General features: G+C 42.9%; 1 protein-coding gene across 1 annotated transcript; it reads right to left on the reverse strand.

Moving 5' to 3' along the window:
* Positions 1-8,268: 8,268 nt before the first annotated feature.
* Positions 8,269-118,554, reverse strand: TNKS (tankyrase). The gene is made up of 27 exons (XM_063128440.1): positions 117,984-118,554; positions 103,465-103,689; positions 94,147-94,242; positions 81,641-81,677; positions 80,905-80,980; positions 62,534-62,628; positions 60,144-60,210; positions 58,964-59,150; positions 55,750-55,871; positions 54,595-54,686; positions 54,421-54,499; positions 43,879-44,050; positions 41,445-41,524; positions 39,543-39,688; positions 37,960-38,125; positions 35,091-35,310; positions 34,798-34,907; positions 33,430-33,618; positions 30,621-30,858; positions 29,548-29,630; positions 25,896-26,016; positions 24,984-25,081; positions 24,309-24,383; positions 22,233-22,338; positions 18,937-19,123; positions 17,869-18,025; positions 8,269-8,999 (listed from the first exon to the last, which is right to left on the reverse strand). Exons 1-27 carry the CDS (start codon positions 118,552-118,554, stop codon positions 8,913-8,915), a joined length of 3,882 nt encoding a protein of 1,293 aa, XP_062984510.1. The 3' UTR covers positions 8,269-8,912.
* Positions 118,555-144,179: the final 25,625 nt, after the last annotated feature.

The following is a 144,179-nucleotide window of genomic DNA, read 5'->3' on the forward strand; positions in this document are numbered from 1 at the left end:
TCATTCCTGGGCATCATCAGAGGGAGTTCAACTCACCCCTCCACCACTCCCAATCTGCTGCTTGGAAGTGGAGACTTCCCCCACCCTTTTGTCAGGGCTAGGCCTGTGCTTAAGTCATAAGAACGTGGACTTCTACCGAAGTTGTATTTGTGTGACCAGTTCAAACGTTGGCTTATTTTCAGTCCAGCGCTTTAGAGAAGACTTATCCCAACCGTCCCAACGTTGCTGTTCGCAGAGGCACTCTCCAATTCGTCCTTCCTCCTTATGGCCAAAAGATGGGAAGTGGGGGCCTTCCAGGGAGGGGCCGTGGCCTCCACAAACCCCACCCACCCACCACGGGATACTTCCAATTCCCACCTCTGTGTATTTTTATACAGGATGTCTGAAATGCATGTGTTGGGGGCGGGGGGTGTTAGTTGATCAATATGTTTAATTTATTGCCTGACAAATGTTCATTTGAAATAAATTTTCAGCAGTGGTCTCCTTTCATACGAAGCTGAAGAGGCTCTTTAGTGCTGTTTTGTGTCAGGGTTAGGATAACAGGTAAAGAGGGAGCAGAAAGGGAAGGGTTTTTTCTTCATCCAGCCTCCCCCAACTTAGTGTCCTCTACAAGCGCACCACAACCCCCATCATTGCTAGCCAGCATAGCCATAGTGGGAGTTGCAGTCCAACACTTCCAGAGGGCAACAGGTTGGGTGAGGCTTCCTAGCCAATGAGTGGGCTCACACAACCCACTGACACTGAGTGGTTGAGTGTGTGTTGGTGTTGGAACTGTGGGATAGCATGTAGTCTGAACCCAGGACATTTTCCGTAGGGTGGTTTGTTAACCATGCAATATGGTTTATTTTTCTCAAACAATCCACCTTGAAAACCCACGGTTTGTTGTTGGGTTGTTCAGGGTGGTTAACAAGCCACCTTGCGGAAAATGTCCTGGGTTCAGGCAACATGTGAACCTCATGGTTTAACGCGTTGTGTGAACAGCCCCCAGTGTGTGCATTTCAGCTAGATAATTTTAAGAACAAAACCTTCCTCAGCAAATGCTTTCCACATCAATGTCTCTCGTCAAGAAAAAAACCCTTGCTTCTGATGTGACACCTCTATCTGTCGCAGGGTATTTGAGGGAACATCCTAGGATGTATTCACTGTATCATTTCAAATATATAGCAGGCCTCTTAAGGTATTGTCAAAACTGTGTCAAAGAAACCTTTTAAGGGGCCTACTGCTCCTAGTCTGGTTGTCATCAAGGTATCCCAGGATACATAGGAATACAGTTGAGGCAAAAGTGGAGCCAAACTGGAGTTCTATAAAGTGGCTCTACAAAAGGCATCGTCTTTCCTTTTGAACATATAGGAAGATGAGTTCCCAAGCTAGGGAAGGAACCAAGTGGTGTTGAAGGATACTATTTGGGGAAATAGGAAAACTCAGATTGCACAATTCCCTTTTCACTACTATCCCTTTTAGCGCTCCTGTACCTTTCATGCAAGTGTAGATGAAGGCATGATTGCACGTGTGACTTGCGGAAAAGGGGCATGTGTTGGATCTCATTCACAGTCGTGACCTGTTACAGATGCAGGATCTTTGAAACGGAAAGGTCGGGCGCATCCATGCTTTAGTAAAGGAGTGGACACCGTCTGACCCTCCTGATGTTTTGGGCTATTCTTGGCTAGGGCTGTTGGGAAGTTGTAGGCCAAAGTACTTGGAGGGTCACCTCCCTTTACCAGCTCACCTTGCCTTCTGAGACAGCTTCGCCTCTGGTTAGGCATTTCTGCTATCACATCAGAAGAGCGTTGCTATTCTATACTAGATGGAGCTGTATACATTAAGCAGAGTTTGTTGTCAGGTTCTTGCACTTCCAGTTCATTCTGCCTATCACAGGAACAAGAAAACGTTCTAAGGCCACCATGTTTGTCTTAAAACTGCAGTAATTGAGCAGATACCAGCCCTACCACTCAAAACAATAACTGTGTGAGCAGATGGATGATAGTGGCTGGGTGGAGAGAAGAAGCAGGGAGTTCCCAGTTCAAATCCCACATGCCCCGCCACCTGCAATATAAATACCGATCTACCTCACAGGGACAGGGACATAAGTCAGGTTTGAAATGCCGGCTGTTGGACTTTGCTGTTGGCGTGCGAACAGATAGGCTAGCTTGAAATGCACACTATACTCTGGTAGCTGTACATTACAAGGGAAGACTGATTGATAAGGGGCCTTTCTGGGGAGTCAGGTCATTAGTGCGCGACTCCATAGTTCCTAAGAACCCACAATCCTAAACAGCAAAGGTGCACATCAGCAGGACAACTGTATATTATACATTGGGGCAATAATATCTACTACTTCCCCAGTGTGATTCACTCCCTTAGTATTACCTTATTCACTCCCTTAGTAATCCTTATAACATAAAGGTAGTCCAGCCGTATTCTCAACAGATGAAAGGCTGGCCACAGTGTCTTACCTAAAATTACCCAAAGAGTTCATGGCTGAAGTGAGATATGAACCCGGCTCTCACTAGTAGAAGTAGGCCCCTTTGATACATCTGTGGAACTTGGAATACAAACTGGTCAAATACAATTTGCAACAACCAGGGCTGTGTGGTCTCCAGATTAAAACATTTAAATTTGTGCCCATGTAATAAAAATACAATTTGTATTAACTGTGCAATTTGAGCACATTTAGTAATTTATCCTGCGATTTGCTATTTTGCATAATTGTGCATTTAGTCATCGTGAGGAGAGGAGCCAGCCAGATAAGACGTTGAATCCTCTTATTTCCCTGAAATTTCAGCAGGATTTCTCACATAAAATATCTCCTCAGCCATGAGGACTAGAAACTTTTAAGGGCTGCAGTTCTGTGTCCAAAAGCATGGCTTGTTCTTTCTGTGTTTGTGGAAAGAGCAGCAGTGAACACCAAGCTCTGGCAATAATAAGCCTTTGGAGAAAGCAACACGAAGAAGCCATTGCCGAAAGTTCGTGGTACAGCTTTTGACATTTCACACATGAAAGGACAGAATCCCAAGTGTTAAAAAAGAGTGTTTATTGAATCTTAATCTGTCACAAGTACTATAGGTCAGACATTAAGTCAAAGCACAGTCATTTCTAACTTCGTTGTTACACTGGCTTTATGCAAAATTCCATCACATTGGTTAAGAGAATCTAGTATCCTCTTTTAGCAAGAAGAGGGAAATAAACACCATCCCAGCTCCAGGTCACAAACAATGAAAGGCCATATTGGGACTTCATACGTTCTTCTATGGCCAGTACGTATCAAGAACACAAGGCTAGCTATGCAAGCAAGTTATACATGAATTTTGTTTAATGCAAAGCTAGTACTTTAGTGCCTATGGAAATAACTAGGAGTCAAAACTGTTAGGAGACGGTATACATTGGCTGATGGCTACTGCAAACAAATTGCCAGTTCTAAAAACCTGCTGAAGAAGTTGGAAATAAATTTTAAAAATCTATTTGTTGAGGTTGCATTGTAAACAAGCAGCCTTTAAAATCTTTCACCAGTAATTTGAATGGAACCAATATACAAAAAACTACCCTGTGATCAGTAAGCTACAGAACCCATTTGGTGTAAAGACATTTCAAGTTTAGATGCATGATTTGTCTTCTTTCTCTACTTTCTTGAACCACAGACCACAAGGAACATGAAAGAAAGAAGAAAATGCTAAAATTCCTCTGCTATGGCATAAGCTTTTATGGACCGGAGTCCACTTCTGGTCCACAAAAGCTTAAGCTATAATAAAGATATTAATCTTTAAGGTACCTCAAAATGCCGTTGTTCCTTATACAACGGATTTCGCATGGCTACACCTCTGGAAATTGCCCTCAGTTGTATAATTTGATCACAAGTCATGTTTCCCCCCATCCATGTATGAAGGAAACCATGTGCTCCACAAAACCCTTAAGCAGGTACAACTGAAACCTAGGTTTGTATTCTGCTGTAAAAATAATCATAATTAACATTCTGAACCTGGTATAAATTATGCAAACTGAGCAATTACGTATGAACTTATTCCCCATAATCAATTGGTACTATGTTACCTAATTCTACAATTTTGCATAATTTATTCTAGTTTTGCCAGTCACCGGGAGGGGCAAAGAGTGATGAAGAATCACAAAACCCTTTCTCCAACCTAGGGAAAACCTAATCAAGAAGCCCTCTGGCTTCCAAGATTTCCGCAGGCTTCTTGCTCACACATTTCAAAGGAAAAGGATTAGGGAACTGTTGACAATTTTGTAACGGTGAGATAACCAGCAAGCTGAAGGCGGCGCCCAATGCTGTCCTGCACTTCTGCAGTGCTATTGAAAAACCACGGAATCCACAGAGCCTCTGGCTGTGGCCCTGGAGGACCATTTTCAGACATAAGGAAACCAAATTTAAGGTGATTCCTTTGCAAACAGCTGAAGGCCTGTATCACTGTATCACTGTTCCAGCAACAACAGCAAATCAAGCCCCTCTTGCATGCATGGTTTATACCCCTGTTTAGCTGGAGTCCGCCAACAGGTATTGCTAATATATACATTACAATCAGATGGTGTGTGTGGAAACACCCGAACCCATATTTATACGGACATTTTACTATTCAATACCAAGCTCAGGAAGTCGGTAGCTGCAAGCTGTGGGCGTAACCGATGACCACTTTAATTTCCGCTTCCAACAGCCCTCCTCCCCACAACCGCTTTAGGAAGAGGCACGGCGTGTTGCCGGCAGGTTTGTGCTGCAATATATCACAGAAACGGCAGCAGTCACAAACCTCGGGCTACTACATGAAGGGGTCCAGCAGCAGCCTCTGGACACACTGACGGCGCTTCTGCAAATGTCAACTGACACAGAGTTCAAATGGTGCCCAATCTGCTTAATGTTACATTTATACTGCATTTGTAATGAATGCCAACCCCTAGATAGCATCCTGTCATATCCACTGTGGTTCTCCAGCAGCCACCCAAGTACCTGATATTATGGAGTACTCGTTCCCATAATTTTCAGTAATACTTGGAATACAATATTAAAACGAATGCAATGCATACTATGCAACGTTGGAAAGGGTGTCACAGGTTTCCAGTGGCGGATTTGAATTCCGTATACCGGCAGGCAGACGCCCTCTTCAGGCGTGCTACTTACCATGTTGTAGGAATGCATGAAGAGAGGAGTTGCCCTATATCTGTTGCCCTGTATGCGGGGGAACGGGAGGCAGAGTCTGTCTGCAAACATGTGCCGCGTCTAAATACACTTCCCAGGCAGCTGGAATTGACTACGTCCCCCTGGTCAAAGTGCACGCTTGGAAGCATCCCTGCGTTTGCTGCTGCACATTGTGCACAACAGCCCCAACTGGTCAAGGTGCTCGGTTTTCAACGTACACATTCTTTGTTTGCTTGTTTAAAGAGAAGACTTACGCAGGTAATGCAATGCTGTTTTCAATGTTGTGATGTCAAGCACACTTGAGGCCTTTTCACTTTAAGTTCTAGAGGGAAATATCAACTCCGGAACGTGAGCCGTGGCTCTCATGTGTAAGCTAACGAGTGAACTGGCTGTACCACATTAACGGCGTCTCCATAACTATCCAATCTGTCCCTGGGGGAGAAATTGAGTATTTTTACTGGGAGGCCAATGTGACACTGTGGCCGTAGCTAGAGCTAAGGTTTATTCCAGGATTGTCCTGGGGTCAAACCTGTTCATCTAAGTACCACACAGGGCATCCAGTGCTCAGGCAGGGATGAACCCGGGATGATCCCAGGATAAACCTTAGGTCTAGCTACGGCCTGTGTTTATTTAAACACATCACAACCCTTGTGGTACTTTCACTTCACAGTAAGGGCACTTATCAGGTTCTTTCTCCAGAGCATAACAAGGGAGAAGTTCCACTAAATTAATAATTACGGGAGCGAATGCCAAATAACTGTGTTTAGGAATCAAGTGTATGAGTTCTTTTCAGCAAATATCAACTCCTGTTTCAGAGAAAGCTGGCTGCCACGTTAGTCTGAAAGACAGCAAATACTAGATTTACATTTTATTCTTCTACAATGACCCATGTTCAACTCTGGGATTTCTGAAGGCTTGAGCAAACATGCATGCACATTTTTCAAGATCTGACTGGGAAAGAGTTAACAGAAACACATTACTACAAGACAAAAGCCACTGCAAATGGAATTCCTCGCACAGCACCTTTTACTCTGCACAAAACATCAGTTACAAAACACTGGCAGTTTAAAAGATCAGGGCCACAGTTTGAGGTTCTGGGAGTTTAGGACTCTAGATGAAATCTAAAACACCCATTAGTTCAACTAGCACATTGGAGAAACAGACAACCACAGAATCAAGCATTCTCACCCCTTCCTTGGAGAAAGAAACACTGAATTTCCACATCCATGTTAACCATTTGGCTTAACTATGAAAAACAGCTGGGTTCCAATTACCATCTACACAAAGTTGGCAGAATGTAGACGTCCACATTTATTTGCAATTCTACTGCAGTTGGCACATCCCACCAGCTGTGCTTAAAAACAGAAATCCCTCTATGAATGTTCATCTGAATTCTAATATTGAAGCCCCAGCACACCTTCCCAACCTTCGACATTTATTTAAAGGAAAAACTATCTTGATCAGCTTTGCCTCCACATCACAACCCAACAAATCCAACAAGACCAAGTGGCTATGGACAACAGAAGCCAAAAGAAAACTGCCTATAGTTGTCAAAACTCATTTCATCTGGTCTCTCTAATGCTAGAAGGCGTTTAAAACGCCAGCCTGAATCAAGAACGGAGTTTGACAAATATTGAAATCTACATGATTATTCTTGGCAAAGACGTTTTCCCAGAAACTTCTTTGGGTTTCGTTTTTGTGCTCGCTGTGTCAGCAGTTAAGATTTTTGCCCCCATTTCCAAGCAGATGCCAGTATATTTCATAAAATAATTGCAACAGTCTGCTATTTTTATTCTCAAGGAATAAAAACCATTAATGGAAGAACTGTAATTTGAGCAATCAAACCTTCTTTGGCTGTTGACCTCTGACTAGAGATTCTAAAAACATTGTAATCTCTCTGCGTTACATATCCAATTTATAAATCTCTATTACTATTTATTTTTTTCACTTCTCCCGTTTTTCGGGAAGTTATTGCATTGTAAAAAAAAATCCTGCTTTTTTTGGGGGGGGGGGAAATAGTTTTGTTAACCTCTGATATAGATGATCATAGAGGAGAGTTTGCTTCACAAACAAAATTAAGGGGGATAAATGTAATGGGGGGGGAAGTAACCAGCAGCCTTCTGGGATAAGATGAGTGCAAATATACTCCTCGGTCTCTAGGTGTTTAAAAACCAATTTGCACTGGGGGGGCAGGGGGATTGTAATTTCCATGCCAGCTCGATAGATCGTTGTTAATACAGCATGTGAGTGAATCCATGCTCAATGCAACAGAAAATGAATTCTTCCTGTTGAAGTGAAAGGTCCCAAAGTGAGCTTAATGGACAACTTCCACATCCGAACAACCTTGCTGTTTTCTCTCGGATTGTACCCAATGAGGGATCTGGAGCACGACCCTGCCTCACTCTTCCCTTCCCTCGCTGCTCATCAGCTTGGGGAAGAATAAACGAGGAAACAGGAGACATCACAATCAAGCAACCACGAGGACTTTCACTGCTCGTTGCTCCTGTGATCATGAGCAGCAGAAGGCAAGCAAAGGGAAGAGTTTGAGGAGGAGGAGGTGGGGGATTGTCTGAAATTGAAACCCCGCTCCTGCACTCTTTCCAAAGAGGAAAAAAAGAGAGGCTAAAACGGGCCCTGCAATGCAGGATCCTCTAGCAAAGTTGCCTATTCGTGTTCATCCTATCACAGCCTTCCTCAACCTGGGGCGCTTCAGATGTGTTGGACTACAACTCCCAGAATGCCCCAGCCAGCTGGCTGGGGCATTCTGGGAGTTGTAGTCCAACACATCTGGAGCGCCCCAGGTTGAGGAAGGCTGTCCTATCAAAACTCCTTAGGCATTTTATCAGACACTTTCAAGACACGTCTGTTTTGTCCCCTTCCTTAACCACGCTCACTCCACCTCTTGTGTTAACAATGGGCGACTGGTATTTCAGCTGGGAGAAAGCAGAGCACATGTCAAGAACAGAGGCAGCTTTTTATGAGGCTGCTACATGAATACGAGTCTGAGTTCCTCTTAGCAAAAGAAAGACTCAGCAAGGACAAAGGATGGGTTTCTATCCTAAAATTATGTTTCTAGCAACATAAAAAAGAAAAGAAGAGATCATAAAAAGTGCGGGGGGGGGGGGGGAGGGAGGAAATCCCAGACCAAACAACTCGATCTCGAACACCTTCTCGGATAAGAAATTCCTATTGCATTGTTAATTGATTTTAGTCAACTTGACTTTGTGCAAACATCTTCAAGAAGGGCCTGGCTCATTTTTTGTCTTGCAAGAAAAAAGTAAAATAAATAGCCAACGAAGGACTTTAAAAAATAAAATCAACTCTGAATGTTGAGAAGGCGGCACGGGATCACACGCAAGCTATGCATATCATGAAACCAGAGCAGTGGCATCAGAAATAAAAAATTTTTTTTGGTAAAAAATAAAATAAAAAATGGTCCCGGCATAGCTCTGCTTGTTAAATAATGTTCCCAAACACCCAGATTGAAGCAATGATGTCGTTTACACACATGGCAACTGCAGGGAAAATGAGCCTGAGATATGTTGTTAGAAGGCAAACCTTTGTAAACATTTCCTCAAAAGGAATAGTAGTAATTGAGTACGTATCAATTACTCATATTTGTTTATAGAGCAATGCTTTATAAAACACATACAGCGGAGTTTCCGAGTGACAAGAATTTCATACAATGTTGATGCTTCGAAACTAATGTCATCCATCCAGTCCATAAGTTATTTAACTTGGGAAATTTGCTTCGGCGAACCGGGGTTTACTAGGTCTTCTGCTCTGCAGGCGTTGCTGTCTGTGAGGGGGTGTCTGGCTTTACAATTTGGTATGTAATCAGATACTCGGGATAAGCCTAAAAAGAAGCAAAGAAATCCAAATTAAAGGAAGTTATGCCACATAAAGGAATTGATTTATGACATTTCTATACCGCCCAATAGCTGAAGCTCTCTTGTGGCATATTATGATGAGGCACTTCAAAAAGAAGAAAGGAAATGCCTTTCAGCCCACTTCTACATTATTTCCCTCCTTCTATCTCCTCCCCGCTCTGCCCGGCCAGAATCAAGATGCTACGCGTGCTTTTGTTCTTTTCTAGCATACGGTTTCAATATAGCCTTGCGCAGACGGTATTGGCCACCCTTCCCAACACTGTATCCTGTGTGTGGGACAGGCTCATTTCCAGTAACTCCAGCAGCAGCCGTTCATTTCCCCCCCTGCTGTTGAGTGGTACAGTGAGAGCTTGTTGTAAATGGCACAGGTGGAGTATGTATTACTGCATTTAAATCCCGCCCTTTTATTTATTTATTTATTTATTATTTATTTATTTATTTATTACACGTCTATACCGCTCCCGAAGCCAGGGCTCTCTGGGCGGTTTTCCCTCCAAGGGACCCAAGGCAGCGTACGTAATCCTCCTCCTCTCCATGTTATCCTCACAACAACCACCCTGTGAGGTGGGTTGAGCTGAGAGTCTGTGACTGGCTCAAAGTCATCCAGTGGGTTTCCCTGGCTAAGTGGGGACTAGAACCCAGATCTCCCAACTCCCAGTCCAACACTTTAGCCACTACACCACACTCTCTTTCTGGCTACCGTCTGAAAGAGAGTGTTTCTACTAAACTACCGTTTTCTACTAAAGAGAAAGAACAGGCACCAGAGAATGGGATACCAAAAGAACCATACCATACCAAAAGTTAGGTTTTAGAGGTTGGTTTTCTAAAGCCTCCACCATGTTGGTGGCTACTGTCCCTTCCCACATGTAGCTTGGAGTCTTTTTTTACAGAAATGCAGGTTGCTTACCTGTAACTGTAGTTCTTCGAGTGGTCATCTATGCATTCACACATATGGGCTTTGCGCCTGCGCAGAGACCAGACCGGAACCTTCTCTAGCTGAGTGGAACGTTTTTGGCGGGAACCCCTCCCCCACGCTACCGCGCATGTCCATGGGGTTCCCGCCCTTACCTCAGTTTACAGGAGTCCGACGTTGTGCCCCCATAAACATGAGAGTAAATAAAATAAAGTACATTCCACAATAAAACAGTGTCATTTGTAAGTCTCACACCACCAAGTGGGGATGGTGGGTGGGTTGTGTGAATGCATAGATGACCACTCGAAGAACTACAGTTACAGGTAAGCAACCTGCATTTCTTCTTCGTGGTCTCTATGCATCACACATATGGGCGAGTAGCAAGCTGACATACCTTTGGAGGTGGGTTGGTGCATCATCTGAAGATCTCTGAAAGCACTGTCCTCCCAAATGAGCAGTCCTGCCTCGCACGGGTGTCCAAACTGTAGTGCTTGACAAACGTGGATGGAGTGGACCACGTTGCGGCTCTACAGACTTCAGTCAGTGGAACACCTCTGGTGAAAGCCACCGACGTTGAAACAGCTCTGGTGGAATGAGCTGTTACAGGTTTCACTAACTCTAATTTAGCAATAGAGTAGGCCAATTCTATTGTCTCCACTATCCAGCGTGACAGTCGTTGGCAGGAGACAGGGAGTCCCTTAGAAGGCTCACCATAACAAATAAACAGTTGCTTTGTTCCTCTAAATGTCTCTGTCCTGTCTTTATAAAAAGCAAGAGCCCTTCTTACATCGAGAGTATGCAAGGAAGACTCAAGAGGTGTAGATGGATTAGGAAAGAAAGCAGGCAAAGTAATGTGCTGGGACAGATGAAAAGTTGACACTACCTTAGGTAGGAAGGCTGGGTCCGTGCGTAGCACAACCTTGTCCTTATGAAAAATAGTATACGGGACATCTATCCTAAGAGCTTTAAGCTCACTTGCACGTCTTGCCGATGTGATGGCTACTAAAAAGACAGTCTTTAAAGTAAGCAGCCTAAGGTCTGTCGAAGCCATGGGCTCGAAGGGCTTGCGTGTCAATGCTTGCAGCACAACTGACAGGCTCCAAGGCGGCACGATAGTCTTCACAGTCGGTATCGTGTTCTTCAGACCTTTCAGAAATTTCTTGGTTGTTGGATGGGTAAAAGGTGTAAAACCATCCACACCCCGGTGAAAAGATGTAATCGCAGCAAGGTGAACCCTGATGGATGCGAGCTTAAGTCCCTGCTGGAAAAGTGTCAATAAATAATTAAGGATGAAGGGTAAGTGGCAAGATTCTGGTGTTTGATCTTGTACTGAAGCAAAGTTCCGAAATCTTTGCCACTTTGCTGCATAAGTTTTCCTAGTGGAAGGCTTTAGTGCTGCCAATATAATGTGATCCACAGTCAAAGTTCTAGTTGCAGAGGAGGAGTGGTTGTTATCCTCCATGCAGTCATCTTGAGGGTCGACAGATCTGCGTGTCGAACCCTGCCCTGGTGTCGAGACAGTAGCTTCGGTGTCGACGGGAGCCTGATGTAATCCCCTCTCGATAACCGAAGAGCGTGGGAGAACCACGTCTGTCGAGGCCACCACGGCGTGATCAGGATGCAATCGGAGTTGTCCATCTGGATCTTGGCTATCACTCTTGTCAAAAGTGGAAAGGGAGGAAACATGTACAGGAGATTTCCTCTCCAAGTCCTGGTGAAAGCGTCTCCTAGAGAGCGCTTTCCTTTTCCTGCCCTGCTGCAAAACTTGGCGCAGACTGCGTTGTCCTCGGTAGCGAAGACATCGACAACAGGGCGGCCCCAGTACCGAAAAAGGCTTTCCCGCACTTCGACGTCGAGCTCCCACTCGTGGTCGACATGGAAGGATCTGCTGAGAGAGTCCGCAATGACGTTTTCCTTGCCGGCTACATGGATCGCAGTCAGGTAAGTCCTTCTCTTTATGCACCAGTTCCATATCCTGAGTGCAGAACGGTTCAGGGGGTGTGATCTTGTTCCACCCTGCCTGTTGATGTATGCCACTACAGTAGTATTGTCTGTCGCGATCAAGACATTCTTGCCCTCGATCATCTGTGCAAATGCTTTTACTGCATTTTCTACTGCCAGGAGTTCGAGATGGTTGATGTGATGCTCCCTCTGTGATCGAGACCAACGACCCTGAGAGGTTAAGGAGCTGCAATGGGCTCCCCATCCTTCTAAGGATGCATCCGTCGTGATCGTTACCGAAGGCGCCTGTTGTTGGAATGGAACGCCTTCGAGAAGAGTCGACATCGAGAACCACCATTTCAGCGATGCCCTGACTTGCTTCGGTAACGAAAGGTAAGTTCGTCGAGCATTGAGCCTGAGATCGAAAGTTCTTAAAAACCAGGCCTGCAATACCCTCATTCTGAGTCTTGCAAACCTGATGACTGCCGTAGTGGCTGCCATCAGGCCTAATAGTCTCTGGACTGTCCAAGCCGATACTTTCCGCCGGCTCTCGATGTCGATGGCTAACTGCTGCAAGGTGTTTGCCCTGGTTGAAGGTAAGTATGCTCTCCCGTCTCGAGAGGATAGGGTTACCCCTATGAAGTCCAATCTCTGCTGTGGAGTCAAAATGGACTTTTCGTGGTTGACCCACAGCCCCAACGAGTCCAACAGGTTGAGGGTGGTTAGTATATCCGACTGGAGCGCCTCACTGCTGTCCGCTACGAGAAGCCAATCGTCCAGGTACGGATAAACATAAATGCCTTTCTGCCTTAGGTGGGCGCATACCACCGCCATGACCTTCGTGAAGACTCTCGGTGCCGTGGCCAACCCGAACGGAAGAACGGTGAACTGGTACTGGGATGCACCGATCGAAAACCGCAGGTAAGCTTGATGCGACTTCCTGATGGAGATATGGAAGTACGCATCCTTCAGATCCACCACTGCGAACCAAACTCCTTTTTGTAGAAGCTGCAAAATTGAAGTAACCGTTGTCATACGGAACTTCTTCGGGGTGATGAACTTGTTCAGTTGTCTTAAGTCCATGATCGGTCGAAGACCTCCATCTTTCTTCGGGACCGTGAAGTAACGGGAGAAAAAACCTTGGTTGATTTCCTCTGTAGGTACGGGAGAGATGGCTCCTTTCGATAGCAAGGTCTGTACCTCGAGTAGCAGAGGAGGGGATGGAGTCGTTACTTTCACGCTGGAAAAAGGAGGAAGGGCATCGAGCTCGATGGCATAGCCCGAGTTGATGATAGTGAGCACCCAGGAGTCTGATGTTATTGACTCCCATTGATGGTAATGGGGTGCTAGGCGGTTCGCAAAAGGGGGTGGATCTGGAGCCGAGGAGTCAAACCCGCTGCTTCTTAGAGAAGTCGGGCTGACGTTTTTCCTGTTGGAAACGGCTCTGATAAGGCCGTTTCCTTTGAAGTTGTTGCTGCTGCTGCCTTGGTTGCTGGTATTGGGGCCGTTGTTGTTGTGGAGGAGGTCTTATCCATCTTTTCTGTCGGTATTGAGTCTGTGGAGGAGGAGCAGTAAACCCCATCTTTTTGGCTGTTGTTCTCGCCTTGTAGATAGAGTCCAGCGTCTCGTCGGTCTTTGTATTAAATAGACCTTCGCCATCGAATGGCATGCTCTCTATCCTCCATTTCGTCTCTTGAGTAAGATTGGCTGATCTGAGCCAAGCGTGCCTCCTCAAAGAAATGGCCCCCATCATCGACTTTGAGTGGCAATCCACCTGGTGTCGAGCGGTAGACAATTGCTGCCTTGCTATGGCTGTCGCTTCATTCTGAAATACTCTCGCGAGCTCCTTCTTATCCTCCGGAAGATGTTCGCATAGAGAACCCATCTTTTCCCAAAGGAAAATCTGATATCTCGCCATAGTTGCCTCGTACGCCGATGCTCTGATGCCCAAAGATGAGGACGAGTAAACTCTCCTGCCAGTTTGGTCCAATTTCCTCCCCTCTCTGTCGACAGGTGCAGAATGAGTCTTTTGTGACTGTCCCTGTGCCGATTCCACTACAATTGAATTCGGTTTAGGATGCTGAAGCAAAAATTGTGCATCCTCTTCCTTAACTTTATAGAGTGTCTCCAATCTCTTTGATGTTGCCTGTGTCACTGCAGGGGTTTTCCATGACAGTTGAGCCGTTTGTTTCAAGGCTTGAGGAACAGGAATGGCCAAACGTTGGTTCGTTGTCGACTGAAACACATCATAGATTGGGTCGACTACCGATTCATCTGTTTCCTGTATGTCAAGTCCCAATGCTTTGGACATCCTAAGCATATGGTCCGAAAAACGTACCATATCGTCCGAAGGCGAGGATGGATCGGCATCTTCGATTGCATCGTCTGGTGAAGGAGCAGCTGGGGCAACTGAATGTTGAGATTCAGAATCAGAAGGATAGCTATCCTCTGGTGATGATAACGTCACCACTTGCAGACCATGTTGTTCGTCTTGCGGCAGCACAGTAGCGGATGCAGCAGATGGTATTGCTTGCTGTGCACGGTGTCGAGGCGTCGATACCGTCGACATTAACTGAGCGGATGGAGAAGGCAGAGGCAACTGGCAGACTCTTGTTGTTGGAGGAGGTTGTGCATAATAACCTTCCTGCTGGTAGTAACCTTGATCTCCTTGAAAATATTGTTGAGGACGGTATCTTTCCCAGTCATAATATCTAGGCTGGGAATCAGAGTACTGCGATGCTCTGTCCCAATCTGTTCTTGAGGTCCGTCTCGGGGAAGGCTGTACGAGTTCTTGCGGCCTCATAGGTTGCCGAGCGGACGTTACCGACACTGAATCCCGAATTTCACCCTCTGATAAACTTGGAGGACATGTCGGTACCGTGGCCGTCGGTACTGACATAGATCTTGGTACCGAAGGTGACCTCGGTATCGAAGTGGTCGGTACGGCAGGAGACGTGGAATGGCTCTTGGCCGATTCCCGATGTCGAGGTGACGGTACGGTGGATTTCTCCACATCCCTCTTTTTCTTCTTCTTCTTTTTCTTCTCCGGCTCAGAAGAAGATATCAGAGTTCTGGCTGTTTTAGGGATTGTCTTAGCCATAGAACTCGATAAAGACCGACCAGGCGTGAGGGGTATCTCAGCCCTATTTGCTCTGGTCTGCACTTCAGTGCTATGGTCTGACGGTTTCTCCGCAACAGTCTTTGTAACTGCCGTTTTACGGGCAACAGACTTATGAACCGCCGTTCTTTCCATCGAAGGGGCCTCTGTGGCCTTGAGAGCCTTCTCCCAAAGTACGGAGCGGAGTCGGTCTGCTCGGTGTTTTCTGGTTTGTTTGGTAAAAGACATACAATGGTGGCAGGTCTCTACCACATGTCCCTCTCCCAAACAGATAATGCACAAAGAATGGCCGTCAGACGGAGGGAGCTTAGCTCCGCACCTGACGCACTTTCTAAATGGTGCTTTGATTGCCATAAAGGCCTCACACGACCGAAGTCGCTGAGGAGAAATCTAACTACAAAAATCTTTTTTTTTTTTATATAGATAAAGAGAGAAAAAGGACGAAAAAGAAGAAAGCTGAAGAAAAGGTAAGCTAGAAAAGTATTTTAAACAGATCAACAGAGAAAACGCTAGAGGTAAAGTTTTTCGGTCTAGGCACAACGGCGGACGACGAAGAACTGAGGTAAGGGCGGGAACCCCATGGACATGCGCGGTAGCGTGGGGGAGGGGTTCCCGCCAAAAACGTTCCACTCAGCTAGAGAAGGTTCCGGTCTGGTCTCTGCGCAGGCGCAAAGCCCATATGTGTGATGCATAGAGACCACGAAGAAGAACCTTTCCCCGCCCCGCAACCAATGTTTCAGAGCCAGTAGAAGAGCGGCAGTACATGAGACTTGCCCAACTTTAATCTTACAGCAGCCCTGTGAGGTTGGCCCAGCGAAGAAATATTACGCTGAGAGTGTGTGACTGGCCCAAAGCCACCCAGCAGACTTTATTGCTGAGTCTCCCCTGTTCATTTCCCAAACACCCACAGTGACTCTCAAAGATCATAATCCAAAAAGGTAAAGCTTTATGGCCTCCAAAAGATGCTGCTGACCCTGAGCAAAAAAAACTTTCCATGTTGTTCGTTTAACAAAATGCACCAGTTGTGTCAATGTTGGCTACTCCAGGACTGCTTCTCAAAGTCCCAGGCTTCAACACCTGTCACTCAGCATCCAGCCTGCTAACTGGCTGGGAAAGGCTGGGATCGGACAGAAAATTGAGCCGTGTGAAAGACGATCCCTCTTAGCGAGGAGCCTGAAGGGCAAAGCGCTGCGGAGATAACGCTTCCTGCTGTATGCAAACCCGAGTAAGTTCCTCTGGATGGAGTTTCGCGATAGACAGGCGCAACAGGGTTCAGGAAGTTCTAGAGAAATCAGGAAGTCTCTCTGAATACCTCCACCCTGAAATGCTTCATTACTAGGAACCCATTTAGGCCTCTTTAGATCTAGAATGGCTCTCTGTTCCCCCGTTTTCATTGGAAGAGAGTAAATTGCTCTGCTATGATGGGCTATCTGACACTGATGTCTAAAAGATTGTAGGTCAGGATACAAAGTAGCATGCAGGACACTCGTGACCATGCTCAAAGCAAGTAAATGGATGCTGGCTTCATCAGAAGTATTTTTTTTTACTTTTACCACAGTCAAATGTTCCAGTGACACACAAAAGCTGCTTTGGTTGCACTTTTAGAGCGGTAAAGCAGCAGTTTCTGCAGCCAAAACTCTCCCCACGGCCTGAGTTCGATCCCAGCAGAAGCTGGTTTCAGGCAGCCGGCTCGGGTCGACTCAGCCTTCCATCCTCCCGAGGTCGGTAAAATGAGTACCCAGCTAGCTGAGGGAAAGGTAATGACAGCCGGGGAAGGCAATGGCAAACCACCCCGCTATAAGGCCTGCCAAGAAAACGTCAGCGAAAGCTGGCATCCCTCCAAGAGTCAGTAATGACTCAGTGCTTGCCCGAGAGGTTCCTTTCCTTTCAAGAAGCTTTAGGGAACCAGGCAGTGTCAAGGCTTAACACATAACAGAGACTTGCTGGTCACTCCACACTTCACACATGTGTGGTAGAAACATATAGCAAGCATATTTGGTTTGTAAAGCATGGAAGAAACTCGTACGTTTCTAAACATCCATATCCCTCTAAGTTAGATTACTGCAGGGCCCTCGATGTGGGGCTGCCTTTGAAGACAGTTCAGAAGCTGCAGTTTGGGCCAAATCCTGAACCTGGATTGATAATAGAGATAAGAAGCTCCAAACATGTAGCACTGATTCTGGCCCTCTTGCACTAGCGGCCTGCATGTTTCCGATTCAAGGTGCTGTTTTTGACTTATAAAGCCTTACCTGGCCTGGGACCACAATACCTGATAAAAGTGTCTCTCCTGGCATAAGCCGACCCATACAATAAGTTTTCAGCATGTAGGGCCTTCTCCAGCTGCCTCCTCCAAGGGAGGCTAGGTGGGAGAGGCCTTCTTGGTGGTGTCTCCTGTTATGGAATTATCTCCCCAAAGAGGCCTGCCTGGCTCCAACGTTGTTATCTTTTTGGTGCCAGGTTGCCATCCTCTGTTAGGATTTGGCAGCATATAATGAGTTTTTAATCAGGCCCTGGATTGTGTTTGGTTGATTGTGTTTTGATATGTCTGTGTGTGCTGTCTGTTTATACGTTTTTATGTAAATGGCTTTGCACTTTGTATAATATATTTTTAGTGGTTTTTAATCACCCAGAGAGCTTCAGCTAAGGGCAGTATAGAAATATAATAAATGAAATGAAAATATACATCCTGGCCCAGTCAAGAAAAGAAAAATCTACCCTATAAATGTGCTGTGGAAATACTTGTGCCATACTAGTGGTACGTGCAGCGAGTGGTTTTCCTGTGTAAAGCATGAAGCGGCCCTAACTGACTCAGGTGGGGCAAAGCCAGTGTACACCAATTAGTCAGTACGGTTAATTAGCATACCTGTTCTCCTCTGTAGATGACGTACTCTGCATATGCGAGTCCATTTACGCTTGGCCTGCCAATTACAGAGTGATGCCCAGGAGGGGCGTGGGCCATTTTCATGGTGCTGAACTGCAAGAAGGATTTCCCCAATGTCACACGACAAAAAAGCATTTGTCTAAAAGAAGGTGGGAGGAAAACAAAAGAGAACGAAGTAATATCACTTGCAGCGAAATATTAAGCGCGTGTAGTGAACAGGGGTCTGAAACTTTTGGAAGCTGTTAATTTTGAAATCCAAAAGCTTTTTATTTTTTAGTCAATCATTATCTCTTTAGAACAAATATGCAAGTATATTTTTTTTCAGATCTTGTCCTGGGTCAGGTTAATTTACCTACATTTTTACTGCAGTGAGAAAATTCATCCTTTCCCTGTGAAAGGATCAATGATTGTTCAAGAGAGGGAGAAACCAGACCAGTGTCTTGTGGAAGCATGCATGGCTAAACAACAGATCTTATTCAAAAGCAAGGCCTGCTGTCAAGGACTGGCTACTTGCATACCGGTCTAAAAGTCAAGGGGCAATGAAGCCCAACGCTTGTCATTAATGGCTCAGTAGAAACCGCCCTGCATGGCGTCAGAATCTGACTGCAGACGGCTCTCTTGTGTGACTCTGCAATCCTTCCCCCCACCCCCCAGGTTTTAATGCTTTATTTATTTCAACAACAAAAAATATACAATACACTGCCATACAACATATTCATTATACACTGTCAATTATTTCAGCTATTCAACAACAAAAGCAAAAACACTCAGTAATATCTAAGGATAAATTAAGTAAATTTTGTATCCAATAAATAGAATTTTCATAACACTACACAAAACATCCCAAAACAAATTAAACGTAAACTGAACTAAATAGATTCTAACGTATTAGAAACAGTCTGGCATTTGCATGCCTCCAACTCAGAGAAGCGACAAGGTTTGCTGCATTTCCTCCTGTTTTTACCTTGACCCTCGGCCACTGCTTTTACTCTCGTTTGCCCTTAACATTATGTCTGGCCCATGAGGCAATTCAGCCCACCAGAAACTCACCTGTGGCAGACGTAGCAGGACCTGTCTTTGTGCGTGGGACAGCCTGTGCCTCCACCAATTCCATAGACGTACTGGTTGCTTTTAGAGGAATTTTCCGCAAAGTAAATCCCAGCGCCAAACATGCCTCCAATGTATGCGTGCCTTTCATCAAAGCCTTTGTGAATAATGGCATTAATAAAAGGGGACCCTAGAACAGAAGCAAAAAACCCCGTCACTTTGGCACGTGGTATGAAAACTGTGCTTCCCGCAGCAACTGATACTTGCGTCCAAATGAATTTATCCAAATTCAGTCACATGAAAGCAAAGCAAGCCGAAGTAAGTGAGGTAGTTTTGGAGATTTAACAGGTTTTCTAGTACATGGATATATGATTTCCATATATCTAAGGAAAAGGTCATAATCCCCACCCTAAATTAGTTTGAATACATAGAAAGACGAAGCAGGCTAGCCTTGTAAGTCATTCTCAGGGGTTAGGCAGCAATGCCACATACAGCCAGAATTTGTATTCAGTGTGTTTGCTGACAAGCTGTTAGCATTGGAAAGAGTTCCTTACAGAAGACGGGACCAGGGCCAGGGCCAGACTATTTTGCGCCCTAGGCAAGGTGAACTACTTTCACCCCCCCCCACCCCCCTAAAAATGCCAACTTTGATTTTTAAGAACAGATGTTTCCTGGAAAAAATAAGAAGCACAAAACTTGAAACTGCTAAATTTATTTTAAAGCGCAAGAAATACATCATGCCAATTATAGCAAAAAAATTGGAAAGGACCGTCTATGGGTCTAAAATGCATTATTTAATAGGAATATCACCTCCAAATCATCCCCCCAACTCACACACACGCGCACACACACACTCAGCATCACTCACTCCAAACAAACACACACATGAACACATGCGTTCTCTCAAAGACCTCATGCAACCCATTCACCCATACATTCTCTCTCTCTCTCTCTCTTCCGGGCACATTCCGGAAGTCCGAACGTGGAGCCACCCCACCCCCACCCCAGCGTCCCTGGCTTCGCTTGGTTGCCATGGGGCGCCATCTCGCCCGCCCAGGCCCGGCTGAATCCTCGGGCCGGGCCAGCTCACAGCCAACGCGCGTGAGTGCTGTGCTGCGCCCAGCATCCCTCTTAGCTTGGCGCTCTAGGCAGCCGCCTGAGTGGCCTCTATGGTAGCACCAGCCCTGGACGGGACGTATTTTCTGCGCTGTCATCACTTGCACAGTGGAACGATACTCATTCAGACTACATGGGCAACCAATCCCTTTCAGTGACAGGGGCTGCCAGAGGCATATGGAAAATCTCTGTACTCTTCCAGAGGCTACCATGCACTCCTGAGGCTTTTCAACGTGCGTGGGAATGTCCACTTATACTATGGCCACTGCTGAGTAACATTAGCTAGACCGCTCTCCAAGAGCTTTTGGCATGCTCTTTCTCCTATCTGTGAACAAATCCTTTCCTTGGGGCTCCAGAGTGATGTCCACCGTATGTTCTCATTCAACGAGACTGAGGCTGGGAGGCAAAGAACCACTGCAATAAATGTAAACAAAGGGTTGGATCTGAAGTGGGATGAATGGAAGGCTGCTGGCATAGTATGGCTTTTCCACTGCTTTTTCCAGCTGCAACTCTATATGGCTCGGATCCAGGTTATCTGAAAGATCGTATTCTCCCTTATGAGCCTGTCCGTGCTTTGAGATCTTCTGGAGAAGCCCTTCTTTCAGTCCCACCATCTTCATAGGCGCGCTTGGTGGGAACATGGGAGAGGGCCTTCTCGGTGGCTGCTCCAGTGCTCTGGAACTCTCTTCCCGGGGAAGCTAGGCTGGCTCCCTCCTTGATGGGCTTTCGGAAGCAGGCAAAAGCTTCTTTGTTCCAGCAGGCCTCTGGCAAATAATCTGGGCCTCCGTCTATGTTAAGCACTTGCAAAATTGTTGTGCATTTTAAATGTTTAATGTTTTAATATCGTAATATATTTAATTTTTAAAAAAGTTTTGTATATTTCTTTTCATAGGTTTTAAAATGCATATGTTTTAAATTTTGTAAGGCTGCCTTGAGGCCCAGTATTGGGTAAAAGGTGAGATACAAATAAATAAATAAATAAATAAATAAATAACAACAACAACAACAACAACAACAACAACAACAACTCCTTCTGCACCCTCTGGAACAGCACAGACTGTTGAAAGGGATATCCAGAGGTGGGAGACAGTTGCACTGTAATAAGAGAGGGTGCAACAACAGGGTGTTGGTTGTTCGCAAATTTTCCCCCCAATTCAAATAACCTGGTTGGCCCTGGTGGCAACAGAGCCTCCCGGGTTGAAATTCCTGCTGGTGAACGCCAGGTCAGTGAATGGGAAAACAACGGCTGTCCAGGACTTGATCCTGGATGAGTGTGCCGGCCTGGCCTGTATCACAGAGACCTGGTGGATGAAGCTGGGGGAGTTCATCTCTCTCAGCTCTGCCCACCAGGGTTCTCTGTCCAGCAGCAGGCAAGGCCTGGGGGGCAGGGAGGTGGAGTGGCAGTGGTCCATCGGGAACCCTATACGGCTTGGGTCCAGGTTAAATGAAAGACCATATTCTCCCTTATGAGCCTAACCGTGCTTTAAGATCTTCAGGGGAAGCCCTTCTTTCAGTCCCACCACCATCACAGGCACGCCTGGTGGGAACATGGGAGAGGGCCTTCTCGGTGGCTGCTCCAGTGCTCTGGAACTCTCTTCCCGGGGAAGCCAGGCTGGCTCCCTCCCTGATGGGCTTTAGGAGGCAGGCAAAGACTTCTTTGCTTCGGCAGGCCTTTGGGGAACGATCACGACCTCCGTCTGTGCCAAGGACTTTTAAAATTGTCATTTTAAATGTTTAAATGTTTTAATATTGGAATATGTTTAATATAGTGTTAACTTTTGTATATCTGCATTTAAAGGTTTTAAATGAATGATTTAAATTTTGTAATGCCGCCTTGAGGCCCAGCATTGGACAGAAAGCGGGATATAATTTATTGTTTTATACTGTATGTTTTTACCTGTACACTGCTCTGAGATCTTAATGATATAGGGCGGGATAGAAATGTTTTAAATAAATAAATAAATAAATAAATAAATAAATAAATAAATAAATAAAGGGTCTGCAGTGGGGGAAGGGGCATCAAAACTCTCTCTCTCTCTCTCTCTCTCACACACACACACTCACAACAGGCAGATGCCATAAGCCACTCTGAATCTAGCCCCAAATCCAAATACAATGCAGGGATATTTTAAAAACGCACGTGGCATACTAGGCACAAATTCAAAGAGGGCCCCCCTACTTACCGTGAAACAGCATGCGCTCGTTGTGATGGTTGTGGTTTTCTTCTGAGACTTCTTTCTGTCTATGACAGAATCTCTCCCTCAGCTTCTTATTTACAACCTTTTGAATCTATAAAAGAAAGCACTCACTGAAACACAGAATCAGCACACTCTTAAGAGGACATTTCCATGTAAGCTGTGTTTTTAAAGCGTACAAGGTTTTGCTGTAATGAATCTATACATCGTTTTACTACTACGCCAGGCACAGTCCAAGCAATGCTTTAGGGTTTGCTCTTCTTATTTTTGGTAACTTTGCCTCCTGTTGCTAAACCTCCAAGATGTACCTTACAAACAACGTTGACGACATGTCTCAGGGTCTATTCATGCGTAAATAAACAGTCCGAAGTAGCCACATCTATATTGTGAACTGTGAAAGCAATGGATTTAAATGCTTAAGTGAGCTTATAATAAATTTAAAAAATCCACACAAGAGTGGATCCGACACTGGTCATTCACTGACAGAATGGAACCCACTGGTGGAATGGATTTCCCCTCCCCTATGCACCCCCCCTGGAAGGTTGGGCGACCATCTGGAGCAGATTGGGGCACGCCTAGGGGAGGAAAGTATGGGAAGACTCATTGCACCAGAGGAAGTCTGCTCACGTAACACTGGATCCAAACCAAAGAATACTGCCTCGTTGCAAAATGTTTATCCTTTTCTATACCCTTATTTTCTAAATCATACATTTATCCAAAGGAGAAATGCTAGCAGATTAGCTACTACACAAATAGAACCCAAGAGATGAAATGAATCCATTCGCCTGCTTGCCTAGAACAAAACACGTCTGCCCCTTGGGACGAGAGGCGCAGGGCAACAATCATTGCTGGACCCGACAGGCTGCTGCGGTGTTCTTTCTAAACAGGAAAAACGGAGGGCCACTGGGCTGCTCTTCCAGTTCTCTGCCCTTGCAAGGCTGGTAGGGGCAGATGCAAAAAGCACTCTTCTGGAGCTGGCGGATGAGCACTATTAAACTGTCTTTTTCCAATTGTGAAGTGCCACAATTCACAACTGACACAGGTCAGAAGGAGCACTGGGTGCTTAGTATTATTATTATGAAGCTCCTGAACTAGAAGTATCCTAGCCTTGAGAATAAATGGCTACACCAGTGGTTCCCAAAGTGGGCGGTACTGCCCCCTTGGGTGCGGTGGGATTGCATAGGGGGGCGTTAAGAGGCAGGGGGGCGCTCGAGGTGGTCTTTTCTGTACCAGGAGTTTTGGTTACAGAAGGACATTTCGGATCGCTATCCTGCACTATGGAGAGTGGTTCAGGAGCTCCTGGTTGCATTTCCAACATCATATTTGGTGGGATGTGGTTTTAGTGTGGTCTGCCTAACTTCTCTCCAAGCAAAGAATCTGACTCCAGATTACTAAACGTGGTGATTTAAGACTCATGTTAAGTGACTTTAAACCAGACATTGGGAAACGGGTATCACTTCATCAAGCCCATCCATCACATTAAGAAGTTACAGAATAGTGAGGTATTCTGCCCTAGTTACTAAATGTGATATCTAATATTCTTGCTAAATGACTATCAGACTTTGAAAAGATGGTACCACTGGGTCAAGTTCATCAATTATGTTTAATTGAATAAACTAAAAAAATGTAATTGGATTTTGAATAAATATTCAATTAATTGTTACTGTTTTGAATTTTATTGTTATTATCTTCCTTAGTGGGTTGTTGAAAACCACTATTCTGAATAATGATTTTTATAGGGTAGGGTAGGGGGAACTGGGCAGGAGTTTGTGGAACCAAGGGGGCAGCGGTGACCTGAAAAAGTTTGGGAACCACTGGGCTACACTAACCGACCGACTAGTACACCTCCCCCCTCTTATCTTCCATCACCCCACAACAAGACTAAACTCCATTCGGATACAACAATAAACCAGGGTTCTAGAGAATCCTGGCTTATCACTTACAGCTCCCACACACTGCCCAGTCGTTCCTGCTTGGCTCCAGCAGCAAGTGGGAGTGGCCAAAGAAACCAGCAAAATTTGGCAACTGTTTTATAACTAGACTTATACCATCTTTGAAACTCACCCTGATGACGTTATACCTGTTGAAGATCCCCCCAGCATTACCACCGTCTCTGTGTTCCCTGATGGTACTCTGCATCTATAAAACAAGACAAATGGAATAGAATCAGATAGCCAGAATGTGAAACTTCAGAAACATTGCAAGCATCTTAATTTGGGTCTGTCCGGTGGGTCTGGCGTTTAGGCACAACTGAAGGATCTAGAAGCATTCAACGTAGTTCTAAGCCAAAACATAAAATACATAACCGTGCAAATTTACAAGATAGAAATCAACTTAAGCCTAGGGTATCTTTCATTTGTACTACGAGCATAGATATGGTCCCCTCTGTCAATGGGATTTCCTCCAATCCAAGGCTGATTTAAGTGTATGAAGGGGCAAACACTCCTACCCTACAATATTCTATCTCATGTGTGGCTTGGCTTGCCTGTGCTGGTGTACTTGGGTCCCTTAGGAAATAACTTCATGTCCTACGTTTTAACGGAGTTTAATACGGTCATTTTCAGTAGATTCTGGTAATTTGTAAACTAGATTACTAGTCACCGTATCTAGCAATCTGGTAAACAAGGTGGATTTCAGCTTTTTATCTGGTGTGGAAATATTCTAACAATTCTGATCCACCTGAGTCAGTCCCAAGTGTCTTTTCATAGATACATACATATATATATATATAATATTTACCTCTTCTTCCACAGATTGATGCTCTTTATCATCAGGAGCAAGGTCTATAAGAATAGTTCCCTGGCTGACACAGTGAAAAGTCAAATAAGGATTGGTGCCTGAAAAAAGAGAAAATACTCAAGAAATTACATCTGCATGCACACACATAAAAAGAGCAGAATAAATCGCACACCTCTGTTTTGATAGACTATTGCCAGTCGTAAGTATTAAATAACTGCAGTGTTCAAGAGCAGATCAAAGCAGGAGAGACTTAAAACTTCTTAATTGCAACATGATTTCTATTCTACTAGTAATTTATATTCTAAGTCTCTCAATTATTATTTTTTTGTCCACAGGTAGCTTCAGAGCCAATATCAGTGCAGATAATATACAGACTCCCTAATCATGGTTAATATTTATTTATTACACTTATATACCACCCCCATAGCCAGAGCTGGGTCTGTCTCAGAAATTGTGGCTCCTTGGGGTGAGGTTTGATAGCACAGGAAAATCTTCCCAAATTTGGGGTGGGTTATGTTAATTGGAAAGGACTGGTGGCATGTGGAACTCCCACATGGGGGCAGGAGTGTTTAGGGGAGGTAAATTAGGGGAAATGACTGTAGGTGCACCGATAAAACTGTCTTGCTCCATTTTAGTTTATAAAATATGTTTTTAATGTTCTTGTTCTTCTTTATTGCCTTCAAGCCCTTCAGGAGAAACTACTGCGCTGCAGCCTGAGGTTCGCAGGTGGAGAAGGAAGGCTATCAAAATGAAGTAAACCAAATACATTTTTCAAAGCCTGCTAACGTTTCACCTGTCATCACGTTCCCTGAGGCCCTTCCCGAAAGATTTCCGTAAATATAAAGAGGCGGCTCTCACTTTGTAGCTGAAACTCAGGTTGATTTTCAAGGCAGGATGCATTAACAGACTCACCTTGCTGCCCGCCTAGAAGTCTCTCTACGCCTTTTATTAACTTATGACGATGCCCGTAGGCATTGATGCCAATTTCTTTCAGCTCTTCATGCCCCATGTCCGCCAGCACATCCAAGGTAATCTGAATAGCACAGACACAACAGAAATAAGTAGGTATGTTACATTAGCCACCTTGAGCCTTGGTAAGACGGCATACAGATGCTTTAAATAAATTAATAGGTAGTTTGATGCATTCCTTCTCTGCCGTCCTTGTCTCCCCACACTGTCAACATTTAGACTGTTAGCTCCTCTGGGCTAACCTGTCTTTTTTCTTAAATACTGTGTAAATTGATAGCAACATGCCGCCATTACACTACTGTCCTTCAGAAGTGACCGGTTCTTTTTTTTTTTTATCCTATAGAAGTATTAACCCTGCCATTTAATTACTGTATTGATGAAATTTGCCTTTCTAAAACAAGCTGGTAAGAAACCACATTTCAGCATCAAAGATTATAGGAGAAAGCAGAAGGAATCAATATAGACAATAATTTGTTGTTTCATTTTTAAATTTTAGAATTCGGAGGGCCCTTTAAAATTTTAAGAACATAAGAACAGCCCTGATGCTGGATCAGACCAAGGGTCCATCTAGTCCAGCACTCTGTTCACACAGTGGCCAACCAGCCATCGGCCAGCGATGAACAAAGCAGGACGTGGTGCAACAGCACCCTCCCACCCATGTTCCCCAGCAACTGGTGCACACAGGCTTACTGACTTGAATACTGGAGATAGCACACTACCATCAAGGCTAGTAGCCATTGATAGCCTTCGCCTCCAGGAATTTATCCAACTCATTTTCTGAAAAGATGTGTGGACAAACAGCCAGAAAAGTGAGCCCAAGATAAGCCAAATATTACATGCAAATAGTAAGATGCTGGTCAGAAACATGAGCTGCCATTCAAGAATGCCCCTGAAGCTCTGCAACATAGATGAATCAGATTCACTGTTCTGTGGAGTGCAGTCCATGAAAGCTTATGCCATAATACATTTGTTAGTCTTTAAGCTGCAACAAGAGACTGTTGTTTTAGCACAGACAGTGATAAGTCCAACTACAAATAAATCTAAATTCTGCAATTTCCTAATTTGTACCACTTATTCCAAAAGAGGTTTTAGATTTAATAAAGGGCTCTCAAACATTAGGTATCCAGTCCTTGTAAGGCCTTTTTAGATTCCCTAATGCAGTCTCCCACACTCTGCCCAAACTTCAGGCTAGCATGGATGCGTTGATAGCCAATTCGTGTGAGGAAGGAATGTGTCCCAAGGTCACATCCAAGGCAAATGCATGCATGTATCTACAGTTTTCTATAATCATACCGTCATGAAGAATTTCAGCAGCGGGCCTTCTCTGTAGTGGCCCCCACCCTCTGGAAAACCCTCCCTCTTGCGGTTCAGGAGGCGGAAAATGTAACATCTTTTAAACGCCTCCTAAAAATGTATCTTTTTAGACAAGCCTTCCCTGGACGGTAACTTATTCTGGTTTTATGTGATTTTTGAAGTTTTAAGTTTTAATCTGGATTGCCGTATGATGGTTTTAGTTGTTAAACTGCCCAGAGAGCCTAGGCTATTGGGCCGTATAAATATGTAACAAATAAATAAATAAATAAATAAATAAATAAATAAATAAATATGTTTAAGAAAACAATACTTGAAGGACAGGGCTGCAGGGGGGGAAAAGATGTAATTTTTCGGATTTTAGTGTCTTAACTGAAAAGGAATGGATGGTTGCATGTTGAATTCTGATTGAGTTGACATTTCAGAGGATGGGGTGAAAAATTACGGATGAGCCTGTGGGTATCTCCTGGAGTTTGGCTCTCTATCTCTCCAATCAATTTGAGTTTCATGTCCCTGGCTTAGTGAGTAATTGTGGACTGCAGAATTGGGCATCAGAATTAGTTCGTTAAATTCTAGTTATAGTTCTCTGCACTAAATCAATGGCTGGAAGAAACACTGGACGTTCAAATTAGATGTCACATGGTTTTTGGTTTTGTTTTAATTTAAGAGTGATTCGTTTTTGTTTTTAAGTCAGGACTAAAACAAAAGTTATCACAGGGTTCTGTCTTGGGGCCAGTATTATTCAACATTTTTATTAATGTCTTGAATGATGGGATTGATGGGCTTTTTATCAAATTTGCAACACCCATGTTGACAGAATGAGACTGCAATCTGATCTGGACAGGTTGGAAGACTGGGCTGAGAGGAACAAGATGTCCTTTAACAGGGAGAAGTGCAAGGTATTACATTTAGGGAGGAAAAACGTAGGGTACACATACAAGATGGGGGATTCATGGTTTGGAAGCACTACGTCGGAGAATGATTTGGGTGTGCTTGTTGACAGCAATCTGAAATGAGTCAGCAGTGCCAGATAACCACAAGAAGGGCTAACGTAGTTCTGGGCTGCATTAGAAGAAGCATTGTATCTCAGACATGTGACGTCCTTAGTTCTCTCTACTCTAGTGAGACCACACATGGAGTACTGTGCACAATTCTGGGCATCACATCTCCAGAAGGACATCAACAGGTTAGAACAGGTTCATAGGAGGGTAACAAAGATGATACAGGGACTTGAGGACATGCCCTATGAAGACAGGTTGAAGGAACTTGGGATGTTCAGTCTGCAGAAAAGAAGACTGAGGGAAGACATGTTAGCAGTGTTCAGGTACATAAAAGGATGCCACAGGGAAGATGGTCAAGAACTATTTTCCAATGGCATAGTAATTAGGACCCGAAATAATGGTTAGACGTTACAGCTACCTGGATTCCGATTAAATATAAGGGGAAACTTCCTGACAGTAAGACCTGTACAACAGTGGAACGGTCTACCTACGGTTGTGGGTTCTCCATCTCTGGAGGTTTTTAAGAAGAGGCTGGACAGCCACCTCTCATGGATGGCTGAATTGGTTTTCCTGGATATTGCAGAAGGTTGGACAAGATAATCCTTTGGTCCCTTCCAGCTCCACAATTCTATGATTCTATGACTAAGTTAGGCAAGTTTCTCTGTGCCAGAATAACAGAAATGGTAGGGAGCAAAAAGTCAGAGCAGATTATTGTTCCTACCATAGAATCTCTCATCCTGTATTAAAGATTGAAAGAGTGTTTAAACTCCAACAATGTCAGCAAAATATAATGGGCTGGACCGATACTTGTTCTTCTGCTATCGGAAGGGATCCCCATTTGAAAAAGTGGTCAGGGCAGTTCTTTTAGGGGGCGTAAGGGGCTGCAGAGGGAAGGAGAAATTGGTGAAAATCACTACTCCACTCCATCCTCCAATGGAAGCAGACATCCACTGAGTACCTATCTGGATTGAATCCAATGGCTGGGATCCAAAGACCTGCTCATTTAGCTCTTCCTCATTTAATTTCCTTGGAAAGCAGACCCCCATACCTTATTACCATCTGCTTTTAATTGCTGTCTCAGTCTGGAAAACAATTTGTCACACAGTATATGAGGTTGCTGCTTAGCTAAAGCCCAAAGACCTCCCAGACACAGAAAACTAGCTGCATGGTTCTCAGATCCCGGCCTATGCATAAGACTGAAATACATAGAGAAATGCAACACTGAACTGAAGTGGTCTTACCTGTCCTGCCTCAAAGATACCCCAAAGTTTTTCCAGTCCTACCTGTTCTGTTTCAAAGATATCCCGAAGATGTTCCAGACCCAGACTTTTCAGGAACTGGCTGATGTTCATGTCAAGACCAACAACTATAATAAGAGACACGTATCATTATATTCTTCACAGGATGCATCCAGCACATACTAAACAATTATCAAATTTCAATTTCAATCTGTAACACTCTGATCTGATTTGCCTGATCAAAATAAGCCACCGTGGCTTATTTAAACAGTGTCGCATGTGGGGCACGATTTCCATAATCACTGCTTGGTGGTACACTTATCGGAGGGTTGTTTCCCTCTTCAACAAGCCATGCCGCCCGGGTTCAGACGACACAACAAGCTGTGCCCAGATGATGATTATGCATTTACGAATGTATTACTCTTCAAAGCAAAGATCACTGTAAAATATTTTTAAGGCTTTGGCTACATTTCCCTATACACCTTATACCAAATCAAATTTCTTATTCAGATGACAAGGAGCAGACACATATGCCTTTCATTATTTTAAAATCCAAAATCAGGAACTGATCGCTAATAAAAATGCAAGAAGAATAGCGATTTGAAAGGGAAGTTGTTTCCAGTAAATCCTTGGAATATGTAACTCCTTCAAATGTTGCAAATGTTACACTTGATCCACGACTTATAGTAGGGTGACCCTATGAAAAGGAGGACTGGGCTCCTGTATCTTTAACAGTTGCATAGAAAAGGGAATTTCAGCAGGTGTCATTTATATATATGGAGAACCTGGTGAAATTCCCTCTTCATCACAACAGTTAAAGCTGCAGGTGCCCTGCCCTCTTTTAAATCTGGTCACTCTAGCATAGCTCCTGCACCTTTAACTTTCAAACTGTTAAAGATACAGGAGCCCTGTCCTCCTTTTCCATATGGTCACCCTACTTAAAGGACATGACCAAACACACCTTTAAGGTTAACGTGAGAGAATACAGTACATAAGGAGCAATCCTATGCATCGTTTGCTCAGAAGTCAAGCCCCCACTATGTATTCAGGGGGTCTCCTGCCCAATAACTGTGTCTAGATTAGCAGTCTCGGTGTCTTCGCACAATCAGCAGAATTACCTTCTCCTTCTTTCCTCTCTGTTCCTGCTGCTCCATCCCCAGCATTGGATGTTCCTCCCACTGCAATTTCTGCCAGAGGTCCTGCAAGGTTATCTATGCTGCTGGCAGCAGACAGGCAGGATGGAGTTGATGCTGGTGAAATTATAGAGGCACTAACTACAGTAGCTTGAGGTTTAAAGCAAGTTGGCAAGGCCTCTGGGGGCATTGCATCAATCAGCAGGGCTCGGATATCGTCAGCCTGAAAACAAGAATATGAAGAAAATACCTTTTTTAAAAATTAAAAGCAGTAATTGTCTATTGAAGGCATACCTTAAAGAAATCATTTTGACTCTAATTTTAAAAATGAGATTGTTCTTTAAACTGGTATTTGCTTGTGAAAGCTTGGGACACCAGCCTTTGACAAGAAATTGAGACGTGTTCACTTTTTTGGAGATACTAAAAAAAGTCTAAAAAGGCATTTATTTGGTCTAAAAATCTTGCAATATGTGAATTCACATGTTCCCAAATGTTTCTCTATCAGCAAGTCTTTCGAGAAGAAAAACGTGCTTAAGTTACGTCCACATTCCAGATACAAATATTTGGTTTTTAAAGTTGAAGATAAAGTTCAAGTAACAAGATCAAACTCAAATTAAGGAGAGAAGCAATAATTAAGTAGCAGCCAAAGGCACATTAGACTGGCATCATGAATTTGCCAGGATGAAGTGATGGGGTTCACAATTTGTACAGGGTAATAAAGAGACTCCATAGTTCTGCCTTGACCTTGATGCCGAAGAAGATAGATATGACAGTCAAATGCGGTGCAATTAATTTGGACTGGTGAGATCTAGGTTTGAAACTCAGTGAGTGATATTGGAGGAGTCACACACTTTGTAAACCGTCCAGAGACCTTCAGCTATGACACGGTATATAAATGCAATAAATAATAATAATAATAATAATCGTAACTGAGACAAGTAACCACTTCTCGCTCCATCCAACAAGCTTATTTCCCAAACTTGAACGGGTGTATCTGAGATTCACCAGATCAAGAGAGAATGCAAGAGCTTTGCAGGACAGACCCCACTAAGCGATAAGATTGCAAATCTTTACCAAGTGTTTTGGGCTTCAAGAATTACTGTATGGGTAGTGGTCCCTGAAATGTCTTTCAAGCCAGGTAGCACAAATATGATATCAAAGAATACATTTTTATTGCTTAAGCAGTCTAAGGGAATAACAAGCTTTAGCTAAGATGAGGCAGATCACAAACATTCTTAAATACACACAAGTTATAATCATTAAAAGTACAATGAAGATAGTAGCAAGCATATTGCTAACATAGTAAAACCTAGGTTCCTCCGAATCTAACAGTCAATAACAAATGTTCATATTTACCTAAATGGAAGGCATGGTGGGTGAAGCCAGCCTAAGCACGAATGGCGTGTTTCTTGTTTTCCCAGGATCTGTCTCCCAAACTGATCAAACCTTGGCCTTTTATAACCCTCATAAATGCCAATTACTGCACTCTTCGTTTCGGGCCTGGTCGCTACAGATTTACATATGCCACCATTCCCATTTTTCTCAATGCAGAGGCCACCAGTGGGGGAGGAAGCAGCAGCCAGGCACCTCTCCATCGTTCCTGGGTCCAGTTCCAGCTGAGAGCCCCCTCCCTCCTGCTACCAACTGTCTTTGGAGAGGCCACCAGTGGGGGAGGAAGCAGCAGCCAGGCACCTCTCCATCGTGCCTGGGTCCAGTTCTAGCTGAGAGCCCCCTCCCTCCTGCTGCCAACTGTCAAACTTTGAAACTAAGAATGTAGTGCCTGAATTTGCTTTTCTTTCCCCCCTCCTCCTCCCTCCCAACCCCTTTTCCTTTTGTGTCATGTCTTTTAGATTGTAAGCCTGTGGGCAGGGACTGTCAAGAAATATTTTCATAAGCCACCGTGAGAGCCTTTTTTGGCTGAATGGCAGCATAAAAACACTTAAATAAATCTATATATATAAAAGCCCAGACTGCTCCTCCAAGCCAGTTATAGTTTTTGCCCTCTGGCGCCATCTAGGGACATTCCTCAGAACTGTGTCCTTCTAGGGAAGTTCCAAGAAATAGTTTTTGCCCTCTGGCGCCATCTAGTGATGTTTCTCGGAACTGCGGCCTTCTATGGAAGTTCCAAGTTCCGAAGAAAGAAATAGTTTTGTCTCATGAGAGTAAATTTGATAGAAGGATGGGAAAGAACAGGGGAAGTTGGTTCAAAATTTTAAAGAAGTGTATACCAAAAATATTGCATTCAAAGACGTGCTAACAAAATAAATACACCTGTCGTATGACAGGCTTTTTTGCTAGTAAATAAATAAAAATGTAACCAGGTCTGCCACTGATACCAGTAATACCCAGACGAAGGTATCCCTGCTCATTTAAGCTACATGCTGCTTCCAGCACTTGACCGACCCATTCATGGTAGCCTCCCTCCGTTTCCAAGAATATATTCCATTATTCATCGTTATCTCACATCACATACATACAGAACTAGTCACACCTACCAGATACAACAAATTCTTATCAATTCTACTCATAGAATCATAGAATAGTAGAGTTGGAAGGGGCCTACAAGGCCATCGAGTCCAACCCCCTGCTCAATGCAGGAATCCACCCGAAAGCATCCCTGACAGATGGCTGTCCAGTACAATGCATGTACCGCTACAGATTTACATATGCCATCCTAAGTTCTTTGGAACAAGGTCAGGATATGCATGTGGCTCAGTAAACAAATGTGGCATCACGCTAGTTAGGGAACTGGAATATGGAAATAATTGCTGCTACTTTTCAAAAGGAAACTTACTGTAGCCAGATCCAAAGGCGTTTGGCCTTCTTGGTTCTTCATTGTTGGGTCTGCTCCATGAGCCAGAAGAAGAGCGCAGAGCTGAGTCCTTCCTTTTTGTGCTGCTTCATGCAATGGTGTAAATGCCCATTTATCTGTAGCATTTACACAGGTATTGTACTTAATCAGCAAAGCTGCTATATCCACATGCTGGGGGGGAAATTTTAAAAAAGAGAGAGAATATGATAGCAAAAGTTCCCAATACAGGAAGCACAGAAGCAACCATTCACAAACTATCCGTTATGCATTTAGAACTTCCACACGTGGACGGATGTATTCAGTTCTAGCAATGAATTAATCTGTACATATACGTGCACAAAGCAGGACTATATTAGCCAGTTCACGCAAAGTTCACTACAACTCCAGATTGGGGGGCCCTGCAGTTTTTCAACAGCCTGTGAGTGCATGTACTTGTCTGATTCCATCTTTCTATGTAGAAATTGAAAAGGGCTGGCTTATAGATTGCAATTTAGAAAGGGTGTGGAGAAGTCTTGGAACCCCTCACCGACATTTGAGCAACTTGGGCCTAATCTACACCAAGCAGGATATTGCACTATGAAAGCGGTATGAAAGCAGTACATAAAAGGCAGGAGCCACACGACTGCTTTATAGCGGTATTGAAGTGCATGCACAACTGTTGGGGCCCATTGACACAGACCATATTCCGCTTTCATAGCACTATATCCTGCTTGGTGTGGCTCCTGCTTTTTATATGCCACTTTCATACCACTATATCCTGCTTGGTGAAGATTAGTCCTTGGTCCTGGGTTTCACTACAGTCCACAGGAGAATGCAGATGGTTATTTACAGTATGGTAACTTAACATGGTGTTTCATGTCAGCCCTTTAAAAAATAGTCATCTGTATTGTTTTGGCAAGTAGTGACAAGAATCTTACCTTTCCCTTCCTTTCCAGATTTCTGATTAGCTGCAAAAGTGTGTTAGAGTCACTAGCTTACCAAATGGTTACACGCATGCAGTGAAGAGTTCACAGTTGGTAAATGGTCTATTCATCCTATTTTAGTGGACAATCCTGGAAAAACCATTTTAGGTTTTCCATTTGACAGCACTCCAACTTACAAGGAAAACTGCAGTAATTAAAAGTTACCTACTTCGGCAAACTTTTGCAGATTAGTGCTCTTAAGATGATTTTATGCAGCCTTCTTTGTTGTTTGAGTTGTATGAATTGATGATTTATTGTTATTTTTTATTATTCTGTATTATTCTGTATTGTTTTATGCTTGCTGTTGTAAGCTGCACTGGTTTTTCTATTCTATAGGAAGGTAGGATACAAGTCTTGAAAAATACATACATTAATAAATAATGCTTACCCCATAGGATGCTGCATTATGTAGCGGAATTAATCCTCCTTTGTCTTGAGCATTGACATCAGCGCCATGCTCTAGAAGATATTCAGCAACTTCCAAATTATTGTAACCAGCTATATGAAGAAAAACAACAGAAAACTCAGCAGTTTAAGAAAATCACCTGCATTTTTCATAATCTCTTGATTCCTGCTGAATTCATTTTATGATGCTTTAGATAGCTTGGACTGTTTCTAAAGCAATTTGCGGTGAATAAATTATATGACTGTGTGATGCAGAAATCCTGACAACCCACTTACCAGCAAGATGTAGCGGGGTGGAGTTTCGTCCTTGGGTATCTCGACAATTTATGTTTTCTGGAGAGCACAGTTTCTGAACTCGTGCCAGGCAGCCCTTTTTGGCGGCATCCAGCAGGGCAGCATCACCTCGTAGAAGATCCTGTATATCCGTGTCTCCCTCTTTCACTAAGTCTAGAGGTGTGTTGCCATCTCTGTTCTTTTTAGTTGGATCTGCTCCATGCTGCAAACAACAGGTCTATTGTTTACTAGAGGAAATTAAATGCAGGCTAGCTGAGGTTCTCTCTTCTGCTCACTCCAGGCCTCCAAAGCAGAATAGTAGAGGCTGTTTATGTTTTAATATTTTTTTAGCACCATCAACATACATGGCACTTTACACAGAGTAAAATAAGTAGGAAAAAAAAGATAGGTCCTGACTCCAAGGAGCTCACAATCTAAATTTAGATACTGAGGACATGAAGGGACACTATGCTAAAATCCAGTTACACAACAGTACCTGACTTTAAGCAGACTTCATTCCATTGCTGTCCCTCCCACAAGCTTCCCAAAGGACAGAAGTGCACTAAGGGAATCACATGCATGTCTGAAAGTATGGGCCACAATCCATCTAGTTGCAGGGACTAAAATCCCATTGAAATTAAAGGAACTCAAGTGCAACTAAGCCTGTGCTGGACAGTGGCCATGGGGTTCATGAGATACACTGCATGATTAAATTACCACAAAGACACCATGGACTTCCTTAGAGAGGGGGATATCAATACAGGAAAAAGGGGAGACATCTTTGCATAGCTTTGGACTGGTATAATTTGGAATTGTACACTGACCTCCTGCAAAAGTGATGTGACCAAGATATGTTCCTTAGAAATAACAAAGTATGGGTTTTGTATACGTAGATTCTATACACAGAACCTATGTATACAAGAGCCATATCTTGTTATTGCTCACAAGGACTAGCTACAGAAGACACAGGCTACTTTGAGGGCTACTTGCAAATATTATTTTAAAAATTGCCAACAATGTAAAACTGTGAACCATTATGAGTATTTAGGCAGAAAGGCGATATATAAACAACTTAAGAAGAATAACAGAACAAATAAGCAATGATATATTCTTTCTTTTTTTAAAAAAAAACACAATTCAAGAAGGATGCAGACAAGCTGGAGCGTGTTCAGAGGAGGGCAACCAGGATGATCAGGGGTCTGGAAACAAAGCCCTATGAAGAGAGACTGAAAGAACTGGGCATGTTTAGCCTGGAGAAGAGAAGATTGAGGGGAGACATGCTAGCACTCTTCAAATACTTCAAAGGTTGTCACACAGAGGAGGGCCAGGATCTCTTCTTGATCCTCCCAGAGTGCAGGACACGGAATAACAGGCTCAAGTTAAAGGAAGCCAGATTCCGGCTGGACATCAGGAAAAACTTCCTGACTGTTAGAGCAGTACGACAATGGAATCAGTTCCCTAGGGAGGTTGTGGGCTCTCCCACACTAGAGGCCTTCAAGAGGCAGCTGGACAACCATCTATCAGGGATGCTTTAGGGTGGATTCCTGCATTGAGCAGGGGGTTGGACTCGATGGCCTTGTAGGCCCCTTCCAACTCTATGATTCTATGATTCTATGAAAGGTGCTTGTGATTTTTCAAAGAAACATATCGTTCAGAACTGGATGCGGACAGCAGCAGCCTCACCTTATTACCCCAAGGAGTTTTCTTGATAATTTGGTGGAGAGGGACAATCCCCCCCCCCCGCCTCCCATTACACCACTTTCCCCTGCAAAAATAGTTCCCGAACAGATGGGGTTCATAATGAACTCTCAAGTCTGCTCTTCAACAGGCTGTAGGAGTAGCAGAAAGAGGTCAGCGAGATCTAGGGATACAAGTTGAACCGAGCAGGGTGGGTCATTACTGTCCCCGCTCTCCATATCAGGGAAGAGAATATGGAACTACTGTTCGTGCCTTGCTTATTTGTTCCCCAGAAGCATCTCCATGGCCTCTGTTAGAAACAAAACAGGGGCGAAAACTTTGTTCTGATCATCTCATATTCACGTGAACAATATAACATTGATGTGGAGCATCCAGCAAACTTCTTGGACAGCGTTCAAATAGATTCCCTCAAAATTTTCCTATCTGGCTGGAAGACAAGTGACTGGTAACGTTGACTGTCCTGATTCACCTGTCTTGGAACTTCTCAGCTTTGCTTCAAGTAGCCATGCTCAGAAATTACACATGCTCAACTGAATATATGAAAGCACATTGCCACAAGAGGTAATTTTTGAGCTTTTGTGGACTCTGGGGCAAATTTGACCCAATGATTATTTTTCTGCAAATCAACCCAGCAGTTTCCTCTAAGCCCAGAGTCAAATCTATATAACTCCCAAAAGTTTGTCTTCACAACGGTACAATTTGAGTAATGCATAAAGCAGCAACCACAGGACTTTTACTGTACTGCCACAGTACTAAAAGCAGGGGGGCGGGGCGGGAGAGGGGAAATAGCCAACTTTAGAAATTCATTCCCCAGCCTCCCTGGTCACAAATAGGTTTACTTCTGACAATTAATCCTAACTGTTGCAGCTAATATTCAACAGATTAGAATCCAATTATAAGTAAAGTTCAGATTATTCTTTTCAGGTGTCCATTGCACACTACACATGCGAAACTCTTGCTTTTAGTTGTAAAGGTATGTCAGTTTGCAATCTCAAGCAGGCCACAGTGTCTTCCATATAATTAATTATATTATTAATATTATTTACAGTTACTTATTTATTATTAATGATAGCTCTGGTGCTATCAAAGGTTCACAGAAATGCTGCATATGGTACCATGCACCACAGCTAGGCAAAAGCAAAGTTACAGAAGAAAATTCTAAAAATCTACATACCTTTAGAAGGAGCTTGCAGATTTCATATTTTCCCTTTGCTGCTGCTTCATGTAGTGGCGTAAACTTCCACAGATCTGCGACATTGACAGAAGCTCCATGTCTCACCAATAACTCTGCCACTTCATAGTGTCCGTACGAACAGGCATTATGCAGGGGTACTAAGCCACTAATTAAACAGAGAAACAAATCATAAACTGTAAAAAATTAAAGTTATCCTTCAAGATAATTGGTATTCTCTTTTTCCACAATGACATCTATCTTTCTTTCTTTTCCTTTTTTAAAATTGTATTATTTAACAACACATAATAAATCATATACATACATAACAATAACATTCCTCTTCATTTCTTAGCTGTACATTCTACTTCTTGAACTAACTCACATTAATAAGTGCCCCCCACCCTCGGGATCTTATTCTAGTTTCCAAAATTGCTTTGAGTCTTCTGGAGGTGTTCTTCCTCTTCCTTTTGACAATACATGTTCTAGGAACAATTTCCATATCTCTTCAAAATCATTGTTTTTTGTTATTCCCCTTCTAAATCTAATATTACATGTTAATTTATCATTTATAGCAATATCCCATATTTCTTTATACCAATCTTCTATATCACAATCTCCTTGAACCTTCCAATTTCTGGATATCATTAACCTTGTAGCTGTTAACAGGTTCATTATTAATTCTTTTTCCATCTGGTTACATTTAAGATTTCTATACATTGATAACAATGCTACACTTGGTGTTTCTTCTAAATCCATTCCAGTTATTTCATTTATCTCTTTATACACCATTTCCCATAATTTTTGTACAAGTTCACAATTCCACCACATATGTATATACGTTCCTTTCTCCTGACATCCTCTCCAACAAAGTACTTAGTTCTCTTTATTTATTAAGTTTAATTTTATTGGAGTTAGATACCACCTCCAAACTATCTTATAATAATTTTCTTTTATCCTTACAGACATATTTTTAACACTCTTTGTTTCCATATCCTCCCCCAGTCCTGTTGCTCCATTTTCTCCTTCAAATCTGTTTCCCATACCATCCTAACAGAATCTTCTCGAGTTTCCATTTCCAATAATATCTTATATATTTCGCTCATTAATCCTTTTATCAATTTATTTTCTTCTTTGTCTTTCTCTTCTTGTAAGATCAAATCCTCCAATTTGGTGTTCTTTCTGCAATCTCTATTATCCTTTAGCCATTTTTTTGCTCCATTGCTCCATTTGGATACCATGATATATTTCCCCCTTTTAATTTTTCTTTTATCTAACTATCTTTCTAACAACTGATAGAACTTGAAGCCTTAAAAATTATAAGCATTAAATTAGTAGCCAATTCTAAGGAGTAATCTAAAGAAGAGATACAACTAAGAACTGTAACCTTATGCAGTAATTACTACATAAATGCTGCCTGGCAACAAAAGGTGGTCTTATTTTTCTGCCCCAGAGTATCTGCTAAATCTCCACTGGAGCTATTCTAGGTGGCGAATGAGTTATTAAACCTAAGTCCAGCTTATGGGAAGAAGGAAAGAAGCCATTCCATCCACACATAAAACAGTTAACTGGGGAGTCCCACTTACCCTTTATCCTTTGCGTGCACATCTGCTCCATGGTGAAGCAAGTACTCCACTACTGATACTCGGTTATAGCCTGCAGCGAAGTGCAGTGGGGTCGAATGGCGCCCCTCCAAATCCCTGCAGTTCACATTTTGGGGACTGCAAAGTTGCTGTGGGGAAAATGCAGAAGAAAAACAGAGTGTAAAGAAACACACAACAGAAAATGTCTTACATTTTCATGCAGTCACCACCTACCCTAAGTGTAAAAATGAGCGAGGACGATGCTTCATGACACTCAAGACTATTTTTAGTCTCAATTCTTCATTTAAATGTTAAATCACTAAGTGGTTCTCTTGCAATAGAGAACACCAAAATAATGCATATAGGTAAATATTCTAAATTTCCATGAAGGAAGATACTCAAACCCAGATGTCAATAGCTCTTAGTATTCACCGTGGTTGAGAGGATTCAAAATGAAACAGGACCAGGAAAACTATGTTTTAATCCTAGTCCTACAATAATTTGCTGCTTGAGCATGTGTACGTGGATAACTGTTCTGTTTAAAGACCTGAATTGATGTAGTACAGCCTATGCATTGATCTGGTTTGCATGATCACTGCAGCCAACCATGGCTTATTTAACCATACAACAGACTGTGGGTTATTAATATATCCGGTCACTACGTTCAACATCTAAGGTCCTCCTCCGGGTGCCTACTCCAAGAGAGGCTCGGAGTGTGGCAACAAGGGACAGGGCCTTTTTGGTGGTGGCCCCCAGACTATGGAATGATCTCCCTGACGAGGCTCGCCTGGCACCAACGCTATCTTTCCGGCGCCAAGTTAAGACTTTCCTCTTTGCCCAGGCACATGGCGGCACATCTTAATCACCCACATGTTTAGTTTTTAACGGTTTTTAATGCTTTATGTGTGTATGTTCTGTGTTTTAGAATGTTAAATTTTGTATACTCGTTTTTATCTTAATTTTAGAATTTCTGTAAACCGCCCAGAGAGCCCTGGCTATGAGAGTGGTATATAAGTGCAATAAATAAATAAATAAATAAATAAATAAATAAAATTATTTGAGGATTGTTTAACCCTCAAAAATTCTGGCTGCCCAGGTTTGGATGACACCACAAATCATAGCAACCCAAATCATAGCAACCCAACTCAAGGTTGTATATTCAAAATGGCTATCAGCACACTGTAACCAACTGTAGCTTAAATATCTTTTAAATTGCCACAGGAATCTTTAGTATTCTTCCTACCACAGACCAATGCAACAGCACTTCCGAAATTTCTTACCATGTTTTATTTGTGAGAATGCATTTAAACTTATTATTTTGAGTTGAAGACTTTTTGTTTGCTGACAATGGGCTGGTTTGCATGATCACCACATCTCAACGTGGCTTAAATAAATAATTAGTCTGTTGTAGGAAGAAAACTAAAGTTTCCTGTGTCAATTTTAAAAATAACTGTGTTTGTGGCACAAGTTTTGCCACAATAAGACCATTGGTGAATGTTATTTTTAGAAATGAAACCAATTCCAATAATATGAGTTTCATTATAAACCACAGATATTACCCCTGTCTAGTTGTACCCGTTACTAAAAAGAATAATCTGTAATACAGTTCCAACTGCAATACAATTGCAATTATAATCAGTTTAGTCCCACTGCTTCCAAAACAATCAAATGTTTTGTGAACCGCCCAGATTTTGTGAACCGCCCAGAGAGCTCCGGCTATTGGGCGGTATAGAAATGTAATAAATAAATAAATAATAAATAAATGTATCTGCTCATTATCCAGATGTGTAATGGAATACACCCAAAGCAGATTCATCACACAATACTTTCCCTCTTTCTAGGCAAATAGGACTAGTCATGAAAACAATGTACAACGCACAACAGAAGTTATTTGCTCCAACGTACCTTCACAGTTTCCAAGTCTCCAGCTTTAGAGGCTTCCAACAATCTATAATCCACATCAGATGTGTGTACCGGGGTGCTCTCTACATGACAGACAAGAAACGTTTAAGTTGGGGGGAAATATTGTTCTCTCTCAAGATAGGAATGCCCCTGCCCCTACCGGTAGTGCAGCATAGTGACTAAGATGGAGCTACAAGTCAGTACATTCCAGGTTCAAATCTCACCTCTCCTATGAGCAAACTGGATGGTCTTAGATAAGCTATTATCTGCCATTACATTATATTATCAAGCCATGACAGAAATCATAGTTTTTCATGCTGTGTTCATCTTATTGGATATGAAAAAGTAAAAGCAACATCCTCCACTTACTTATAAAAATGCAATTCTTGAAAACATGGTCTATCCTTACCTATGGAACAGGACAATAACTTTATGAAACAGGTTTGAGAGCAGGCAGTAGGACGCAGCTGCCTATTCCTGTCTAAAAAAATTAATTCATCTTGCTTCTTATGAGTGAAAGATCAAGACAGAAGTGTTTTCTCTTTAAGAAGGGGTGGGGTGAATTGCCACGGTTCTTTCTCCTCACTGAGAGAGAGATTTGGTCATTCACTAATTGTATGCAGCCAGATCAGTTTCCTCCTGACCTACATTACTGTTACTGGCAGTGACTGGGGTGATGTGAGGCTCACTGGTGCTTCTCAGTATATCTGCCTGCTCTGTATCCTCCTTCCTGTAAGGCATTCTCAATTGTTAATGAATGAAGAGGTAGCAGGCAGGCAGACCAGTGCTCTTGGACGGCCTGCCGGATTCCCAAATATGGGCCTAATCAGGTCCTCCAGAGCCAATCAGGAATGACCCAGGGATTCATTCGTGAACAGGGCAGTCTTTCAGGGCACCCACAGCCAATCGGTATATCTGGTGTATTTTTGTTATTCTTCCTGTGCATGCTGGGCTATCGAGAAAGACTGGACCATCAAGTGAGTCTACGGCGGCTGCCAGACAATAGATTACTTCTTTGATTTGTGAGTTTAAAGGGAATAGAAATAGGGCTGTGTGCATGTGTGTGTGTGTGTGTGTGTGTGTGTGTGTGTGTGTGTGTGTGTGTGTGTGAGAGAGAGAGAGAGAGAGAGAGAGAGAGAGAGAGAGAGAGAGAGAGAGAGACATACACATGGAGCTCCTTGCTATTTTTAAAGTTTTAATTATATATATTAAAAGCTAGAGGCCTGGGGCATGTAAGAGAGCATGGGGAAGGGGGTCCCTGGAGCTCCCAACTCCTTCCTGTTTTCCACCATATATATAATATATATATGCACATTTTCATTCTCTCTCTAATTTTTCTGTTTTTTAACCTAGTGGGCTTTCCCTGCAGCCTCCAATGCCTTGCTATTCCTCTTACACACACACACACACACACACACACACACACACACACACACACACACACACTTTTGCCTACTGCTAGCTGCCCTTCCCTCCTCCCCACCAGCCCCAATAGACACCAGATAGGCTGAAACGTTGCTGAAGAAAGAAGCTGAGATCCATAAGTCGACTCCTACTTTTATTCTTGATATTGTATCCCGCCTTATTATTAAGGTGGTTAAGGGTAAGCGGAAGATAGAAACTAGTGGCAGTGGCACCCCAACTTTAGCACACCTGTCCCACTACATTTAATGCTCACAGACATATAAAGTCATACTTTGAAAGTCAGATATGTGGTAGATTAAGAATATTTTTCAAATGTCCATGTTTCTCTTGGTTGTTTGGCAGATGTTCTCAAGCAAGAGGTTTCAACTGCTTTTAACTACCGCACGTGGCACAGGTGGGCAGAAGTTGCTCAATTTTGCATTCTTTTGCTTTTGGGCTCAAATTATCCCAGTTTTATGGCTGCTCTTAACCCAAGTGACCTTCGCTCCCACAATCATCAAAACAAGCTCTGAGATATTCACCCAACTGGTTTAACTCATTTGAAAAGCTCCATTTTGCCACTTGCCTAGCCCTAGGGCAAGGACCTACAAGATGCATGTACAAGATTTAAAAGAAATCTAATAAAGTAAAACCATAAAATATCTAAGGGAATGGGGAGGGAAGAAGAGTGAAGTATCAAGAGCAGAGCTGCACAACCATTTTGGCCCTGAGGACAACATTCAGGGTCTGCTGTGTGTGTGTGGAGGGGGCGGGAATGTGCACACAAACTAGAATATCTGTTGCTGGGAAATCCGGCCCTTTTTAAACTGACTGAACGTCCGCGGCATGCCCAACTCTACTACTTCCTGCAAGCCGAGCTGCGTGGTTTCCCCGGGTTCCTACGTGGCTTCTGTGGCACCCTTTACCAACTGAGGCCATTTGTACCAATTGCAGTTCCTCCTGGATAGAAAGAGCCTGGCTACCATTACCCATGGTCTGGCAACATCTTATTATCAAATGGTAGGGTACTCACCGTTCAGTATCTGCTGCACTGCTTCACTGCCCATCTGTGCTGCTGTGAAACCTTGTAAGGAGATGATGGAGGGGTCAGAGCCGAAACTCAGCAGGAGGCGACAAGTCTGCAGGTGACCTGCCAAAGCAGCTCTGTGCAAAGCTGTTTGTCCAAGTGTGTCCAGTGCATTCATCTGAGGGGGGAAATCAATATTATTTAGCAATATGGAGTATTTACAGATGTTTTCCTTTCCAAATCTAACCTGTGAACGGAAGGAACAAAGTTAAATGAGATTGTACAACACACTAATTTCATTAGCCCTCCTGCTGTGTTGTTACATAAACACCGCAGGATAATATAGGATCAATTAAGTTCTTCCAATTATTACTTAGAAGACACATTTGTTTCACATGAAGTAGGTGATTAACTGAAATGGTTAAGGTAAAAATGGAGCTACCAGAATTTCTTTTAACTGTAAAATAAATATGTGTTTGTCCTTTCTGCTGGAAAATAAAATCCCATTCAGTTAAACAAATGAAAATGAGAATTTTGAAATTCTCTGTGAATTTCTGTTCTTTGGGGGAAGAAGGGCAGCTGGCATTGAGATATTTTTCTTCCCCAAAGGAAGGAACTGTTTTCAAAATCTTGAAGACAGAAAATGACCCAACACCACTTTTTAGGCCAAAAATAGGTTTGACTATATTGATTTCCAGGATGTATACAAGAGCTCTGGAGAGCCACTGGTGTTTGGCTGTGTTGCAAGAAATGGCTAGGAAAAACTGTGTCCTTGAGAATGCTACTGAACTCCAGTGAGTAGACATTGGTAACCAGTTCTAGGACCCATTAATCACTAGTCAAGTGTGTCCAGGTTTCCATAAATTCCACAAGATGCCCAACAAACCAGGAGACTACACTACGTTGTCACATTGGGGAAAGTGTCTTGCTCCAGAAATATCTGGAGTCTGCCTGAACTTTGGTCTAGGCCAGGGATGGGGAAACTGTGGGCCTTCAAATGCCGTTGAACTCCATCTTCCATCATCCCCCCACAAAATGGGCAGTGGTCAATGATGTTGGGAGTTGTAGTCCAACAATATCTTAAAGGCCACAGGTTCCCTACCTGTAGTCTAGGATTTTGATATTGCTGCCGTCCGAACTTAAATTGCCTAACGACTGCTTAGACAAAGACTTGGAAGGACGAAACAGTTAGCGTTGCATAACTGGCCACTTGTCCTCATTGAGGGGTTTGGTATAGCCTACTTTTTGTGTTTGGTTTTCATGGGGAAGCAAGCCAGCGATGGCTTCTGGATCTCTCTCCCATGACCTCTGGGTGAGATACCTCTTCTGGAGGGCTCTTTTCCTGGAATATTGTCTGTCGGGAAATCATCATTTGCATCAGGTAGCCTGGGTCTCTGGCATTCTATGTGATATTGGGAAGGTGCTTATGTAGCAGCAACTCAAACTGCTGACGGGGAGGAAACCTGGGGCAGGGTATTTTTTTTCTTTCCTTGCAAGAAATGAGGTGCCTTGCTGAAGGCTGCCAACACTCAAAGAGATAGGAGATAATCTCGGGATCAAGAAGAAAGGCCCCTCCGCCTCCTCTGCCAAACACCAACATGGAGATTGTCTTCCCAGCCCACCACCAGGGGAAGACTATTTATTTATTTATTTATTACATTGTTATACCGCCCAATAGCCGAAGCTCTCTGGGCAGTTCACAAAAATTAAAACCATAATAAAACAACCAACAGGTTAAAAGCACAAATACAAAATACAGTATCAAAAGCACAACCAGGATAAAACCACGCAGCAAAATTGATATAAGATTAAAATACAGAGTTAGAACAGTAAAATTTAAATTTAAGTTAAAATTAAGTGTTAAAATACTGAGAGAATAAAAAGGTCTTCAGTTGGCGACGAAAAGAGTACAGTGTAGGCGCCAGGCGGACCTCTCTGGGAAGCTCGTTCCACAACCGGGGTGCCACAGCGGAGAAAGCCCTCCTCTTAGTAGCCACCAATGTCCACTGCTCTCCTCCCTTGGAGGGGAGAAGTAAAAATGTAAGAGCTCAGGTATAAATGATTATCAGAAGACAGATGGAAAAAATGCCATTTGCCATGCTCAAAGGGGATAGAACTCAAAATTCCCAAACATGAAATTTAAAGAGGTTAATCTGAGGAGCCAACTTTTTCAGAATAGACGGTCAAGACAGAAATCTGTTAGCCAGCAACGTGATTATAGCTTCCTAGACTTAGTCTATTGCCTCACTGCTTTGTCATCTACCAACAAGTGTATTACAATAGAAACAGGAAGGATGTACAAAATGTATACCCATAAGGCACGGGAGCCCAGCATGAAGCTGGAGCAGACATTTCCAAAATGCTGTATAAAACACTCCCGTCTAATGGAAACACAGCGGACGCCAACCTGAACACTACGAGCATCTCCGTGGGTTCCCCAAGTAAAACGTTCTTAGAGAGAAGTAGAATAAGGTGGTCAATAAAACTTTACACTTTAATTCATTTAAGTCACTCATATTAAAGTACAGGTAAATTGCAAAATATTACCAACCTCAACATATAAGCTGTTACATATAAATACTCATGATTTTGTCCCGGGGTGAAAAACTACATATTCATAGTTACAAGTAAATGTTCCGACTATTACAACAGACATCCAAAATGTTGCTGTTGATATGTGGGCAACCTCAATTTCCAAAATGGCAACTTGTTACACAAGATGCTGTGCTCCTTGAGCAACAGCAAGGTTGTCAGCACTTTAATTTCAGAATCCAATATAAACTTCTCCTGTTGACCTTCAAAGCTTTTCACGGTCTAGCTCCTTCCTATCTCTCCTCTCTCATCTCACACTATTGCCCCGCTCGTGCTCTTCGCTCCTCTGATGCCATGTTTCTCGCCTGCCCAAGGGCCTCTACTTCCCTTGCTCGGCTTCGTCCATTTTCTTCTGCTGCCCCTTACGCCTGGAACGCTCTTCCAGAACATTTGAGAACTACAAGTTCAATCGCAGCTTTTAAAGCTCAACTAAAAACTTTTCTTTTTCCTAAAGCTTTTAAAACTTGATGTTGTGCGGACTTTACACTGTTAGTTTTACCCTACCCTGTGCCTGCTTACCCTACCCTGTGCCTGTTGGCATTCTCTTCCCCTCCTAATTGTTTTACTATGATTTTATTAGATTGTAAGCCTTTGCAGCAGGGCCTTGCTATTTACTGTTTTACTCTGTACAGCACCATGTACATTGATGGTGCTATATAAATAAATAATAATAATAATAATAAGAAGAAGAAGAACCAAACGTCAACAGCAGCATGGCACCCTGCACAAAATCAACCCAATGTTTCTCCAAACCAGGGATGCGCATGTAGATATATAAGTGTACACACACGAATGTGTGTGGAGCACAAGACTGCCTACTCACTTCCAAAGTGCAAATGATGCACAATTAAGCCAGATCTCTATTTATTTATTGCATTTTGCATTTATATACCGCCCCATAGCCGAAGCTCTCTGGGCAGTTTACAAAAGTTAAAAACAGTAAACATTAAGAACAAATATACGAAGTTTAAAAACATAAAAAGGATAAAAACAACAGTATCCTTATAAAAACAGCTATTCTGGGGTCTGTTAAAAACAAACTCAGCATATGTTGTTAAATGCTGTTAAATGCCTGGGAGAAGAGAAAGGTCTTAACCTGGTGCCAAAAAGCTAACAATGTTGGCGCCAGGCGAGCCTCGTCGGGGAGATCATTCCATAATTGGGGGGCCACCACTGAAAAGGCCCTCTCCCTTGTTGCCATCCTCTGCACTTCCCTCAGAGGAGGGCCTTAGATGTAGAGCGCAGTGAGCGGGTAGGTTCATGTCGGAAGAGGCGTTCCGTCAGGTATTGTGACCCAAGCCGTGTAAAAGCTTTGTAGGTCAAAACCAGCACTTTGAATTGGGATCAGAAACGTATAGGTATAAATCTCTATGCCCTTCAGATGGAAACCATGTGCATTCGAGTCATTTCACTGTGCCTTTAAAATGGAGAGTAACACAATTTGGTTTCCTTTCTTGCTGCCACTATTTCATCTTGATGGTGGCAGCAATGATCACTCTCCCTGTTACTGGGCATCATTTTTCTTTGTTTTTCCCTAAAGTTCCATTCATTCCTACATAGACAGGATACAACGCTTCCTCCTTCTGCACTCTGATAGTGTGATTTGGGTTGAGGGTGACACTGAGGGCATGAGTAGGAAACGATGCTTCCTGCCCTTATTTTGGCATCTTCTCATCGGTAAGGAACATCCGTGATATGTTTAGATATCTTAAACATGGGTTTTCACTATCCTAGGGAATGTCTGCGCAGAACCCACTGTTTTGGATCAGACCCTAGAAATTAAGGTTTTTTTTCCTGTAGTGTGTTATCTATTAAAAACAAATTGCTCTTCTTCTATGAACATGACCCAACCAAGAAAAAAAATCTTGCTTGTTTTCCATTCATCTGTATTAAATTTAATCTATTGAAAGAACTTCCCTTCATGTATATTAATTCACCACTCTGCCCATTTTAAGATCACTGCCATCCCTAAAGTTAAACTTGCCCAAATATACTGTTGACAGCTGCATGGATTGTTATTGTCTACATCAGCCTTCCTCAACCTGGGGTGCTCCAGATGTGTTGGACTGCATTCTGGGAATTGTAGTCCAACACATCTGGAGCGCCCCAGGTTGAGGAAGGCTGGTCTACATGATATAAAATAATGCAGTTCTGAATTGCTCTGCCGACTGGGAAGAGTTCTCTCATATTACAAAATGGCAGACCTGTCAGCACCATGAGAAGACATCAACCCAGATTCAACTGTCACATGTTTTAAACCTGTTATAATAAGCTATGTTAACATTCACTTTAAAGTCCTGTTATCCTTCCAAATATACATTTTCCATTAAAATTAATTATTTTCTATTTTTCTACATCCCTGATAGCAGTTAAAAAAAAAAAAACTTCATCACTCTTTGTTGCTGTTCTGGGGTAAAGCAGCACACATCACCTATAATTATGTGGTATGTTCTGTCTGTCATATGTAATAGCTCAGCACCTGAAGAATCTTTTGACAAAGTGTTGTATTCCTGACTCCCTGCGGGTTTGCAAAATCCTCATTTTCTAGAGGTGGAGAACAGAAGAGGAAAAGATTTACTAGTATGTTCTCCATCTATCTTCTCCTCAGGTATATATGACCAGGAATTGTGGATGGAGGCTTCTGTTCTAGAGTCCAAAGACAAGAAGCTTGAAGGTGACTCAGAGACACCTAAAACCTAGACAGAAGGCCCAGAACTTAACCCTATATACTACAACTTTCCAATCTAAAGCTACATTACAAATTTGTTAATGCCAACTGAACCAAAATGGCTAGAATACAAGAACCATCACATAATACATTCATGTTCTAGTCTGTATGAAAGAGGTCAAGATAGAAATTAAGCTGAGCTCCCCATTTTCCCTATCTGAACACCACTGAGTCTGCCAGTGCATAAGCACTGCCCCATGCTCTAGGAGCCTGTGTGAGGGCTGATCACTCACCTATGGAAAGAAAAGTCACCAATAAACTGATCTCAATGTCTCCCAGGTTCTTTAATCTGGACTTGAAGAGCATATCAGCCATCGCAGATACCCCTAGGCTGGCAAAAGTGGCCCTCTGCAAACTGACTACATCACTCTCCCCAGCCTGAGACTATCCTTGGTAGCAACACCCAGCCAAAATGACACCTCTGGAATGGCAGGAGGCGGCATGCATGAGAACAAGCCCACTCACACACATCCCGCAACAGCAATCTTGCTGAACTGCAGCCTTAGAAGCCAGTGGGAGGGACTCCGGGGCTTTGGCAACTATTCTCATTTCCAATTTGTGGGCCACTAACTTCCCCCCTGCCCACTGAATCAAATTCTTAGGGCAGCCTTGCAAATAAGGCTACAATAAGGTACCAGCGGCAAACACGTTTACTAGCCGACTTGTCTATAGCAGCCATATCAATCATCTGGAGCACACAAAAGGCCTAAAAAGCTGGAGGGGGCAGCTTGCTTAAAAGAAGAACAACTCTCATTATACAGAAGCGTCCCCAAATCACTCTGAAGGCTTTCTTTTAAAATTCAAATTTGATTAAGTTTTCTAAAAAGAGAAAACAAAAGCTACACCAGAAAAAAAATGGAATTCCAAAGCATTATTCATATATGGTAAGAATGAATAAAATCATGTTGCAGCATATAAAATAAACACCTTATGTCTCCACATTCTTCAGGAGACCTGGAGGTAATTCTTACTCAATCCAGGCATTCAGATGAGTGGTGACATATAACGCTGGCATAGAGATCTCTTAATCAGAGACAGGAAATCGCACATCTCTTGCTATAAGTAGAAGGACAAGATCGTACTACTACAGTTAGGGAACTTTGTGCCACACTTAACCTCCTGCTTTTCCACCTCACAAGAGCAGCCCTACTGGATCAGACCAAAAGAGCATTGTGACAGCATCAGGGAAGAGGATCACCCTTAAACCTCAGGATGGAGGAATTGAGTTGAAGGCTGGCATACAATTTAATTTTTCAGTGCATAATGGCACCACTGGTATTTCTAAGAAAAAACCAATAAAACAGAGTCATTAAAGTTTTTCCCAGCTGGACATCAGGAAAAACTTCCTGACTGTTAGAGCAGTACGACAATGGAATCAGTTACCTAGGGAGGTTGTGGGCTCTCCCACACTAGAGGCCTTCAAGAGGCAGCTGGACAACCATCTGTCAGGTATGTTTTAGGGTGGATTCCTGCACTGAGCAGGGGGTTGGACTCGATGGCCTTGTAGGCCCCTTCCAACTCTGCTATTCTATGATTCTAAGTAAAAGTGGCAAATGCTGTTGCATGCCTTAGCTGGGCGTGTTGACAGGGTTACAGCTCACTGGCTGGACTACTGGACAAAGGAATTGTTGCTTCCCAGGATTCTGCAAGCTGTGGGTCAACCCATGTGCTGGTAAGGAGGGCAGCACAAGGTCCTCTGGAACTGGCCATGTTTGTCTCTAGGTAAGGCCTGTTTGTTTCAGGTAGGATCCAGCGGGGACTAATGATGTTGGACTGCATCTGAGCATGGTGTGATGGAGCCCTTCCTTCTTCTCTCTGTCTTTCCCCCTTCCCATGGCTTTTGGGGGTGGTTTCCTCCCCTGACTTTCTTCCTTCGGTGCAGGACTTTCCCATCTCCACCTCGCCTCTACTCCTCAGTAGGGACTGATGCGGCCCACACTTCTGGATTCTTCAGCCTGTATTTTGTTCTTTCTGTCTTGCTGGGTCTCTCCTTCTTCCACTTCCAGCTGCATTGGGGTTAAAATGCCTTCTAGTTTAAATCACACCCCTGACTCTTGTGCTACTTTAAGGGCACATGCTGACTTCTGGATGAACTAGAAGGCCTGCAGCATTCACCATTTTTGCTGGATGCAGCAGCCAGAGCCCTGCTGTTAACCCAGATTGCTCCATGGCTGGAGGAGAGATGGCAGGCAGGTCACAGAGGCCAGGCAGATCTGCTTGCAGGAAGACTGCAAGCAGAGCAACAGTGCACAAACGCACTGCTGTTCCTCAACAACTGGTATCTGATTTATGCAGCTTCTGACCACAGAGCTTTCACAACCATATTAGCTAATAGCTGCCAAGAGATCTATTCTCCATGGATTTGGGATGGAAAAATCCGATCTCAAAGCCATGTAAGCCACCTGCAATCACCTTTCTCATACTAGTGATCTTCACAGGTTAGTTATATGTTGTGTGAAGTACTCTCTTTTGTCTATGCTGAATGTACTGCCAATCAATTTGAGAGAGGAAGAAATTCTTTAGCCACTTTTCCATCTCATGTTTCCTCACCCCTACTCCTTGACTTGTTTTCTAAACTAACCCTCACCCACCCTCAAATGCTTTTGTCTTTTCATACAGAAACAGAGTTCCAATCCCTTGAGAATTTTTCGTTGTTATTTTCTGTATATCTTCCAACTCTTATCCTTTATGACAATGGTCTTCAACTGGTGGGTCGCGTCTCAAAAGTGGGTTGCAAGATGTGTCCTGATGGGTTGCAGCAAAGCTGTTGCTGCCATGTTGGGTATGGAGAAAATTGTGAAATGTGTCCCCTCTTGTAGGTTGGGAGTCCGAGGTGGAACTTGGGTCTGGACTAGTTGAAGACCACTGCCTTATGACCAGACCTGCACTCAGTATTCCAAATGTGGCTGCACCACAGATTTATTTTAAAGCATTGTAATAGAATTGTTGTTTTATCTGATCCCTTTCCTAACAATGTTTACATTTTAACTAAGATTTTAACTAAGATTTTAACTAAGCCTAAGATTTTTTCCTAGTTGGTCACTGCCAGTTCATTAAGGGCAGACTACTATCATGAGCTCAGTGAGGGATTGCCTTTGAAGATGCTCCAGAAATTGCAATTAGTGATCTAGCCACTGCATTCTGAACTAACTGGCACTGGGTGCTATGGCCATATGCTAGTTGCACTGGCTTTGACCCTATTTCTAAGCCCAAATCAAACTGCTGGCTTATTAAGGCTCTGCAGAGGCCATAGTTCATTGATAGAATACAAGCTTTGCATGCAGAAGGTCCCCGAGTCAATCTCCAGCTTCTCCATTCGGAGTTAGGAAGGGATCATACTGTCTTTGGCGCAATATTTAGTGCCCCTTGGTTGGAGCAAGGAAATCTTCCCCATTGGAAGATACTAAACTATACATTCACTGCTAATAGATAAATATTCAGAGCATCCCCTTTTATTGGAACCTAGTCCAACCACTGGCCAACTATATTAAATCAGCAAGCAAGATACCTTTTCCAAGAGTTTAGATATTGTATTAGAAGACAATTTGAGAAAAAACCATTTGAATTAACAGCCTGAATAAAGAATGATGTAGCGGTTTTTCCATTCAAGTGAGTACAAAGGCTCTTTTCTAAAATGCATCCCCATAGAAAAATAGAAAAAGATAACAGCTGGCTCAGAATTTTAGAAAATGGCACGCTATATACATGGCTTTGTATATCAATGTATTTTATGGTCCTATTAAACCAGCTAGGAACAAAGTCAGAAGCAGGGATCTGGATTTCATACTGCACCTGTCTTACACATAATTAAAGCACTGCTGATGAAAATTACATTTCTAAAAAGCTCTAATAAAGGAGAAGTGCTTGGCTGTTTTAATATACTTGGGATCCAAACTACAAATGTGCTGGGTGTTGCTGCTGAACTTGTGCCTGCTTTCTCTCTTCGCCTCTTCTGTTAACCCCAGACATACCTGGCCATACAACAGTCTCTAAACAGCCTCAATAGGTTATACCCAAGAGATGTCAACCTGGGCACCCCATTTAAGGATGAAAGCCACTCCAACTGCTACAGTCAGAAGTAGGGCTGGTAGTTATTGCAAGGGCTGTGAGTCATACAGTATCTTGAAGGTTCAAGTTCATCTGCCTCTACTGGCACTTATGGACTGACCCCAAGATGTTCTAAGTAGAACTTATAGACAATCTCAGATAATCAACTGAACACGCCTGTACTAAAAGTGTGCCTTGTGTCACAGTCATCTTTCAAAAAATACTCTTAAGAAACCCTGACACACATGAAATCACAGACCACTAAGGAAAGACACTTCCTCATGTCTACTCTAAAAGCAGGTAGAAAATCCTAAACCTATCTTCACAGCTATTTTAAATTCTGCATTTCAAAGACGAAAGCCTAAAACTTCATGTTAAATGATATAATTAAAAACATAATATAATAAATCTATACTCAACACAGACATTTGCCGTATTCAGATATAAAATCACTGAATGGATGAACATTTAACAGTTCAGTTTACAATTCAACTTCCGTTTCGGAAGCTTACTCCAATGAAGGTGACCCCTTCATCACAGATTATATGATTCGAAATAAAAATATTCCATTTGCAGTTTGTAATCCCAAGTATCGAGCAGAATAAATAAGAAGTTCTGAATTTAATACACACATGTGCCCTTTAAAGGAAAAAAAAATAACAAGAAATGGGCAATTAATGCAAGAGCCTCAGCATTGAACTGCAGACCCCAGGTAGGAAAGCATCCTATGCTTTCATGCCTAATATCAAAGCAAGCATCAAACCGAATACTAAAAAGCTTATAAGAAAATTATACAAGAAAGTCAATATATATCCCAGTACATTCTTCACAACCAAGGCAGATTTTTGCCAAGATCATATAAAGCAGATTATACAAAAACAGAAACCATTTCCCAGAATCCACCTCTCCTGAAACACACAATAGCAGACACATATATCTGTTCAGAAATCTGAACAGGGAATATATACACATTACTTCTTCCAACCTTCAAAGGTCATATAATTTCAAAACTAACAACTGCATTTGATTTGTGAGAAGAGACGTAGTGCTGAACCTCCAGCCTTTTCATGAAGCCAATATAACTATCAGAATAAATTCGTTTCCTTGATATCTCATACCTGGGGGACTAACACACTAGACCACCTTCCCCCCATACTGCATTATACAGACCAATAAATTACCTTTGCTCCATGTTTATGAAGTACTTCCATGACATCATTGTGAGCTCGTTCCGCAGCGACATGCAAAGGAGTCATGAAACTAGGTTGAAAAAGAAAAAAGATATAATAAACAGCCTTCAAAGGGTGCTTATTCCATCTAAATGCAAATGCTGCAAATTGAAAGAAGGAACATACTCTTTGTTTTTCTCATTGACATTGGCTCCTTTCCGGAGTAATAATTCAGTGACTTGTTTCCGTTTGGGGTGAAGAGAAGCCACAGCGCAGTGCTGCAAAAGAAGTAAATGAAAAGGAAAACTAGGCCTGGCAAGGGAAATCAAAACTGAAGGAGATAACTTTGCTGATCTGTGACCATAATAAAGGAACTGATGATGATATTGGAAATGTAAGCTGAGACAGCGCAATTAACCTTCTATTATAACCGTGCACGGGTAATTTGCTTATTTGGATGCAGGACTATGTTAGGAATTACAAGAGGGGATGTGTAAAAGCGGGAGAAAACTGCTTGCAACCCAGGCTTTCCTCGCTGCATCAGAGCAGTTTGTTGCACCAAAGGAGCAAACTGCTTTTTAAACTAAACCACGGCTTGTCTCTTGAGAAGTGAAGACTGCTTTTGTAAATCAGTAAAACCGTGTGTCCATGTGTCTGTGCGCACATGCACGCACGCCCCCCACTGTGCACCACCAGCCTGTCAGGCAGAAATTGGAGTCTGAGAGGGCATGAAGTGGACAAACCAGCCCAGTTACAGAATCACGTATTCCCTCCTTGTAGTCCATGGAATGCTTCAAATCCTGGATAAGATGGAATCCTGATTGGTACTAATGATGATTATAAGGGGTGCCCACATAACTCTTAATCATAGCAAAGGGTGGCACGGAACTGAAAGCATGGTTCTTTAGCCTGATCCTAGTTGGGGAGACAAGTCATGTTATATTTGAACTAGCCTCTCTGAAATCATCTGTTTCTAAAAGATAAGCAGACCATATCCTATTCTAGCAGATTTTGATAGGTGAAGTGATTAAAGTTGCAAAAATACGTGATTAATTTGATTTATTTATTTCAAAGAAGACAACCGGCAAACGTTTAGTTTTGAGTGGCAGAATTCTCACATCCCAGCTCAAACTGGATAACAAGGAAGGAGATGTCTGTTCCAGGTTCTTCCTTAGCTCTGCATTAAGTCACTAGCAGGCCAAGCATCAAGTTAGATTTCTGACGGGCTGAACTAAATTTACCTTGGAGATGCTAGTCTAACTGTGAATAACTTCACCCACAATTATGTAGACAAAACGTTAAGTGCTGCCTAAAGCGAGCAGAGTGACTTCATGATCTCACCAGTGCTGTCTCATGGGACTGTGGCTGCTTGAAATTAATGACCTCCAAGGCAAGTGTCTTCTTTACTTTGGCCAAGTCGGCTTCTCTTGCTGCTTGTAGTAAGGAATGTCCTTTGAATTCATCTGCAGGGGAATAAACAATATTCACAACTGTCAGATCTCTATAACATTAGTTTAGAAAAACAAATGTTTAACAGGGCAAATGTATTTCCTTAGCTGGCTACATGGACTATCCTAATGCATTCTCCCAAATGACTCTTGTAAAATGTAAAAGAATATTTGGGGCTGAAAGTTAACAGGGTGCCTCTTTTAATGGTACCCTCAATTAAAATGATTTTTGCAGGCAAAATTAGTTTAGTATTTATTTATTTATTACATTTTTATACCGCCCAATAGCCGAAGCTCTCTGGGCGGTTCACAAAAATTAAAACCACAGTAAAACACCCAACAGGTTAAAACTCTTTAAATGAGCCTGAATATACTCTGTATAAAAGGAGGACTATCACATTGAACCAATACACTTCAGATTATAAATCAGAACTATCAAAGCTATTGATAGAAAAAAAATCTAACAAGGCAAAGCATTTGCAGGGGAAAGGCTTCTGAACGGATTAATGCCTGAGTCAGTAATTAACTTTGTTAAGGCTGAATGACGGCTCCTCTCTACTATTCATAAACAAATCAATAGAAGGAATTTAGATTAAAGATTAGTACTCTACTTGCTTGCCACAGGAAAATCACTTTTGCTCAATTTCCTGGCCAAATTCAAGAATGAACAGTTGACACTGAAATAAAGAGCCGAACCAGTGAAATTCCCAAGTGGGGAAATTTAGTTACAACCCAACATTTTCACAATATGGCTCAAGGCCAAAGTTAGCACATGAAAATGAGAATGATGAATCCTAAATAAAAGGTCTTTCAAACTTTTAAATAGATTAAATAACACAGATTAAATAACACAGTATATAGACATTGACTCTACAATGTCACCCAAACTAAGAGGTTTCTTATACAAGCACAAATATGCACATTTAGTCCATGGCTGTATGAGAACTTCTCCATTAACTGCAATATTGGCCTGGTTCAGACAACATGCTAAACCATGCTGCTTAACCACAAAATGGTTAAAGGCATTCCCTTAACCATTTTGGGGTTAAGCAGCATGGTTTAGTGCAGTGGTTCCCAAACTTTTTCAGGTAACCGCCCCCTTGGTTCCACAAACTCATGCCCAGTGCCCCCTGCGCGCGGCCCCTTTAAATGGGAGACACCCGCCGCAGGCTTGCTGAGGGCGGGAAAAGAGAGCAAACGCCTCTGTTTTGCAGCCAGTGTGGCAGGGCACACCAAGCAGGCTATGTCTCTTCATTAGCGTTTTGGTGCTTTTGAAACATTTCAATTCACCGTCAAAAGGACTCTTCTTAAATGGTATTAATACATGCATGGATTCTTCCCCTACATGGCTTGGGACCAAACTACCTTCTCCCATAAAAATGTCCCTGGGTTTTAAGACCTTCTGGAGAGGCGCTTCTCAGAAAAGACCACCTCGCGCACCCCCTGCTGCCCCTTTGCCTCTTAGCACCCCCCTGCCACCCCCTTGCCTCTTAATGCCCCCCTATGCAATCCCACCATCCCCAAGGGGGCAGTACCGCCCACTTTGGGAACCACTGGTTTAGTGTTGTCTGAACCAGGCCATAGTGGAAAACTCCTACATGCATGTCTACTAAATGTATGGAACAGAAGCCTACGCTCAATGTGAATTTAAGGTAAGGATGAGCAACTCATGGCTAATGGGCAGCACATGGCCCCAGCCGCCCCACACTAAACTCAGCAGTAAAAACTCCCTCAAAAATCAGTACTTACCCATATGTGCTATGCAGCAGCTATCGAGGGCTAAAAGGGTCAAATTTGGCTTGAGAACAAACCACACAGAGTTTGTTGTTAAAACTCTTTGCTGATCGTCTCTCAACAACTTAAGAGTTCCAGGTTTGGATGTAACATCACACACCCGTTCCTGGGATGTTTATGAAACTGGACAGGAAGCAGAAGCAGCAAACATGTGGGAAGGAGCATACTACCCAATCCTGCACAGCCCCAACAACCCATGGGTTGTTACGTGGGGACCGAGTCATAGAAGGATATGCCTCACTGAAGGAGAATGAACATGGCTTCTGCAAATGTGTGCCCCATCTCACTAACCTTTAAGTAATCTTCAGAGTGTTAACAAGCATGTGGATAGGGGCCACCTGGCAGACATCATTTACTTGGGACTTTCAAAAGTCAGAAAAGGAATCGAAAACAAAAAACGCCAATATCATAACGCCTTCATACAAATCTACAGTACAGTTGGAAAACTATGTACCGTTCCAGTTACTGCACCTCGAAACAGATAGTTTAGCGCTGGAGAAGGTGCAAAAAGGGGCTGGAACAACTCCTCTATGAGGAAAGGATACAATGTTTGGGACTTTTTCACTTAGAAAAAAAATGGTGAATTGTGGGGAGTCATGATAGAGGTGTATGTATACAAGTGTGGACAAAGTGAATCAGGAGAAGTTTTTCTTCCTCTTATAATACTAGAATCTGGGGTTATCCAATGAGACTGAATGATGGAATATTCAGAACAGATAAAAGGAAGTACTTCTTCACACACACATAGTTAGTTAAACAACAGAATTTGCTACCACAAGATGTAGTAATGCCACCAACTTGGGACAGCTTTAAGGCTATCAGTGACTAACTGATGATGGCTATGTATTTCCTCCAGTTTCAGTGGCAGTATGCCTCTGAATACATGTTGTTCGGGAACACAAGCGGGGCGGGGGTAATATTGGGCACCTGCTCTACTTTTGAGCTCCCTATAGGCATCTGATTGCCCACTGTGAGAAGGGAATGCTGGACGAGATATGCCTTTTTACAATTTGGAACCATTTATTCTCCTTCTACTAGTCATGGTAGGTGGGGTCAAGAAACTACCACAGGCACTAAAACCATATTCTCTCTGCTGAAAATCCTACGCAGCAATTCCTCTGGCTTCTAAGATTTTATCAGGATTCTCCACACAAAGGTAATATTACAATCATCGTGGGGGAAAAAACTTGAAATTCTTAAGGAACTGAAATCTGTAGCCTATAACAGATTCTGTGCCTTTTCCACAAATCACAGCATGCATAGAGCCCTGCCTGGTTGTGAATGACAACATCTTGCACTCTAGAGATACGTACAGGTGAGCCTTTCTTTCAGCTCAGGTGTTGGGGCCATGTCAACAGCGCTCTTGCCATGACAGTTGACTAATGTTGGATCTGCACCATGGCTGAGTAATAAAGAACAAACTTCCACACGATTCTTGGAAGCAGCTTCATGTAATGGAGTAAACTGCCAGAGATCCATTGCATTAACACAGGCTCCATGCTAAATAAGGAAAGAATATAAGATGAGTAAAAAAGTTCACACGTATTTTAACATACTGCTAGCATCGTGGACCGTTTTTCTTTTTAAATAGTATAGGTTTTATCAACTAAATGAAACTTAATTAGAATGAATTGGTTTTATTACAATAATGTCCAAATAATTTAATAAATACAAGATCGGAAATATGTGTTCTAGGTTTGTTGTTCAGATGTATATTGAAAAGTCGAAGTGTATCTCAAAATACAAGATTATGAGATTAATAAAAAGCTCCGTTTCCTTTAGATTTGGTGTAGCAGAGTAGTTGAGTCGCCATTTTAAATCCCAGCTCCACCATGAACACAGTTGTTGATCTGGGGCAGGTAATGTGGGGGTATTACTATCCTACCTTATAATAGTGGAGTACGGACCATGTCTGTTATTACTTTGCCTTGGGTAGGGATTGTCTTCCTACTGATATCTTAAGCCACTCTGGGAGCCTTTTTGGCTACAGAGTAGGGTAAAAATGCTTTAAATAAATAGAACAGAAAAGGCTGTAGGCGTTGTTAAAAGCCACCCCCCCCCCCCGGATTTAGTGAAATGACTGTGGAAGACAGCTCCAAGAGATGTAACCCTAATTAATGCTGTACCACAAAAAACAAAGACTTCAGTTAATCATGAGTTGCATATGTGACTCTTTGGAAAATGAATCTCTCTGATGGAGAACTGGGTGTCCCTGAAACATTGTTTTCTTATTTATCTGCGTAAACAGAAAGAGACATCCATGAAGCTATTTCTCTCCTCAACACATGCTGCATACAGCAAAGTGTATTTATTAAAGCATTTCTATCCTACCTTTGGGTCCACAGAATCTACAAAGCTGCTTATGAAATGTAACTTAAAATACAAATCAACACACAACACAATATATGAGTAGTAAACAGGACAAAATACTACATATTAGTCATCACACAACTATGAAATGTATCATAAAGGAATAGCTTCTCTTTAACGTACTTTCAACAGCAGTTCAGTAACTTCAAAATGTCCATAGGAACACGCATTGTGGAGGGGCACAAGTCCACTAAAATACATTTAAAAATTAAATTGCATTACTAAAAACATTAAATAATTTAAAACCGTATTCACCACAAGAAAACTGACAATTAAACAATTTTGATCTTAATTAAATTTTAAAGCAATAGTCTTTTTTTAAAATGCAAGGTCATCGTTTCTAGCTACTTGTAGGATTATAAAAATCTGAGCATGTAAACATAACGGACACACATAACTTTCTAGCTATACGTATTATTAACTGGCTGCAATCTAGAGAATTCTTTTCGGTGTACCCATAGACTTGCCATGTGAAGTAAAAGTCAGCTGCCGCTCTTCCCCTGTACCTCAAACTGGTTTTAAAACTCTCTAGAATTTCAGAAGTGGCTTGCCATTCGGACAAAATCGTTATGCCCAGAACTTTGCAGAGATGCAGATGAAGCTGCCTGGTTTTCTGGGATGCACCCAGAGAGTTGCTTCCCATAAAGACAGTTGGTTCACCATAAGTAACCTTCTCCACCAACAGTCAAATTCACAATGTATTTGATCTGTTCTAGGCTTTATTCGTGGTTTGCAGGGGTAGACAGGAGCCCAAACAGACTGGCCAGTATGTGGCCTTAGAACAGGAGTGCAGAACTTCAAGCTTGGGGGTCAAATCTGGCCCTCTGGAGGTTCCATTCCAGCCCTCTGGAGTTCCCCGGAAGGACCACGCCCCCTTCCTCTGGCCCTACTCCTTCCCCACTCCAACCACCAATCATTTGATGATTTCCGTGCTTTCCTGCCGTTTCTTCCCCATTCTAAAACGCCTCTCCAAAAGCTTAAGTTATGGGCAGTATAGGAGCTTTACGTTCAAATATGCTGGTATTTTGATGTGTTTCGCCATGCCCCCTTTGGCTCACCCCTTTTGCTACCATCAACTCTGCCCACCACTGGAATGTGCCTCCCGAGAGCTTTTCCAAAAAGGAATTCAGCCCCCACAACGAAAGAGGTTCTGCAGCCCTGCCTTAGAACTGGCTCCAGAATCCTTTGCAACATGCTGGGATTCTATGGAAGAAGTGATTAGGTTTCCTGGGCGATGAGTCAACGCAGAACGCCTTACCAGAATATGGAATACTCTAACCCAAAGAGAGATGGGGCGTTTTGTTTTTTCACTTTAAAATCAGCACAAAGAGGCAGTCTGACCATGCTATTCCACAATCCAATCATGATCACCATTATTACATTATTATTTATACAATATTATCTATAGGACACCCCAGAACATAAAGTTTTCTGGGCAATTACAAAAACGTAGCAGTAAAACAACATCAGAGAAGGTAAAGAACAAAACAGAGAGCAAAGAATAAAAATCAAGAAAACCAAAAATTGGTTTAAAAGCTACAAGACTTCCCGGGGGGGGGGGGGGGAGGGAGTTTTTGCCTGGCCCTAAAAGTACATTAGAGGAGGCACCAGGTGCACTTCTATGGGTACCAGTACTGAAAAGTTCCTTTTACTTGCAACCACCATACCTCACAACCACTGTCAAAGCCAGTGAGCTGGTTCATAAGACTCAACAAGCCATGATGGATTGTTAGCCTTGTTTGTTTCAGAGTGGCTTGCTGTATTGTCTGAACCTGGCATGGTTTCCTCAGTGTCGTTTCTTAACCACACACAAGCCACCCTGACTTGTTGTCGGATTGTTCAGGGTGGCTTGTTTTCAGAGTGGCTTGTTGTGACATGTGAACCCAGCATGATGGCTTTTCTGTGGCTTGTCACAAAGGGCTACAGAGCCACCTGACAAGAAGAGGGGAACTGGTCATTCCTCATAATCTTGCTAACAATATCCCCTCTCTATTATGTCTTGAAAGGTCTTCCATTTTCTCATCTCCCCAGACAGCCACACCATTTTTTTTTCGCCTTCAGGGAAATTTGCACACATCTAATATTTTTAACAACTTTGGGAGATTTGTGCAAATTTACCATTATTTTCCCCACCCTCGGGGAGATTTCCACAAATGTAACATTTTTTTCTACTTCGGGGAGATTTGTGCAAATCTAACTTGTTTTTTCTTTCTTTCAAGGAAATTTGCACAAATTCACTAAAGTGCAAAATAAATTCTACCCTACTAATGAGCACATTTGCATTAATTAGTGGAGTAGGCTGCTGAGATTGTGCTGCAAAGGCCCGTGAGACACATTCTGGGAGCAGGCAGGAGGACTAAGGGGGAAACAAGCCATGGCAAGCCACAGAGCGTCTGATCATCTATTGGGAGTAATGATGGTTAACGAGCAAACAACTAACCCACTATATCTTTTTTGGGGGTTTCATTGTGACATGTGAACCGGACATTACATAATGATACCATTTTACATACCCCTTATCCTTTGCATGGACATCAGCCCCATGCTGAAGCAAAAGCTGAACTATCCGAACTCTGTTGTATCCTGCAGCCAAATGTAACGGAGTCGACTGTAATAAGAGATAGCAACAAAAGAAGGAAGTTAAGAAGCTTTCCAGCAAAGAACCAAGCTTTCACACTGACCGGTATTGTACTGACAACCTGAAGTGGGTGTTGATAGTAAATATACATCAATATCTTCCTTGTTTTTGCTTTCTGCTCCCAACTGTCTCAAAGAAAATACTTCCAGGCCACTGCCTTATTAACGACAGTCCAAATTGCATCCTTTCTCCATTAGTTAACTATTGAAATACTATCTCCATTTCAGGGCTGTTCATTTGCTTTCACAACAGAAGAGAAGTGAAATGCACCCTAAAAGAAAAAGCACTTTCATCTTAGATATAAAAAACCACAACAGTTAAGGTCTAGTGGTCATATTTACGTAGAAACTTTGCTGCTCCAGTTGCCTGCTTCTGAGTAGGATTGTCATCTAATTAAAATCAAATCAATTTTAAAGTCACCAATTAATTACATACAACAAGATAGCTTTTGAGACAGGCATAGAGGCTCAGTTCAGACAACACATTTCTCTATGCAGTGGGAAAACTCCACTCAACAGTTGAGTTTTTAGGGGGTACCACACAACATGTTCTAACTCCACTACTGCGTGACTGTGGGCTCCCATGGAGTTGCGTAAAAGGCAATGTGACATTTGATTGTCAGTTCCTCTGCCCTCTCTCTCCTCCCCCAGTCCTCCCGACAGTATCCCATCAGCCATTTCTGCAAAAAAACACAATCCCAGCGGCTGTCCTAGAGCGCCCCTCCCTCCTTTCGCCGCTCTTGCCAGACAACTCTGTAGCCAGTGGGAGAAGTCCACCCCATGCAACAGGAAACTCAACACAACAGTTGTGCAGGAATTCTCCTCTGCACAGTGTGGATATTCAGCATGGAGTTTTTCCTTTAAAAAACCCTCCACCGTGGGGTGGAGTTTTCACCCCAGACAACACATTTCTCAATGGTAGTATAAAAACTCCACCGTTGAGAAACGTGTTATCTGAACTGAGCCATACTCTTTTTTTCAATATTTTCCATTAAAAACAACTAATGACCACTAGTAATGCATCCAGTTTATACTTTTGTACAGATTTTTTTTAAAATTATGAACTGGATGTGCTACTAGAGGTCATTTGTTTGCTTCTGAAGTGCTGTATCATACACATTGCCTCCATAGCGGTTATTTTCCATACATAAATTATTACAATGATACATACAAAAGAAAAACATTCTGCCAATAATATTTGGCCCTAGAAGACCGACTTTACAAAAGTTTCTAATAAATACAAGAGCCACTGTTTCAACATCAGTGTATTAGTTTCTCTCCAATACTTCACATTCAGATTTTTTGCAATTCTAATTACGTAACCAGACCGTTCTTTATCATTTTGTTATATTCATGCCCCCCCCCCCAATCCGAATCACCACTTTTTAAAGCTAAAAAGCCTCAAACAATGTAACTTTTCCTCATAGCTGAGTTGGCCTCCTGATCATTTTGGTTGTCCTTTTCTGCACCTTTTCCTGCTCTATAGGATCTTGTTTGAGGCGTGGTGACCAGAAATGTACACGGTATTCCAAATGGAGTCACATTGTAGATTTTTATAAACGTATTAAAATATTGGCAATTTTATTTACGAATCCTTTCCTGAAGATCGCAGCACCAAATGTTTTTTCACAGCACCAAACGTTGGGTCGACCTTTTTATCAAGCTAACCGCCCACAACCCCAAGATCCCTTTTCCTTTTCAGTCACCACCAGTTAGCGCAGATTCCATTTGTGTATATGTGAAGTTAGGATTATTACCTTTCTCCAATGGGCATCACTTTACGCTTTCTTATGCTGAACCACATTTACCATTTTAATGTCAATTTCCACAGTTTGGAGTGAGCCTTTGGAGCTCTTCACAATTCCTTTTTGTTTTACCCACCCTAATAATCTGGTGCCATCACTAAACTTGGATACTTCACTTTTCATCCCTCACTTCAGATTATTATTTTTAAAAAACTGCTAAAATGCATTGTTTCCTTACAGATCCTTGGGGAGCCCACTTTTTACATCCCTCCATTGTGAGACCTATTCATTTATTCCTACTAGTTACCATGGTCCATAAGCACACCTCTTATCCCATGACTACTATACTTGCTTTGTTGAAGGTCTTTTTCAAAAGTCTGAGTGAATGATGTCTAGCAGATTGTCAATAAGCATTGGATAGGGGCAATTTCAAAGAACACTAAAAGGTTAGCGAGACAGGGCACACATTTGGAAAAGCCATGTTAGTTCTTCAGAAAGCCATGCCCTTCTATTTGATTGATCATTTTATCTTTAATAATGCTTTCCACCAATTTACCAAGAATAGACATTAAGCTATCAAGGCCTCTAATTTCCAGGTATTCCCCTTGAATCCTTTGAAGAAACTGGCGTTACATTAGCCATTTTCTAGTTTTCTTGTACAATCTTGCCAAAGGCAGAGAGGTGGGTGGCTACCAGGAGGAGGGCCTTTTCTATTCTGGCACCCTGGCTGTGGAATGAGCTCCCTAGAGAGGTTCCTACATTGTACTCTTTGTGGAGCAAAATGAAGAGCTTTTTTATTTTCCCAGTATTTTGGCAATTTACTATCCTAGTCTTTTAACTCTATTTTAAATCTGCATTTTAAATCTCTGCTCATTCTATTCTGGTTGTACTTTTGTGCTGTGGTTTTAAGCTTTCATATTATATTTTATGCTGTACTTATGGTTTTAACTTTTGTGGACTGCCCGGAGAGCTTCAGCTATGAGGAGAGACTGAAAGAAATGGGGATGTTTAGCCTTGAGAAGAGAAGACTGAGGGGAGACATGAAAGCCCTCTTCAAGTCCTTGAAAGGTTGTCACACAGAGGAGGGCCAGGATCTCTTCTCAATCATCCCAGAGTGCAAGACACGGAATAATGGGCTCATTACAAGAAGCCAGATTCCGATTGGACATCAGGAAAAACTTCCTGACTGTTAGAGCAGTACAACAATGGAACCAATTACATAGGGAGGCTGTGGGTTCCCCAACATTAGAGGCCTTCAAGAAGCAGCTGGACAGCCATTCATCAGGGATACTTAAAGGTAGATTCCTGCATTAAGCAGGGGACTGGACTGGGTGGCCTTATAGGTCCCTTCCAACTCTGGTCTCCAACTATTCTATGATTCTGTTATCTTCTTAGGAACGTTAGATATTTTTGTTAGAGTTCAGCAATTTCATATTTGAGGTCTTTAAGAAATCTTGGATAGATGCCATCTGGATCCATTGGTTTTCAATTTGTCAATGAAGTCTAGAACTTAAATGTATTTGCCTTGATTTCTCAGCCTCTCTTCCTGAAAATATCAGTTCAGCCTGGGGGATACTGAGAATTATAGTGACACACATCTAGAGGGCACAAGGTTGGGGAAGGCTGGGTGAAAAGTAGTTTATTTAAAAAGACACTTCGCCTCGTAGGCTGATTTATTTCTCTCTGCTGCTCTGCATTTTCTTAATTTGTAATTTAATTTAATTATGTTTCAATTGCTATTTTTTAAATCTGATCTTATTTTATTGTGATATTGCTTATTTGTTAAACAGATTGTTTTGAGCATGGTTTTTATTGGGCATGTTTTATGGAAAGGCATGGAATTAGTGCAACAAATTATACATTAAATAAAAACAGAAATTAAAATTAAAATGAGAGGAAGGGATTTCCTTGCCCAGAAAATCATATAATCTCAATATAGAGCAGCAGACCACAGGGAGAAAGAGTCAAGGAAAAGCAGAGAATGACTATGAGGAAGTGCATTACACATTCAGTTATGGTTCCATTCAGTTATGGGAGTATATGACCAATGCTATAACACAAGTACCCCAAAATCCTGATACTGGCTAAAAAAGCATATACAATTCCTACAAGAAGCACCATGCAAAGTTCCTAATAATACATCTCTGATAAAAGTCATATTCCTTGGGATTCTCTGCATAGTACTTCTTGGTATTCACTATATGGATCACAGATGATTTTTATACAGCCCAAAACTGCACAGCAAACATGACCAATCCATATTGTTTTTAAAATGTCCAAGATGTTCATTAAAGCCTATGGGTCTGAGCAATGGTCTGTTGTGGCATTTTAAAAAGTATAATATAAAGAAAGTTTTCTGTCATGAACACTCCCAAAGTGGTAGAATTTATTATCCAGTTAACCGTTTTGATATAAGAGGCTATTGCAAAATTTGTATTTGCAAATGACAATGCCATTTACCCATTAAGCCAGATGCTATAGAAGACTGTGGCTTGTGAGATATTTCCTCTAGCTGAATAACCCTTCATAAAATGTATTTTAAGTTTCAGACTGCAGAGATGGTGCCAGATGTGCAAACTAGGAAGAAAAGCACTTATATTTATGGATTCAGGAACAATGTAAAGAACTATCAAGCTAGTTCAATTTGGAACCTTGAACGGGACCTTTGGACTTTACTTTTCTCAAGATTACAGCCCTCCATGCTGGAGAGCAAACAGCTTTTGAAACTCCTCTGAGATTCAAAAGTAGTGGTCAGAGTTAGGGTCAATTTTTAAAAATAGAATTCCACTGGCCTAGGACAAGCCCCTTGCATGAACCTAAATAGCACTTTAGATCCCAATAAAAATAAACTTTGTAGGCTTGGAAACATAGCCTCCACAATGCAATTAACCTAAAGAAAGGTTTAAAATATGTTAATGTTTCCCAGTTACTTCAGCACATACATCATCATCATCATCATCATTAATCTTCTTGAGGATTTACCATCCGCATGATTTACCATCCGCCTGCTGTTTCATGCAGTCAATATTTTCTTTGAGGTCTCTTCTCCCTGCCTCTGGCTTGCCAACTTTCTCCCAAATAATTTACTTCTTTGGACTGTCCCAAACGCAAAACACGAGTGAGCTAAAGCTCTAATCTAGCTCAAAATTATAGGGCAGTCCAAAGCACAGGCTAGAATGTCTGATTTATGGTACTTGTGGCCAATACAAGCTTCTCTCTTCTCTGAAATTCAAGACATGACATTTCTTACTCGGCCATTATCTTCTGAGGAAACCTTTTGCCTATTCGGCAAGTATTGTGCTTCTGGCATTGAGACTAAAATAACTTTCTACTGCCTGTGTGCAAAAGTAAAGGCAGCAAGCACATAACGTTGGGCCTTTAAATATGAGTTTGCCCTCTAAGTCTGCTTACAAAATTATGGAATTGTCATGTCAAATACTGTCATATGTCTGACTTGAAACCTCCATTAAATAGAATTTTAGTTCATTCCTCTCTTTAATGCTTCCCCTCCCCAGTTCTGGGGTTCTAATATTTTAGGGTCTTGCCTTTGGAAAGGAAGCTCTGCTAACTGTATCCACAGTTGAGCACATTCTCTTCCGGGTATCTTTGGCAGTGATACACTGAAATCCATAGAACCATGAAAGCCCCCAATATAGCACTATAGTGCAGCAGTGACTAGATTCAATTCCTTTCAGCAAACGTGACTTTCAGAAAATTTAATTTCTTAAAATTGTACGGACTGGAGTATTTGCTCCTCTTCTCTTAGTCATCCATGTTTAAGAACTATTTTAATAACATCCTGAAAAAAAAAAATGGAAGTTTGCTGTCTGAATGGCAGCTTTTAAAGATGGAACAAAATGGTGCTAACCAGCATACAAACTGCAATACTAAATATGAACAAAATTAAATTAAAACGTTTATTTGAATCCATTACCCCAATTTTTGTTCATATTTAGTATTGTAGTTTGTATGCTGGTTAGCGCCATTTAGTTCTGTTTATTCCAACTGCTGCCTTCTATTTTGTATACTTAGCTTTTAAAGATGCCCTAATTAGTAATTTGAATATTTTGTGCTAAGATAAACTAAATGAAGGTGGATGATCTTCCACAGGTTGACATTTATCCTTAATGTTTCCAATATCAATAGCTTGGGTCTACTGGATTCTCCTCTCACATAAATGGGTAAAAAACACACTGCTTCAGTCAAAACCTATTATGAACCTGCCGATGAATAAAAGTACAGATCCTGTCTCCAATTTAAGAAGGCTAAATGAGAACAAGAAAATATGGGTGCAATTGTATGTCCCTTGGACAGCGTCAAGTGAACATAGGATTTTTTGGTTTCTGGGATGTGAGACTGGAAACAGGGCCTGACCTCGGAGCCCAGAAACTGCACTCCTCGCCTCCTTGTAGCCGGAGTGGTCCAGGCTGGTTACATCTCCACACTCGGAAATGGAGCATGGAGACAGCAAAAAGGGAGCAGCCCTGGGGTGGGGAGCTCAGAAGCTGAGCTTCCTATGCACCACATGACCTCCCTGCATCCCACTCTAAAGCTCCCAGGCTAGATAGGAGGAATAACCTGTCTAGCCAAAAATGCAGGGCGGCCGGAACAAAGAGGAGAGAACAAAGAACTCAGTCCCTGAGTTCAGAGGCTTACGAGTATCTCCATAGGATTGCACCCTTAGCTGCGGACAATTTACAAGCTTCCCTCAACTTTTAGATTCCAGGCTGAAAATTCAAGTGCTTGACAACTGCCGGCTCATCTAAATTGGGGCCTAGCAACTGGGAAAGGGTCTTGAAGAGACTGGGACAGAGAGGGCATCTTAATCTGTGATTAGCAGACCAGCATGAAATAGCATTCTGAATTTGTGAGCACAAAGGTACTCTGATCACAACATGTCTATTATTAGACTGAATGTATCTGTGTAGCAGGGACGTGCTAAAAGACCATAAAGGAGGTGCCCCTTAGGCTTTTAGGTTTACCTATCTAGTGAATTCTAGGTTTACATATCTTAGGGCATGTCTAGACCTGGGTATGGGAGGGGAAGGATCTCGCAATATGGTGATCGCGAGATCCTCCCCCTCAGTCTACAGGTTGCTTGAGCCTATCCAAGTATCTTGAGAACATCCTCAAGCTGTACCAACTGAAACTCGTCCATCAAAACTGGAGAAGGCTGTGCTCTGGATAGCTCATCTGATTCACCTGCTTTAACACTGGAGTCTAGTGTTAGTGACAGAGCTAGTTGGCCCCGGCTACCATTAGCTATCCGCTGTCCCACCAGCCCTAATGGGCATCAACCACCAGTGGTCAGGGAGCTCCTGCATTCAAACACATGTATCTCTTGGGTTGGGTGTTATCTTCTATGAATGATAATACAATTGGGAGAGAAAGTAAAAAACCTGTGATCCACTCCCAATCTCACCTTGCATTGAGGGAGGAGATTCATGTCTCATCAAGACCTATATTTTCTCAACTAAGTGAACATGGTCACAGAAGTTTGTAATATAATGTCCCTAGTCAGAACTGGAGTTCTACTGGCTCATGCAGCACAGAACTATAATAAAACAAATTTTATAAACTGAGTTCAATAGTTTCTGAGAAATACTGTAGAATTATCACTAGATTAAATGCATTACCAAGGCAATTTAACATTGAGTAATATAACTAATTCAAGCCAACATTAATCCACAGTGCTAAGCATTTCGGAATATTTAAGACAGAGCAAAGCTCCTTCCAAATCATTGAATACTATCTTCCTGCCATGCGTTGTTATTTCTTCCTTGTGCTGGGGTGATCATTGCAGCTTGTTAGCATAGTAGTGGCAATATTCTCATCCCTGTTTCTGCTAGGTTGATATTCTGCTGCGAGGAGCCATCACACAAAAGGACAGTTCAAATGCAGAATGCATTATCACCCATATGTTGTTTCATTCTTACAAGAGAGCTATGCATTTCTTTGTCTCACTATATGTATTTGGATGCGCTACACACATACACACACATAGAATGTCTTTAAATTATTCCCATTATAGGGTGTTTCTTATGACCAGCTTCCACAACAGTTTGAAGTTAACAGTGCCATCCAATGCACATCTACTCAAGAAAAAAGTTACATTGAGTTCAATGGGGTTTACTCTCAGGCAAGCAGTTGTAGGATTGCAGCCTATGTACGGGAATACAGAAAGGTGCATGCTGGACAATTTTATCTTCTCTTTTTGCTTTCTTCTGCCTTGGCCCAGCCTCACTCTTACAAAAACAACATATCAAACAAAAATGAAATGCCCATGACTGATAGGTAGAAGCACTCCAACTTCACTGGCAACAACCCACAGTGACAGAGGCATTAATTCATTTTTATGAGAATGTATGTGTAGGTTTATCAAGCTTATGATGAGATTTAATTGTCCCCAGAAAGAGGAAGCCCACAGTTGCTCTGGATTTATTACTGAGAAAGGGTACCAAGGCACAGTAAATGGCGTCTCTGTCCTTATTGCAAACCTTTAGTAATGATAGTGTTTTAAAATATATCTCTTTTGAGGATAAATACGAAATAACTTGCCAACGAGAACCGGTAAATAAGCAAGAAGTCTGAATCCTTGTAATTGAAAACAATCTCCTCTCCTTCCACCTGGAATACCAAAACTCTTCCTTCTAAATACAGAACATTTAAAGAGATCCAAGGTAAAACATACCATTACTTGATTTTCCTAACTAAGATGGCTCCATGGGAATAAATTCGTATTTGCCTGAAACAAAATAGCACCTAGTTAATGAAAGATCATGGGACCATAGTTAGGTTTTCCGAACTTTTTTTCCTATTTTAAAAACAGAGAAACTTTGCACTCCTATAGGGTTAGATCCAGATGTTCTCCTCCTTAAACAGAAGGTCTTCTTCCATTCAAAGAAAGAATCAAAATCCAGTGAAGGCTCCTTCTAGAAGGAAGTGGAAGGGAGGCTATTTCCTTTGATTTCCCCCTTCTCTGTGCAGCACCACCTCCTCCCCCAGCACCACTTCCTACATAGTTCAAGGGTTCTCTAACACTCCAGAGCAGTTCTACAGGGGCCATAGGGTGAATCAAGAGGGAGGAAAAACCCAAAGAACAATTATGGACCAGGAGCAGCTTAACAATTTAGCTGATTAGCTAAGGATCGTTGATCAGAACGTTACTGGCATCTTTGTTTCCTCTGTTGGAGAGAAGTTTAAAAGTGTCAGCATTTTGTAAGGTTGTATACATTAGCAAGTTTTCTACTTTACAGATGAGGCTTTTAATGAAGGGCTTAGATATCTCAAGAATGAACGAAAATCAGAAAATATGTTTTCCCTGACTAACTCAAACAGCTGTTTGTTTTTGTATGTATGTGCATTACATTTCTAATCTATCTTTCCTCCAAAGAGCTCTGGCCCACCCCATTTTATTCTAACAACCCATTATGGTAGGGTCAAGCTGAGAGACTGTGACTATGCCAAGGCCACCCAGTAATCTGCATGGCGGAGTGGCAATTGAACCATGATCTTCCGAGTCCAACACTAACCACTACACCGCATTGGCTCACTGATTAGAGAAACAGAGAAGATATTATAGAGTCAATGAATCTCCCATAGGGGTTATAGCATTGTGATAATCCTTTTAAATCTCTGCATAAAGAAGTGAAAAGTTTCCCGACTAAAAATAGTGTCTGGGTGTCAGCTAGGGACAACCGGGAGCAGACTAATGCAAGTGATTTGGGGTGGTTATGCAAATGTGGCTGTTTGGTTGGGCTAAAAATCTTCCCGTTTGCATTTTTGTTGTTAACTAATAAATGATTCCCCCACAATATTTGGGATTTGAGAGTAAGGCACACCCAGCGTTTGGAAAATAAAAATTCTTCTTGTAGAAGTATATTCACCGCTGTTGCAAGTCAATGATTTTTTGTTCAAAAATCTGTTAACTTTCCAATCTTACCACCTTTTAAAAACACAACCAAAAAACTAAACATCTTCCAAGATCCTCTCTACTGTAATGAAATACAAACCAATGGGAAGCTGGGTAAGAATTCACTGGTGTATAATACTTCAAAATAGGGGGCTTTGTTTGCTTCCCTCAAGAATTAAGATTTACAATCTGTAAGAAAAGGAATGGTTTTGTACATTACACAGTGTGGAGAATAGAAAAGAAAAATGACACATATCCCATTCTCAACAATCCTAACATCTGAAATTGAACGCTGTTCAGCGTGGGGTAGTTGTTAGTGTCAAGCCAGGACTGGTGATACCCAGGCTCAAATCCCCACTGTCCTGAAACTCATTGGATGGCTGTGGGCCAGTCACTGCCTCTCAACCTAACCAACAATCACAGATTATTGTGAGGATAAACAATCAGCGTGCATGTGTGAGACAGCGAGAACCATGTATGCTGCCCTAACCACCTTGGGAGTAGGGTGGGATAAATACATACATATATATCCACCCCGGTCTCCTTAAATGCACAAACTCCTGATAGAGAGACATGTATATTAGACCTGGAAGAGACGTGGGAGTTTATTTATTTATTTATTTATTTATTACATTTTTATACCGCCCAATAGCTGAAGCTCTCTGGTCGGTTCACAAAAATTAAAATCATGAAGAGCAGAAAAACAACCAACAACCTAAAAACACAAATGCAAAATACAATATAAAAAGCACAATCAGGATAAAAACCGCACAGCAAAAATTTATATAGGTTAAAATATGGAATTAAAACAGCAAAGTTTAAATTTAAGTTAAATTTGGTGTTAAAATACTGAGAAAATAAAAAGGTCTTCAGTTATCGCAAAGATGTACAGAGAACAAGAAGATGAGTTAGCTGAATCTCCTATTTCCCCACATTAAGTACTGTTCAAAATCACCCCTAGGTTGTTTAGATGTATCGTTGTAATTATATCATGACCACAGAAAGGGAAAGTAGACTCTTGTTCTCATTTCCACATGGAAAATTGTTTTTAAGGCTTCTCAAGCTAGTTGTATTTTCACATTTCATCAATCCACATGAGGCAATGGGAAAAATATGGAATGGCCCTCTCTCTGGGTAATAGTTAAGAAAAGTAGTGAAGTACTACAAAGTCAGAGCCTTGTGAAATAAGAAGCATGCAGTTGGATCACACACATCTGTAGGATGTGAGAGAGGTTTTTTTTAAAATCTGAATTGGTGTAGCAGGTCCCAATGGGCCTCCATTATGTTGAGGGGCTTTGTTGTTAAGTATGCACAGCATGAAAAGGAGTAATTTGTGTTTCAAGCTGCTTCTATTCTCATTTCCAGCACTGTATAACTATATGGTAGACAGTGCCAGGAACAGACTTTAAATAATGTAAAGCAAATTGTTAAACAAAGGCCAGAGATCTCATGACAGCCCTTTATAGAATCCCATCTTGCGCCATAAAGATTTAATTAGATGGTGGGCATGCATATCCATAAAACCGTCATATCCATTTATGGTGCAATCCTAGGCATGTTTCGGCAGAAAAAAGTCCTACAACTCCCAGCATTCTCCAAACTGGCTGGGGAATGATGGGTGTTGTAGGACATTTTCTGCCTAAGTATGCATAGGATTGTGCCTTTATTGCATTTGTTTAGTAATCAGGAGAGCTGCAACTCAGTAAGTTCCAATTTACTCATAGCAAAATCATTTCTGAACTGTACCCCTTCAGATTATATGTAAGGAATTGCACAAATTAATGCACCACCATGAATACACAATCTATCTCTGCAGACAGAAAACTAGGTATCTGGGAGAAGAGTTCTAGGCTTGGCTCCACTTGCCTTATTCCTGATATACGAGATTTCTACCTTTAGGGATTTGTGAGTAGGGATTTATTTGGAGTGGGTGGCGAGAGGACAGTCAAGCTCACGACTGTAGTGGTACAGTCTACATGATGAGTTGCATGTGTAGACTAGGCCGTAAGTCTAGCAGAAGTCTCTCACACAGTGTAAAAAAATGCTCATGACGACCCCACAGCTTTGAAGGAAATAAAAGAATCAGCAGATGGTGTCAGCTCTTGAGTTATAATGTGTTTTATGATGTGTTTGAGGAATAGCAGTAAAAGCTGGAATAACTAACCACCATTCTAATTGGTCTATCAGTGAACAATGGCTAAATCAGTGATACACTGTAAAGAATGGCTTCTAAGGAGCTAACATATATTTGTTTTTAGGTGTTTACACTGTTTTAATTTTTCTATCTTAAAATTTTTAGACTATTTTTATTATATTGTATTTTTATTATTTGTTGTAAACCACCCAGAGAAGATTCAGCTATAGGGCAGTATAGAAATGAAATCAATCACCACCACTATAACGCCCCATAGGCAATCTGTCCTTATGCCACACACAGATTTCTGGATGTAAATAAGCTTCGCAAGAACTTTTGGAAAGTAATATCGTACACTGTGAAGGAAATGTACTTTAATGCAGTACTTAGCATCATTTTTTATAGTATTGTGCTAAATAGTTAATGCTACATAGTTTGTCTAGCTGAATTATTGACAGAGGGAGCAATGCCTCTGTCTAGGGGACATAAGTTTTTTCGGTTTCCTGGGTACAAGGTTGGAGAAGCAGCTCCGACCTCGCAGCCAGGAAACCACACTCTCTGCCCCTTCCCAGCTGAGACAGAGAACCACGCCGGTTACTTTTCCACACAGAGCACAGAGATGGGGAAAGGGGGTGTTCCTAGGGGCAGAGGGGGCTGGGTGGCCATTTTATGCCTTTTCCTACAGCCACCCCAGCCTCCTACCCTCCCCCTCCCCGAAGCCTCCGCTAGATGGCAAAAGTTGCCCATCTAGGTAAAATGCAGAGGGAAGCGCCAGGCAGCTCCATCTCTGCATATGATACTTGTAAGTCCCCAAGTTCGGTGCAACCCATAGGATTACACACTAATTGACTTTATTCTTGATATTAATGCTCTGTATTTTTATCTGTGATTTGCATTTTTCCTATTGACTTATTGCTAATGTATTTCACCAGTTGGCATTTTGAATTCAAACCAAAATACTTACCAATTCCTCATTTACAATTAAATTTATTGCCAAATAGTAAGGTCATAGATGCATTAGAAATGCTCACACAAATACTTGCACCCATTTATTTCTAAGAATATATAAAAAGCAAAACCTGGTAACTTGGTATTTGGAACATTTGGGGGTTATTATTTTCCCTGCAAAACACAAAACACAGATAATCTTTAGCTGTTACCAGTCAGGCGAGACACTTAAATACTACGTCAGTAGGAAACAAGCTTGAACTATGGACTCCATCAATACTATAAATGTCTTTCAAGATTATATTTAACTCTTGAAGGGTTACAGCCTCCTGTAACCTTCATGCAGAAATTACCTTTCAGTTGAGCAACATTATACCAAGTAGATTGAAAATAGGAAATATTAAGAAGTGAAGCACAGGTGGATAGTTTAAAATTCATTGTGTGTGGCTTCCTGGTGCTGAGACACTCATGTGCACAGTAGCCATAACTAACAATACTGACATTTTTATGGTGTACAATCGGTTCAGTTCATACTTAATAACAACCCATGGGTTATTTAAACTATGGATTATTGAGAAGCAAGCAAGCGGCCTGCCTCCCACCAGCTTGCAACTTGCCTTTTGCACCCACTATCACCAGCTACCCAGGAAAGCCCTGTTTCTGGGTTGTTTGATGAGATGTGAAAATCCAGAACTCTGGGTTGTTGATGGACAAAAAACCCCAACATTTTAACCCAACAATAAGCCATGGGTTCAAACTCTGGGTTCCTCAGTTGTTGATGAAAGTGGACGCAAAGCAGAAGCAGCGAGCATGCATGAGACAGCACCCTTGCTCACTCCAGCCCCGCCCCATCAATTCATGGGTTAAACAATGCATAAATTGCCGTAAGATGCAAACCAGGTGAATCTGGTTCTCCACACCAACCTTAATTTGCAAATTATCAATATATGAAAACATATTAATTTGATTTGCTGCAGCGTGTTAACCGAACAGATAACTGGCCCTGTTCAGACGACATGCTAAGCCACGCTGGTTAAGTGTTTTGAGGTAAACCTGATGGCTTAGTGTGTTGGGTGAACCGTGACTCAGCGTGGCGCGTGAACCATTCCTAACCAGGGTGGCTGTATAACCATGGTTTAAACACGCTCACTAACCATTTGCTGCAAAAAGGTTAGCAGCGTGTTGTCTGAACAGGGAGGGGGGGAATGTGAGTTAACTTGGGGTTGTTTAACCCATGGAGAACCCAAGGTGTGCAGGCCTTCCTTCGTCTCACATCAGTCCGCTGGTCTCTGTCCACCACTCTGCCGCCAAGATCATCTTCTTGACCCGCCGCTCTGACCATGTCACTCCACTTCTGAAATCTCTTCATTGGCTTCCAATTCACTCCAGAATCCAATATAAACTTCTCCTGTTGACCTTCAAAGCTTTTCACGGTCTAGCTCCTGCCTATCTCTCCTCTCTCATCTCACACTATTGCCCCGCTCGTGCTCTCCGCTCCTCTGATGCCATGCTTCTCGCCTGCCCAAGGGCCTCTACTTCCCTTACTCGGCTTCGTCCTTTTTCTTCTGCTGCCCCTTACGCCTGGAACGCTCTTCCAGAACACTTGAGAACTACAAACTCAATCACAGCTTTTAAAACTCAGCTAAAAACTTTTCTTTTCCCTATAGCTTTTAAATATTGAGTTTGTTCTGACCCTATACTGTTAGCTCCACCCCACCCGGTGCCTGTTTACACTTCCCTGTGCCTGTTTGCATTCTCTTCCCTCCTTATTGTTTACTACAACTTTATTAGATTGTAAGCCTATTCGGCAGGGTCTTGCTATTTACTGTGTAATCTGTACAGCACCATGTACATTGATGGTGCTATATAAATAAATAAATAAATAAATAAATAAATAAATAATAATAATAATAATATTAAACCAGCTATGCTTACTAATACCAGTTACAGCACAAAGATGTGTTGGTTGGATTCAGAGTTGCAAAGAGCAGAACTCTATGAACTGGATGATCACATAGGTGAAAAGAGGGGAGAATGTTTTTGCCGATCCCCCCTGCAGCTCCCTATAACCATGAAAATCTCTGCTCTGGAGGGTCTGGTGCTGAGAGCTGCCAGGGAAGGAGGACTCAGTTAAATTGCCACCCTGCCACTTCCTCTAGCATGAATCCCAATTCCCTCTGACAACGGAAGGAGCCCTTTCTTTTATAGAGGGATAACTGGATTCATCCCATTAGAAACAAATTCTTCCTATACTTATCAACAACTCATTTTTTCTGCTCCAGAGACTCCAGTGTACATTTAGGGTTTCCAGTGGACAAAGAGAACTCCTATTAACCAGGATACGGAGAAGATTTAACATCTAGTTGCAAATCTTAGTATTAGTCTCAGAAAGTTAGGAATACCACATGTTACGTTATAGCAGTTATAGCTATATTTATTTATTTATTTATGACACTTGTATACCACTGAATATAATAAAATCCCTCCACAGTTCACGAAGAAATATAAAAGACTACATGCATCTGAATGGGCTAAACAGCCTCCATTTCTAAAAGTGAAGAGCATTTGCTGTGTTGTCACATTGGTTGACTTCTCCTACATTCTAAACAAAGAAACCATTCCTAAAGTCAGTTATGCCCTTGCATTTATTTTGCAGCCAAATTTCCTATAAATATCCTTTTGTTAAGTATCTTCAGACTGTAGGTAGAAGAAGCCATACTCCTTTTAAACATTTGAATTAGTTGTATGTATTTTATGGCGTTTTTATTTGTGTTGTACCCCGCCTCGATCCAGAGGGAGAGGCGGGTAACAAATAAATAAAATAATAATAATAATAATAATAATAATAATAATAATGTCCCATAAGGCATATTCTGCCAGAAGAGAAGAAAAGGCTTTTGATTTATGACCTCAAACTACTGGGGTCATAAATCACTATCAGTCTTCTGTAGCCACACACCCTACCTTCCTATTATATCAGCCAAGTCGAGTGTATTCGGCAAGAAGCATTTTAGTGATTTTATTACTGACTCCAATTCTACATTGTGTATGTGTGTTGTACCCAGTGTAAGGGGTGCCAGAGTAAGGAAGGGGTAAAGACTTTCCAATGAACTCCAATATCGCAACATTAATCATGTTCAGGGAAGTGCCTTACACTCATCTTCCTTCTGCGAATGCAAAAGCCTGCAGGCTTTCGTGATCAAAAGTGTTACATAGATCATTTCCCCTATTTAATATGTGGATTATTCCCTGACAAAAGAAAGGTCAGACACTACACAGGTGGAGTTCTGCGAACAGAGTCCAACAGAATTTTGAAACATGGAGGCTCAGTTCAAACAACACATTTCTCAATGGTGGTTTTAAAACTCCACTGTTTTTACACCACCATTGAGAAATGTGTGGAGTGTTTTTTAGAAAACACTCCATGCTGTGCAGAGGAGAATTCCTGCACAACTGTTGTGTTGTGTGGAGGGCTCCATGGAGTTTCCCGTTGTATTGAGTTGACTTTTCTCACTGGCTACAGAGTTCTCTGGCAAGAGCGGCAAAAGGAGCAAGTGCCACTCTAGGACAGCCGCCGGGATTATTTTTTTGCAGCAATGGCTGATGGGATACCATCAGGAGGACTGGAGGAGGAGAGAGGGCGGAGGAACTGTCAATCAAATATTGCATTGCCTTTTACTCAACTCCACGGAAGCCCACAGTCAGACAACGGTGGAGTCAGAACATGCTGTGTGGTGAGTACCTCCTAAAAACTCAACCGTTGAGTGCAGTTTTCCCACTGCATAGAGAGACGTGTTGTCTGAACTGAGCTGGAGTGTCTGTTTTCAATATCTGTTGAGAAGTCATTCTGGTGTGCAAGGAAGAAAATCCAAGCGATGCCCCTCATAATAACTGGCACCATAATAAAGTAACTGGCAATTTGCTGATTTGTAATGGCACCCCAAGATCTGCCATATGAGACAGGCCATCCCACCTTGCCTACTCGGAATCCTTAGAGAAGCTCTCAATAATATCCACCAACCTGATAATTTTATAGTCATCACAATTTATATTTTTCTGCTTTGAGTAGAAATGTTGCCTTTAGACCAATTAAGCACTTCTAACACATCATAGTTAAAAGTCAATCAACATCTAAAAAGAGGGTTTTATATATATTTGTGCATGTGCATGTATGCATGCTACCAACTTTTAAACCACTACAGTTCAATTATTTAAAATACTCTTTACTTCACTCCTTAATAGGAAATTAAAATTTATTTATATAAACAAAGGATCTGGGACGATCATTTTAGTAAACTTATAGGTTACAGAGATGATATTATTACAAGGAAAAAGCATGATCCCTTCAAACTTAAGTGGCTATAAATTCAAGAGCTGGAAATATTTAAATATATAAAACAAATGTGCTTAGCTTTGTCTGGATTGGGCCCAATATATTTAAACAAATCCTTTCTGCTTTGAAATAATAATCTAATTCCTTAAAAAGTCATACAAAAAGAAAGGCAGCCATGTTGGCCATACCAAAAATTCCAAAATTCGTAGAGTGTAATACTTTTATTAGGCCAACTCAAAGATCATCCCCCCACCCACCCACACAAGTTTGTATATGATCTTTCAGTTAGTCTAAAAATGGTATTTCAGACTTTTTCTTTAAAAAGGTTTCACTCCTGTATAGGCAACTGGCTGGACATCAGGTACAACCTGTCCAAATTCTGTAAGTCTCCCCTCTCCAGTCTAAAACAGGAATGACCAGTCTGAAGCAGCTGGTCACCCCTGTTCTAGATTATGTTATGAAAATTTCGGCAAACACTAAAAATAGCAACTGAAGGACAAGGTTACAAAGCTAAGTGAACCCAGGTCAGCTGTAAGAGTATAATCTATTATACCAAATTATAGTATTTTAAAGATAAACAAAGAAATTAAATGAAGAAAATGCATATCATGCAAATTAAGGGAACATGTCATGGCCAGTACTCTGCCTTTGTATGTTTTCCCCTTCCTCTTACTTCTAGCCCAATCAATTTCATTCAACATCCTGGTTATATAAAGCTGCAGCCAGGCATCAAAAGCATACAATATCGAAACTTAAAAATATTCAGAAGGTACTAATCACATTGGTCTGAAATTAGCTATAACAAGACGAGTAATAGGGGCTTGGAATCCTATCTTCCTCAACTAAACAATACCAAAACACAAAACAAAAAACACCTTCGACAAATTGTCCCTTTACAGCTATTAAAAATCCAAACATACTGTTTATTTTTATAACCGAACAATCTGAAACACAGTAGCTGACATTTAGAACAAATGCATGGTCTTAAGTGCACGCGCCCCTGTCAATCTGTCACAAACTGTCAATATTGAACATATTGTCATCATCATTTAATTTCATGGTGGAGAGCCACAAATTACAACACCTCCATAAAATTGGTGGCTTTTGGAATATTCGCAAGACATGCAAGTTAGCTGCCAAAAAATTGCAAACAGATTGAATATGCAGAGACTTACTTTCCGCCCATCACTTGCATGGCAGTTCACATTTAAAGGTGTCAACAAAGCCATTAGTTTTTCTTCATTGCCACTCCTGCATAGTGGAGAAATAAGAAATGGGGGTGGGTGGGGGGTGGAATCTCTTATAGAATATTTGAAATGGAATTCCACATCAATGCTCTATGTACTGCATATTCAAAGATCCACCTAGTATGCACAAATTTCATTTTTTGCTATTTAAATTTTAAAAAAGAATATGTTACCAATGTAAAGAGTAGCATTAAATTAATATTTTATCTGTATTTTATTTGGATTTATGCATCTGCTGAAAAACAGTTCCCAAATATCTATTTTGCTACATTCCCCAAGACACTATAAATAGCTTCAAACCTTTTGCTCAAGGTTTCCTGCGATGAGCTTTTATAAGAAAAATGTAAAATATGTATTTAAGCTGTAGAACAGAGAAAATACCCTATACATTATTTCTTATGAAAAGGATCACTCCAAAAATATAAATGAAATTTGGAGTACATTATGTCAAAAATTCAACTACCACCATACTGCATGATATCAAATAAGCAAGGTATTTTGGTTTTTGCAAGTGGCTAAAATCCAGAGACTCCTGCTAACGTGGGTTGTTTATCTGCATAATTTCATAAAAAGGTAATGACAGATGATAAAACCCCGTTTTTCACCCTCGCTTTCTGCCACCTCCCTTCAAAAACAAACCATTTGTATTCTGAGCAGCACTTACCTAGCAGCTTCCAGGAGTTCGTCCTTCTTGTATTCACCTAAATGATTGCAAAATATCATGCTGTTAGCATTTGGCAGAAGACAGATTAAGAAATGCAGCAGGAAACAAATACAGAATTAAAGAGAGAATAGGAGAGGGGGGAACGAGCAAGCCCACACCCCGCTGGGTGATGGAGCTGTGACGTTAGCCAGCTTGTGGAGGCAGCATCACCAGTGCCTTGGAGACGGGCAGCAAATTGACGCAGCTTCTTGTCCAATCCTCGGATGAAATGGCTTTCTTCAGGCGACCAATGAATGCTAAACCTATGTCCAGAAACAATCCCTCTGATAACAGCATGGCAGCTGAATACAATGTGTCCTCCCCCACTTTTCCTATTCAGTATCACAGCATACTAACAAAGCATTAAAACACTGACATGTACAAGACAATGGCTTAAAAAAAGAACAGAAAGGTATGAATAACGAAACTCTGAAACCATTTCTAGCTTAACAGCACCTCACAAAAGCATTATTTTACATCAGAGCTTCTTAAGCCACTGCCTCACAAGGCGATGTTTCTAGCCTTAAGGAAACCATGAGACGGGGAAGGGCAAAAGCATTCTGACAGCTGCACTTTAAATCTACCCTTAAAAGGTTGCCTTTATTGTATCTATGGGCAAAATTCTAAATTCATGCCCTGAACTCTAGCTATACCCCACTGCCTAGTCTTCCACTAAATATCTGGAGCATTTTTGCCTTGGAAAGAAATCCATGAACCCTCGGGCTTTCGAAATCTCATGGGTTGTTTTTTTTGGGGGGTGGGGTGGGGTTGTTTTTTGAAATAGACAATTATGCATTTTATTTTGCCTAAAATGTTGACACACCTCGATTTAAAGCCATTAAGTCAGAGAAAGTTCTAGTACTCCTCGGCTACAGTACTCAACGCTGCCCTTTCTCTCGGCATAACATGCTCAGCTCAACATCAGCAATATTAAACTTCCAAACTATCATAAATTAAGTCTACCAATGTGTCCATTAAAATCACCTACTGAAGATATCTGAAAATCCCGCCAATGTTTAGGGATAATGGGAGTGGTAGTCCAATACATCTGGAGGTACCAGGTTGGGGAAGGCTGAGCTTCAGGCAAAGATTTCTCCCAACCTTGCTATCCAAGATCCTTTATTTGAAGATGCTCAGGACCTTTGCATCCGATATATGTAAGCTACTTCTGAGCTATGGACCCTCCTCGTACTAGTAGCAGGACCGGTGGGAGAGAAAGTCTTATTCACCCAGCACCTTGGAAATACAATGAAAATCATCACCACAATTGCCACAGCATTCCCCTTCACCTCACCGGCTTGGATCCTAACCCATTTCACTTCTTAGGCTGAGATCCAACAGCGGGAGCATCATCTCAGCAGAGTACTGCTCACAGGAGGGTCCTGCCAATGGAAGAGGTGAGGAGGCAATTTTCTACTCAAGGAGGTTTATGTGGTGTTCTCAGGTGGCCTCCCATCCAGGGACTCACAAGACCAAAACTTGTTCAGCTTCAGCAAAGTGGCTGCATCATCGGTCTATGCCCTGGTCACGTGTTTAAAAGGCCTACGTCAAGAGTCCCCAACCATTCTGGGCCGGTGAGCACATTTGGAATTTTAAGAATATGTGTGGGCACTCTCACAAAAGTGACTGCTATGATGGAAGTAGCCAATTATAAAACATCCATTTTCCAGAAGGAAACTGGTGAAGCTGAAAGAAAAACAACACACTCCAAAACCCAAACACAATGCAGATGTGGGAGCTGAGCTCCAAAATACAAAACTACCCTTTTGAACCAGTGTTCTGCTCAAATACCCATTTCACAGAAGGCAAAATGATGAAGCTCAAAGACAAGAAACCTGGCAAAGGAACCAACTACAAGGCAAGAGGTCATTCTGAACCTCAAATGGCAAACCACATATTTGCTGCACAAAGCACAACAAAATAATCATTTCACAGAAGACAAACTGGAAGTGCCCAGAGAAATACACACAGGCAAAATACACAACCTCACAAAAAAAACCACACAAAACACAAAAAGCGGAGCCAACACAGAAACCTAGGCAAAACACACACCACCCAAACCAGCTAACAAACACACCACACAGGCACAAACTCAAATCAAACACACACACACAAACACAACACAGGCAAATGCTCCCTGCCACCCCCACTACCCCCACCCCCACCCCAGGATGGTCCCTCCAGCTTACCCTTTTCTTTCTTTCAAGCATCTGAATGCATTTCAAAATGAGGCACTGGGCAGCAGCCACTCACCATTTTTATTCCCCAGAAACAGTCTTGGAAATAAGGACAGTGGGCAATAGGGAATGCTTCCCCCACACCAGTGAAACAACCACTAGTGTAACAAGAAGCTAGTGCTTCAGCTTGTTTCTAGAGTTGCACTAACTTCAGTTGGTCTCATGGGAACAACAGAATGAGCGGAGGCCCAGCAGCAGTACTGGATACTACCCAGTTGGCCTCATGGGCACAACAGAATGAGCAGAGGGCCAACAGCAGAATTGGATACTACCCAGTTGGCCTCATAGGCACAAAAGAATGAGCAGAGGGCCAGCAGCAGTATTGGATTCTACCCAGTTGGCCTCATGGGCACAACAGAATGAACAGAGGGCCAGCAGCAGTATTGGATTCTACCCAGTTGGCCTCATGAGCACAACAGAATGAGCAGAGGGCCAGCAGCAGTACTGGATACTACCCAGTTGGCCTCATGGGCACAACAGAATGAGCAGAGGCCCAGCAGCAGTACTGGATACTACCCAGTTGGCCTCATGGGCACAACAGAATGAGCAGAGGCCCAGCAGCAGTACTGGATACTACCCAGTTGGCCTCATGGGCACAACAGAATGAGCAGAGGGCCGGCAGCAGTATTGGATACTACCCAGTTAGCCTCATGGGCACAACAGAATGAGCAGAGGGCCAGCAGCAGTACTGGATACTACCCAGTTGGCCTCATGGGCACAACAGAATGAGCAGAGGCCCAGCAGCAGTACTGGATACTACCCAGTTGGCCTCATGGGCACAACAGAATGAGCAGAGGGCCGGCAGCAGTATTGGATACTACCCAGTTAGCCTCATGGGCACAACAGAATGAGCAGAGGGCCAGCAGCAGTACTGGATACTACCCAGTTGGCCTCATGGGTGCAACAGAATGAGCAGAGGGCCAGCAGCAGTATTGGATACTAAATTTTAAATTTTGTAAGGCCGCCTTGAGGCCCAGTATTGGGCAAAAGGCGAAATACAAATAAATAAATAAATAAATAAATAAATAAATAAATAAATAAAATACCCAATGCTGAGGACTGGGTTTTTGCTTTGTAGCACACCAACCTCCCAGCTTTTTAAAAATATATATATATCGGGAGGGGCAAGGATCATGGAGGGCATCAAGGAAATATCCACAGGCACCACATTGGGGACCCCAGGTCACACTCGTGGTAAGGTGGGAGGGAATGGGATACGTGGTTGTGGTTTTATTATTACTGCTGCTAGTTATATATTATAGTTTTGTTTTGAGGTATTGCATTTAGACTAGCAGATTTAAATTTGTTGCAAGCCACTAATGAAGGGCATTTTCCGGAAAAGTTAGAATTCATGTAATTTGCACAGTATAATTTAAGAAAAAAACAAAGTTGAGAATTGTAGACTAACACATTTTAACAACCCAAAGAACTGCATGTTTTATACAAACTCTGCAACTTTGCCTAATATTGTATTTGCAATTAGCACCCATTCATTGTAAGTAATAAATTTAAGAAATGGAAAATTTTCATCTGAAAAATAAAGTGTGGGAGGGAATTTCTGTTTTGGAAAAAAGTCCACCCCACATCAACTGTGAGCCACTTCAAACTTCTAGGAATAGTAGAAATCATTAAAAAAACTTAAGAGAAAACTTAAGAAGAGAAAGCACTTTTCTATCCACTTTTATTGTACAGCAAGAAATTGACTTACGATATATTATGTATACCCAAACACATCCACATAAATTATAAATATCAGTTAAAATCACCAGCTCTGCAAGCTAACAGCTAAATACAAAGAATTTCTGAACAAGTCATAGCCAGCAAGCTACCTTTGAAGTCGAACGCATCAGTGTCACTCAGCAAGTTTAAACTTTACCAGCTATGTAACCATTTGGCTATATATAAACTCAAGCGATAACACAGATCCACCAGCCCCTATACCTACCTGTTTCCCACTCCTTTAAAGACATGACAAATGCCAGGGACTCCTCTGAAGTGCCGTACTCATTAGTGTACTACTACACGAATCATTTATCTTATTGCTAAAAGCTGACGACAGACAACTGGGATAGCGCTACACAGTGGTGAGAGGGAGAGCAGCAGGAGTATATGCAGTTGGACAGATGAAGATGGTGGCAGTAAACAGTTGGGGTTATTCAGGTACTATTTACAAAACCGAGTAAAAATATCTGTAAACATTCTGTGACATTACAGTAACTCAGCCAGTAGCTAGGTTTATGGAATTAGAACTACCACCAGGTTTTTAAAGCCTAACTATAAGCTACTGTGGTTGTAAAGAAATAGCTTGGGAGTAACATCTGCATTCAACTTGTTAGTTAGGTAAGAGGTTTTCACATCACCAAGACTGCCAAAGGGCCTTGGTTGTCCTGAGTCGCTAGAAGAAACCATGCAACAAGGGCAGATTCAGAAAGAAATATTAAGATGTATGTTATAACTAAAAGCAGCAGGACAGGAATTGTAGGAAAGTAATATATAGTTGAATGAGGGAAGCAATTAAAAGGACCTTTGAGGAAGAAGGGGACAGTATTGACACTGCCTACAAAGTTCAACAGCCACATGTTCATCCACACTGCTGAAGCCTGCGTGTGACAATTCTAAAAATGTTCTAAGATAAAAAGAGAAATGACCTCATAGCTTCAGAGAAACTTGTAAATATAAAGGAAGTAGGTCACTGGAGGTCAACAGTGCCCACATATGATGCAAAATCCAATGACTAATAAAAGCCACTTTAATGATTCTCCACTGGCCATACATCTAAGAACATTAAGTATTAGCAATACCACAGAGTGTTAATTTCTCAAGAATATTAGTCCTTCAGCAGATTACAATATGCATTTGCATAAGACATCCACTTTAACATCTGTGTGGATGTTTATTTGTATATTTGTTAGTACTCAGGCTGTAATTTTGAGATCTTAATATAAACCCCAAATTTTTATGATAGTTTCCAAAATATCCATTATGTCTACTCTCACACAGTGAATTACACATACATCACAGAAAAAGTACACACTCTCAACCAGCTACATCCTAGCAATCACCTCATTAAGAAAAATTGCAAGCTGTTACAACTTTTTGCCATTACATGCAAATCAGCTGTTGTTCTCTGGTTCAGTCATAAACCCTTCCTAACCATTGCCACCTTTACTAAACAATCTGTTGAAGTTGTGCTCAGGTTGGAATAGCACCCAGGCAGGGTCTATAGGTCAGTCAAGAATATTGACCTTCTACTGCTGCAATTCTTTGCATATTGTAACACATGATATAATAATCTAATCTGCTATAATGGCCTTGCATTTTTCACCTGTAGCCGGTTTCTAGAACATTTTTCTGCAAGAAGAAGGATGGCCAACTTGCAAGCCAGATATAGCTCAAGCTAGCTAATTTGGTCCCCCACTAGGGGTGTGTGTGTGTGTGTGTGTGTGTGTAAGTTTACTTATAGTTTATTATGCTTTTCATTACACCTAAAATAGGATTAAGTATGTATCTATCCCAAGAAAAACAATCCTACGTGCCACCCAGAATATTCCATCTAATCTATCAACCTGTGGGTTGATCTGACTCAGCTCTGCCCATCTGGGTACTCAGTGCAGCACCAACATAGATTAGAGGGACGGGGTGGGGTGGGTCGCCGTGATTCATAGATCTTCCATCTCTATCACCAGGAAACCACTCCATCTTGGAGCAGGCCTTGAAGGTTTGCACCTAGTGTTGTGCCAGAGAGACAGTTTGGGGATGCTGCTGGTATACCGCCCACCCTGCTGCCTGGCATCTTCCCTGACTGAGGTGGCAGAGGCAGTCTCGAGTGTGGAGTCAGAGGAACCTAGGACGGTGGTTCTGGGCGACTTCAACTTTCATGCTGAGGCTGTCTCTGGGACTCCAGCTCGGGACTTTATGGCCTCCATGATAACCATAGGGCTGTCTCAGTTTGTCATTGGCCCAACACATAAAGCAGGGCATACCCTTGATTTGGTTTTTGCTCCAAGCTGTGAGATGGGTAGTCTGAAGATTGGGGGGGTCCAAGTAACCCCATTGTCATGGTCAAACCATTTCTTGGTGAGATTTGAACTCACGGCGTTACTACCCTCCTGCAAGGGTGAGGGACCCATTTGGATGGTCCGCCCCAGGAGACTGATGGAATCCAATGGATTTCTGAATGCTCTTGGGGATTTTCCAATGGAGAGAGCTGGTGATCCAGCGGAGGCCCTAGCCTCACTGTGGAATGGTGAGATGCGGAGGGCCATCGACTTGATCGCACCTGAGTGCCCTCTCCAGTCCTGTAGAGCTCGCTCTGCTCCTTGGTATACTAAGGAGTTGCGGTCAATGAAACAGGCTGGACGTCGGCTGGAGCGCAAATGGCGCAAGACTCGAAGCGAAGATGACCGAGCACGCAGTAGAGCACATAATCGTGCCTATTGCGTGGCAGTGCGGGCAGCAAAGAAGGCTTATTTTGCTGCCTCCGTTGCGTCCTCGAGTAGCCGTCCAGCGGAGCTCTTCCGGGTGGTCCGGGGGCTGCTAACATCCTCCCCAGCAAATGGGGCCCTGGCTCCATCAAGGACCCGCTGTGACCTTTTTGCATCACACTTTGAGGACAAGATCGCTTCTCTCCGCAGCGAGCTTGACGTTGTTTTTAGTGCAGCTCCAGGTGAGGTGTCCGATGCCACCATCTGCCCAATTTTGTGGGATCAGTTCCAGTTATTGCGGCCTGATGATGTGGACAAGGTGCTTGCAGCAGTGCGACCAACCACTTGCCCTCTCGATCCCTGTCCCTCCTGGCTTATAAAAGCAAGCCGAGGGGGTCTGACTGGGTGGGTCCAGGGGGTGATAAATGCTTCTCTCCGGGAAGGGGTGGTCCCTGCTGTCCTTAAGGAGGCAGTAGTGCGACCACTCCTGAAGAAGCCCACCCTGGACCCGACGGTATTAGGCAACTACCGCCCAGTTGCTAACACTCCTTTTTTAGGGAAGGTACTTGAGAGGGTTGTGGCGGAGCAACTGCAGGCACTCTTGGAGGATACTGATTATCTAGATCCATTCCAGTCTGGGTTCCGATCTGGTTACGGGACTGAATCAGCCTTGGTCGCCCTGATGGATGACCTTTATCAAGAGAGGGACAGGGGGAATGCAACCCTGTTAATCCTGCTCGATCTCTCGGCGGCTTTAGATACCATTGACCATGGTATCCTCCTGGATTGACTCCGTGGGATGGGCATCGGAGGCACTGTGCTACAGTGGTTCCGGTCCTACCTACGGGGTCATTTTCAGAGAGTAGCATTGGGTGACCAGTCCTCGGCCTCTTGGCAATTGAGCTATGGAGTGCCGTAGGGCACCATCTTGTCCCCAATGTTATTTAACATCTATATGAAGCCATTGGGAGCGGTCATTGGGGGATTTGGAGCTAAATGCCATCAATACACTGATGACACGCAGCTCTATCTCCCTGTGACAACTGAATCAGGTGAGTCTGTGCAGGTCCTGGACCAGTGCCTAGACTCAGTAATGGGCTGGATGAGGGCCAATGAACTGAGACTGAATCCTGGCAAGACGGAAGCCCTGTGGGTGAGTGGTTCCCGAGTCCGGGAGACAGGCTCATTGGCTGTTCTGGATGGGGTTGCTCTGCCTCTGAAAGAACAGGTTCGTAGTTTGGGGGTACTCTTAGACCCATTTCTGTCGTTGGAGGCTCAAGTAGCCGCCAAGGCTCGGAGTGCCTTTTACCATCTTCGGTTGGTTCGCCAACTACGGCCTCTCCTGGACAAGGATAGCTTGACCACGGTGGTACAGGCATTGGTAACCTCAAGGTTGGATTACTGCAACGCGCTCTATGTGGGGCTGCCCTTGAAGCTGCTCCGGAAGCTGGAGCTAGTGCAGAATGCTGCAGCTCGGCTGTTGTCTGGAGCTGCCACTTTCCAGCATGTAACTCCTCTGCTGAGGGAACCGCACTGGCTGCCTATTCGCTACCGGGCCAGGTTTAAGGTTCTTGTACTTGTGTACAAAGCCCTAAACAACTTGACCCTGAACATAACCCTGAAACAGGCCATAGGTTCTACAAGGGACACTTGTAAAACCCATGGACCCTGGGTTCAGATGATTCAAGAAGACATAGGCGTCATGGCTCAGCTTAAATAAGTCATGACGAGCCGTGGTGGTCATTCAAACCTGGTTAGTGTGTGTGTGTGTTTGAGAGAGAGAGAGAGAGAGAGACAGACAGACAGACAGAGAGAGACAAAAGATGTAGAATGGGGGCGGGGGAAGAAAGCAACTGAACGCATGGAGAGAGAGAAAGTGGGGGCTATCTTTCATATGGATAGATGTGGTCATTTCCAGAGTCAGAAAGCAGTCAGTAAAACCATGCAGGTGGGGGAGTTGTATGAATGTGCACATTTAATCCACAGATTAATCAATGAAAAGGTTAACAATCAATTAAAGTTTTTTAAATCAAGCTGCAGTCCTATTTAGAATGGGCTTCCGAAACTTGTTACCTGCCAGCCATGTAAATTACCCATTTTTTGCTGCCCGACAGGTAGGGCAGATATGCAGGGCCACCGTATACTCGACAGGCTGGTGGGCTGCATTTAGTGTTGTGGGCCCCACATTGTACAAACCCATTCCTGTTTGCTAGAACCAGGTTATTTACCACTTGCTAGAATAGAGATTTATGTACGTCCCTTGCCCTCAAAGGGTGAGGAGAGTTTCCCCTGGGAGGTGCAACTGCCAGAAGTGGTACAGACTACTTTCAATTCACCCCCCTCCCCCAAAACATATCTCTACTTTATGCAGGTCTTGATGGGGCAGGAGAAAGCCTACCAGATCCCTGTAATAGGTTTAAAACAAATGCCAAAAAAGGAGCCATGTTAGGCTGATAAATTAAGAAGACACCCCATGCTGCAATAAACTCATTAGTCTTTAAAAGATGCCACAGGGCGGTCTTTTTAATGTTAACACAAGTGGCTAGACCTTTACCCATGTGTGTCAGCTGAGTGTACTGGGGGAAATGAGCAAGTCCTTTTGTTAATAGTGCTCTTTACCCTAGCATTTCTTCCTTGGGGGCACTTGGCTTTCTTTTTAAACTTTACTACGATCTAATGGATGCATATTTTCTTACTCTTGTTATTAGGATTATCATTTCTTTGCCATGAACAACTGCCACACTAAAAAAAGTTAGTTAAAAGATTAAAGGAAATTAAACAGAAGGGTGGTATAATTAATAGCACAAAAGCCTTTACATCAGAAAATGGATAACGCAGGCCTGGGTGATACAAGAGAAATTCAAACCATTTAAGCATGTAAATTGATACATGACTTCCAAAGTGCATTCACTGACATCACAAAAACTAGTAATACGACATTGTAGGTCAATAGTGCACTGCATGCTTTAAAAGTATGAAACTTCAAATTAATCTCCACGTATGAATCTCTGCATGGCTAGGAAAGGCCTGTCTGAAGTCCACAAGGGATGCGAGGTGATTTTTGCCCTGTCCTGGACGAGGTTGCACTACCCCTAAAGGATCGGGTCCATAGTTTGGGGGTGCTCTTGGATCCAGAACTGTCACTTGAGGCACAGGTGAACTCAGCAGCAAAGAGCACCTTTTATCAGCTTAGGCTGATATACCAACTGCCCTTATCTGGACAGAGATAGCCTAGTTACAGTTATCCATGCTCTGATAACTTCTCGTTTGGATTACTGCAATGCGTTATATGTGGGGCTGCCTTTGAAAACAGTCCGGAAACTTCAACTGGTACAAAACAGGGCAGCACGGTTACTAGCAGGGACTGGCCAACGAGACCACATCACGCCAGTCCTTTTCCAGCTTCAATGGCTGCCTGTCCAGTGCTGGTATTAACATTTAAAGCCCTAAACGGCTTGGGGCCAGGCTATCTAAAGGAATGCCTCCTCCCATATGTACCTGCCCGGACCCTAAGGTCATCCTCAGGGGTCCTTCTTCGAGAGCCCCTGCCAAAGGAAGTGAGGTAGGTGGCTACCAGGAGGAGGGCCTTCTCTGCTGTGGCACCCCGGCTATGGAATGAGCTCCGTAAGGAGGTTTGCTTGGCACCAACATTATATGCTTTTAGACGCCAGGTTTGTGACCTTTTTATTCTCCCAGCATTTTAACAGTCTATAAATAAATTTTAACTTGGGGTCTTTAAATTCATAATTTTGCATTGCTGCTGTTTTTATCTGGTTGAGCTTTTATATTGTATTTTATATTATGGTTTTATACTTTTGCTTTATTTTTTGAATGTTTTAAATTTTTGTGAACCGCCCAGAGAGCTCCGGCTATTGGGTGGTATAGAAATGTAATAAATAAATAAATAATAAATAAATGCTGCCGGCCAGATGTTACAGTACTAGACAAGGTAGGCTATTGGTCTGACTTTGATATAAGATGGCTCCTAGGGCTTTATGTTGATTTGAGACTTCCTCCCCTTCTCACTTCTATGCGCCAAGTCTCAGACGTTCTCCATTTTGCTTGCAAGTGAGAAAAGGGACAGGGATGAGAAACATAAATGTTTCTAATACTTCTCTCAGGAGACTATCCTTTCTTGACCCAAAAGAGGAAAGACATTCTTGCAGACAGCAGTGGACATCATGATCAAACACTGAACTAAGAATATTGGTTTAGGCTTTTTTCCCTGTAACACCCCCTCCTCAGCCCCTTTAAAGACATATTGCTGAGTCTATTCGGTTTTCCAGTCAGCATCTGGCAGCCTGTGAATTTTAGATACATTACTATTTACATAGGTCTACATATAATATCATCAATTACTTTGCATATTAGCTTTGTAAAGGACGGAAATACTTTATCCCAGTGGTTCCCAATTGGTGGTCCGCGGACCCACCCACCCCATCCAGGGGGTCCGTGGCACCATTCACACATTCACCATTCATTTCTGGAGTCCACTGACGACAAATTCCTATCAGAAGTAAAATATAACATCACTGAGCACCTGCGTGATTTAGCGACTAGCTTCAGAGATTACTTCCCTGCACCTAATCCTGAAAACTCATGGAGAAGGAACCCTTTTGAATATGGTGATGTACAACTAACAACTCTATCTGCGGAAGAGAAAAATGCACGTTGATGTGACTTGTGATAGTTCATTGAAATCATTTTTCAAAGAATATAGACTGGACCAATTCTGGGTGAAGGTTTTTCCTGATTATAAGAAGTTAGGTGAAAAGGCTTTGAAACATCTAGTTCCCTTTTGTTCCACATATCTTTGTGAACAAACATTTTCGACGTTTTGTTATATGAAGAACAAGCATAGAAATCGGCTCGATGTTGATCCAGATTTGAGATTAAAAGTAGGAAATATTGAACCGGATATGGAAGGGATTGTTCGGGACAAAAAGAGGCATGATTTCTCCCATCACATTTAGGTTTAGTAGCTGCTAGACATGTCATTTTTTTTCAACTGTAAACTAGACATTAGTAAAATTAAATTCATCTTTATATTCCTAACTAAATCATTGTCATTTTTGCATAGTAATATCACAAATATCACAAATTTTATGGTCTGTTTTTTAGTATACCTAAAATCCTTTGCTTATTAGGGGCTACCCCTTATTTTCTCCAAAAAATTGCTTCGCACAGGTAACTACCATAGAGATAACAATTTTTTCAAAAGTAGGGGGTCCATGTCTTAGCATTTGAAAAACAAGGGGTCCGCAGTACTTAGCTAATTGGGAACCACTGCTTTATCCAAAATTGCTGCAGCATAGATCTCCAGAAATATGATAACATGTATCACTGCTACTGGAGTTATTTTAGATGAGATTGTGTACGCCCACACACAATTCAACCAATAATACTAAACTGCAAAGTATTTACTTATTTATTTAAAACATTTGTATCCCGCCCTATATCACTAGAATCTCAGGGCGGTGTACAGATAAAACCATACACTATAAAACAATAAATATACACAGCTAAAAACAAATTAAACCATTAATCAAGTTAAAACCAATATATAATTTAAAAGCAGTAAAAACAATTAAAGTAGCGATGGAGTGCTATGTAATGTCTGGAAATAAGTACAATAAATAACATACCTATAAAATTAGCCATCACTTAGAAATACTCTAAATCAATAAACAAAACAAAAAATAACACGGACATTTTTTTAACTGTTCTCATACTAGGAAAACTACACAGAAAAGTTTATGAGGCCAATTACGCATACTGAGGTAACCAGAACCGGGATGCTTCTCACCTGTAAGTACAGCTTTGGCAGAAGGATCTGCGAGATCCAAGGCTGACTTCCCATCTGTGTTCCGAATATTTGGATCAGCTCCATGCTGCAGCAGCACTGTGAAGGAAAAAAGGAATGGCTCTTGAACCTTTGGCATACAGAATGAATACATTTGCCCTTAAAATACACACATTAACCATTTTTTAAAAAAAACATACTGATAAACAAGGCCGCAATCAAGACGCTCCTTTTGTTCAAGAGACTCTCCAAACCACTGGGTTGGATCCAAATGTAGTCATACTTAGGCTGCGCTTCTACACCTGCCTTTTTTCCAGGGATCGTCCCAGGATCAAAGAGGAGGTAAAGGGGGCATGTTGATGGGCAGGGAGGAGACTTGGGAAGTCAGCATACAATATATGCTGTCTGGAGCGTGTTCAGAGGAGGGCAACTAGGATGATCAGGGGTCTGGAAACAAAGCCCTATGAGGAGATACTGAAACAACTGGGCATGTTTAGCCTGGATAAGAGAAGATTGAGGGGAGACATGATAGCACTCTTCAAATACTTGAAAGGTTGTCACACAGAGGGGGGCCAGGATCTTTTCTCGATAATCCTAGAGAGCTTCAGCTATTGGGCGGTATAAAAATGTAATAAATAAATAAATAAATCCCAGAGTCCAGGACACGGAATAATGAGCTCAAGTTACAGGAAGCCAGTTTCCAGCTGGACATCAGGAAAAAATGCAGGTTGCTTACCTGTAACTGTAGTTCTTCGAGTGGTCATCTATGCATCACACATATGGGCTTTGCGCCTGCGCAGAGACCAGACCGGAACCTTCTCTAGCTGAGTGGAACGTTTTTGGCGGGAACCCCTCCCCCCACGCTACCGCGCATGTCCATGGGGTTCCCGCCCTTACCTCAGTTTACAGGAGTCCGACGTTGTGCCCCCATAAACATGAGTGTAAATAAAGTAAAGTACATTCCACAATAAAACAGTGTCATTTGTAAATCTCACACCACCAAGTGGGGATGGTGGGTGGGTTGTGTGAATGCATAGATGACCACTCGAAGAACTACAGTTACAGGTAAGCAACCTGCATTTCTTCTTCGTGGTCTCTATGCATCACACATATGGGCGAATAGCGAGCTGACATACCTTTGGAGGTGGGTTGGTGCATCATCTGAAGATCTCTGAAAGCACTGTCCTCCCAAATGAGCAGTCCTGCCTCGCACGGGTGTCCAAACTGTAGTGCTTGACAAACGTGGATGGAGTGGACCACGTTGCGGCTCTACAGACTTCAGTCAGTGGAACACCTCTGGTGAAAGCCACCGACGTTGAAACAGCTCTGGTGGAATGAGCTGTTACAGGTTTCACTAACTCTAATTTAGCAATAGAGTAGGCCAATTCTATTGTCTCCACTATCCAGCGTGACAGTCGTTGGCAGGAGACAGGGAGTCCCTTAGAAGGCTCACCATAACAAATAAACAGTTGCTTTGTCTTTCTAAATGTCTCTGTCCTGTCTTTGTAAAAAGCAAGAGCCCTTCTTACATCCAGAGTATGCAAAGAAGACTCAAGAGGTGTAGTTGGATTAGGAAAGAAAGCAGGTAAAGAAATATGCTGGGACAGATGAAAAGTAGACACTACCTTAGGCAGGAAGGCTGGGTCTGTGCGTAACACAACCTTGTCCTTATGAAAGATAGTGTATGGAACATCTATCCTAAGAGCTTTAAGCTCACTTGCACGTCTTGCTGATGTGATGGCTACTAAAAAGACAGTCTTTAAAGTAAGCAGCCTAAGGTCTGTCGAAGCCATGGGCTCGAAGGGCTTGCGTGTCAATGCTTGCAGCACAACTGACAGGCTCCAAGGCGGCACGATAGTCTTCACAGTCGGTATCGTGTTCTTCAGACCTTTCAGAAATTTCTTGGTTGTTGGATGGGTAAAAGGTGTAAAACCATCCACACCCCGGTGAAAAGATGTAATCGCAGCAAGGTGAACCCTGATGGATGCGAGCTTAAGTCCCTGCTGGAAAAGTGTCAATAAATAATTAAGGATGAAGGGTAAGTGGCAAGATTCTGGTGTTTGATCTTGTACTGAAGCAAAGTTCCGAAATCTTTGCCACTTTGCTGCATAAGTTTTCCTAGTGGAAGGCTTTAGTGCTACCAATATAATGTGATCCACAGTCAAAGTTCTAGTTGCAGAGGAGGAGTTGTTGTTATCCTCCATGCAGTCATCTTGAGGGTCGACAGATCTGCGTGTCGAACCCTGCCCTGGTGTCGAGACAGTAGCTTCGGTGTCGACGGGAGCCTGATGTAATCCCCTCTCGATAACCGAAGAGCGTGTGAGAACCACGTCTGTCGAGGCCACCACGGCGTGATCAGGATGCAATCGGAGTTGTCCATCTGGATCTTGGCTATCACTCTTGTCAACAGTGGAAAGGGAGGAAACATGTACAGGAGATTTCCTCTCCAAGTCCTGGTGAAAGCGTCTCCTAGAGAGCGCTTTCCTCTTCCTGCCCTGCTGCAAAACTTGGCGCAGACTGCGTTGTCCTCGGTAGCGAAGACATCGACAACAGGGCGGCCCCAGTACCGAAAAAGGCTTTCCCGCACTTCGACGTCGAGCTCCCACTCGTGGTCGACATGGAAGGATCTGCTGAGAGAGTCCGCAAAGACGTTCTCCTTGCCGGCTACATGGATCGCAGTCAGGTAAGTCCTTCTCTTTATGCACCAGTTCCATATCCTGAGTGCAGAACGGTTCAGGGGGTGTGATCTTGTTCCACCCTGCCTGTTGATGTATGCCACTACAGTAGTATTGTCTGTCGCGATCAAGACATTCTTGCCCTCGATCATCTGTGCAAATGCTTTTACTGCATTTTCTACTGCCAGGAGTTCGAGATGGTTGATGTGATGCTCCCTCTGTGATCGAGGCCAACGACCCTGAGAGGTTAAGGAGCTGCAATGGGCTCCCCATCCTTCTAAGGATGCATCCGTGGTGATCGTTACCGAAGGCGCCTGTTGTTGGAATGGAACGCCTTCGAGAAGAGTCGACATCGAGAACCACCATTTCAGCGATGCCCTGACTTGCTTCGGTAACGAAAGGTAAGTTCGTCGAGCATTGAGCCTGAGATCGAAAGTTCTTAAAAACCAGGCCTGCAATACCCTCATTCTGAGTCTTGCAAACCTGATGACTGCCGTAGTGGCTGCCATCAGGCCTAATAGTCTCTGGACTGTCCAAGCCGATACTTTCCGCCGGCTCTCGATGTCGATGGCTAACTGCTGCAAGGTGTTTGCCCTGGTTAAAGGTAAGTATGCTCTCCCGTCTCGAGAGGATAGGGTTACCCCTATGAAGTCCAATCTTTGCTGTGGAGTCAAAATGGACTTTTCGTGGTTGACCCACAGCCCCAACGAGTCCAACAGGTTGAGGGTGGTTAGTATATCCGACTGGAGCGCCTCGCTGCTGTCCGCTACGAGAAGCCAATCGTCCAGGTACGGATAAACACAAATGCCTTTCTGCCTTAGGTGGGCGCATACCACCGCCATAACCTTCGTGAAGACCCTCGGCGCCGTGGCCAATCCGAACGGAAGAACGGTGAACTGGTACTGGGACACTCCGATCGAAAACCGAAGGTAAGCTTGATGCGACTTCCTGATGGAAATGTGGAAGTACGCATCCTTCAGATCCACCACTGCAAACCAAACTCCTTTCTGTAGAAGCTGCAGAATTGAAGTAACCGTTGTCATACGGAACTTCCTCGGGGTGATGAACTTGTTCAGCTGTCTTAAGTCCATGATCGGTCGAAGACCTCCATCTTTCTTCGGGACCGTGAAGTAACGAGAGAAAAATCCCTGATTGAGTTCCTCTGCAGGCACGGGAGAGATGGCTCCCTTCGATAGTAAGGTCTGTACCTCGAGCAGCAGAGGAGGGGATGGAGTCGTTGCTTTCACGCCGGAAAAGGGAGGGAGGGCATCGAGCTCGATGGCATAGCCCGAGTTGATGATAGTGAGCACCCAGGAGTCTGTTGTTATTAACTCCCATTGATGGTAATGGGGTGCTAGGCGGTTCGCAAAAGGGGGTGGATCTGGAGCCGAGGAGTCAAACCCGCTGCTTCTTAGAGAAGTCGGGCTGACGCTTTTCCTGTTGGAAACGGCTCTGATAAGGCCGCTTCCTTTGAAGTTGTTGCTGCTGCTGCCTTGGTTGCTGGTATTGGGGCCGTTGTTGTTGTGGAGGAGGTCTTATCCATCTCTTCTGTCGGTATTGAGTCTGTGGAGGAGGAGCAGTAAACCCCATCTTTTTGGCTGTTGTTCTCGCCTTGTAGATAGAGTCCAGCGTCTCGTCGGTCTTTGTATTAAATAGACCTTCGCCATCGAATGGCATGCTCTCTATCCTCCCTTTCGTTTCTTGAGTAAGATTGGCTGATCTGAGCCAAGCGTGCCTCCTCAAAGAAATGGCCCCCATCATCGACTTTGAGTGGCAATCCACCTGATGTCGAGCGGTAGACAATTGCTGCCTTGCTATGGCTGTCGCTTCATTCTGGAATACTCTTGCGAGCTCCTTCTTATCCTCCGGAAGATGTTCGCATAGAGAACCCATCTTTTCCCAAAGGAAAATCTGATATCTCGCCATCGTTGCCTCGTACACCGATGCTCTGATGCCCAAAGATGAGGACGAGTAAACTCTCCTGCCAGTTTGGTCCAATTTCCTCCCCTCTCTATCGACAGGTGCAGAATGAGTCTTTTGTGACTGTCCCTGTGCCGATTCCACTACAATGGAATTCGGCTTAGGATGTTGAAGCAAAAATTGTGCATCCTCTTCCTTAACTTTATAGAGTGTCTCCAATCTCTTTGATGTTGCCTGTGTCACTGCAGGGGTTTTCCATGACAGTTGAGCCGTTTGTTTCAAGGCTTGAGGAACAGGAATGGCCAAACGTTGGTTCGTTGTCGACTGAAAGACATCATAAATTGGGTCGACTACCGATTCATCTGTTTCCTGTATGTCAAGTCCCAATGCTCTGGACATCCTAAGCATATGGTCCGAAAAACGAACCATATCGTCCGAAGGAGAGGACGGGTCTGTATCATCGATTGCATCGTCAGGTGAAGGGGCAGCTGGAGCAACTGAATGTTCAGATTCAGAATCGGAAGGATAGTTATCCTCTGGTGAGGATAACGTCACCACTTGCAGACCATGTTGATCATCTTGCGGTAGCACAGTAGCGGATGCAGCAGATGGTATTGCTTGCTGTGCACGGCGTCGAGGCGTCGATACCGTCGACATTAACTGAGCGGATGGAGAAGGCAGAGGCAACTGGCAGACTCTTGTTGTTGGAGGAGGTTGTGCATAATAACCTTCCTGCTGGTAGTAACCTTGATCCCCTTGAAAATATTGTTGAGGACGGTATCTTTCCCAGTCATAATATCCAGGCTGGGAATCAGAGTACTGCGATGCTCTGTCCCAATCTGTTCTTGAGGTCCGTCTTGGGGAAGGCTGTACGAGTTCTTGCGGCCTCATAGGTTGCCGAGCGGACGTTACCGACACTGAATCCCGAATTTCACCCTCTGATAAACTTGGAGGACATGTCGGTATCATGGCCGTCGGTACTGACATAGATCTCGGTACCGAAGGTGACCTCGGTATCGAAGTGGTCGGTACGGCAGGAGGCGTGGAATGGCTCTTGGCCGATTCCCGATGTCGAGGTGACGGTACGGTGGATTTCTCCACATCCCTCTTTTTCTTCTTCTTCTTTTTCTTCTCCGGCTCAGAAGAAGATATCAGAGTTCTGGCTGTTTTAGGGATTGTCTTAGCCATAGAACTCGATAAAGACCGACCAGGCGTGAGGGGTATCTCAGCCCTATTTGCTCTGGTCTGCACTTCAGTGCTATGGTCTGACGGTTTCTCCGCAACAGTCTTTGTAACTGCCGTTTTACGGGCAACAGACTTATGAACCGCCGTTCTTTCCATCGAAGGGGCCTCTGTGGCCTTGAGAGCCTTCTCCCAAAGTACGGAGCGGAGTCGGTCTGCTCGGTGTTTTCTGGTTTGTTTGGTAAAAGACATACAATGGTGGCAGGTCTCTACCACATGTCCCTCTCCCAAACAGATAATGCACAAAGAATGGCCGTCAGACGGAGGGAGCTTAGCTCCGCACTTGACGCACTTTCTAAATGGTGCTTTGATTGCCATAAAGGCCTCACACGACCGAAGTCGCTGAGGAGAAATCTAACTACAAAAATCTTTTTTTTTTTTTTTTTTTTATATAGATAAAGAGAGAAAAAGGACGAAAAAGAAGAAAGCTGAAGAAAAGGTAAGTTAGAAAAGTATTTTAAATAGATCAACAGAGAAAACGCTAGAGGTAAAGTTTTTCGGTCTAGGCACAACGGCGGACGACGAAGAACTGAGGTAAGGGCGGGAACCCCATGGACATGCGCGGTAGCGTGGGGGGAGGGGTTCCCGCCAAAAACGTTCCACTCAGCTAGAGAAGGTTCCGGTCTGGTCTCTGCGCAGGCGCAAAGCCCATATGTGTGATGCATAGAGACCACGAAGAAGAACTTTCTGACTGTTAGAGCAGTACATCAATGGAACCAGTTACCTAGGGAGGTGGTGGGCTCTTTCACACTAGAGGCATTCAAGAGGCAGCTGGACAACCATCTGTCAGGGATGCTTTAGGGTGGATTCCTGCATTGAGCAGGGGGTTGGACTCGATGACCTTGTAGGCCCCTTCCAACTCTACTATTCTATGATTCTATACCCGAGGTCTCCCCAGCCTCCTTACCTCCCACTCCAACACACCCCAGCTGGAGAGAAAACTTGTCTAGCCAAAATGCAGAATGGGAGGAGCACAGAGGTGAAGATTGTCTCCACTGCTCCTCCCTCTCTGCCTAGGGTGCCCATTAGTCTCCAAGTTTAGGGTTACGGGCATCGCCATAGGATTGTGCCCATAGAAAATATTTAAACTACAATATCTACACTGCCTTTGATGCGACTAGTGTGGCAGCAGCACAGCAGCAATAGAAAATAATAAGTTCTGTCTGGCTTTGGATCACTGATTTTTAGCACCTCAGCTTCATACTTTAGCTATTACACTCCTAAAGACCATTTAGTTCTACGAATGCAAACTACAGGCTGTGCTGTGATATTGTACACTAACAGGCAGCCATGTACTTTCACAAACTAGAATGCTTCTTTTTTCTTTTAACAATCTAAATCACTGGGAATCATACCCTGTTTTCCCCTCTCTTTCTATTTAGGATTTTTTTAAAAAGCTAAATTCTTAGGTATGTAAAAAAAAGAACTTTAGCCGCCACAACTTTAACTTTAATTTAGAAATTCCTACTCTAATCAAACTGAGATTGGAATGCAGATTTTATACTATACTGAAATAATTATAGTTAACAAGTTATTGTCATGGTTATAAAAAATATTTCCCATTTGGAATGGACAAGGACAGAGAGCAAACTAACAGGCCTGATGTGTATTCTGCTAATTCAGAGAAGAGGTTTGTAACAGGACTGAATATTAACATTGCCTGAACTATACCTCCAATGTGAGTATTAGCCTAGATAGACAAGATTTTATCTAAAAATATTAAGATTACTGGCTACCATATTTTATAGTTCTATAAACAACTTTTTAAAAGGTTGAAGAACTTATCAAAACATTGTTCCTAATCAATTAGGAATTACTGGAATTAGGAGTGAGCAGTGAAGTGGCCAAGTTCGACGATGACACCAAATTATTTAACGTGGTTAAAACAAAATGGGGTTGTGAGGAGCTCCAAAAGGATCTCTCCATGCTGGGAGAGTTGGCGTCCAAATGGCAGATGCAGTTCAACGTAAGCAAGTGCAAAGTGATGCACGTTGGGACATAAAACCTTTCCCATAATACTAGAACCTGGGGTCATCCCGTCAAGCTGATTGGTGGGAGATTCAGGACAGATAAAAGGAAGGACTTCTTCGCACATTGCATAGTTAAATTATGGAATTCACTACCATGAGATGTGGTGATGGCCACCAATTTGGATGGCTTGAAAAGGGGGCTGGTTGGATATTTCTGGAGAAGGCTAGCCATGGCTACTAATCCTGATGTCTAAGTGCAATCTCCAGTATCAGAGACAGTAAGTGCTATAGCTGCTCAGGCATCCCCACGGAGACAAAACCAAGGAAAGTTCCTAGGCCAATCCACAAAGCTTTATTGCAAGTAATTAACACTTCTGTAACACAAACTAGGTACCTTTCTAGGAAAATTCCCCCTAGGCAACGCTATGCAAACTAAGCAAAACAATTGACCCTTCAAGGGAAAGAAAAGGCTTTTCAAATGTCCTCTGCTTCAAGGTGGAGGATGCGTAGACATCTGTCTCTTTGCTGCTAATCTCGCTGAACGTTTTAACTTCTGGCGATTCCTAGCATTAAGTAATGTTTCTGAATGTTCACCCCCAGAAGCTGACTCTCTGTCTCCTGAGAGCATAGGATCTGGCCTTGAGGAGATAGACTCTGGAGGGGGTGCAGTCGCAGCTGGAGGCTCTCCCTTGTGAACTTCCTCCCCCACTGGCTTGGCATCTTCTGAGTCTGAATCTGTTTCTGATTGATTACCTGCGTCACCTGCTCCCAACACAGGAGCAGTAGGGGCATACATGACATATAGCTTATTGGTCTGATCCAGTATAGCTCTTCTTATGTTCTTAATTAAATTTATTTAAATCTATCAAAGAATAGGCTATGAATTCACTGACCTGGTTCACATGATTACAGAGGGGAAATAAGCCATAGTGGCTTATTTACAAACACATGTCACTGGAGGATTAGCATAATTACACTTGGCAGCGCGGTTTATCGTGTCATGCAAACCCAGTCCAGGTGGCTTTGTTCCCACAGGCAACAAACCACCCAGAAATGTACATTAGCCCGTGGGTAGATATGCAACCCCCTTGGCACACATGGAGGGGGGGTAAAAAAAAAAGCCACTGCGGCTTATTTCCCCAACGCCCCTCTATAATCATAAGAACCGGGCCACTGACTAGCTTATCAAAAAGCTGTGTTAGTGACTGAGTGAAAAGGAAAAGGCTTTTTAATTCAGATTCTCAGGAATGGGGACAAACAGTCAGCTATGAATGGTAAAATAAGCACAATATTAGGAGAAGAGTGAATGGAAGAGTTGTATTAAAAATAGTTATAGATAAGGCACTGGGTATAGTTTCCTCAGAAATACATAAACTGAAATTAAGACACCTGTACAGACTTCTTATTAGAACATCTGAATGTGCTTTTGCATTTATGTTATTGTTGCAGGATAATGATGGGTCCATAAAGTATACAAAACTAATGTTTTCTTTTCTTAAAAAAAATGCACTTACCAATACACACATCTATCTTGCCTTTGATAGCGGCTTCATGCAGAGGAGTGTAGTTCCAGTTGTCCCTGGCATTTGGATCTGCACCCTGGCAAAGCAAGAGGCTAACTACCTCAGCATGACCAAAAGAACAGGCATTATGAAGAGGTATCAGTCCACCATCATCACGAGCATGGACATTGGCTCCTGTCTGTAACAAGTGTTCCACTACATCCTTTCTTCCAAAACCTGCAAAATAAATAAATAAATCAGCTTTGCTAAAACATTAAAAACAACAACAGATATTTAGTATAAATTACATATATTCCATGCAAGGGCATGATATATTATTATTATTATTATTAGTAGTAGTAGTAGTAGTAGTATTAGTATTAGTATTAGTATTCCGCCTTTTGCCCAATGCTGGGCCTCAAGGTGGCCTTACAAAGTTTAAAACATACATTGGGGGGGGGGGGGAACATAAACGTTTAAAATACACAACAAAATTATAAGACATTAACAAAGATGGAGGACCAGATTATTCTCCAAAGGCCTGCTGGAACAAAAAAGTTTTAGCCTGCTTCCGAAAGCCCAACAAGGAGGGAGCCAGCCTAGCTTCCCCGAGAAGAGAGTTCCAGAGCAGCCACCGAGAAGGCCCTCTCCCATGTTCCCACCAAGCACGCCTGTGAAGATGGCGGGACTGAAAGAAGGGCTTCTCCAGAAGATCTCAAAGCACAGGCAGGCTCATAAGGGAGAAGACGGTCTTTCAAATAACCTGGACTTAGCTGCCTTCATAAACTGAAGACTCACAAGTGATAGGGTAGATTTGATTCGATTATTGCATTTATATACCGCCCCATAGCTGAAGCTCTCTGGGCGGTTTACAAAAGTTCCTACTAATCTGTCAACCAAACTACACAATTAAAAATGGTTTTGCACTTACATCCACAGTTGGTTTTAAAAAGCAGCCACAAGAAGGCACAATCTGGATCAAAACCATAGAAGAGGTGGCTTTTTTAACCCTTTCCTGCATGCCATAATCCCAATGTAATCTACACATACACACACACACATGCTATTTTAGCAGCTTCGCTCCCAGGGCAAATAGCAGCTGTGTGTGTATGTAGTGGGGAGGATTTTCATCAAAGACATCAACATAGGAGGGAGAAGAACTATGTCCATATCCAAGTGCAGTTCAGTGCAGGCACTTCCCATGGCTGCTATTTAAAATAAAACACAGAGAATCAACTCCAAGGGTACATTTAACATAGATGTAGTTTAGGGGAGGGAATCGAACCATTATTTTTTTTTAGTTCAGATTCAGCTAGTACTGAAGTTGTTCCAGTCTTGTTCCAGTTCATGCTAATAAAGATTCAGTGACTCATGAACCATCCAGTTCAGTCCCAGTTCACGTGACAAAATTTCACTACCTTATAATGATCATTTGCATAGTGGGGGTTGGGCAAGCTAATACATCCAAAGCTTACAACTTAAGTGTGATCAAAAAGAACTATAAAGCATGAAACAAAAACATTCTAAGTAATTAAAGCATTTTATATTTTATTTGTACTGTTTAATATAGATACATTTACATACAGATGTATAGGATATAGATACATTTACGTAAATGAAGCAAGTGAATCAATTTTAAAGAACAAAATGAAAGAAGAAACCCAATAGTAAATATTTAGATTTGGAAATCCATAGCCTCCATTGAATACAGAGGTCCACAAGCTTTAACAAAATTGTTGGATTATTGTTTCTTGAAACATAATAAAATAAAAGCTTTTGCAAAATAGCGTTTCCATTTCATAGATTTTTAAAAAGAACATAAAATTTGGGTACAATAACTATTTTTACAGATGATATGTTTCCATACCCAAAGACATTTGATTCTATTTATATTTGTCTTTAATATTTTGACGTAGCTTTAAGTAACTAATTTACTGTCTCCTAAGCTTTTACGTTATTGGGCTGGTTTGCATGATGTGAACAGGCCCTACCATCTCGATTCGCATGACATGGCAAGCCACAGCAGTAAATTAATCCATGGTGGCCTGTTGTGTTGTGAAGACCATGTCATTGTCAAAAATGCTTTCATTGTTAATTTCAACTGGCACACACATACACACAGGGCCAATTCGCAAGATGGTGGCTTAGTTAAATCACAGGACCTGATTTCCATAATCATTGCCTGGGCACAGCTTGTCATGTCATCCAAACCCAGGCAGCATGACTTGTTACAGGGAGAAACGACCAAAAACCCTACAACAAACCCTCTACAATAACCCTACAACCCACCAGCATCCTAATTTAAATAAATCAATGTGGCTTAAATAATCCACAGTAGTTTATTTAGATTGTGCGAACCAGATCAGACACTGAAGGTCAGTGGGTGGAGCCTTGTATTATAAAGTGAGGCCTGAAGGCTCAGCAATGCAAGAGATGAATATGTCGCATTACTACAAATCTTGTTTAAATTTATGCTCCATAGTTAAAAGATTCAATCAGTACAGATGTAACCCAACAGTAATGAACCTGTGAAGATGAAAGAATATGCTCCATAGTTAAAAGATTCAATTAGTACAGATGTGACCCAACAGTAATGAACCTGTGAAGATGAAAGGATACATAAAACACCTAACAAGGAACAAGTATTTTCTGAAGTGAGATAGACACTCCCAATCTCTAATGAGCCTGACTACTAAAATTCATTTGCAGATTTGACAGTATTTCCGCAGCTTCAACCTTTGATTTTTGATTTTTATGAAATACAGGGGCTTTAAAGTCAATTACAGAGTTTCCAGGAAGACTGAAGTACTCTGCCCACCCCCGCACACACACACCATTTTCCAAGGGTTAACATTTTTAATTTCCAACTTGTGTCCATTTATTCTTTTATATAGCGATAGTCTAGTTAGGCCTACAGAAGTCGCAGAAGAGCATTGCTGGCACATGATGGCATAACGTATTAAAGGAAGTGCCAGTAAAAAAAGCCTTTGATGATGTCACTCATGTTGTCGGATTCCATGAGAGTAGATACAAAGACAGAAATGGCACCTTGGATTTTTGCAGGGGCTATTTCATGGGTTTGAATCCCTATTGGGTGGTTCATCTGCTAAGTGAACAGCTGCTGTTTGCAAACCCTGACACACTGAGAGAGACCCATCAAGTTTCAGGAGAGGCTGTAGATCTTTCAGTATGCATTGGGAAGGCTAAATTTAGCTGGGAGCTGAAGGTGGCAACCAGTGGTGCTCTGTTATTTGATCTATTGAACCTGACTAGCCTTGTAGCTTTCTTCATTTTCTCAATTTTAATTCTGCAGGTGCTTAAGATCTGGCGCAAATTCAATTATAAACCTTAGAGCTTGTTTGTAGTGTATTCTACATGGTACCTAGAACCATGGAGGAAGCGGGCAGCCATTTTCCAGAATAAGGTGCTGTTTATATGCCCATCATATGGTTGCCCTGTAGTATCCAGAAAGTGAACCTGCTGTTTGAACTAGCCAAGGTTAATGTTGAATGCTGTTGAAATCCTGAATTCCTCAAAGGCCTTCTTCCCATGGGTCTAGATGATGATATCATAGATGTATCTCAAATGGAGGAGGGCATTTGTTCTAAAGCATACTACTGTATGAGGCCAAAGGGGTATTCTTAACAATATGCAAATCTGACACAATTGTGTTTGGGGACAAAGTCAAAGCTGAACAGCCAGGAGTACGTTGACATCAGAAACAACATTCTGGATGGACTATAGTCCATCTTTCTGAGAAGTGTTAGTGCATAGGGCTTCGACATTCATGGGGTCAGAAATGTATTTTCTGGAAGACTGTCAGACAACAGTAAACCGCCCAGAGAGCTTCGGCTGTGGGGCGGTATATAAATGTAATTAAATAAATAAATAAATAAATAAACTACCATTTACTTAGGAAGTCTGCAGTATCCTGCAAATAACTAGGAGTGCTCATAGCAAGAGTAAGTTTAGAATCTATATAGCCTAACACCCCTGCAGTGAGAATCCCACTGCTAGAGAAAATAGGGCACCTGAGATTAGAATTTTGGCAGCAAACAGAACAGCTTCCCTGCCCTGGTGTTCTCCAGATGTGTTGGACTAGAGCTCACATAAACCTCAGCCAACATAGATAACAGCCAAACTGGCTGGGAATGATGGGAGTTGTGGAGCAACACATGAGAGGGCAGCAGGTCAGGGAAGGCTAAAATAGAAGGCCCCTGGCCAAAGCTATTGTGTTGAGTCTGTGTCTGTATTTTTGATTCTGTGCTTCTAGAGCAATTTCTTCAGGACACTGCATAGATCTTTTTTCTATTCCTCAAAGTGTGCAAAGGGAAGATAACTACCTCTAGAGTTTTGGGAAACCGCCTTGGTTTCCCATTGTAATCTAACTTGTTGATAAGCACAGCACCTCCTTTGTCAGCCTCTTTGACTATGTCAACATTGTTTCTGAGGCTGTGTCTGGCGTTAAGTTCTATTCTGTAGAGATTATGTGGCGAATTATGCTGCTTATCCACAATTTCAGCCTGAATACAAAATAATAGTTTGTAATCATTAAATCTCACACTAGATATCTTGTACGTAAACAACATGCAAGTGTGAGGTATGTAGAGTGCTAGTAATCTTCCTACACAGCCCACCTTAACTAGGATAAAAAGGTCCATTAATTTCCAATCTTTTCATGAGGGTTTTCCATTTAACAGTTGTTCCAACTGCTATTATGTGCACTTGTGGAGTCCAACTTCAGTCTTTCCAAACATGATTGACTAAAGATGGACGTTATAGCAAAATGAGATGCCACTAGCAGCTTGAATAATAGCATTAACACTTCCCTACATCTACAACACTCAATAATTATATTATGACTGTTATTGTTGTTTATTTCATTTCTATACCACCCAACAGCCGAAGCTCTCTGGGCGGTTCACAACATATACCGTCTCTGTGGATATGATCTCCAGATCCCTCTCCTTCAAGGTTGACAAGCCCAGTACAGATATCAAAATAGTTATTAATCCACAAACACAGCTTTAAATTCTCTGTTATTCCATTTGGTTTCATATTTTTATTTGTAACCTAACAGTAAACAAACAGAAGTTGAAAAAAGCACTTCAGATAGGCTGATGCATGAAATCCTCAATGCATGATATACATAAGAGCACAATATGACAGATACAATCAAACATGAAGCCTGACTCTAAAGTTGCATTCAAATAGGTAGTTCTCAGGAAAGAGGCTTGTCGAAGGTGAATAAACATACAGACGATCAGTGCATATGTATTTAGAGATTTGTGGGTGCACATATACAGGAGTTTGTTAGATCTACTAGGTAGAGGAATGAACATCCATGCTGCTAGTAAAACATGCTGGGTTCCTTTTGCCTCCTTCCCTTAGTCTGACCGAGTGTTATCAATGAACAATCACTGTGATTAAGACTCAGGGGGAAGTATCCTATGCCGCCAGTGCACTACTGGCACTTACCAGTAGCGCAGCAGAAAACTAGCAGTTGCTCAAGCAACCAGAAAGAGCAGAAATGCCAGTTTTCGGAACAGAGGCCAGGGGAGCTCACTCATTTCAGGGGTTGCGTTTAGAAGTGCTAGTAGCTCTTGCGCTAACGGTGAGCCCCACAGGCGCAACGGAATTTTCAGAGGTGCAGTGCCAATATGAGACACTGACCAGGATCCCCTCAGAATGAATAGCCGTGTGCTTCGGCAGTGCGATATAGAACATCTCTCCAAAAGAGGACATAAGCCACCCTTCCTATTCCTGAATACTGCCCTCAAAGAATAGGGAGCATATGCAGATGAGCACCCTACAAAAATAAGCTGGTACAAAGCCAAAGCCACTCTACACGCCGCCCTAAGATCCTTGTGGCATAGAGCAGGATACAAAAGTTTTAATGAATTTCATAAATATTGCGACTTCTGCATGCCCCATCCAATGCAAAGCCCAAGTCGAGCTCATCTCATGCAAGGGTAGTCAGCACCAATGGGAAATGCATCACATTTGTCATGACTGTTTGAAGTTGCAACTGCTTAAAACAGAGGCTTCAGTTCATATCACCAAAGTCCTTTAGAAGCCATAATATATTATCTTGGTGGGTATTAAAGAATGCTTCATAGAAAAAGTATGCTAATACTGGATACCTTTGTCCAAAGGCAAAAAGTGCTGAGGTTCTCTTGAATCTAAAAGCTACATAAATAAAAATCTTTTTAACCTTTGTTTAAAGAACTATCAGATTGGTTTACTCTACATATAAAAGGGAAACCCATCCACCCATCTATTATTTTTAAAGCAATTTTTATTATTAAGCACCTAAATACAATTAGCAATCCATTTAAAGCTATAATCCTAAGCATGCTTACTTAGACGTAAGGCCCACTGAAATTGCCGAGGGACTGAACAGAAAGTTTGTTTATACAGTAGTTCCAATTATTCCTTTCCCACCTTTCCAAATACATATACTTTCATGTGGACTTGCAAGATAAAGATAGAATCATAGAATCATAGAATAGCAGAGTTGGAAGGGGCCTACAAGGCCATCGAGTCCAACCCCCTGCTCAATGTAGGAATCCACCCTAAAGCATCCCTGACAGATGGTTGTCCAGCTGCCTCTTGAATGCCTCTAGTGTGGGAGAGCCCACAACCTCCCTAGGTAGCTGATTCCATTGTCGCACTGCTCTTACAGTCAGGAAGTTTTTCCTGATGTCCAGCCGGAATCTGGCTTCCTTACATTAATACATTAATAAAATCACAGTAAACAATAATAAAATATAACAACCCATTAGGATCGTTCTCACAGGGCAGCTGATTATAGAAGGCCCTTAGGGAAAAGGAGGGCAGGCTGGCTGAATCAGGCTCTGAAGTGGTCTCTGACTTTGTCTGTCTGCTTCTCTAAGTCTTGGAATTCTTTTCACTGGGCAGTTGGTGGTAGAGCCCTGTATCCAGCTAGAGGAGACTCTGAGATGGTGGGTGGCTGCTAAGTATACCACATTTTGTCAATTCCTGCTTATATAAAGTTACAAATTCTTCAAATATTCCAGTCAAAAATAGATCAATAAATGGGGGCTTGAGAACCAATAATAATAATAAAAATAAATTTATTACCCGCCTCTCCAATTAGATTGAGGCAGGGAACAACAGCAAGCATAAAATATATAAAATATTGATTAAAAACATAGTATACACTGGTTGTTTTTTTAAAAAAAAACAACCTAAAAGCATCCTAAAATTCCACTGGATATCATTCAGTCAACTTCCAGGTTTTTTCCACCTCCTTGTTAATTAGTTTCCTCCACCCCTTTGTATTTTCAATGCCCCCCAACATCATGCCATCAGCAAGTCAACACCACATTCTCACCACCCCGCTCAAGATTCCTAAAAAAAAAAAAATCCCTCAAAATTAATTGGGTCCCAAAACTGATATTTGAGAAAGTTGACTAGTTAATCGTCCACTTTGGATGTTTGCCCCTTCAACTACTTTTTAATGCAGTGGTGTGAACGCTTGGATCAAGAAGATTTCCCTTCTGGTGCCGTGCTTCCCATGGCACAATGCTATTACTTTCTAACCTCATACAAAAAAATTAAAAATAAATCTCTCAGCTGAATGGAAGCTGCTCCCCACTGCACCACACCAAACCTTCTATCGTGGAACTTTTCCACATCAACTTCTCAGCTGAGGAAGCCATGAGCACCTGTCATGGCCTTCCGACACCTTGTCTTAGATTTGGGGGATTTTCACACAGACATACCAGCCAGACCTAATAGGCCTCTCCACTGTTCCAGATAAATTAAGAGCATGGCATAGAAGACACCTAATATTCCCCTGCATATGCAGATAGAGCTGTCTTTTAGGGGAGTTTTCCCACCCTTATAGACCTTATTTATTTATTCACTCATTTATTCAATATATTTCTATACCACCTTTCTGCAAGGCACTCAAGGTGGTTCACAATTTTTTAATACTGAAACAAACAAATGTTACCAAAAAGAAAAACAAAACACACCACCAGAATACAGTTCTCTGAGGTGGCTGAAGGTCTCTTCAAGAGCTGATGAGAACTCCGTAGCTTGGGCTTCTTGTCTTCTGTCTTAACAAGATTTGAAAATCACAGCTTTAGATTATCACAGCAAATACTAAGAATTATGCAAGCCTTTACTAGTTCAGATTGCTGACAAGAACAGAAACATTTATCTAGGATGACAGAAAGTGTTGGGTGGAGTTGAGCTACCTTTGATATATAAGTCTTGTTTTATTCATTTCAGAAAAGCACCATACATTCTAAATCTGTGCAGGATTTCCCAACTTGGCTTTATTTATCAATCGTTAAGCTCCTCTTCAAAAAAAGGTCTTCCCAAAGCAGCTTACAATTATTATTATTATTATTATTATTATTATTTATTTATATAGCACCATCAATGTACATGGTGCTCTACAGAGTAAATCAGTATCGTAAAACTTTTAAAACAAAAACTAAATCTAATTTTTTCAAAATTAAAACAGCAGCCATGCAATCACCTCCAAAAGTGTCTTTTACTGCCTACCAGAATACAGCCCCCAGAAAATTCCTGTCTGGTTTTTCTTTCTTTCTTATTTTACAGTTTGCCTAATTGTCTATTGCCAGCAAACGTTTCACAAGATTGAGCAAAAACATAAAGTAGATCCTCAGGATCAACCTGATTTAAAGATAATATACTGAAGAAATCTCCAGTGTTTCAGCATAAAAGAATATAACCCAGACAATGAGATCCACTGTATTTTACATAAAATTATGAATTCTTTATCAGTTGTTTTCCCTTTTTCTGTAAGGCAATGCTTCCATCTGGCCACAGCAAGAACTAAGGAACAAACAACTTTGCCTTCATTTCAATGTGCAGCTCTACAAACTATACAGAATCATGCTAGAGGGCAATCAGGTTGGAGAAGGCTAGCTCAGATAGTCAGCAAGTTTTCAGAAGCAGAAATGTGCTGTATTTGTTATAGGAAAGGGTAATGACTATGCCCTCCTTAGAGTTGTATATAAGTTGCAGATTCCAATCTTGTGATACAGAAAATATAAAATGAAACAATAAAATAGCAGTGTTTTATTAGCGTTCGATGAGAAAAAGTGCAAGATATTCATTTCACATAAGATAAATCACTGACATCTCAGACCAAGTTATGCCCTAAAGACTACAATTATATACATGTTTGTGTATTAAATGTGTTATGTTATAGAATACCTATGCTAAGAGCAATTAAGATTCTGGTGCAGAGGCTCTACAATATTATGTACACCAGCCTTGCAAATAAGCCCTCAAAAGTTACTGGCCTACAAAAACTTTTACTAGCATGCGAGTGACTAGCAATGGGAAAGCATTCCATTTCTATGCAGGAGAGGGGTCTTCCCTGCTCTAGCAGCCTGTTTGGACTAGCAGAGGGAGAGTATTGCATTTCTATCCAAGGGAGGGGTCTTCTCTCCTCCATCAGCCTGCTCACTCACTTGTAGGCCAAACAGGCTAGTGCTTAACTACAAGACTAGTATACACATTACACATACCTAACACACAGGCAAAAATGCATCACCATTCTATCCAAGTGTATGAGTTAAGGAAGCCTTTTTAAATATTTACAGCCATTCATCTCCTTCCCAGAAATACATCAACAGGAGAACCCATGCATATTAGAAAAGCTTGACCTACTAAGAGAACTGAATTACCTTTGATAAACCACATCAGGCCATTAACGCAAGAAGCTCGACTGCCATAGCCCAGCAATCCCAAACCATTCAACCCTCATAAAACAGTAATGAGGGAGAATCTTCCAGTCAAACAGAGATTCTTTTTATCTCAGGGTTGAAGGAAGAAATCTACCTTGTATATAAAGATCAGATTTTCCCCCAGTAAAGATTTGCATTCATTTTCAAGTGCTCTTTAAAAGCTTGTTGGAGCTTCTTTCTTCCTCAGTAGGTCAAAGATAAGGACCTATAGTAAACAGTCCCATTCTGCTGTGCAGAATGGACTAACAGACTCTCTTGCTTCACACTTTAATTACACCATTTCCCAATACATCACCATAACAAACTCTGAAGAGGCATTCATTCACAGCAAAACATGGATCTCCATATTTTCTTGAAGGATTCATTTCTTAATGTAATCCTCACACTGAGGAACTGTAATAGATCTGCCACGAAGGTTGGTGGCACAGTTCTCAATGTGCTGAAATGATTACTGAAGAAAGTGACTATTTCCCCCCACAAAAGAACAACGCTGTCTTGTCTCGGAGCTGCAAGCCCGAGGCAATTAAGCATGTTGCATACAAGGTAATTAGGAATCCAGAGAATGAAATAAATAATAAGGTAACTGGTACCAGTAACAAGGATATAAAGTTAGTTCACAATGAACATTTAGGTAATTGTTATCAAAATGTAAATGGCAAAGCAGCGTGGATAATATCCAAAGAGAGCATGCTGAGATGAAAAGGATTGTGTAAAAAATGGAGAGACATCAGGGTCAGAGTGAACTTAAAGATGTTGGTGAGATATAAACATCAAATTACATATTTAGATGTTTGGGGGGGGATTATGTGCTTAGGTTTAATTAGTAATTAGTGAAGAATTGCTTTGCTGAAGACATAACCAAATTAACTGTTATCTAACTTGAAAAGTTATGTTTAAGTTTCTGTATGTGTGTTTTGATCATCAAAGATTCTTTTAGAAATCAAGATAGTGAACTCAGATTTATGAAACAGCAATTAGTACTAACATATTGGCAGTGAAATAGTATCCTAGAAACTGTTCAAATACAGTGTGATTCGAGGGTGAGATAGCTTCTTTGATATCGAACCTCCTTGCCTGTGATACTGCCAGACTACTCTCTGGAGAAGTCCTGATAAGTAAAAGGGACTCAGCAATACTCTCAATGAATGCTTAAGAAATGTAGCTTTAACTGCTTTTAAATACTACAGTACTTGTAGTCTAACCGGAAACTTATATTTGCATCAATAAAAGAAAAAACGGTTTCAAGGATTCCTGTACTATAACTACTGTTAGTAGAATACCTGGACTGCAACCCACTAGGTGTACACTTTCCGGAGAAGTATTTTAATCTGCTATTGCAAGGTAAAGAGGCAACTAAATGATTCCAAAGTACTGAACTATAGACATATAGCTCAAACAATGTCCCTAATCCATAACAGAACTTTACAGAATCTTTAACCTGACAACTAGCCAAGCAATAAATACTGTGCAACTATAACTCCAAGAATTACAGTTAGAATTGAATTATCTTCCACACTCATGTACAACACAAAGTGTGAATGGAAAGACACCATCAGAACAGATACCATTGGTGGAATGGCTTCCCCCTATTCCATTGCAATCCCACAGTGCACTCCAAAGTCTGCTCTAGGAGGCTGGAACACCCTTCAGAGCAGATTTGGGGACATGCAGGGGGAGGGGAAGTCTTTGGACGGTATCCAAAAAGTCCACTCATACTCTTTGGATATCATCCAAACAATACAAGGTAGATCTGTGCATTTAGGTCTATTACAAACCTATTGGTTGTATACGAGTATATTGACTTTTCCCTAATTTGGGGGCTTCTGGCTATTTCTTAAATCTAATTTTTTTAAATTATATTGTTCCTTTTATCTTGTAGGCCACCTTGGTAGGGTTCCACCTTTGAATAGCTAAAAATATTTTTTAGTAAATAAATAAAAATAATTTAACAACTGATATGCCTTCCCAAAAGAATCCTGGGAACTGTGGTATGACAAGAAAAGCACTGAGATTTAGGTTAGATATTCTCTCTTACAACCAGTTTTAAGTATGTGATGTAGATCTGTCCTTCAAACGTCTCTCTATAAAATCTTCTTAATTATAACTATGATAAACAGTGCTTTTGAGAACAGAGAAGCATTAGTTCTGTGAATATTACGGTTATTCTCGTATTATATAATAGCAAACCAAAATCTGCCAACAAAAACACACCCAATTGGGAGCTGCAAACACTATTCGCTCCAAGTCAGTTTTCACAATTGACCATTCACTTCCACAAACAACTGCTTGTGTGAACAATTTATTTACTTACAAGATGTATATACTGCTCTACATCCAACAGGATTCCCAAGCAGTGATCAACAAAAGAAGTAAACAGATTCAAAATATAATATTAACATATTTTAAATCAGGTAACAATAAAATCATGGCTGGTCAATCAGGGAAGGCTTGTTTAAATAAAAGTGTTTTCAGTAGGCGCCAAAGACAAAACTGCATAGGAGCCTTCCCCAAATAAAAAGACAGAGGCTTCCACAGGGAGAGAACCACTACAATGGCACTACTCTGAGTGGACTCCATAAGAGTGGACCCCAGATGGAGCATCTCAACTGATGAGGTCAGTGACCAGGGACAGGTTGGTAAGGGAGAAGGCACTCTCCCAACTATCCTGGTCCCAAGTTGCTTAGTGCTTTATACTCCAATAACATAACCGTAAACCTGGCCCAGTAGTAGATAGTAGTAGACAGGCAGCCAGTGCAGTTCTCAGCAAAAGAATTGTACGTGGAAAAGGGGCAGCTCTCAACAAAAGCATTCAGCACTAGCAGCAGCCCCTAGACCAGCCGTAAGGGCAGCCCCACACAGAACATGTAGCAGTGATCCAGTCTTGAGGTTACTAGTGCCTGTACCACTGTGGTCAAGTTATTCACATGAGTCCTACAGCATCAAAGCAGCAAACCCATGCAAGCACTTCCTTTCTTTTCTACAAACTCAAGAAATCACATCGCCATTTTATCCCATTTTTTAAAAATATGCAATTTTATTTGTTTTTCAAACGATTTACATATAACAAGAACTTGGAAACTTATAACATGACAAAAATATCACTGGATATTAGATATACACTTCAAAAAGTTGAGCTATGAGCTCTTATACCATCACTACGCCAAAGAAATTACAGATTCAGAAATGTTACATGAAAAAAGTTGTGTGACTTTGCAGAGCAACGTTTGAGTGACAGGTGGTTTAGGACGCAAGGAATTTCTATTGATAAAAGGAATTAAAATTAACCATGTCATCAGAAATCCATCCTACTTACTTGTGCCTCTAGCTAACAACCTTTTATTTATTTATTGTTGTTGCTGCTGCTAACATCAACTTTGCTGCAAGAGTGATATCAAAATTTATTTCAAACCAACTTTCAGTAAGATACAATTTGATGTGTTATTTCCAATACTTGAGCCAATATTGTCTTCCCAGAAGCTTTTATAAACGGACAAGACCACCACATGTGAATAAGAGTACTTCATTCACGACACCCATTTCAAGACGGGATGAGGGATTTATGTAGTGTAGCTCTACTGGAGTTAAATGCCACTTGTGTATTAGTTTGAAAATGCACTCTCTTATGAAGGCCAAAACTGTTTTCAGGGGAGCGTTGCTCCACATTGTTTCACAAACTACATCTGAAATAGACACACCTAAATCAGCCCCCAAAGCTTTGAGTCTCCAGAGGTACCACTTCAGCTTATCAGCATTATCACTGCAGCCTTTATATTATTGGGCTGTTGCACTTCTGTGAACTGGAAATTTCACACAGGTTCATGTCTCCCTGCTCTTCTCCTTACCCTCCTCAGTGGACCTAATCCTCCTTATTATGCAGCCCACCAAAGGACAGCAGACTGGCATTCTCAGCTGGGTAAAATCTTCACTCTTTCTCCCAGCTGTGCCACTTGACAGAGGTTGAGTGACTGGGCTGAAGTAACTTTTACTCTTGAAAAGGCTCAATCCCACCTGCTGTGCTGCCCAGAGAGAGAGAGGAAGGGCAGAGGCAACGGCTACTCTTCCAAGAAGCAGCCACTGCTACCTCCTTCTCTTGGTCCCAATCATCCCTAGTGTATCACAGAGAGAGAATGAGAAAACACGTGAAAGGGGAAGGTGGCTGCCCTACAAAGACGACAGCCACCACCTTTCAATGTTCACCCACCTGCACCCCGGGGCAGTGTGTCAGTGGGAGTTGGTCTGAACTGGCTCAGTGAACTGGCACAGTGCCTCCCAGAGACAGAGGGTGAACAAGCAAGCAGAAACTGCTCCCACAAGTAGCATCCACTACTTCGTCTCATTTACGTACTCTCTTGGCAACCCAGTGGAGACCTATTCTCCTTGCTGAACCTCGCAGCAGCAGGGGAAATAAGCCATCTGAGGCGGCTGTCCCTTGCAGTTGTAACTCAGTTGCCGGCTTTTGCAAGCGAGCAGCAGCTGCCCTATGCCACCTGCCCTCTGAGGATGTAGAGAAGGAGGTGCTGATGCTGCCAGCCGTGCAGGCAGGCGCACAGCAGAGGAGTGGGGCCCACTCACTCACTGACCCACCCACTCACCCCGGAGGACCCTCCTCTCAATGGGGTCGGCCTCTTCACCGCAGCAGGGATCAGCTTTGGTGGGGCCCAGGCTGCTGCCCGCCGGTGCCAAGCCCTGATGCTGCCCCGCTGCGCAGGGGGTTGGACTCGATGGCCTTGCAGGACCCTTCCAACTCTGCTATTCTATGATTCTATAGACTCTCACCTGCAGCGAAGTGTAAAGGGGTGGATTTCCGCCCGGCCATATCCTTGGCGTTGACGTTGGCGGCATCCACCAGGCGCCTGACCCGGGTCACGTCCCCATTGCGGCAGGCCTCGAGCAGCTCCCGAAAGGCGCCGCTCCCCACGGGCGGGGGAGGCGGCTGCAACGGCGGAGCAGGCGGGTCCGGGCTCTCCGCGGCGGCTGGGCTGGACGCAGCCGAGGACGACGACGACGACGAGGAGGAGGAGCCGGAGCTGCTGCTGCTGCTGCTGGCGGCGGCGCTGCTGGCCCCGGAGCCCGGCGGCTGAGGAGGCCCAGGGGCCTCGCCGACGCTCTCCGGAGAGAAAGGCCTCTCTGCCGCCGCCGCCCCTTCCCGGCCGCTGCTGGCGGGGGCCTCACCCTCTGTTCCGGCCAGAGTGGGCCGCTGCTGAAGGGAAGCTCCGGTGGGGGAAAGGCTGGGGCTGCGCGGCGGCGGCGACGACACGGGCGCCTGGGCCGGGTGATGAGGCGGAGGGTGAGGGTGGTGATGATGCTGCTGCGAGCGACGCGACGACGACGATGATGCCGCCGCCATTTCCCAGCTCCTAGGAGCGCTCTGGTCCTGTCACTGCGGCAACGGAGACGGAGCACCCGCCCTCCCTTCCGGCTGCCCGCGACCAATCACAGCCCGGCCCGGGGGAGGTGACGTCAGGCGTTGTGATGGTGACGGGAGGCAGAGGGGCCGATTCACGACGCGCGGCCTAAAAGTAGGGCTGGTGCTCTGGGGCGGGCTGCGCGGCGGCGAAACACGCGTCTCGTTTTCCAGGTCGGTAATAGGAGGGCCGCAAAGGCGGCTCACAATAAAAACATGAAGGGCGCAGGCCTATACATGTGTGGACAGATGAGAGTCCTACAACTCCCAGCATTCCCCAGCCAGCCATGCTGAATGCTGGGAGTTATAGGACTTATAGAATCATAGACTAGTAGAGTTGGAAGGGACCTACAAGGCCATCGAGTCCAACCCCCTGCTCAATGCAGGAATCCACCTCAAAGCATCCCTGACAGATGGTCGTCCAGCTGTCTCTCGAAGGCCTCTAGTGTGGGAGAGCCCACAACCTCCCTAGGTCATTGATTCCATTGTCGTACTGCTCTAACAGGACGTTTTTCCTGATGTCCAGCTGGAATCTGGCTTCCTTTAACTTGAGCCCGTTATGCCGTGTCCTGCACTCTGGGAGGATCGAGAAGAGATCCTGGCCCTCCTCTGTGTGACAATCTTTTAAGTATTTGAAGAGTGCTCTCATGTCTCCCCTCAATCTTCTCTTCTCCAGGCTAAACATGCCCAGTTCTTTCAGTCTCTCTTCATAGGGCTTTGTTTCCAGACCCCTGACCATCTTGGTTGCCCTCCTCTGAACACGCTCCAGCTTGTTAGCATCCTTCTTGAATTGTGGAGCCCAGAACTGGATGCGATACTCTAGATTGCTAGTGTATCTCATCCATAATACTTGGGGATTTCTACATGGGGGGGGGGGGGGCTAATGGAGCCAGAAATACTGCTGGAGACTAAGAGCTTCTCTACATGAATGATTTATTGCACACTAATAATTGGCCACTCACAGAAGTTTGCAGGTCCTTTACATGATGCTGTCAACCTCCAGAGGGGCTCTCACACCTTCCCCCAGTAATCTTGCTTTTAAAAAGATAAAAGATAATGCATTATTTAAAATTACCACAGGCCACTAGATGGTACTATTTCATTTAACTTTATGGAGCATTGCCACGGGGGGGGGGGGGGGGGGGGGAGTTTTCAATTACAAATCATGTGGTCACCATCTAAAGAAACCGTAGTCCACATGGAAAGACCCCAGAGGAAGAAAAAAGGGTAAGGGTGTGTGTGTTTTTCCTTAACGAAGAGACACTCTCTGTTAATAGTTGTGGCAAAGTGGCCAGGTACATTTTTGTTAGGGATGATGGATGGTTGACTGTTCTCAAAGTTAGTTGTTCCTTAAGGGTGCAATTTTATGCCTGTTTAGTCAGAAAGAATTGCTGCAACTCCAAGAATTCCACAGCCAGCCATGCTGGCTAGAGAACCTTAGGAGTTGAAGGACATTTTTCTGTCTAAACATTCATAGGATTGCACAGTCTCCTGAAAAGTAGCATGCATTTTTCCCTCTTCTAAAGAAGGACAATCTAAGGCTGTGTGTGTGAAAAGGAACAGACTAGAATTTTTGGAGAGAGACACTTAGGCTAATTTTTATTTATTTATTTTTTATTTTTTGAGATCTGGGGATATTCTCTCTCTCTCTCTCCAGATCTGATGTGGGAGCAGTGGACTTTGACTGTCTGCTGGAACGTCACCTATGCCCAACCTGTATATTTGCAAATAAACCTCAATATTGTTTTTTAAAAAAACACAAGTTTTCAGTGACCTCTTTCAAAGGAAACTAAATTCAGGTAAGCCCTGAATCCCCGGGACTTTTCACCACTCAGAGGAGTTGGAGTGAGCGTGTGATGCGGTCAATTTTTTCTGGTATTGGTATAGTTTTAGAGTATATTACTTGGATGACCACATGGGGGCAGCCTCACTGAATTTTCTAGTCTACATTTATTCTACAATAACTAGCAGAATCTTTTCTAGTGTGCGGAAATGTTACTCTAAGACAGTTGTTCCCAAACTTTCGGCCTCCAGGAAACCCTTTCCACATGAACTCAACCACTAAGGAATTTCTGCATGTCTGCCAGGATTCTGGGGCATGCTGTAGGGGGCATACTCTGTCCAGACAGAGTACTGGCCAAGCCTCTTGGGTCTCAATGTGGATCAAGAGGGCACCCAAAAATACACTAAACATTGTAGGAGAAAATGGATAGTGATGGGCTAGTTGTCTTTCAGGGAAGCTTGTCTGCCATTACAGATCTTCTCAATGAAGAACGCTTGCTAAACCTCTTAAACTCCCCCAGTACGCATGTAAGGCCCTTTTCTCATTAATGTTGGAAGTGCAACGTTAGGGGCATGGCCAGAAGGCAATTCAACATGGGAGGAGCATCCTCTCAAGCATTTCTTGAACAATGGCCGATGAATATCCTCTCTGAACGAGTGTGTTCATATACACATTCAAAGACTTTAACATTGGCTGTAGAGCAGAGGTGCAGAACTCAGGCTGGGAGCTGAATCCAACCCTCCAAGGTTGCGAATCTGGCCCTCTGGGATTCTCCAGAAGGCCACGCCCCCTCCCCCTGGCTCCACCCTCAAACACTGATTGCTTGGTGGTCTCCCAGCTGTTGTGCAGTTTTTGGCTTTATATTTGACTCCTCGCTCTCCTTTACTCCTCACATCGAGGCAGTAGCTAAATCCTGTCGTTTCTTCCTGTATAATATTGCCAGGATTCGACCATTTTTGTCTGTCTCTTCTGCCAAGACTCTCGTTCACGCACTGGTTATCTCTCGGTTGGACTACTGCAACCTTCTTCTCTCTGGCCTTCCTTCGTCTCACATCAGTCCGCTGGTCTCTGTCCACCACTCTGCCGCTAAGATCATCTTCTTGGCCCGCCGCTCTGACCATGTCACTCCACTTCTGAAATCTCTTCATTGGCTTCCAATTCACTTCAGAATCCAATATAAACTTCTCCTACTGACCTTCAAAGCTCTTCACTGCCTAGCTCCTGCCTATCTCTCCTCTCTCATCTCACACTATCGCCCCGCTCGGGCTCTCCGCTCCTCCGATGCCATGCTTCTCGCCTGCCCAAGGACCTCCACTTCCCTTACTCGGCTTCGTCCTTTTTCTTCTGCTGCCCCTTACGCCTGGAACGCTCTTCCAGAACACTTGAGAACTACAAACTCAATCACTGCTTTTAAGACTCAGCTCAAAACTTTTCTTTTCCCTATAGCCTTCAAATATTGAGTTTGTTCTGACTTTACACTGTTGGTTTTGCCCTACCCTGTGCCTGTTTACACTTCCCTGTGCCTGTTTGCATTCTCCTTCCCTCTTTATTGTTTACTACAACTTATTAGATTGTAAGCCTTTGCGGCAGGGTCTTGCTATTTACTGTGTTATCTGTACAGCACCATGTACATTGATGGTGCTATATAAATTAATAATAATAATAATAATAATAATAATTTTCCCCTTTCAAAAAATTTGAAATGTCTCCCAAGTTTTAGTTACCGGCAGTAAGAGCTTTAAGCTAAAATAGGCTGGGGGCGGGATTGCATTTTGTCCCCACCACTGGAATGGACCCCCACCACCAGCAGCTTCTCCAAAATCGGCCCTTAGCCTGAAAGACATTCTGCCCCCTTAGCAGATTTGTCCCAATGATACACATACACTTTTCTTCCAAAATAGGGGTGTTTTTTTTAACCAAACACTTTTAGAAGTGTGCTGGTTATTAACAGGCCCTATATGAAGCCCAGGATGGAATTCATCGGTTTATATATCACCAACAAACTTACACATCCTGTGCCCACAAGACGGGGGGGGGGGGGGGAGAATATTATAAACATGCATACATAGAGTTCAAAAAGTGGAGAAATTAGCTCAAGGGCCAGTTTGGTGGCAGAGCCAAGGGCTGCTATGTGTATAAGATGAGGCTGTGGACAGCACCAGTGTGAATGGGTTGGGTTATGGCTCTGAGGTAGGGTGACCATATGGAAAGGAGGACAGGGCTCCTGTCTCTTTAACAGTTGCCTAGAAAAGGGAATTTCAGCAGGTGTCCTTTGTATATATGGAGAATCTGGTGAAATTCCCTCTTCATCACAGCAGTTGAAGCTGCAGGTGCCCTGCCCTCTTTTAAATCTGGTCACTCTGGTATAGCTCCTGTAGCTTTAACTGCTGTGATGAAGAGGGAATTTCACTAGGTTCCCCATATATACAAATGACATCTGCTGAAATTCCCTTTTCTATGCAACTGTTAAAGATACAGGAGCCCTGTCCTCCTTTTCATATGGTCACCCTAATATAAGGAACACAGACAGCCCAGTTGCATGCAATACAGTGCTGTGGTCTGGGTTTGCAGGGGGATTTGAAAGGACAGAGGTGGCAATTTAACTAGATTGATCTGTACAGCAACCTGAGGACTTTTTGTAGTTAGTATCTTTTGCTAGGAACGCACAACAGCCATTAACAGAACGTGATGAGGTGAGTTAAGGGAATTAAAACACTTGCTGAAATTCCCTTCTCTATACAACTGTTAAAGATACTGGAGCCCTGTCCTCCTTTTCATATGGCCACCCTATCTGAGGCAGCTGCAGGAGTTGGGGCTAAGAAGAGAGCTATTCACAATGGGCTATCAACAGGGCTGGATTTACGTAAGAGCTAAACAAGCAACACCTTAGGGCCTCACATTACGAAGGGGCCTCGCATTAGAGAGAAAAGAAAAAAAAAATTACATCATTGCCATAAACGTCATACAAAATGAAGATCTCTTCAGAAGGGGGAATTAGTGTTTTGTGTTTGACAAACTCCTAAATAAAGAATGTGCACACATGTAACTTGCATTTGTAATACCTATATTACACGACTATCAATTCCGTTTAATTGCACAGCCTGTATTTTGCATTTAAAACATTTATTGTTTGTTGAAGAGGGAAGGGCCTCACTCACATTATAGCTTAGGGCCACAACAAGTTTAAATCCGGCCCGGGCTATCAAGAGGGCAGCACCTGAACAAGCTGAAGGGACAATAGTGTTGCCAACTGTTCAAAGAAAAAGCAGCACTTTGACAGCAGTTTGGTTGGGGAGGTGTTTGTCAAGGGTCTCTTGGAGATAAACATGGTTACCTGGTAATAATTCCTGCAGATCAAGCTATTGTTAAAGGCACAGCTACAGAAGTTTTAGAAGAGCTCCCTGGCCAGTCTAATGTTAAAAGAGGATATGGGTTTTCTTCTTCTATGGGATCCCATATTATTACACATAGCTTGCCTTGGCCAAGGGGACAGCAAGAAGATTTCAATTTGAATCGACCTTTTGTTAGGGAACATATCTACAGCAAAATGAAAGTGAGGGACAACTTAAAGTGCCCTGCACTGGGAAAATACAGCCCAGTAAAGTGTATTTTGGGAAATTTCCCAAAGGTTATCTTCTCATTTCATTGACAAACAAATGGGAATTTGATACCTCCCTCTTAAACAAAGAATTAGTCCCACTCTGGTCAGTGTTAGTTACACAGAAGGCTGAAGATAATAACACAAAGTCAAAATGTGAGACTTGAGAATGAATATGCCCAGGGCCGGTGCTACCACAGAGGCCACTCAGGCGGCCACCTAGGGCGCCAAGCTAAGAGGGGCGCCGGGCACAGTGCAGCATTCACGTGCGTTGGCTGTGAGCCGGGCCAGCCCAAGGATTCAGCTGGGCCTGGGCGGGTGAGATGGCGCCCGGCGCCCGCCCAGCTGAAGCAAAGCCAGGGACGCTGGGGTGGGGGTGGGGCGGCTCCATGTTCAGACTTCCAGAACGCGCCCGGAAGAGAGAGACAGAGAGAGAGAGAGAGAGAATGTATGGGGTGCATGGGGTCTTTGAGTGAATGCATGTGTTCATGCATGTGTGTGTTTGGAGTGAGTGATGCTGAGTGTGTGTGCGCGCGTGTGTGTGTGAGTTGGTGATGATTTGGAGGTGATATTCCTATTAAATATTGCATTTTAGACCCATAGATGTTCCTTTCCAATTCGTTTGCTATAATTGGCATGACGTATTTCTTGCACTTTAAAATAAATTTAGCAGTTTCAAGTTTTGTGCTTCTTATTTTTTCCAGGAAACATACGTTCTTAAAAATCAAAGTTGGCATTTTTTTGGGGTGGGGGGGGTGGGGTGAAAGTAGCTCACCTTGCCTAGGGCGCAAAATAGTCTGGCACCGGCCCTGAGTATGCCTCCTGCTTAGCAGCGTTGGGAGCTGGAATTCAGCTTCCTGAATGAAGGAGGCCCTTTAAAATATATATATATATATATATATATATATATATATATATATATATATTCAAGTGACCTTTCATGCTTGGATATCTTGTAAAACCAGCACTCAGGTCCGCAGCAATAAACTGGGAAGGAAAAACAATGATCCATTAAACTGAATTCCAGAAACACGCCAGTAGTACATCAGCCGAAAATACACCTAGACAGAACATGATGCCCAACTGTGACCTCATGCTGAATAAATACGATTTCTCAACAGTGTGTATAGCATCTTTCCCATATTTAATAATTTCAAAATTATTAAATAGTAATTGGAGGCTATTTTTGAATTTTCTCTTTCTCTTTCATATTATATATGAATTTGCTCCCCAAAGCTGTCCTATGTGAATCCTGAAACTAAATAAATTCATCAGACATTATTTGAATATTCTGACATTTTATTGGAATCTGACATCCAATAAAATTGTATTGTAGTATTTGATATTTTCCTGTGATTACAGATATTTGACAGTTTTTGATAGTTGCAATGGAATTAAATATCTTTCAGCTGACATTTAGCATCATTATATTTGAATGATTAATATTTGCAGACACCACCTCCATCAGAGGCTGATTGAAAGCAAGCAAGGCAAGAGCAGTAAATCATGCAAACACACAGAGGGCAGTTTAGATTCAAAGGAGAATTTATTCCTCATGGTCTACTAGTACTAGGGTGACCATATGAAAAGGAGGACAGGGCTCCTGTATCTTTAACAGTTGCATAGGAAAGGGAATTTCAGAAGAGGTCATTTGTATATATGGAGAACCTGGTGAAATTCCCTCTTCATCGCAGCAGTTAAAGCTGCAGGAGCTATACTAGAGTGACCAGATTTAAAAGACGGCAGGGCACCTGCACCTTTAAATGTTGTGATGAAGAGGAAATTTCACCAGGTTCCCCATATATACAAATGACACCTAGTGAAATTTCCTTTTCAGTTCAAGTGTTAAAGATACAGGAGCCCTGTGCTTTTCATATGGTCACCCTAACTAGTACTTATCTCACAGCACACTCATAGCTTTAATTGATTTTATTTGAAATGCGGTGCACTTGATTGCTGCTTTTGTTCTTCCTGTTTCCCCTTTTCCCAAATAAACTCCTTTTTCTCTTTGGACATTTAGCTGCATTGTTTTCCAAGGAAATGTCTCTCTAAAAACCTCCCCACGTGAAAGACTGCACAGTTGCAAAGCTACCACTTGTGTTCTTAGGATTTCACAAGGTTTTTGTTAAGTTCAGTGTTTCTGGGCTCCAGGCAAGAAAATACAAAACATCTGCCTTTCCCATCCCACCCCATCCCAAGCATGCTGAAGAAAGGGATCCTTGGCAGAAACCCTTAACTCCCCAGCTGAACAGAGCAGGGGGGAATCTACACTACTGCTTTAAAGCTAGGGTGACCATATTTTGGAAACCAAAAAGGAGGACAACATGGTCGCCCCAAGGGGGCGTGTCCAGTACCAAGGGAGCGTGCCCACCTGAACATAGCCTTGGTCACATGTCTGATTTTACAGCACACATTTAAGACAAATCTGTTCTACATAACATCTTAATGTTAAAATCACTGAAATAAAGAACAAGTGAGAGATTCAATGTATCTGAAATTAACTTCACTCACTCCTACTTTTGTAGGTTTTGCTGTACTTTGAAGCTTTTGCTGTACTCTGTGTGTTAACATTCTCCCCTTCCCTCAAATATCTTTTCTGACTGTATCTTCACTCATTGCAAGCTGCTGTTGTTGTTAACAGGGTTTGCTACTGCCCCCAGATCTGTTTCAAATTTGGTATGGCTAAAGCTCTACCTAAAAGCTATCATGGTGCCAACTTTCAGCTCTTTATCTTTAAAAATGACAGTTTAAAAAATAATAATTTTAAAACCTCATTTTTAAAAAAAATCCTAAAAAATCAATGGATGAACAGATCTATTTCAAATTTGGTGTGGCTAAAGCGCTACCTAAATCCTATCACCGTACAAAGTTTCATCTCTTTAACTTTAAAAATGACGATTTAAAAAATAATTTTAAAACCTCAATTTTTAAAAAATTCTTTAAAAATCAATGGATTAATGGATCTGTTTCAAATTTGGTGTGGCTAAAGCTCTACCTAAATCCTTTCATGGTGCAAAGTTTCATCTCTTTATCTTTAAAAATGACAATTTAAAAAATAATAATTTTAAAACCTCAATTTTTAAAAAATTCCTTAAAAAATCAATGGATGAACGGATCTGTTTCAAATTTGGTATGACTAAAGCCCGTCCTAAGAGCTACCATTGTGCCAAGTTTCATGTATTTATCTTAAAAAATGACAGAGTTATAAGCATTTTTGTTAATTCCCATCAGAGCTGTTCTTTGGAGAAAATCCGGATTTCCCCACCACCACCCGGATTTGCCATCAAAAAACCAGACAAATCCAGGCAGACCCGGTCATATGGTCACCCTATTTAAAGTGCTTTATAACCATTTTGACAACTGTTGGGGCCCAGGACACACTGCATATACAGGTTTCAAAACGTTTTCAAAGTGCTTTAAAGCGCTTTAAAAGCAGTAGTGTGGATCCCCACATGATAGGAGGTGGCAGCCTATCAGTAATTCTTGGTGAACCCTGGTAAAGAAAGGGTCCACCAGTACAGAACGCCACCCCCCTCAACCTGATCCATTACAAGTATGGTTATGAGCCAACCACAAGATTCAGTTCAGAATCCGATTCGGAAATCCAAATCGATATCAGCCTCCCACTAACAATCATTAAAAATCAACCAACAACTATAACCCTTTTTCCTGTTTGCCAGAATTGGGTGAAATTTATTATTATTATTATTATTATTATTATTTATTTATTTATATAGTACCATCAGTGTACATGGTGCTGTACAGAGTAAAACAATAAAATAGCAAGACCCTGCCACATTGGCTTACATTCTAAGAGAATGCACTAAACAGACACAGGGTAGAGTAAAATTAACAGTATAAAAGTAAGATCAACAGGTATTGATCTGCAGGTATAAAAGTCCCATGAGGAGATTATGCCTGCCAAATTTCAGATCCAGGGGATTTTATGCTACACACCTTTATATTTTGATTTTTTAAAAAGATAACTGCTGGTACCTTTTTAATTTCCTTGTAGAATTGGATGAAAGTCGCAGGTATACCCTATTTCTTCGATTCCAAGACACACTTTTGTCCCCATGTAAACATCTCTAAAAATGGGGTGCTTCTTAGAATCGCAGGTGTGTCTTAGGGTGTGTGTTTTTCTGTTGGTGGTACTGAAATTAGTGTGCATCTTACAATCAAAGCAATACGGTTGTTGGCACTTCTGAGGAGAAACCATTCATTGTGATATGAAGCTAGAAGTACCGGCTACAAAACTACACACCTTCCTCTCCCTCACCCTACCCTGGTGTTTTTTCTTATGTGGAGAGGTTAGAGGGGGTGGGAATGTAGCCATTCTTGGTGTTCCTCCAAATCCCAAATTGTCAGGAGTGTTCAGGGTTCGGATTCAGTCCTCTTCGGAGGAGCCCCTCTTTGATTCGGACATCACCCAAATCTGTCCATATCAGCCCGATGCAATTCAGAATTTGGCTGAATCTGAAGCACATCCCTAGTAACACGCTGTTTTCAACTTCTGATTCTTAGTTCACAGCATCCATTAAAACGCATGATCTTCTCATTGTAAATAAAAAGGAAAATCTTCTTCATGGAAATACTAGATCTTCCGAATTATGCTCTGGGATAATTTTCTCAGCGGACTTCGGTATCTTTAACCCCCTAATCAGTTTCCCAAGTCATAAAGCAGTTATTCTTTTGCTCTTCTGACATTTCCCCTCTCCACCCCACTTCAGGCGGGCCAGGGGAGAATTCTTTGGCTTTTTACAACAGGCATATTATATACCAAGCAATTCCAGTCTTCAAAAAGGGTGTGATGCTCAACAGAGGGCAGTCCTTGCTAGGTGTTTGCGTAGGGTGTAGCACAATGAGGCCCGTGGGTATTACAGTAAGGTAAATATTGAATTGGCAATTTGAGACATTCCTTTAGTGTAGGCAGGGTGAACACTCAGGCAATCCCTTCCCTTCATTCACGCTACATGCCAGAGTCCCTGATGCATTTATAAGCAATGCTCCAGCTTTGTCAAGGTCTGTCTTTTTGTATGCAGCTCTGAATTTTTATTCACCCCTGTCCCTTTTCTCCCCCCCCCACCACAAAATCCACCCGTCTCAAGCACACCCTAGCCAAGAAATTATGGGAAATGGGGACAACACCTTAATAGTGCAAACCCGTTACTTAGTCAGAAATGAGTCGGTGAGTTCAGCAGGGCTTACCCCTGGGTAAGTGGGTATAGGGGTGCAGCTTCATGTTTTGTTTCCTAGGAGAAATTTCTGCCATCTAGATGTGTATAGTCCTAATTATGCATTTCCTTTTGCTCCAAAGATTTATTATTCCCCATTTCCATCCTTCACTGGCACATAGAAATGTGTCATTCCCCCAGCAAATGTCTTCAAGATCAGAGTGCCAAAAATAAGTTCTAAACGCTCATGAAGAGTACTTACATAACAAGCCGTGTAATTTGTTTTATTCTGATTCAGAAAATTGCATGATGACTCAGTTCAATGGGACTTGCTCCCAGACTCTTAACTATCCCTCAGAGGAGAAAGCTGGTTTCGTTACCGGCTAAGAGTAACTAAAGATTACACACCGCCTGAAGGTCCAATGTGATCAGGTAAATCATCTGTTCAATACCACCAAGCCACCAAAGGCACACATCCCCACTGCCCAGGGACCATCTTCCCCCATTCCTGAATAGAGCACCAGAATCAAAGCATGCCCAGACACCATCAGCTATGGGGTTCTCAACACCACCGTTGAAAACGTCTCTGTCAGCTTGGGCAGGGAGACTGTTGGGCAGCAGGGTGGGTGATACACCACAGAAGGATGCCTCTTCCCTTGCGGTCAGGGCAAGGGAAGAGGCGTGCCTAATGGGGATTGGGCATTTGGGTTTGGCGCCACTGGGCTGGGAGGAGTGACCCAAGGGATAAAAACTGGGCACTCACCCTTCCCAGCCCTCTTTGCTTTGTGCGGCTCCCTCCCTCCCTCCCTCCCTCCCTCCCTGTAGGCAGTGTGAGCTTGCTGGTTGCCATTAGGGGACCGAGTAGGAATTTTTTACTCCTGTTCTGAATTGGCCATGAGTTTTTTCGCCTACTCCACACTGTAAGACAGCCGGGGAGAATAAATAGGTTGATTCGGCGGATAGCTAATTTGGTCACATTTCATTACTGGCTGGTAGGAACAGGCATCCAGAGGAATGGGAATGGTGAGCATTCAGAGGCACTGTTTCCAGTGACAGGTAATTCCCAAGGCCTCCCAGTGTTGAGCCTTGTGGTTGGGCTGGGAGATCAGGATTACCTCTGAGGCCGACCTTTCTCACCCCACCTTGAGCCTAGTGGCCTGGGTTGGAGTGCGACAAGGGAGGGTTTCCCTACTCCGTAAGGGGACGGCCAGGGGGAGGGCAAAAGAGGCAGCGCCAACCCCCTGGACAAAAATGCTCGCCCTTACGTAGTAGCAAGGCTTGTGTGCCCGTTAGGATTACCCCCCTTTTGCAGATCTTGAATAAATGTGCCCCCTGTTTAAACCCAAAGTTCTGTGTGTTGTCTCTTTATTCTTGCGTCTGCCCCGCAATCCACATCCTATCTTGTATTTCCAACAGAGCAGGTACAGGAAATCAAAACAAGTAGGCTATTGAATAGGTACCTGACCGGAATCGTTACGGACAAAGGCTACCCTCCTCCCATCCTTCAAGCCATGCTTGGTGGCATGCCTGGTACCCAGGTCGACATGTTTGGAAGAGGTTCACACCCACCCGTTCATCCAATCAGGTCTCAGTGACACCAAACAGGTTGGTGTGTTCCTCCAAAATGAGATACTTTCCCATTGCCTAGCCTGGCATTCATTAGCAGCATCTTTAAGCTTGAGGGGTCTGCAGTCAAGCCATCAGGATCACTATGGCTGGAGGACAGGACAGAAGGGGAAATAGTACACATTTTAAAATACAAACAAAATGAATAAAAGTATATGCAGACTCCCGCACACACAGCACCATCTTATGCATATCTATCTCAGAAGGCTTGTTTTATCATGTGTTTAATTATTTTAAATCATTATCTGCTTTCTGACAAAATGTTCTTAAAGTAGAATACAACAAAGCATTATAAGCATAATGAATATATTATATATCATTGATGTCGTAATCCAATGCATGCAGCAACAGAAATAACCCGCAATCCCTGAAATATCAAATGTTTGCCTAAATATTGTATTAATGTTACGTAAGGGTGCAATCTGATAGCCCTAGACAGAGTCGGGGGGGGGGGAGCATAGAATAAATCAGATTTCTGGATCCGAGATCAAAGGGAGTGCTCTGACCACAGATCCAGGGATCCATGCTCCCCGCCTCTGCCTGCTCCCCTTCACAGCTGGGGCAGAGAGAACCATGCCGGCTGCCTCTCTGAAGTCACAAATGGAGCCTGGGGTGGAAAGAGAGGGGACTGGGAAAGACAGGACATGATGTACCCCTAGACCTCTCCAGCCTTCTTCTGTCCCGCTCCAAAGTGCCCCAGCTAGATGGATGGAAAAGCTTGTCTAGCCAAAATGTAGAGTGGGAGGAGCACAGAGGCAAAGCTTGCCTCTGCCACTCCCACCCACGCACCCACCCCTTATCAGATGACCATAAGGCTCTGAGTTCGGAGGGTTATGGGCATCGCCACAGGATTGCACCTAAAACACTTAAATAGAAATGTTTTCTTTAACTGCCTGCTTGAACAGATCAAACTCATTGATCTGGCAGATCCCAATGGCAGAAGGTTCCACAAATGTGAGTCCATTACCAAGTTGTTATTATTTTATTCAGCATCATGTAAGCATTCAAGGCTTCTTGAAATCATGTTTGAATAGCGTTGTTTACAGTCCCACCAGGGCTTGGATTCCAGAAGTAGAACTTCCACCTTAGGACAAAACAACAGAGTCCTTCATCTTGCCCCTAGGGTTGCAGCCACATGAGTCCTACTTAGAGTAGATCCATCTAAATGAATGGGACATCACTTAGACTAATATTGGATACAATCCATTGGATACAACTCCTGATGTCTAGTTAGGCTTCTGTCTCAGTCGGCAGTGGGGCACAGAAACTTTTCTGTAGGAGTACCCACTTCTCCCAGTCGAGATCCACAAAAGAAGCAGATAATTCTGTCTAGGTCTCTCTGTGGGAAGAACTCATATGGCTTGATGGAGCTGCCCTCTTGCCTTATCATTGCTAATGACCTCTCTGGCCATACTGGCCTTGACACTGAACCAAGGAAACAAGTTCTCCTATCCCTGAACATTTCCTAGTGCCAAGAAAGAGCTATTCATAGTTGAGGAAAATCCTGCCTCTGCAGCCCATTACAAGGTTTCACTGCTGGACCTCAACAAATTTATGGGGTATTTATGGGATAAGTCACTCCCACAGGTAATCCCAGACTCTGGCACTGTATGTCTTTGACACTAAGAACCAACTTCTTAAATTTAGCCGTAGCATCCAGGCAACCAGTGCACCCCTAGCAGTCTGAAAGGATGCAATCCAAGGTTCTCTCATCTCCTACAATTTATACGAATGCATGGGTTGGCTCTAAGATGGAGCTAGGAGGACGACCCATGAAAAATTTCAGTGACTCCAAAGGAAAGTAGCATGTGCCATTCCCAGCTGTTATCACTGGTATTCTGACTGGATTTTACTCTTAACAGCACTCCCCCATGGGTGGCCAAAATACCTTTCTATGAATAGCCTGCTGGTAAAGTCTGTAAAACTAACCTGAGCTATTTATAGCTCCCAACAAACTCCACATTCAAAGTGGTGCCCTATTTTCAAAATGCCTGATGCACATCAGCCCATACGATGTACTGCTGCTTCTGTTAGGCAGGCACAAATGATAAATCAAGAAATAGTGGCCGGCGAGTGTGTGATTTACCGAAATTTCATGGACATATCTGTTGACTACACCAACGCTGATGCATGGTGTTGTACTGCATATGTGTTACCACTAACATTTCTCAGTGGTTTATTCCTATGCATATTGAATTCTAGGCCCAACTTGCTTTCCACGCCAAGAAGTCATGTCAATGTGCATTACGGCATACGCTTGCATGGGCCAGACTATTTTGCGCCCTAGGCAGGTGAGCTGTTTTCACTCACCCACACCCACCCCAGCGTACCTGGGCACGGGATGCCATCTTGTCCGCCCAGCCGAAGTGAAGCCAGGACACTGGGGTGGGGGGGCAGGGGGGCGGCTTTGAAACGGTGCGTCCAGCCGGAAGCCACTCTGGGAGAGTGACTTCCGGGCACGCCATTCCGAAGCCGCCCACCCCCTACCCCAGCATTCTGGCTTCGCTTCAGCGCCCACCCAGCCGAAGCGAAGCCAGGATGCTGGGGCGGGCGGACAGCTTCGGAACGGCGCATCCGGAAGCCACCCTCTCAGAGCCGCTGTGGGAGAGCGGCTTCCGGGTATGGCGTTCAGTGCCCCCCTTACCTTGGCGCTCTAGGCATCCACCTGAGTGGCCTCTATGGTAGCACCAGCCCTGGCCAGTCCCACTTTATAAGGTGCATGATGTGTTATCCTCAGTTGGCTGATATAAATAGAAGGATAGAAATTCATTATAAGTATCAGACCACATCTCTCCTCTTAAAGGAGAGGTGGTGGCTCTGATATCAGTGGGACAGGACCTATCCAAGGTGCTTTGCAAAGCATCCTATCACTTCGGATAGCTCCTTTAGAGCTTCATCCCACGTACCTGTTTCACTCAAATTATCCCCTACACTGCTAAGCTGTCGCCATTGTTGTTGTTGTTGTTAGCTAAATCACACCCCGGGCAGCAGCGCTCCTAAGATCCTTTGCATACCAGGAAAAGGGTTTAAGGCGCAAAATGTAAAAAATCATTAAAAATCAACGGATGACCCAATTCAATTCCAATTTGGTATGCTTAAAGCTCCCCTTAATATCTATTACTGTGCCAATTTTGATGTCTTTAGCTTTAAAACTTACACAGATGTGAGCATTTGTTTAATTTTTCTTTAAACACATCAAATCCTGCTCCTGCGCCCCCAGTGGCCACTTGAAAAACAACAAATGATTTGCTTGAAAACTACTACCAAAATACCTCGATTCTTTTCCCTTTATAGCACAATTAAAGCAGGATGCATGGGAGTACTTCACAATAAAAGCAGATTAGAAACTGGAAAACTTCAGAGTCCTTTGCACGCAATTCGCAGTGATTACACAGTATAATGCTGGTGTGATAAAGCTCTTAGAGTTTATTTATTTATTTATTTATTTATTTATTTATTTATTTATTACATTTATATACTGCCCCATAGCTGAAGCTCTCTGGGCAGTTTACAAAAGTTAGAAACAGTGAACATTAAAAACAAATATACAGAAATTTAAAACCATTCTGACTAGTTCTGATTGAAACCCAGAGCAAATTCACTGCCACACTGAAATTAGAGCCACCAGCCTCCACTGTTCTTAAAATGTCACATCTGTCTTCAACTTTTAAATCTCTCTCACTCACTCTCTATATATAGAGACAATAATTTCTGCAGCCCTAATTTCCCCTTTATGGCTTCCACGGCACTAACTCTGAGTCAGCAGTGGTAGCTTATGTAACTGTTTAGAAATATTACTGGATGAAGGGTGTGTGTGTGTTTGTGTGTGTGTGTTTGTGTGTGTGTGTGTGTGTGTGTGTGTGTGCTTTTGTGAATTGCTCAAGCCCACATTAAGAAATCCTATGTATTTCTAGCTGGTGCCACATTGTAAAGGTGAAGCTACCCAGACACAGTGTTGGGAAAAGTCACACAAGAAGCTAAAAAGTCTAGAATGGTGGCTCCATCTTAGTTTACAGAGCACATTCAGATTGGGTTTGAGCAATATTAGCAGAAACATTTCCTGGTTGTTCGGTAATATTGAATGCTATTAGATGAGACTGGTCTGGAAAACTCGGTATATTAGGACAGAGAAGGCGAAGGCTTCTATAAACATTTATTTATTTATTTATTGCATTTCTATACCGCCCAATAGCCGAAGCTCTCTGGGCGGTTTACAAAATTAAGACAATTCAAAGTATAAAACAACAGTATAAAACCATAATATAAAATACAATATAAAAGTACAACCGAGATAAAAACAGCAGCAATGCAAAAATACAAATTTAAAATACAAATGAACTCTTTAGTAAAAGGCGAAAGATTTATACGATCTGAAGAGAAACCAGAGTATAGCACTGGGTTATAAATACTAGGGGGTGGGCAGGGGTCCTCTTTGGTTTCCTCGCTGGGATTATGTCAAAGCAAAGTGAGGACCTCAAGCCACTGCCATCTTCATTTCCCAGGAATGCCTCTGGGCCACACCTGGGGCTGAGAATCACTCTTAGGAAAGGAAGATGGCGGGTGGTTGCAGGTCAATACTTTCCTCAGCAATTCTCCCAGCCACCAAGAAAAAGAAGGGGGGACGAAAGAGGTGCTCCTGTCAAGCTGGGGTGAGAGAGCAGTTGTGGGGTGGTGGTGGAAGGCAGAGCAGTGGGAAGGGCTAGGGAGAGCAGCCGTAAGCCAGCTTGGTGGGGGCGGAGTCAGGGAAACCAGCAGGAAGCCTGCAGGGAGAGGGAGAAGAAAAAAGCCAGTGGGGACTGGAGGAGCCTGGGGCGAGGGCTATGATCCGCAGCGCTCAGGCCTTCCAGGGTGCAGCAGAAGGTTCTGCTGAGGATGAGGCACATGCAATTTCCTCAGGGGTTGGGGAAGGACCGTCAGTGCTGTATCCAGCATCTTCCCGGCCAGAAGATGCAGCCTGGCTCAGAGGATGTGTCTCCAGCAGATCTGCCATCTCTCCACCTCACAGAAGTCTCAGGCTACAAAATCAGGCAAGGGCCCTTTCACGATTGTCCGCCTACAGAAGGCTTCCATTGGCTTTAGCTACGTGCTGCCCACTTGTTACAGAACGGGGCTTTTCGTGAGCCTTCTGTTCATCCTTCCTGGGCTGCTTCCAGTCGTGGATGTGAGCTGTGCAATGAAATCTAGTACAAGAAGTGTGGAGGGTAAAAACACAGTTCTGGAATACTTGTCTTTAAAATGGGGCAGTCACGGTTAGAGCCAGCTGGATCTAAAAGTATCCAAAATGGACAGATTGCAGCTGCATTCTGTGTTCCTGAATTTGGGTGGGGGAAGGTGGAGCGGAAAAAATATCGCTTATCGGAGGAGGTTTCTATAATGACAGTTGAATGGAAGCTATTACGCTGCCGTTAGAATAGATCAGGGAATCTGTTGAGAGCAGGTGATTATGCTGTCTGATTCTTTGTCATGTTTGTTGTCAATCAAGCAAGCAGGTATGGGAAACACACACTTCCATAAGAAAATAAGACATGGCTTCTAAATTTTGAACTATGTCTTCTGGGGCTTACAGCTAGATTTTTATCCGGATCCCCATTCATGTGGCTATTAATGGCAATGAACCGGCTATCCAAGCAGCCACAGAAGCACTGGAGCAGGACATAATTGAAACCGTCTACACCAAGCAGGATATAACACTTTGAAAGCGGGTTGAAAACGGTATATGGCGTGTGTCCTGGGCTCCAACAGTTTTCAATACTACTACTACTACTACTACTACTACTACTACTATTATTATTATTATTATTATTATTATTATTATTATTATTATTATTATTTTATATAGCACCATCAATGTACTGTTATAAAGCAGCAGTGTAGATCCTGCCCAGATTTCCTCTGTCACTCTCCGAGGTTAAAAGTTGGGTCTGGTGTGAAATCAAACTGGATCGGGAGAAACGGTGCGAGAGCAGGCTTGCTGGAAGGAGAGATTTTTCTTCCTGTCCAGCCCTCAATGATTCTAGGATTTTTGACCAACATGGCCAGATTCTCAGGGGGTTGCTGTGACCCGGGTCTTGAATGGACACTGCACTCTATGTAACAATCTGTTTGTTGGGGGAAGATTTGATGCCGCTCTGTGAGGTTTATGGGGGTGGATGAAAAGATACACCAGCTTCTCTGAGATATAGTTCAGAATGGTTCATAACCCCACTCCCACGCCACTCCCACGCCATGGTTTCTTGCTGTCATGCTGGGTTCTTGGTGGCTTCACAGCGCCCCAACGCCACTAGCTTCCTGCTGACTTCCCTGACTTCGCCTCCCCCAGGGCTGGCTTCCTGCTGCTGCTCCTCCTAGGAGCTGAAGGCTTTTCTTTGGGGTCTACTCTCCAAATTAAGACTCTTAAAAGCGCAGTCCTCAAAAGCTTCTGTCAATTGGTTGATGAGCAGGAGGGAAACTGGAGGCAATTTAAAGTGCATCTCATCAATTCTTCAGCTGCAGCCAAGGGCAGAACTAGACATATAAGGTGGAGGGGAGCCCTCTAGATGTTGCTGGACTCCAACTCCCATCAGCATGGCCAATAGTCAGGATAATGGGAGTTGTCATCCAACCCCATCTGGGAGGCTACAGTTTCGCTACCCCTGTTGTAAGGGAAAGCACGGTTGTTGCCAAGATCAGCAGTCCCGTGGCTCCTTGCAGTGTCTGCCCACTAATGCCTGGTAAAAGAAGATGTGTGAAGTGATGCCATTGTCAGTGGAAGCTGGTGACTCAGATTTCGGCAGAACTGGAAATCCATTCTTGGTTTCTGTCGAAACTAGCCAGAACTCCAAAGCAGCTATCCAAGGTGCTGAACTCTATCCCCCAGCTATATTTAGCACCTTGGGCAGCGCGTTTAGAGTTCTGGCTGAAACCCAGGGCGGATTCACGGCCCCACTGACATTGGAGCCACCAGCCTCCACTGCACATGGAGCAGATCCATAGAAAGCTGAGAAAAAGCTGCGGTGTTTAGCAGTACTGCTTTTTACCAGCCCGATTTCTCCCCCAAAGGGATATTCCCTCCAATCATCAGCCAAAGAAGCAGATAGCCTAAAATTTAGAGTTCTCTTTCATAACTAGGGTGGGGTTACATTCTTCCTACAAGAAAACTGTGCCAGAAACATCACGGCTGGTGTCATAAATCATGATTATTTCAATTAAAAGAATAACTCCCATCTCTTCCAACCATATGACTTCCACTTCAAGTGTAAGTAATTTGCAACAGCTGATTTTTAGTTTTAAAGACAGAAGGGATCTTTTTTTATCTGGGCAGAGAAATTGAGAAATGAATTCCTCAGCAAGACCTGGCACTTCCAAAGGACGCTGCGTGCCAACTGATAAGCTGGTTTACGGGCTTCCCAGGGACCAGACAAGCAATGCTGAGACAGCATGGAGGGGGCCGAATCTGGAACCCAACTGCATTCAAGAGTAGTTTCGCACTCAAAACTTGAATCAAACAGATCTCTCCTGCCCCGACGGAATGAGCCTGACCAAAGAAATGAAGGGGGAAATGTGGTTGACCATCTGTTCACCCTTTATGAGCCAGCACAGAAGAGAGTGGTTTCATTATTTCCTGTGGAGTCTAAATGCTTTGCCAATTTGTAAGACAAATGAGACCTACAGCAAAACATTACACTGCAGAATGCTACTATTCAGGGTTCCAGCCAAGCAGCAAAGCTTCTCATTCTATCCCTCCCCACTCCCATCTACCAAAAGACACTCAACATTTCTCTGGCTACTGAGCATGCTCAGCCATCAGAGGCCTGTTTTTTGTGTGTGGGGGGGTGCCTCTTATGTTTCTCTACTCCACCCCCCAAGAAATGAGAGTGAGGTAACATGCATAGAGTTGCTAGAAGCATTTTTTTTTAAAAAATGTATATATCATAAGGTGGGGGAACCCCTTAAAAACCCAGCCCAATAAGGACTGAATATGCCCAGTAGCCTTGGAATGTTGACTGTTGGTTGGAAAAACAAAATGGACAACCAGGGAGGGGAATGAAATCTCCTCCTTTGCGCTTTTCTAGACAAGGCTATGAAATGTTCGGATTCGTCACAAAATTGAGACCCCCAGCTCCAAACGAAGAGCTTTTCCTTTCCTGTTTTTCCCCGGCTACATAACCTCTAGGTAACGCCATGCTGTAGCAGAATAGCGCGAATGCACAAGTAGAAACAGCGCTTTGAGAAATGATACACCATTTCCCCACTTCTAAACCCCCTGAAAAAGGTGCTCTGAAAAAACAAGTGAAACCAGAGGATAACTTGTAAGGAATCATGAGCGCACAGTCAATGCCTTGTGTAGAAAAGCTCTTAAACAGATTATGAAGTATCTCAAAGCATGGGCTGGCTGGCAGGCTAGAACCCTGGACAAGAGAGAGCCAGTGTGGTGTAGTGGTTTGAGTGTTGGGCTGGGACTCAAGAGATCTGGGTTCGAGTCTCTACTCAGCTATAAAGCTCACTGGATGACTCTGGGCCAGCCACTGACTCTCAAGCTCACCTTCCTCACAGGGTTGTTGTGAGGATAATGTCAAGTGGAGGAAGATCATGTAACGGCTTTAAGCTCCTTACGAGAGGAAAACAAGCAGTAATAAGTTACATTGCAAGATTTTCTTGGAGGTCCCAGTTGTTGTTACTACTGAAATCTCTATTTATGAATAGCCACGCCACCTTTAGTAACTGCTGTCTATCACAGGGCCAGAGCCCCCATTATATGCTACCAAGATGCAACCAAAAGTAGTGACTCTGTGGACAGTGATGCCTGGGCTGGCAATAATGGTGGGAACAACTGCCAATCGGATCATTACCTTTACATCACAGATCTCCAGCAGTAGGGGCTGGTGGCTCCAATGTCAGTGGCGCAGTGGATCTGCTCCAGGTTTCAGTAAGAACCAGTCAGAACTCTAAAGGAGCTACCCAATGTGCGCTGATGTCAATAGGGGATTCATTACACTACTGACATCGGAGCCACCAGCCTCTACTGACCTCCATGTACCCACTTTTCAGATCCCTGGCAACCACTGGTGGTGCGTTCCCCCTCCTAACTTTGTTACCATCTGCAACCTCTTCTTTTGCCCCTTGCAAGTCAACAGAGCAAATGCATTTGTGAAAACATGGTCTGGAAGTCACTGCTGCGGACGTCTGGACATGCAAGGATCAGGGATCATCGCACCTGGGCTGCCAGTAAAAGCTGAGCAAGGATTAGGACCGATGGAGCTACCTGCAGCTCCGGATATCACAAGCCGCAATACCAAAGTCCTCTGACAATGTCTAGTAAGCCACACCCAGGTGATTCACAGAGCTGCAAGTCTGAATAGTTGTTTCATGGAGTGATAAAACCCATCCCTTGCGTCTCCAGACAGTAGAGGCTGAGAAATCCTTCAATCCCTAGTATGGTGATGATTTAGAGAAGCCTGAACTTCCAAGCAGCACACTCATGAGTCAAGGACGCAATTGACATTCTCTGAGGCACCAGCCTAAAGAGCAGAGTTGATCACAACACTCTAACAAGAGGATGCCACCCACCGCACCCCCGTTTTGTACTGAGTACATAAGACTTTTGGTCATGTGTCAAAGGAATTATTTATCCAGAAAGGAATGGAGGAGTAAACTTTTGTGAGCAATGAGGTTTTTTCCTCTCTCTCCTGTGATAAGTGGCAAACAGCCATGAATATATCTATTCACACAGAGACACATTATACGCCCTTCCTACCAGCCTGACAAGCATTGATAAGACCATCCAAAACACAAACAAATTAAACAATTTGAACAGCGGTTTTGTATGATAAGTAACAGTGATAAAATTAACTGGAGGTAAAAGAGAATCAACTAACAAACTAGACAGAAAGGTCTCAGACTGGAAGTAGACATTCATCCCTGGGCCTTATTCTCCCGGTTTCCCTATAATTGCTCAGCTTTATGCCGACTTGGACACTGCTTTTGGAGCTGGCAAAATATCCAAGGCACGTCTGTTCTATATGCAATCACTTCCATTCTGTGAGGATGTGGACAACTTGTCCGTAGCTATTTGGCCTAAAACAGGCACACTTGATCCTTGCCCATCCTGGCTTATTCAAGCTAGCTGTGAGGAGGGGAGATGTTGGCTGGGTGGTTCCAGGGAGTGGTGAATTCCCATTGGCATGATGGAGTGTTGCCTGCCACCTTGAAGGAGGCACTAGTGCATCTACTCCTGAAAAAGCCCCTTCCCCTAGATCCAGAGGTTTATACCAACAATCACCAGTTGCAGATGTTCTTACACAGATTACCTCAATGCATTTCAGTCTGGGTTCAGGCCTGGTCTCAGGAATGAATTGGCAATGGTCACAATGGAGCCATGTGCTGTAGGCCTAACTTCAACCTGATTTCATCACTAGACTCATATACATACTTACCAGTGAGTCACATGTTGGTTCAGCCATCAATCATGTCCCTCCGCACTCCATGCTTCAGGCAGGGCCGGTGCCAGGCTATTTTACGCCCTAGGCAAGGTGAGCTACTTACACACACACACACACACACACACACACACACACACACACACCAAAAATGCCAACTTTGATTTTTAAGAACATACGTTTCCTGGAAAAAATAAGAAGCACAAAACTTGAAACTGCTAAATTTATTTTAAAGTGCAAGAAATACATCATGCCAATTATAGCAAACAAATTGGAAAGGAACGTCTATGGGTCTAAAATGCATTATTTAATAGGAATATCACCTCCAAATCATCCCCCCCAACTCACACACACACACACGCACACATACACTCAGCATCATTCACTCCAAACAAACACACACATGAACACATGCATTCACTCAAAGATCCCATGTACCCCATTCACCCATACATTCATTCTCTCTCTCTCTCTCTCTCTCTCTCTTCTGGGCGTGTTCCGGAAGTCCAAATGTGGAGCCACCCCACCCCCACCCCAGTGTCCCTGTCTTCGCTTCGGCTGGGCAGGCACGGGGTACCATTTCGCCCGCCCAGGCCCAGCTGAATCCTCGGGCCGGGCTGGCTCACAGCCAACGTGCGTGAGTGCTGCGCTGTGCCCAGCGCACGTCTTAGCTTGGTGCTTTAGGCGGCCGCCTGAGTGGCCCCTATGGTAGCACCGGCCCTGGCTTCAGGTAAGCAATTAACTTTTTAAAAATGCAATAAGCAGCACATGTACATGTATCCATTTATACATCAACCATTCACTTTATTTAAAAATTGTGAACATTTTTAAACCCAGAGTAGTGGCAGACTGATGTAAAGACTGGGAGGTTGGAGGTCTGTTGGTGACGTCACGAACACCAGCCAAGCAGTACTGTTCGCAGTTCACTCCCCGTCCTTCAAATTGAAATATCTGAAATGCTGCAGAATGAGTCCTCACCCCATAATTTATTTATTAATTTATTTATTTTTAAAAAGATAGTTCTGGACAAAATACAGTGAGTACAGCTCCATAACTGTCCCCACTGCATTTACAAATGTATTAGGCTCTTCTGAACATTGGTTTTCCCACTGTGAAACTAGAACCAACATTAATTCTGATCTACCTGACAAAGGTGGTTAATGGACATTACATCTTAGGCACTAAGAGGAATAAAAAATAAGACTGGTATTCATTGAAGAAAATGTTTTGTAAATGGCAATTAAAACTCTTCAACTTGGCATTATTTCTCAGACATCAAGTGGCAACACAATTTCCTACACTGCATGTTCTAGCTAGTTTCCATCACACTCTCTGATCAAGCCTGAAGCAGCTCCTGTTCCAATTTTGTAAGCCGTAGTTGCTTCTTTGGACTTAAATCTCATCTCTCTTCCTTTTATGGCTTCTGCTTGGTCATGCAGGAAGCTGCAATCTTTGGTATAGATTCCTCACCTCTAAGATAGATATAGAGATATAAACTTAGCACACAGGGCACTCGAAATCCTGCTTACTAATAAAAGGCATGGTCCAAAGGCTGTTTTATGTCAGTGGAAGGATACTTTCAGTATGCTGCATATCAAGGTATAAAAGCAGGGGTGGGAAGGAAAGACTACATTTAGAAATGGCATTAATTCAGTAGTGGGAACTGAATGCATACCTATTTGTATATCTGTTTTTAATGTTCATTGTTTTTAACTTTTGTAAACCGCCCGGAGACCTTCAGCTACGGGGCAGTATATAAATGTAATAAATAAATAAATAAACATAACCAGCCATCCCACCCCACTATCAGCAGTGCTATCCTCTTACTCTGTATTCCACCTAGGCAGCCTGGACACTATTCCACCTGCGTATGTGATCCTGGATGACATCAGAGGTTGTGTAATAGATTGTATAGTGCAGAGCTTTCCAAACTGTGTGTCGCGACACGTTAGTGGGTCAGCTGCAGTGTGGAGGTGTGTCACGCGAATGGAACGAGGAACCTCTGAGCCGATGTGAAATAAGCAATGCCAACTCGCATGCATTTTCACGCAGCAAAGGTGCCGATCAGTATGGTGCACTAGTATATTCCCCTTCCGTCGTATCCATGTATGCACACCACGGTCGAGGGATCATACAGGTACTGCGCATGCACAGTATGCATAATCGGGTCGAAACAGCTGATTCCGCGTCACTTCTGGTGACGCGGCTGCACCTGAAGTGACGCATTCGAGAAATTCCACGGGTCCAGTTTTTTGATAGAACACTGTCTCACCCGCCGCTCGATCGCAGCACAACAAAATTGGTTCAATGTGAAAAGTCTTGGAAATGTATGTTGTTATCTTGCAAATCATATATTTTTAAAAATAGAAATGAAAGGTTTTCATGAGATATGTTGTGTCCCCATACATTTCGTTATTGCAATTTATGTATGTGTCCGTATCTCTTATAAGGGGTTAGCTTAACCTCCGGTTTGCTAGTAAAACTGAATTACTGTGTCGCGAAATGCTGCATGTCTAAAAAGTGTGTCACCAACATGAAAAGTTTGGAAAGCTCTGGTATAGTACTGTATTTCTTCGATTCTAAGACGCACTTTTTCCCCTAAATAAACAGCTCTAAAAATGGACTGCGTCTTAGAATTGATGGCGTCTTAGAATCGAAGCAATACGGTAAGCGGAAAAGAGGAAGCTCCTGCAGCAGCCTCGAGCCATGCGAGCGAGGAGGAGCTGGTTGGGTAAGCGCCTGGTTTTTTGTTAGGCAAATTTATTCGTAAGTCCCATCGATTTCCATGGGACTTACTCGCGTGTCGTCCCCCCCCCCCCCGGTGCACAGACAAGTAAAGAGCGGGACTGGAGAGTTAAGTTTACTCTTTGTTTCAACGCCCCCCCTTCTTCCCACGCAAACGGCAGTTTCTTCTCTCACAGAGGGAAAAAAGCAAAGGACACAACCATTAGAAGAAAGCGCGGGGGGGGGGG

Source organism: Elgaria multicarinata, chromosome 6 (genome assembly GCF_023053635.1).
Source record: "Elgaria multicarinata webbii isolate HBS135686 ecotype San Diego chromosome 6, rElgMul1.1.pri, whole genome shotgun sequence".
Taxonomy (NCBI): domain Eukaryota; kingdom Metazoa; phylum Chordata; class Lepidosauria; order Squamata; family Anguidae; genus Elgaria; species Elgaria multicarinata.

What these genes read in the sequence shown, in the direction of transcription:
- TNKS (XM_063128440.1), bottom strand. Translation starts at nt 118,554, where the DNA reads ATGGCGGCGGCATCATCGTCGTCGTCGCGTCGCTCGCAGCAGCATCAT. An exon ending in ATGCAAGTGATGGGCGGAAA is followed by an intron (nt 62,629 to 80,904) that starts GTAAGTCTCTGC and finishes CTCTTATTACAG; the next exon opens with TCGACTCCGTTACATTTGGC. An exon ending in ATATCTTTGAAACAGAACAG is followed by an intron (nt 26,017 to 29,547) that starts GTAGGACTGGAA and finishes TGTGCTATTCAG; the next exon opens with ATTACCTTGGATGTGCTGGC.